We start from the raw sequence: 142,516 nt of genomic DNA on the forward strand, positions 1-142,516 counted from the left end.
AAAATGTTTTTAAAGCTAGGTCAGATTTTTAAAAATGTAATTAATTAATGGACACAGTGAGAACGTGGGTAAATGGTTGTGTCCACGAAATGATCAGCCATGATCTTATTGAATGGCAGAGCAGGCTCGAAGGGCAGGACGGCCTTCTACTGTTCCTAGTCCTTATGTTATACATCCCTCCCTCATTCGTGACTTGGAGGTGTTGGTGTTGGATTGGGATGGACAAAAGTAAAATTCACAGAACACCAGATTATTGGTCAACAGGATTATTTGGAAGCACTAGGTTTGCTGTTTCTTCATCAGGTGGTTTTGAGATGATGTCATTTTTAACTCTTGTAACTCATGAACAGCAACATGCCACGAAGCAATCCGCATGCTCCAGCCAACAATAGGCCCCGGGTGATTGATGTCAGCGGCGGACCAATGGAAAGGCAGTTACCGAGCTGGAGGACCGGGCGAGGCAGTTGGTCCTCCGACCAATCAGGGTGAATGAGGGGCGGGACTAGACTATTCCACGTGATCATCCTCACAGTCGTTTCAGAATGTGCGAAAGGAGAGCTGTTGGTGAGGATAGAAATAAACAGCAGGAAGCGGGAGGGAAATGGTGTTGGTATAGGTTTGAGAGGGTTTATAGACATCCGAAAATACAAATTTGAAACTTAGTCCCGTTTTTGCAGTAAACGGGAAAATGCCTCATCCAGCGATTGACTCGAGTAAGCACCACCATTTTATTGGGGGCAATGATTCACTGGACACGTGCAGCCGCCAGCTTTGTAGGGGGCAAAGTTCAGCGGGACGCATGTGCAGCCTTCTCTGGTAGAGAGACATGGGGCAGGATTTACACAGAGCATATTCACACACAGAGAAATGGATTTTTTTTTTCTCTGGATTTGTTTTGTCATTCATTTTAAATGATTTCGATGTGAAGAGAGGTGGTACAGATGGTAAGTTTGTAGGTGACACCAAAATTGGAGGTATTGTGGACAGTGATAAAGGTTGTCTCAGGGTACAATGGAATATTGATCAGATGGGACAATGTGCTGGGGAGTGGCAGATAGGGTTTAATTTAGATAAATGTGAGGTGCTGCACTTTAGAAAAGCAAATCAGAGCAGGACTCACACACTGAATTGTAAGATCTTGGAGAGTCTTGCTGAACAAAGAGACATTGGAATGCAGGTTCATAGTTCCTTGAAAGTAGAGTTGCAGGTCGATAGGACAGTGAAAAAGGCATTTCGTATGCTTCCCTTTATTGATCAGAGTTAAAAATCACACAACACCAGGTTTAATTGGAAGCACACTAGCTTTTGGAGCAACGCTCCTTTATTGGTCAGAGCATTGAGTAAAGGAGCTGGACAGGACATTGGTTAGGTCACTTTTGAAATATTATGTGCAGTTCTGGTCTCCCTCCTATCAGAAGGAGGTACTGAAACTTGAAAGGTTTGAGAATTGATTTTCAAGGATGTTGCCAGTGTTGGAGGATTTGAGTTGTAAAGAGAGGCATAATAGGCTGGGGTAATTTTCCCTGGAGTGTCATAGGCTGAGGTGTGATGTTATAGAGGCTTATAAAATCGTGAGGGACATGGATAGCGTAAATAGACAAGGGTTGGTGGAGCCCAGAACTAGAGGATATAGGTTTAGGGTGGGAGGTGGGGGGGGGGGGGGGGATTCAAAAGGAGCCTAAAGGGCAACTAAAATTGTAACATTTCAAAGGCATTTGAATAGGAAGGGTTCAGAGGGATGTTGGCCAAGTGCTGGCAAATGGGAATAGATTAGGTTAGAATATCTGGTTGGCATAGATGGGTTGGACCGAAGAGTCTGTTTCTGTGCTAGACATCTCTGACTGTGGGACCATAAAAGTGAACGTTGCTCTGATTCACCTCTGGGCTCCTTGATGTCCATTTGTTTGTTATCTAGCTTCCTCAGTTTCTCGTGTGTATTTTTGCTCGGTGTAGTATTTTACTATTACGATCACAGACCTCTTTGTAAATGAATTGCCCACTGCTGCCCGGCTCCTGACCATATGCCCCATTATCAGGTTATTTTTTCCACAATATCTTTGACAGTCAAGAGTTCTTTTTTCCAATAAGTGAGTGGATTTTTCTTCCATTTCTGACAGTCAAATTCTGCACCATTTTCATTCCCGATAAATCATATTGCAATCCCTGAAACATCATGTGTATTTCTCCTTCCACAGATACCAGTGATCAAGGCCAAAGCTCTGTTACCTGTTGAGAAGGTGATGTTTGACTTCCTTGTACTGCTGCAGTTGGTATGGTGAAGGTGCTCCCACAACGTGGTTGGGTAGGAGACATTACAGATTGCTGACTCAGAGATAGTGAAGAGTAGAAGATATCTGTACAAATCAACACATTTTTAATTTCACAATAAAATTTAGAACTTTTGACATAAGGCCACAGATGGAGAATATTACGTCCGGTGACCAAACCTTTGTGAAATAAGCAATTTTTCAGGAATGACTTAAAGGAAGAAAGCAGATCTTAGAGGGTGGGAATTCCAGACCGTGTTGCCTTGAAGTGAGTTTAATTGTCCATCACCATTCCTGACTAGGTGTGGCAGAACTGCAGAGCTCAGATCTGATCCATTGATTGTTGGATCACATAGTTCTATTTGGAGTTGCTTGCACTGTTTGGCATGCAGGTTGGGTAGCTTCACCAGGTTGGCACATTTTTAGGTATGCCTGGTATTGCTCCTGGCATGCCCTGGGGAACTCTCCATTGAAATCTATAGAAACAGTCACACAGCTGAACTCAAAAATAAACACATCATTGGGAGTCTAAACTAAAATGAGTTATTGAGATGTGAAAGGGTGTGTGGTGCAGGAAGATAGGAATGATTGCAGCCAGGAATTAAGTCAAGGGTGTGAAAGTAAATTGCTGTTGCTTATAAATGGGAGCCTTTTGATGGATCAGCAAGTTCTGGTACAAGTGAACACTTGGGCGGTAGAGCTTTCAATATTCTGGAGATTATAAGGAGGGGGATTGTGGGATGTTGGCCAGGAGTGGGTTTAGGTCATGAAATCTAGAGTTAACAAAATGAATGAGAGTTTCAGTAAATGAGTTGAGACTGTGGTGAGGTCAGTTGATATCACTGAAGTCGAAATAGTGGTCTTGGAGTGGGACTGGGCTGTCACCCTCACCTCACCTCTGGAATTTAGCTGTTTGTCAGTTTGTGAATCAAGTCTGTAACAAGCTCAGGAACTGAGTGGCCCTGGCAGAACCCAAACTGGGTGTCACAGAAGGTTATTGCTGAGCAGCTGCGTGACAGCACTGTTGATGACACCTTCTATCACTTCACTGCTGAGCGAGTGTCGACTGATGGAGGGGAATTGGCTGGGTTGGCTCTGTCCTTCGTTTTTGTGTTGGACATCCCTAGGAAATGTTCCACAATGTCAGTAGGTGCCAGTGCTGGAACAGTACTTGTCTTGGTGGGCAGCAATTTCTGGAACACAACCATCAGTATTGCCACAATGTTGGTAGGGCTGACAGCCTTTACACTACTTCTCCATTTCTTGATCTGATTTGAAATAAGTTTTCAACCAATTTGATTCACATCTATGATGTCAGGGACCAATGTAGAAGGCTCATCCACTTGGCATTGCTGGCTGAAGATTGCTGCAAATGCTGTTGCCTTGTCTGTTGCATGGATGTGTGAGACCCTCCATCAGTAAGGGTGGGGATATCTGTGATGCTTCCTGCAGTGAGTTTAATTGTCCATCACCATTCCTGACTAGGTGTGGCAGAACTGCAGAGCTCAGATCTGATCCATTGATTGTTGGATCACATAGTTCTATTTGGAGTTGCTTGCACTGTTTGGCATGCAGGTTGGGTAGCTTCACCAGGTTGGCACATTTTTAGGTATGCCTGGTATTGCTCCTGGCATGCCCTGGGGAACTCTCCATTGAACTCGGGTTGATTCCCCTGGCTTGATGTTAATGGTTGAGTGGGGGATATACCAGGCCATGAGATTTCAGATTGGGCTGGAGTACAGTTCTGCTACTGCTGTTGGCCCACAGTGAGGCAGAAGTTGCAGGGTCAAGAGGGCTGATTGTGTGGTTGTATTTTCCAGTGCATTGGTAGATGTAATGTGGTCCATCCAGTTTCATTTCTTTCTTGAGACTGTGCAGTGATTAATACAATGAGTGATTTGGTGGGCCACTGTCAGGAATGCAACTTTTAAAAGCAGGTTTTGTGATTTACACATGAAAGAAATGAAACTATCATGGTATTCAAACAGATGAAAGACTCAACAGACAATCAAGGTATTTTTCAATGGATAATTTCAGCTACATCACACTGTAAATTGTTGCTATAAATTCTGTACCTTAGAATTGTGCCCTCCACAATCACCTGATGAAGGAGCGGTGCTCCAAAAGCTAGTGTGCTTCCAAATAAACCTGGTGGACTATAACCTGGTGTTGTGTGATTCTTAACTTTAGAATATTACAGCACTACTAACAGGACTGCATGTAAACAGGCTCAGTCCAGTTAATCAATACATTCGGAAGGATTTCTTCCAAGTTTGATGACGCAATATTAGTCAAAACAGTCGACTTCAACCTGCAATGTTGCTCTTAACAAAAACCTCAGGCTGACACAAAGCTCTCCACCCCACTGCAATGTGGTAACTGGGCCTGGCCCGGGAATTGGAACTGGGACATTTGTAGACTGTGATCTCAAAGGAAGCGAGCAAACACAATTCCGACAGAGTAGTCCTCAAAGATGAGTAGCAAGTTTGAGACAAGGCAGGTGGTATGCCATCATGCACTTAGCTTAACTGCATTTCTTATTTACAGTAGTGTTTTGCAAAGTATAAAGAACTGTGTTTTTTATCATGGTTGGGGAGTTATATCCTCGTTGATCACAGTTGCTGCCTCTCGCTCCTCAAGTCAAATCATAGGATCTGTAACAAAACAATAAACTGCAGGTGCTGGAGATCGAAACCCCAGAAACAAAGTGCTGGAGAAACTCAGCAGTTCTGAGGGCATTGGTGAAGTGAAAAACATGTTACATTTCAAATTCATTGACTCTTCGTCTGAACGGACAAAAGGTCATGAGACTTGGAGCTTACAATATTTTATTCCCCTCAGAGATGCTGCTGGACCTGCGGTTCTCCGACGTTGTGCTTTTTATTTTGAACTTTATTTATAAAACAGATTGGAAAATACTAATCTGCAAAAGTGCATTGTAAACATGAGCATGGTGTCCACACTTGAGTTACAGAAGCACGCCTCAGTTTAAAAACAAGATTTAACTCAAAGTAACATTCCATCTCAAAATTAGCTGAGTTACACCAGGAATAAATCTCATCCACCAAATTTGGCACTTCAGCACAACATCGTGCAGTGTTGTACACAGCCACCTTTACCAAAGAATGATCACATGTCACAAAATTGAAGGCCAAGAGCATGTCTCTTTAAAGGAACTGAAGTCAAACTCTCAATTTTTTTGGAAGGATTTTTATTAAACCTGATTGAACATTTAAATCTCAGAGCATATTCTTTGCTTTTTTAAACAAAGTTTGTGGGAAAGTTCCCACATCTTGCTAAAGGTTCATTTCAGTCTGATACATAGGTCAAGCAAACATCACACTTTCCATTCACTTCTACAAATTGTTTGTAAAATCATGTCACGTTAAAGAACTGGACAGTAAATGCCACTGTATGCAACACGAGTGAAGCCTGTGACAGCAGATTTAGCTTTGGAGGGCAGTGTGTGTGCTTTCTAAATTCTTGGAGCACTTTGGGAGACTGCTCCCAGATGGTGATAGTGAGCATATCTGGAATGCACTGTTTACCTTTGGGAATCCTTGGGAGACAATCTGTGGTTTCAATAGTACTTGGCTTGCGTTGGTGTCCAGTAAGCAATTCATAAGTAACTTTATGTATTGTTGTTGACTACTTGAATGGTATTCAAATCTGCCAGGTTGCCTTCAATAGTGTGAATGCATTTATTGTAAATATTTGGAATATTCCAGAACTTCCCAGTGCTTGGCAAATTCAGGGGGGACAAAAAAATCACATTTGAGTAATTTGAAATTAAGAATCCAAGACGACGTAACCACTGAAGTATTCTATTCAATTAGTTAAATGGAGTGCTCACATTTAAAATACCCGTTATCCATAGGAATGGATGGACTGGCAGAATTGGGACCAAAATCCTAGCTGGGAAGTGTGAAATGTGCTTTGATAAAGTCACCTGCATTTACCAACAATAATTTGGCAAGCTCGGAAATTTAAAAAACAATATGAGTTTCATTGCTGCTCCAGTCGGGTCCCAAGCTCTGTGAAAAAAAATAACAACGGTCAGGTTTATTACATACACTCTGAAACACGTGTTCCTTCTACAGATCCTGCAAATTTCCCCAATGAGCAGAGTCCATCCAAATGAAGTTGCTAACTTTGGCCAACTAATTTCTTTCCTAGCCTCAAAAGCCTGAAGAGTGACTAGAAGCAATTACTCCACATATGTGGGAACATTACCGATGAGGATTTTTTCCTTCAGCATTGACTTCCATATATTCAGTGCCCAGAACAGATAAAAAGCTTGTTACCTTTTTTCGAGCAATGATTCAGTGGGAGTAAAACGCTAACCTTTTCTTGCTTAATAATCAAGCTGCCTAAATTTTAAAAATGAACACTTCTTAATAGATCACTAGATCCTAACAAAATATTTTGTGCGAAACAAATCACATGATACAGTTATTCAGATAACAAAACAAGTTTGTTCATTGAAGAACCCAGAGGAAAAGGTCATGAAATAATGTGAGTTTGATATACCTCAATCATCATTTCAAGTGCATTCTCTGCATAAATTCTCCTTTTCCTCCTCGAAGTATTCAACTTCTTGAATAATTGAGAGAATGAAGTCACAGTTGTACAACACAAAATCAGACCCTTCAGTCCAACTTGCCCATGCTGACCAGATATCCAAAATTAATCTAGTCCCATTTGCCAGCATTTGCTCCATATCCATCTTAAACACTTTCTACTGATTATCAGTTTATTTTACTTTATCAGCACTTGAAATACTGACATTTTTTCTCTCCCAACATTGGTGAAAGAAATCATTCACCCAAGTTAGTTTTGTAATCTTTCACAAAGAAACAACATATACCTGAGTGCAACACAAAATACTGCAGTTCCGCGATATCTGGAAACACTCTAAAGGTGAGGCACTGATACTGCACAAGTTTGTCAGCACGGTTTCAATTACTGACAATAATTTAGTAATGTCTTAGCCTTCACATAGTTAAGGTAAATGTGAGATATCTGAATTTCATGAATTGGTTCCTATTGCACTTTGATCAACAAAAATTATTCTTGGTTTAATCTACTCAAAGGAGAAAGTGACGACCAAAGAAGCTGGATATCAGAGTCGAAAAGTGTCATGCTGGAAAAGCACAGCAAGTCAGGCAGCATCCGAGAAGCAGGAGAGTTGATGTTTCGGGCATAAGCCCTTCATCAGGAATCACAGGCTTCAGAAAAATAACTGGCGTAGACTTATGCCAATACATATGTAGAAGGGTCAGAGCATGTTACTATCAGATTAGAGACTAATTTCAGATTTGGTACCATTCAGTGCAACATTTCAGTATGATATTTACATATGTACCGAAAAGAGAAGTTGTCTAAAACTACAAGCTCTAGAATGATTATAGGATTAAACCTGGAAATAAAGCTGGTGAACAAGAATGGCAAAGTGAGGTCCCATCAGTATCGCCTTGGGCAGTGTCAAGTAAGAATTTGAGAGCAGAGTTGCCACTTTGGTGTAATCTTCAGTCTGGGCAAATTGCAGCAAAAAGCTGTTCAATTTTATCTGCAAATTATTGAATGCAAAATCCTCCTTGCACAATAATGAGGCAGCATTTTGAGATGTCATTTTTAAAATATATTATTTTCAAAGTTACTCACAATTAAGAGTGATCACTTGGTGCTGTCTGCATAACACAGTATGAAAAGGAATTAACAAAAAAAAATTATAACCCAAATTCAGAGTCACAAATTCATTGATTATTACATGATCCAGCATTTATAAGTAATCGATTTTTAAAAATAAATACAGATACATTTACTAACTATATTGGAGTACAATCAAGTTTCTTACTGAATAGTGACAGGATTGGACAGAGTCTGCATGGATTTAAGAGAGGGGAATCATACTAAGCAAATCTACTGAAAGAACCTACAGAGTCGAATATTAAAGTAAGAAATTGCAGGACATTTAAAAAAGCTTATCATTAAACATGGTAGACTGGGTTTTGTGAAAGAGAAACTATATTTGACAAATTTGCAACAGTTCATTGAGGAGATAACAAGCAGGGCTGATAAAGGGCAATCCAATGATGTTCTGTGTTTGGATTTTAAAAATGCAAATGATAAGATGCTACATAAAAGTTAATTGCACAATTTAGGAGGTCATGGTATCGGGGTAATATATTAGCATAGATTGGTTAACCACACTGGCTGTTGCCGAGTCCTCACTTGCAGTGCTGTATACAATGATAGCTCCCATATTTAATAAAGGATAAACCAACATCGGAGACCATAAAAAAGAAACTTAGCTGCTTCGAGGACAAAAGGGTTGACGTGTAAAGAATAGATAAGCAGAGGTGATCTTATGGAAACAAGATTCTGAGGAGCTTGACAGGGTGGATGTTGACCACACCAGTGAAGTCTCAAACCAGGGGACATTACATAAGGGAACATTCATTTTAGAAAAAGTAAAGATTTTTTTCTCTGTGAATGGCTAGAATTTTCTCACCCAAACTTTTGTGAAAGTTAAATGTGGGAGGGCAATGGTTGGGTTACTCTTCGGAGTAACATGGTTGTTCTGGCTTGTTGGGCTGAAGGGCCTGTTTCTACATAGTAGGGAATCTGTGATTCTATCTCAAATTATTTTAAAAGAGGGCAGATCAATTTTTGAAATATTGAGCAGTTGAGGGCTATGCAGATCAAGCATAAAAGAGGTGTTGAGGTCTGGGTTGGCCTAGCCATGATCTTATGGAATGGGGGAACAAGCTGAAGGGAATGAATGCCCTACGCCTACTCCGATTCCTTGAGGCTCCATTTCATGTTTTTTTTTATTTCCAAAGAAGAGCGTGATACAATGTGCTAAAGATCTCAGATGTTCTAGTTCAGATGGCATTGATTCATCAATCACAGCTATACAGACATGAGTAGGAATGCAATTCCCTCCATGAATAAAGGAAATCTACTGCAGAGCTCACAATAAGGAAATTCTTATCTTCAGTAAACTCTCCCATCACATCGGTAAAAACAATAACTGCAGATGCTGGAAGACCACAGCAGTTCAGGCAGCATCCAAGTAGCTTCGAAATCGACGTTTCGGGCAAAAACCCTTCACCAGGAATGCTGCCTGAACTACTGTGCTCTTCCAGCACCACTAATCCAGAATCTCCCATCACATTACCCAATATATCAGCTAAAGCAGGACGCACTGCGCATGCTCTAGCTAACGAAACGACCCCGGGAGATTGATGTCAGCACCGGACCAATGAAAGGACGGTGGGCGGAGCTGGATGACCTGGCCGGAGGTTGGTCCTCCAACCAATCAAAGTGAATGAAGGGCGGAGCTAAACTAAACCATGTGATCACCCTCGCGCGCGGAGCGGAGTCGCTGTAATGAATGCTCGGGAAGTTATGGAGAGAAAGGATACGGTAAGGAAAGAAATAAACAGGGAAACGGAAGAAAAACTGTGTTGCTATGAGCGGAGAGGTTTTACAAACAAATTGTGCACGTCGGAAAACACAAATTTGAACGTCCCAGTCCCGTGTTTGCAGTAAATGGGGAATTGCCTTAGCGCGGCTGCGGGCCTGAGTGAGCGCCGCCATCTTTATTCGGGACAACGATTCACTGGACACGTGCACTGCCGCCATCTTTGTAGGGGGCAAGGTGCAGCCAGGCGCATGTGCAGCCTTTCTCTAGTATAGAGTCATTGGGATCATAGCAGCCAAGACTGCTCTGATTCACCTCTGGGCTCCCTCATAACCACTTTGTCAAGATCCAGCTCCCTCAGTCTCGAACCATGGGTGTAGTTTTGGTCTGTTTACTACTGTATTATTACTTTTATAGACCCTTTGCTAATGAGTTTTTCACTGCGGCCCAGCCCCTGACCATGTACTGCTCTATTATCAGATTACTTTTTTCTTGAATGTTTTTGATAGTCAAGAATTATTTTTTTCCAATAAGCAAGTGTATTTTCCTTCTATTTCTGACTATCAAATTCTGCACCATTTTCATTCCCTGTAATCCATTTTGCACTCCCTGAAACATCAACTGTGTTTCTCCTTCCAAAGCCCTGTTGTTTATGGAGAGGGTGATGTTTGACTTTCTTGTACAGCTGCAGTTTGTGTAGTGAAGGTGCTCCCACAATGTGGTTGGGTAAGTGGCATTATAGATTATTCATTCAGCAACAGTGATGATTTGAAGATAATGTCCAAATCAACAACAGTTTTTATTTTTATTATCATGCTTATAATTTCACAAAAATACTATTGAGAACTTTAGATATAAGGCCAGAGATGGAGATATTAGGTCAGGTGACCAAAAGCATTGCCAAAAAGCAGGTTTTGAGGGATGTCTTAAAGGTGGAAAGCAGACCTGTGAGGTTTTGGCTGCGAATTTCAGACCATGCTGCTCCAGCAACTGTAGAAACAGCCACACAGGTGAAGTAATGAATTAACAAATGGTTGGGAGTCTCGAAGAAAGTAGGTTATCGAGGTCTCAAAGTGTGTGTGGTGCAGGGAGCTAGGGATTATCACAGCCAGTAATTAAATCAAGTGTGAGAATTTTAAATTGAGGGATATTGGCCAGGTGCTGGCAGGTGACACTAAATTGGGTTGGGGTATCTGGTCGGCATGGACGGGTTGGACCGAAGGGTCTGTTTCCTTGCTGTACATCTCTATGGCTGTATGCTGTTGATTAAAATTAGGAGCCTTTTGATGAATCAACAAGCAGAGATTTAGACTTTCTTGCGATTACAGGGAGGTTCAATGTGTGAAGCTGGCCCTGAGTGTGTTTGGAAAATGAAGTCTGGAGATAACACAAGGTGGATGAAAGTATATGAGCTGAGACAAGGGTGGAATCAGCTAGAAATAGTGGTCTTGGAGTGGGACTGGGCTGTCTCACCTCACCTCACCTCTAGGGTTCAGCTTGTTGCCAGATTGTGAATCAGGGCAGTAACGCAATGTGGAGCTGAGTGGCCCTGGTGGTGCCTAAAATGAGTGTCACTCAGCTGGCTGTTGCTGAGCAGCTGCTGCTTGGTAGCCCTGTTGATGACATCTTCCATCACTTTACTGCTGATCGAGTGTGGAGACTGAAAGAGGGAAATTGGCTGGGTTGGATTGCCCTGTGTTTTGTGTTGAACATCCCTGGGCAATGTTCCACATTGTCGGTAGATACCAGTGCTGGAGCGGTACTTGGCTTGGTGGGTGGCAAGTTCTGGAGCACAAGCCATCAGTATTATTGCCAGAATATTTGCAGGGCCCGGAGCCTTTGCACGACTTAACCGTTTCTTGATGTTATTCAAACTGAATTGAACTGGCTTAAAACTCGCATCTGTGATGTTGGAAACCACTGGAGAAGGCTGAGATGGATCATCCCACTTTGCACTTCTGGCTGAAGATTGCTGCAAATGCTGTTCTCTTATCTGGTGCATGGATGTGTGAGGCCCCTCCATCAGTAAGGGTGGGGATATCTGTGATACTTCCTCCAGTGAGTTGTTTAATTGTCCATCACCGTTCACAACTGGGTGCGGCAGAACTGCAGAGCTCCGATCTGTTCCATTGGATGTAGGATCACTTAGCTCTGTTGCTTGCTGCTGATGCTGTTTGATATGCAGGTAGTACTGTTTGATAATTTCACCAGGTTGGCTCTTCAGTTTTAAGTCTGCCTGGTGCTGCTCATGGCATGCCCTCCTTTCCTGTCCATTGTGATGGGTGAGATCAGGATTTACAAACCCATGAGATTACGGATTGTGCTGGAGTACAGTTCTGCTGCTGTTGATGTCCCACAGTGCCTCAGAGATACCCAGTTTGAGATCCTACATCTTTTCAAAGTCTGTCCCAATTAGAACGGTGATAGTGTCACTCAACACAATGGAGGTTTTTCTCAACTTTAAGGCAAGTCTTGTGTCGCCAAAAGGAATGTGTGATGGTCGCTCTTACCGATACTGTCATGGCCAGATGTATCTGCAGCTAGTCAATTCATAACAATGAGATCAAGTATGTTTTACACACTTGTTGGTTCCCTCACCACCCGCTGCAGACTCAGTTGAGCAGCTATATCCTTTAGGACCTGGCCAGCTCAGTCAGTAATTCTGTTGCAGAGCTAGTCTCGATTGTGGACATTGAAATCCTGTACCTAGAGTACGTTTGACACCATTTTATTGCCTCAGTGCTTCCTCCAAATGTTGTTCAACATGAAGGAGAAGTGATTGATCAGCCAAGAGAGGGCGGGACGTGGTAATCAGCAGGAGCCATGAGACTTCCTGGTCTCCGGAGCCATTGCTGTGTACTCCCAGGGCAAATCCTCCCTGTCTGTACACCACTGTGCCACCACCTCTGCCTGGTCTGTCCTGCCGGTGGGACAGGACATATCCAGAGATTTCAGGAGAAAGTGAAGACTGGAGATCAGAGTCAAGAGTCTGGTGCTGGAAAAGCACAACAGGTCAGGGTGATGAAGGGCTTAGTCTCGAAACGTCGATTCTCCTGCTCCTCGGATGCTGACTGACTGTTGTGCTTTTCCAGCACCACACTCTCTATCTAGGGATGGTGATGGTGGTTTCTGGTCATTGTTTGTAAGGGATGATTCCGTGAGTATGACTATGTCAGGCTGTTCCTTGACTAGTCTGAGACAGTTCTCCACATTTTGGCACCAAAAACCATGTGTTAGTCTGGAGGATGTTGCACCATCGAGAGGGCTGATTCTGTGATTGTAATTTCTGGTGCCTTGTTAGTTGCCAACTGGTCCATCCAGTTTCATTCCGGTGTTGAGACTTTGCAGTGATTAATACAGTGAGTTGCTGGCTGGGCCGCTGTCGGGTTGGCAGGATTTTTTTTCGCCAATGACAATGGTTTCATGGAGATCAGGAGATTCCTAATACTTTTTTTTTTCTTGAATTCAGATTCCACCATCTGTCAAGATGGGATTCGAACCAGGACTTCAGACATTTGTTTTAATATTCTGGATAAAACCCTGGTTCTGTTTCTTTGTAAAACACTGTCCATCGTCCTGTCTCCTCCATCCTCCCCTCCAGCAACGAGTGAGGAGCACATGGAGTTTCTCTGTCACTAAGACTGAGATAGTCTGATCTGCTCCTTCTCTCCCTCCCACTAGCCCACTGAGCCAAACTGCCTCACGTGGTGTTCCTGGTTTTTGTCCTAAACCTACATCTTTCTCCAGTCTCTTGTCAAGCCTTATCAGAGCTCACCTTGACCCTTTACCCTAATCTCGCTAAACTCACTTTCCAACTCTCTTTCCTCCGCTGCCGCCTCATCACTCCCCTTCGCCAATTCATGGATATTGTTCCTTGTTCTGTCTGTTGGTCTTTTTTGGTTATGTCTTTCTCTCCCATTCTGTGAAAAACTAATATTTGACCTCACCGTTGTTTGAAAATCCTGCTCCATCTCCACTCTCCTTTTCCTTTCTGAATTCCTTGCATTTGGTGTCCCTCAACGATCTATCCTTGGTCTCTCCTGTATCTCACGTACATAGTGCCAGGAGGTGATATCATCCAAAACCACTGTGTTAGGTTTCACATGTACACTGACGATGCCCAGCTCTCCCTCCCCATTATCCCTCTCCATTACTCCACTGTTACTCAGTTATCAAACTGCTTATCACATTCCCACTACTCTATTAGCTGCAATTTCCTCCAATGAAACATTGTCACGTTTAAACCCATTGCCTTACCTTTACCTTTCTGCTGAGCCCCTCCCTCCCACTGGGAACTCTGAGGCAGAACGACACTCTTCACAATATTGCTGTTCTATCTGACCCCAAGGTGACCTTCTGATCAGACATCCACACAATCACAACACCGGGAACTCCAATCTCTTAAATGTTGCTCACCCCAACTCCATTGCTACTGAAACCCCTTACCCACGTCTGTGTCACCTTAAACTTGAATCCAAAACAGAACCCTTGATTCCGTGACTCAGAATCTGGTTTCAGACTCCCCTCTCAGTATTTACCCTCAGACACATCCTCTCTGTATTTATCCTGTCAAACCCCTTAAGAATCCCATCTGTCTCAATGAGATCACCTCTCTTTCTCCAAAATCCAGTGAGTAGAGTCCCAACCTTTTAACCCTTTCTTTAAAAGATCATCCCTCCAAACCAGGGATCATCTCATTGAATCTTCCCTGAAATGCCTCCAATAAAGTGACACATTTCCTTATCTAAAGGGACCAAAACTGCTTTCATTACTGTAGATATGGTGGTCTCACCAGCACTGCCACACGGTGCTCTCAGGTATATACTCCAAACTCTAATACTGAAAACTTTTGAAACAAAAAAATTCAATTCCCCTTCCTGATTCCCTCTTGTAACTGTGTGGTAGCTTTCTGTGTTTCCTGAGCAATTACCCCTGGTCCCTTTGTTGTGCAGCTTTCTACAGTTTCCACCATTTAAATAGTACTTTGTTCTTTTATTATCTCCTCCAAAATGAGCAACTTCCCATTTTCCCAAGTTACACCCCATCTGGCAACTTGTTGCCCCCTTCTCCTGTGCATCTCTCTCTTTTCATAATCCTCTTAGACCTTTACAGTTATGCCTTTTCTAGGAGATATCCCCCCTTCCCATTCTTCCAAACATTTATTGGGAGCACTGGGCAGTGGGAAGCAGGCAGAGTTGCTATCTTTTTAGGGATACGCTTTGGAGTGATTGGGAGGATCTTCCTACCCATTGGTCAGGATGGAGACAACTTGCCCATCGTTAGGCATTAGCCTTTCACACCCATGCCTTATTGATGAGGCAGAGCGGCAGCATGGAATGAAAGAAAAGAAAGTAATTCTTGTTCCCCATAACTCACTGACCCTTGGATCATTTTCTCCAATGTGTTCAGTCACATAAGATCTCAAGTTGGAATCTCCTAGAAACCCACAGATTTCCCTCTGAGTTGACTCCTGATGTCCTCAAAGGTAATATGTACAGTAATCCTGGGCCACGAGGAAGGGATGGTGTGAGTTTCTAACTTGAACTGATAGTGACAGATTTTATAAACTTGTATTACAGGTGGACGTTCAGATGGTGATCTCAGTAAATATTCTGCTAAACTCTGGTTGAATTACTCGGTATATCAGGATCTGGATATTCGCATTGTGTGTGTGAGTATTGTGTTCCAGACCAATCCCATTTGCTGCTTAAAAATTCTCCTTTGAATCATCGCCTTCTCTCAAAAGGTCTCCCCAAACCTTCAGTGTGTCATCTAATCCTTTTATGCTGACCTGAAGAGTGTAAGTTTTATTATTCGAATGTGTAATTTTTGTATAAGAATACCTCAGAGAGGAAGCAGAATATTCTTAAAGGGGAGAATAACCATTTTGAGGGGAGGCTGTTTTTATTGGTATCAATGACATAGGAATAGAAGAGTTCACATTATTGGATCATTGGAATCTCTTGTGGAGTAGAATTGACCTCCATCAGAAGGATGGATTGTACTGGCACTGGAAGGGAACAGTTGCTAGTGCTATTCAGGAGGCATTAAACCAGTGAAGGAATGTGGGTAAACACAGAGAGAGAGTGAGGGAAGTGCTAAGTCTGACGCTGGTACAGTTCAGACGTCAAACAGTCAAGGCAGACAAGGGCAAGGCACAGAATGAGCAGTTACACTGCATTTATTTCAATGCAGGAGGCCCGATAGGTCGGGCAGAGGAGCTCAGGGTATGGTTTTGAACATCGCACTGGGATATTATAGCAATTACAGAGGCATGACTTAATGATGGATAGGACCAGCAGCTTAATGTTCCAGTGTATAGATGCTATAGCAAAGATAGAAAGGGGGCAACAGAGCAGGGGGAGAGGTATTTTTGATTAGGGATAACATTACAGCTGGGCTTCAAGAGGGTATTCCTGGGAGTACATCCAGGCAGGTTATACAGGTGGAACTGAGAAATAAGAAAGGGATGATCTCCTTATTGGGATGGTACTATTGACCGCCCCCCACTTCCCCAATAGTCAGCAGGGAGTTGAGAAGCAAATTTACTAAGAGATCGCTTATCTGTAAGAATAGTATGGTTGTGTACAAGACTTGACCTTCTTTGTTATTCATTCACAGGATGAGGGTGTCACTGGCTGAGCCCAAAGGGCAGTAAAGAGTCCACTACATTGCTGTGGGTCTGGAGTCACATGTAGGCCAGACCAGGTAGGGATGGCAGATTCCTTCCCTGAAGGATATTAGCGAATCTGATGAGGTTTTTTTTTTCGCAATAATCAACAATTGATTCGTGGTCTTTAATAGATTCTTAATTCCAAATTTTTATTGAATTCTCATTCCGCTGTGTGCCGTGACGGGATCCAAACCCTGGGCCCCAGAACGTTATCTGGGTGTCTGGGTTATCCATCTAGTGATAATCTCACTAGGCCATTTGGCAGGGTGAGTGACTGAGGTATCCGTGGGGCAGCACATCAGCACCAAAGATCCCATGGTTTCTGCGGAAGATAGAAAGGGCTGGGGAGGGAGATATATCCCTGGTGGTGGGGTCTGACTGTAGGTAGCGGACATAGCAGAGGTTATTGGAGATTAGTGGGTGGCAGGTGAGGACCGGGGGATTATATTCTTATTGTGGTTGGAGGGGTGGGGGGGAAGGCGGAGGTACAGGAAGTGGAGGATATGCGTTGGAGTGCATTGTTGATCAAGTAAGAGGGAAATCCGGTCCTTGAAAGAGGAAACCTTTCTGGGATGTCCTGGAGTGGAATTGCTTCTCCTGGGAGCAGATATGGCAGAGGTGGAGGAATTGGGAGTACAGGATCACGTTTTTACAGGAATATCCTCGAGAGTAATCAGGAGAGCAAAAGGGGGACTTGAAATATCTCTAGGAAATAGTTTAACGAGAATCCAAAGAGATTCTACAAATACATTAAGGATAAAATAATAACCAGACAGAGAATAGGACCCCTTAAAGATCAACAAGGCCATCTATGGAACAACAGGAGGTGGGAGAAATACTATGCTATTCTATTCGAGAGAGTTTGGAGAAATAAATAGTGATAATTTGAAAAGTGTCTATATTACAGACGAGGAAGTACTGGATGTCTTAAACAGTAGCAAAATGGATAAATCCTTGGGACCTGATCAGGTTATCCCAGAAATTTGTGGAAAGCTAGGAAGGTGTTGGCAGTGCCCCTCCCTGAGGTATTTATATCATTGTTTTGACAGGTGAGGTGCTGGAAGATGGGTGCCATTATTTAAAAAAGGTGGTAAGGAAAGGCCAGGGAACAAGAGAACAGTCAACCTAACGTCAGTGGTAGGTAAGTTGTTGGAAGGGATTCTGAGGGACTGGATTTACATGTATTTGGAAAGACGAGGATTGATTAGGGCTAGTTAACATGGTTTTGTGTGTGGGAAATTCTCTCTCTCTAACTTGATTGAGTTTTTTTGAAGATGTGACAAAGATGATTGATGAAGGCAGACTGTGGGCGTTGTCTTTATGGACACTGAACGATGTTCCACAAAGCAGACTCGTTAGCAAGGTTAGATAACATGAAATGTTGGGAGAACTAGCCATTTGGATACAAAACTGGCTTGAAGGTAGGAGACAGAGGGTGGTGATGGAGGGTTCTTTGTGGACTGGAGGCCTGTGAGCAGCATTGTCCTGCAGGAATAGATATTGGGTCCTTAAATAAATGAGTTGGATGTGAATATATGAGATATGGTCAGTGGGTTTACAGAAGACACCAAAATTGGAGGTGTCGTGGACAATGAAGAAGGTTAGTTCAGAATACAACAGTATCTTGACCAGATGGGCCATTGGAGTGAGGAATGGCAGACTGGGCTCAATCTAGACAAATGTAAGCTGTTGGATTTTGGAAAGGCAAATCAGAGCAGGACTTGTACACTTAATGGTAAAGTCCTTGGGAATGTTGCTGAACATAGAGACCATGGAGTGCAGGTTCATTGTTCCTTGAAAGTAGAGTCGCAGGTAGGCAGACTAGTGAAGGTGGTGTTTGGTATGCTTATATTTATTGGTCAATGCATTGAGTACAGAAGCTGGGACATCAAATTGTGGCTGGACAGGACATTGATTAAGCCATTTCAGGAATTATGTTTTAAGTTCGAAATTCCCTGTTCTGGAAAGGATGTTGTGAATCTTGAAAGAGTTCAGACAAGATTTACAAAGACTTTGCTAGGGTTGGAGGATTTGGGCCACAGGGAGAGGGTGAATAGGCCAGGGTTAATTTCCCTGGAGAGTCAAAGACTGAGAGGTGACTTCATGGAGATTTATAAAGTCATGAAGGGCATGGATAAGGTGAACAGCCAGGATCTTTTCCCCCCCAGTTAGGTGGGTTCAAAACAAGATCACATGGGCTAAAGTTGAGAGGGCAAAGATTAAAAATGGATCTAAGGGGCAAAGTTTTCATGCTGGGTGTGGTGTATGTGTGGAATGAGCTGCCAGATAAAGTAGTGGAGGCTGATACAATTACAACATTTGAAAGGCATCCGATTGGGTACATGAATAGGAAGAATTCTAATGATACGGACCAATAGCTGGCAAATGGGGCTCCATTTGTTGAGGATTCCTAGTTGTCATGGATAAATTGGACCAAAAGTCTGTTTCTGTGCTGTACATCCCTAGGACACTAATAAATGAAAATAAGATATGTTCCTCTTTTGTGGAGAGCCAGTAGAAGCACAGATAATTGTCCTTGGAGCTGAGAAGGTTAAGCAGTGATTTTGACCAGGTGCAAATTTGTTTCTAGGATATCTAATCTGCAGAGAGAGGGGAATTGTTAACAATGTCACAATTTTAGTAACTGTTTTCAGGTAATTGGCAAATAATGTGAATATGTGAACATTTTTTTATTCAGTAAGTTCTGAGTATCTGGAACAGTCTGAATCGCAGCTGGAAACAGACTCAGCAGTTATTCATAAACAGATTTGCAGCATCTCCAGAGGGAGAGGGTACATCCCAAATGGACTGAATAGCCCCAGCCCCTGTGCTCTGTGATACTGCCCCATTGACTGTGAATGCTGAAGCTCATCCCAGGGCAGAGAGAGGGAGGATCCCACCACTCACCTCACAATGGGCCCCGATGATTGATGTCAGCACAGGCCAATAGGGGGCAGAGGGCAGTACTGGAGGACCAGGTTGTACCAGTTTGTCCTCTAACCAATCGGAGTGAATGAGGGCATCCTCAAGGCTGGAACTAAAGAAAGGCACATATCGCAGAGATCTGAGAAACTGGAGGACATGAGATAGGGAGCGTTCTGTGGCTGGTGAGGAATTATATAAATAAAGAAGAGTTGTGAGGCTGGATGAAGTGACAGTGATCGGGAGAGTTGAGGATGGAGGAATTTAGAGTTAGTGAGGATTAGAGTCCTAATGTTATACAGCAAGGAAACAGACCCTGTGGTCCAACCAGTCCATGCCGACCATAATTCCAAACTGACCTAATTGTACCTGCCTCTGCTTGGTCCACATCCATCCAAATATTTCCTATTTATGTACTTATCTGAAGGTCTTTTAAATATTGTAATTGTATTCACAGCTACCACTTCCTCTGGAAGTTCATTTCACACGTATAATTTTTTTTTTAAAACCCTAATGTCTTTTCTCAAATCTTTCTAATTTTTTCTCAAAATGAATGAACCCCAGTTTTGAATCCCCCTCGTTCCCCCCACCCCCACCCCCCACCCCCCACCCCCGGCTATTCACCTTATCTACACTTAATAAAGTCACCCCTCAACCTCGTGCACGCCAGTGAAAAAAATTCCCAGCCTATCCAGCCTCTCCTTAGAACACAATCCCTCCATTCATGGAAACATGCTGGTAAATCTCTTCTGAACCTGCTCCAATTTAATAACATCCTTCCTATAACAGCACAACCTGAAATGGACAGAGTATTCCAGAAGAGGCCTCCCCAACGCCCTGTACATCCTCAACATAACGTCCCAACTCCTGGACTCAAAGGTCTGAACAATGAAGGTAATTGTGCTAAGCTCCTCCTTAACCACCCTGTCCACATGGAACACACACTTCAAAGATGTGAAGCCCTCGGTCTCTTTGTTCCCATATCACTACTCAAGGCCCTACTTTTATTGAGTGTCAGTCCTGCCCTCGTTTGTTTTGTCAGGATGTTATATTTTGCATTTATTCCAATCCAAAAAATTTTTGAGTATAAAGGCAGTAGGAGTATAATTAAGAGGGAAATCAGGAGGCAAAAAAGGGGCGTGAGATAGCTTTGGCAAATAGGGTTAAGGATAATCCAAAGGGCTTTTGTAAATACATGAGGAACAAAAGGCTAACTAGGGAGAAAATAGAGACCCTCAAAGATCAGCAAGGCAGCCATTGTGTGGAGCTGCAGGCGATGGGCGAGATAGGAAACAAGTATTTTGCATTAGTGTTTACTGTGAAGAAGTACATGGGAGATATAGAATGTAGGGAAATAAATGGTGTCATCTTGAAAAATGTCCTTGTTACAGAGGAGGAGAAAGTGCTCAATGAGTGGCTAAGGAGCTGGTGCAGGGGAAAAGGATTCACGTTTTTTGGATCATTGTGATCTCCTCTGGAGTAGAGTTGACCTGCATAAGAAGGATGGATTGCAACTGAATTGGAAGATATCTAATACCTAGGCAGGGAGACTTGCTAGTGATACTCGGGAGACATTAAACCAGTGAGGGAGTGGGTGTAAACCCAAGAAGATAGTGAGGAAAGAGATATGTCTGAGGCTGGTACAGTTCAGAAATCAAATAGTCAAGGCAGGCAAGGGCAAGGCACAGAATGAAGTCGGACTGAGCAGTTGCACTGCATTTACTTCAATAGAAGAGGCCTGACAGGGAAGGCAGATGAGCTCAGGGTATGGTTTTGAACATGGCACTGGGATATTATAGCAATTACAGAGGCATCACTCAGGGATGATCACCTTATTGGGGTTTTCTGCATGGATTTCATCCTGGGGCTCTGGTTTCCTCCCACAGTCCAAAGATGTGCAGGTTGGGTGGATTGTCCAGGCTGAATTGCCCACAGTGTTCAGGGATGTACAGGTTGGCTGGCCCTGGGAAATGCAATGTTACAGGGGGAGGTTAGGAGGCTCTCCAGGTCAGTATCAATGTGATGGGCCGAATGACCTGCTTCCACACTGTTGGGAGTCTCTGATAATTCTACTAGTTTTAAAATAGTTACAGAAAATAATATACCAGATCTAAAAGTTAAGGTTCTGAATTGGACAAAGGCCAATTTTGATGGCCCAAGGCAAGAACTTTCATCTGGCCCATCAAGCCTGCTCTGCCATTCAATAAGATCAGGGCTGAGCTTTCCATGGCCTCAGCTCCACATTCCTGCTCTCTCACCATAACCCTTAATTCCTTTCCTGTTCACAAATCTACCTTTTGCCTTAAAGGTATTCAAGTTGATAACATCAACTGCTGCACTCGGCAGGGAATTCTACAGATTCACAACCCTTTAGCTGAAGAAGCTCCTCCTGGACTCAGTCCTAAATCTGCTCCCCCTTATTTTGAGGTAATGCTCTGTAGTTTGACCTGCCCTCAGTGGAAATAGCCTCCCTGCTTCTGTCTTATCTACTCCCTTCATAATTTTATTGTTTCCTATCCAACTTCCCATTCTTCTGAATTACAATGACTATAGAACCAATTTTTTCAATCTCTCCACATACGCAAACCCTCTCAACTCCCAACTCAAACTAGTGACCCTCCTCTGTACTCCTTCCAGTGCCAGTACATCCTTCCTGAAGTAAGGAGACCAAACCTGTACACAGTACTCCAGGTGTGGCCTCCCCAGCACCCTGTAAAGCTGCAGCATAACCATCCCTCTAGCAAGGAAGGACAATATTCCCTTCACTGCCTTAATTACCTGCTGCACCTGCAAACCAACTTCCTGTGAATCATGCACAAGGACACCCAGCTCCCTCTGCACAGCAGCATGGTGCACATTTTCACCATTTCATCATCCAGTTTGCTGTTAGTCCGACCAAAATAGATGACCTCACATTTCCCAACATTGAACTCCATCTGCCAGACCCTGATCCACTCACGTAACTGATCTGTATCCCTGTGCAGACTTAGTGGCCTCTGCACACATTGCTCTACCTCATCTTTGTATCAAATGTGAACTCTGACACTGTACACTTGGTCCTCAACTCCAAAACATTTGTGTAAATTGCAAACAGTTGTAGTGCCAACACTAATCCAAACACCCCTTTATCCCCATTCTTTATTTTTTGTTGGTTAACCAATCCTGTATCAATGATAATTACCCATAGTGCTATGCATCTTTACCTCATACAGCAGCCTTTTATGTGGCAACTTATCGAATGCCTTCTGGAAATCCAGGTACACCACATCCACCGAGTCCACCTTGTCCAACGCACTCGTCGTATCCTCAAATAATTCCAGTAAATGCGTTAAACTTGACCTGCCTTTCATAAATCCATGCTTTGTCTGCTCAGTGAGACCATTTCTACCCAGATATCTCACCACTACTTCCTTGAGAGGTTCAAGCATTTTCCCCACTACAGAAGTTAAGCTAACTGGTCCTTCTTGAAAAATAGTGGCACCACATTTGCAGCTTCCAGTCTGTTAATACCATCCCAGAATCCAACAAATTTTATTGAATTATCACGAGGTCTGTTTGTTATTTCCCTCCCCACCTCCCCACCATCTCTTTTAGTCCCTGGGATGCATTCCATCAGAGCCAGGAGACCCATCTACCTTTAGGCTGTTATCTTTCCCAACATTACCTCTTTACTGAGAATGATTGCTTCTGTATCCTCATCTGCCATTGCCTCCATAGGCCTGCGACAATGAGAGTATATGGACAGTATGTTCCTGTTAAGGGCAAGGCTGGGAGGTGTAAAGAATGCTGCCTGACGAAAGATATTGTGGGCCTGGTCAAGAAAATGAAGGAGGTATATGGCAGGTATAGAGAGCTGTGTTTGTGTGAATCCCATAGGAGTATAGGGACAGTAGGAGTATACCCGAGGTAAACCAGGAGGGCAAAAAGGGGACATGAGATTGCTTCAGGAAATAGGTTTAAGGAGAATCCAAAGTGATTGTACAAATACACTAAGGAGAAATGAGTAACCAGGCAGAGAATAGGTACCTGCAAAAATCATCAAGGCTGTCTGTGGAACCGCAGGAGGTGAGAGAGATTCTGTATGAGCGGAGAGGTTTTACAAACAAAATGTGCACGTCGGAAAACACAAATTTGAACGTCCCAGTCTTGTGTTTTCAGTAAACGGGGAATTGCCTCAGTGTGGCTGCAGGAATGGGTGCGCGCCGCCATCTTTATTCGGGGCAAGAATTCACTGGACACGTGTGGAGCCGCCAGGTTTGTAGGGGGCAAGGTGCAGCCAGGCGCATGTGCAGCCTTTCTCTAGTACAGAGTCATTGGACAGGATTTACACAGAGCACATTCAAACTCCGAGAAATGGATGTTTATTTCGGGATTTGTTTTATCATTTATTTAAATGATTTGGTATCGTAAATGAGTTTGCAGGTCATACAAAATTGGAGGTGTTGTGGATAATGAAGAAGGTGACCTCAGATTACAATGAGATATTGATCAGATGGGGTTTAATTTAGATAAATGTGAGGTGCTGCATTTTGGAAAAGCAAATCAGGGCAGAACTTGTACACTGAATGGCAAGTCTCTGGAGAGTCTTGCAGAACAAAGTGACCTTGGACTGCAGGTTCATAGTCCTTGCAAGTCAAGTTGCAGGCAGATAGGATGATGAAGAAGGTGTTCAGTATATTTTCCTTTATTGGTTCGAGCATTGAGTATAGGATGTGGGAGGTGATGTTGCTGTACAGGACATTCGTTAGGCCACTTTTAGCCTGCCTCCTATCAGAAGGGTGCTGTGAAACTTGAAAGGTTTCAAAAAAGACTTTCAAGGATGTTGTTAGGGTTGGAGGATTTGAGCTACAGGGTGAGGCATAAAAGGCTGGGGCTGTTTTGCCTGGAGTGCCATAGGCTGAGTGGTGATGTTATGGAGGTTTATACAATCATGAGGGGCATGGATAGGGTAGATGAACAAGGTGTTTTCCCTGGAGTAGTGGTGTCCAGAAGTAGAGGGCATTGCTTTCGGGTGAACGGATAAAATTTCAAAGGGGCCTAAAGGACAACTCTTTCAGGCAGTAGGTGGGATGAGCTGCCAGAGGAAGTGATGGAGGCTAGTACAATTAAAACATGTTAAAGGCATCTATATAGACACATGATATGATTAGGAATCATCTACGGGGATATGGGCCAAGTGCTGGCAAATGGGAATAGACTAGGTTTGGATCCCTGGTTGGCAAGGATGAGTTAGACTGAAGGGTCTGTGTCGGTGCTGTACATCTCTATGACTGTGGGATCATAACAGCTTATACTGTTCTGCTTCATCCCTGGGCTCCCTCATGACCACTGTCAATATCTAGCTTCCTCAGTCTCGAACAATGGGTGTATATTTGGTCTGTTTAGTATTTTACTATTACTTTTACAGACATTTTTGTAAGGTAATTTTTCACTGCCGCCAGCCCCTGACCATGTGCTGCTTATTAAATTTTTTCTGGAAAATCTTTGACCGTCAAGAATTTTTTTTCCCCAATAAGGAAGTGCATTTTCCTTCCATTTCTAACTATCAAATAATGCACCATTTTCATTCCCTGTAATCCATTTTGCACTCCCTGAAACATCAACTGTGTTTCTCCTTCCACAGAAACCAGTGATTAATGCCAAAGCCCTGTTGCCTGTGGAGAGGGTGATGTTTGACTTTCTTGTACAGCTGCAGTTTGTGTGGTGAAGGTGCTCCCACAATGTGGTTGGGTAAGAGACATTACAGAGTATTCATTCAGCAACAGTGATGATTTGAAGGTAATGTCCAAATCAAGAACAGTTTGTAGTTTTATTATTCTGCTTATAATTTCACAAAAATATTATTGGGAACTTCAGACATAAGGCCAGAGAAGAATGACCAAAACCATTGCCAAATAAGCAGGTTTTGAGAAATGTCTTAAAGGGGGAATGCAGACCTGTGAGGTTTTGGCTGCAAATTTCAGCCCTTGTTGCTTTGGCAACTGTAAAAGCAGTCTCATAGGTGAAGTAATGAATTAACAAGTCATTGGGAGTCTCAAACAGAATGGGTTGTCGAGGTCTGAAAGGGTGTGTGACGCAGTGAGCTAGGGATGATCACAACCAGGAATTAAATCAAGAGTGAGAATTTTAAATTGAGGGATGTGGGCCAGATGCTGGCAGGTGAGACTAGATTGGATATCTGGTCGGCATGGACGGGTTAGATTGAAGGGTCTTTTTCCATGCTGTACATCTCTGTGGCTCTGTTGTTGATTATGAATCGGGGCCTTTTGATGGATCAACAAGTTTTGGTAGAGGGAGTACTTGGGCAGCAGAGATTTAGTTTTTCTAGAGATTTAGTTTTTCTTGAGATTACAGGTTGAATGTGGGAAGCTGGCCAGGAGTGTGTTTGGATACTGAAGTCTGGAGATAACACAAGATGGATGAGAGTATATGAGCTGAGACAAGGGTGGAATCAGCTAGAATTAGTGGTCTTGGAGTGGGACTGGGCTGTCACACTCACCTCACCTCTGGGATTCAGCTGGTTGTCAGGTTGTGAATCAGGGCGGTAACACAATCGGGAGCTGAGTGGCCCTGGTGGTGCCTAAAATGAGTGTCACTCAGCTGGCTGTTGCTGAGCAGCTGCTGCTTGGTAGTCCTGTTGATGACATCTTCCATCACTTTACTGCTGGTCGAGTGTGGACTGATAGATGGAAATTGGCTGGGTTGGATTGCCCTGTTTTTTTGTGTTGAACATCCCTGGGCAATGTTTCACATTGTCGGTAGATGCCAGTGCTGGAGCGGTACGTGACTTGGTGGGTGGCAAGTTCTGGAGCACAAACCATCAGTATTATTGCCAGAATGTTGGCAGAGCCCATAGCCTTTGCACTACTTAACCATTTCTTGATGTTATTCAAACTGAATTGAACTGGCTTAAAACTCACATCTGTGATGTTAGAAACCACTGGAGAAGACTAAGATGGATCATCCCACTTTGCCCTTCTGGCTGAAGATTGCTGTAAATGCTGTTCTCTTATCTGGTGCATGGGTGTGTGAGGCCCCTCAATCAGTAAGGGTGGGGATATCTGTGATACTTCCTCCAGTGAGTTGTTTAATTGTCCATCACCGTTCACAACTGGGTGTGGCAGAACTGCAGAGCTCCGATCTGTTCCATTGGTTGTGGGATTGTTTAGCTCTGTTGCTTGCTGCTGATGCTGTTTGAAATGCAGATGGTCCTGTTTGGTAGCTTCACCAGGTTGGAACATCATTTTTAAGTCTGCCTGGTGCTGCTCATGGCATGCCCTCCTTTCCTGTCCATTGTGATGGGTGAGATCAGGATTTACAAACCCATGAGATTACAGATTGTGCTGGAGTACAGTCTGCTGCTGTTGATGTCCCACAGTGCCTCAGAGATACCCAGTTTGAGATCCTACATCTTTCAAAGTCTGTCCCAATTAGAACGGTGATAGTGTCACTCAACACAATGGAGGTTTTTCTCAACTTTAAGGCAAGTCTTGTGTCGCCAAAAGGAATGTGTGATGGTCGCTCTTACCGATACTGTCATGGCCAGATGTATCTGCAGCTAGTCAATTCATAACAATGAGATCAAGTATGTTTTACACACTTGTTGGTTCCCTCACCACCCGCTGCAGACTCAGTTGAGCAGCTATATCCTTTAGGACCTGGCCAGCTCCGTCAGTAATTCTGTTGCAGAGCTAGTCTCGATTGTGGACATTGAAATCCTGTGTCCAGAGTACATTTGACACCATTTTATTGCCTCAGTGCTTCCTCCAAATGTTGTTCAACATGAAGGAGAACTGATCCGTCAGCCAAGGGAGGACGGGACGTGGTAATCAGCAGGAGCCATGAGACCTACTGGTCTCCGGAGTCAATGCTGTGTACTCCCAGGGCAAATCCTCCCTGTCTGTACACCACTGTGCCACCACCTCTGCCTGGTCTGTCCTGCTGGTGGGGCAGGACATATCCAGAGATTTCAGGAGAAAGTGAAGACTGGAGATCAGAGTCAAGAGTCTGGTGCTGGAAAAGCACAGCAGGTCAGGCTGATGAAGGGCTTAGGCTCAAAACGTCGATTCTCCTTCTCCTCGGATGCTGCCTGACCTGTTGTGCTTTTCCATCACCACAATCTCAATATCTTGGGATGGTGATGGTGGTGTCTGGTCATTGTCTGTAAGGGTTGATTTCATGAGTATGACTCTGTCAGGCTGTTCCTTGATTGGTCTGTGAGACTGCTCGGCACATTTTGGCACCAAAATCCAGATGTTAGTGAGGAGGACATTGCACCATCGAGAGGGCTGATTCTGTGGTTGTAATTTCTGGTGCCTTCTTAAATGCCAAGTGGTCCATCCAGTTTCATTCCTGTGTTGAGACTTTGCAGTGATTAATACAGTGAGTAGCTGGCTGGGCCGCTGTCAGGTTGGCAGGATTTTTTTCGCCATTGACAATGGTTTCATGGAGATCAGGAGATTCCTAATTCCAGTTATTTTTTCTTGAATTCCGATTCCACCATCTGCCAAGATGGGATTCGAACCAGGACTTCAGTCATTTGTTGTAATATTTTGGAAAAAGTTAAATACATTATGTTTGTTCACTCACTTTAAATATCACTTACCCAGGTTTTGTTTCTTTGTGAAACACTGTTCATCGTCCTGTCTCCTCCATCCTCCCCTTCAACAACAAGAGTTTGGAGCACATGGAGTTTCTCTGTCACTAAGACTGAGATAATATGATCTGTAGCTTCACTCCCTCCCACTCGCCCGCCGAGCCAAACTGCCTCACGTGGTGTTCCCGGTTTTGTCCTAAACTTACATCTTCCTCCAGTCTCTTGTCAAGCCTTATCAGAGCTCATCTTGACCCTTTCCCCTAATCTCACTAAACTACAGACTTTCCAACTCTCTTTCCTCCTCCTCCTCATCAGTCCCCCTCACCGATTCACAGACATTGTTCCTTGTTCTGTCTTTTCTGCTTATGTCCTTCTCTCTCAAAATCCTGCTCCATCTCCACTCTCCCTTTCCTTTCTGAATTCCTTGCATTTGGTGTCCTTGGTCCCTTCTGTATCTCACGTACATACTGCCAGGAGGTGACATTGTACAAAAGCACATGTACACTGACGATGCCCAGCTCTCCCTCCCCATCATCCCTCTCCATTACTCCACTGTTACTCAGTTATCAAACTGCTTACCACATTCCCACTACTCGATCAGGTGCCGTTTCCTCCAATGAAGCATTGTAGTGGGTAAACTCATTGCCTCACAAATTCCTTTCCCTAACTGCCGAGCCTCTCCCTCTCACTGGGAACTATGCAGCAGAACTACACTCTTCACAGTATTGCAGTTATATCTGATGCGAAGCTGACCTTCTGATCAGACATCTACACAATCCCAAACACCAAGAATTCCAATCTCTTAAACTTTGCTTATCTCCTCCTCACCCCAGCTCCATTGCTACTGAAACCCCTTACCCGTGTCTGTGTTGCCTTAAATGTGACGAATCCGAAACAGAACCCTTGATTCTGTGACTGATTCAGAATCTGGTTTCAAACTCCCTCCTCAGTAATTACCTTCAGACACATCAGTATTTATTCTGTCAAACCCCTTAAGAATCTGGTGGTGCGGTCTGATTGTAGATGATGGAAATGACAGAGGATGATGTGTTGTATCTGGGTGGAAGGTAAGGACTTAGGGGTGTGTTCTATCCTTGTTGAAGTTGGAGGTGTGGGTTTCAAAGGCAGAGGTGTGGGAAGTGGAGGAGATATAGTGGATTGTATTGACCACATGGGAGGGGAAATTGCAGTCCTTGAAATATGGTGCCATTTGGTATGTTCTGGCTTCACTGGAACACTGCAGTAAGCATGAGACAGAGATGTTGGCCAGGGAACAGGCTCGTGTGTTAAAGTGGCAGGCAGCTGGAAGCTCGGTGTCTGTTTTTGCAGCAGAATGTAGATCATCAGTCGCCATTTCTGCCACCTCCACTGAGATGCTGCCAGACACAGGTTCCTGTCCCCTCCATTAACAGCTATGCACCCTCCCAGCCAGATGGTAATCCACTCCTTTGTCTTTCCAAATGTTCTGGTCTCTCTTTGGTTCTGTCCCTGCCTATTATTTACTCTTTAACCCCTATCTCCTGCAGTACAAAGATCTGCAGATTAGTTGAATTGGCCAAGCTAAATTTCCCATAATGCTCAGGGATGTATAGGTTAGGTGCATTAGTCAGGAGAAATATACAGTAATAGGGTAGGGGAATGGGTCTGTTGGGATACCCTTCGGAGGGATGCTGTGGACCTTTTGGGCTGAATGGCCTGTTTCCACACTGTCAGGATTCTAATTTTCCCAGCTCCCATCGGATCTGAGGAAGGGCCACTGGACAGATTTTTGTTCCCAGATGCTGCCAGACCTGCTGAGCTTTCCCAGCACCATCTGCTTGTTGTTCCTGATTGACACCATCCATACACCTTCTGGGTTTGATTCAGACAGGGGGAGGATCCCACCACTGACCTCACAATGGGGTCCAGCTGATTGGTGGAAGCTTCGGACCAATAGGAAAAGGTGGTGGGACTAGTGGACCAAGTGGAACCAGCTGGTCATCCAAACAATGGGAGTGAATGAGGGGCGTGGCCAGTGGGATGACGCGTCACCAGTAACTCAGCCAATGCAGTGCCACGTGAGTTGGCCGTTGGTGAATGTGGGAGACGCAAACAGGGAAGGGGAGAGTGGCTTCAGAGACAGGGAGATAATGAGTCACTTTAGACTGGGAAGTTTTAATTACACTCTGTGCGGGTCGTTAGTCTGAATTAGAAACTCTTAATCCCGCATTTGCAGCAGATGGGAAGATGGCTGCGGACATCAGGCATTGACAGTTCCTGGGATATGGCTGCCATCTTTATTGGGAGCAAGGTACAGTGAGGCACATGTGCATGTCCCCTTCCTAGGATTGTGGGGGGAGAAGGTTTGAAAAGAGGCATTTACACATCAAGCACATACCAAGAGAAAAGTATGTCTTTGTATTCTTCCTGCACTGACTGTGAGTTTTGTTTTGTGAATTCATTTCATAGGATATTAAATCAGAATAATTGAGGCTGGGATCTCAAAAGCAAGTTTTTACAGTCAATGGAGTCATCAGGATCTGAATATCATTGGCATTTAACTGTGGAAGGAGAAAGGTTTGTCTGATCTGTTTGTGGGAAGATATCTCCAATATTTTTGTTAAGCAGAAAGATGTACAAATTCGTGGTTGGATCACCCTTTGGGTATGTGCTGCCTTCTGGGCCCTGCAGCAGAGGAAGGAGATATTGGCCTGAGAGGGAGCACAGATTCATCCAGATTACACCTCGTCTCTTTGTAAGAACTCTCAGATTTAGACCCAATCACCCACTTCATGATGTTAACCTGTAAACTTTTTTATTTTCAATTACTTGCAAACTTCCCATTAAAAGTCCTTTTGGACTCAAATTCCAGTACCTTTCATTTGGAATGTTCCAGCTTCTGACAACTGTCTGTTCATTCCGAAACTGCTGAGGTCCATGTTGACTCTGGGGTTACAAAGGGCTGAATTGAAAGATGAGGTGCTGTCCCTGAGCTCCCATTGAGATACATTGGAACAGTACAGGAGACTGAGGGCAGTGTAGGTGTGAGCAGACAATGAAAATGACAGGGCTGCACTGTGAGGGCTGCTTGGCTCAATGAGAGTGTTCTGGAGTTGGGTGTAAACAGAGTGAGGTGAGACAGGGAGACGGTGAAGCTGAAACTCAGTTTTGGTTCAGGCCTTTCAGAAACGCACATGATCCCAATGGGAACAGTCAGTTTTTATGTGGTACCTGCGGAGTATTTCTTAACAGTTTTTAAAGTATAACATAACAGGTTAAGTAAAGATTGGTGCTTGTGATTTTAATAGAACTGTTTGTGTGAAGGAAGGTTGCTAGTTCATTTAAATTCTCTTAATGGGAGTAACTAAATGAATAAAGAGAGATATTGAGATAGGAGCCCTCAGACCCGTGGTGTGCTACTCTTGCAGAATGTGGGAAATAAGGGAAGCTTCCAGTATCCCTGACGGCTATGTATGCAGGAAGTGGACCCACCTGCAGCTACTGGGAAACTGTTTTTCAGACCTGGAGCTGTGAGTGGAGCATCTGCAATACTGAGAATGTTATGGACAGCACGTTTAGTGAGTTAGTCACACTGCAGGTGAGGGTTACACAGGCACAAAGGGAATGGGTGACCATCAGATCAAGAAAATAGACAGGAAGGGAGTGCAGGAATCCCCAGTGGTTATCCCCTTCTCAAACAGGTCCAGATATACCACTTGGGATTCTGTTGGGAGGTTACGGGTGGGGTAGCCTCTCGGGAAATCAGCAACAGTCAGGTTCATGACACACCACAGAAAGGTCTGCTGTACAGAGCGGGAGGAAAGAGAGTGGCAGGGCTAAAGTGACAGGGGATTCAATAGTCGGTACACAGACAGGCACTTCTATGGCCACAGACATGAATCCAGGATGGTATGTTACCTCCCTGGTGCCAGGATCCGCAATAGCTTGGATAGGCTATCGGACATTGTGGAGCTGGTGGGTAAACAGCCCATGGTGGTGGAATCTTCTCACTATGAAGACCATGGATCATTTACATACTCCACTGCTTCCCACTCCTATCTGCTTCGAAAAGAGAGAATCACAGAGAAACACGGAATAAAATGGGGTCAGAGTCTCTGGTATAAAACTGTTTAACACAGTGCCCCCATCTTATCCATATTGGTCATCAAGCACACATACCCGGTGTGATCATCTAATACCTTTTTGATATTAGAATAGATGATACATGATTAGTTAATGTTTTGATGAGGAAAATGAGCAGAGAGGTTTAGTAGTAATTTCTGAAGCTCAGGGTGCATGAATCTGAATTAAAAATGGGCTATCCTCAAGGCTGGAATTAGAGAAAAGCACTTAGCACAGAGATTTGTGGGGCTCGAGGAGATTACAAATACAAGGAGGATTGTGAGAATGGATGATGTTACAGAGACAGATGTTTTGTGATACCAGAGATAGTGAGGGTTCTGAGGCTGGAGAGGAATTACAGAGATAAGGAAGAGTTGTGAAGCTGATGAAGTGACAGTGATAGAGAGTTGTGAGCATGGAGCAATTTACAGAGACACCGAGAGTTAGAGTCTTAAAGTTATTCAGCATGGAAACAGACCCTGTGGTCTAACCAATCCATGTCGACTATAATTCCAAGCGAAACTGACTGCACCTGCCTCCAAATATTTCCTATTGATGAACTTTAGCCGATGTCTTTTAAAGATTGTAATTGTATTCACAGCTCCCATTTCCCCATGCAGTTCATTCCACAAATGTAAAAATATCCTCATATCTGATAGGATATCTATAAAATATCGATAAAACATCCTAAAATCTATTTAAAACCTTTCTCATCTCTCTCTTCAAAATGTGTGCACCCGAGTCTTCAATCCCCCTGCGACCCCCCGGGCATTCATCTTATCTACACTCTCCGTGATTTTATAAACCTCTAATACGTTCACCCCTCAACCTCCTATACTCCAGTGACAGAAATCTCAGCCTATCCAGCCACTCCTTCAACACCACCCCTCCATTCATGGCAACATCCTGGGAAATATCTTCTGAACCTTCTCTAATAACATCCTTCCTATAACGGGGAACCAGAACTAGATGCAGTATTGCAGAAAAGGCCTCATCAGCATCCTGTACAGCCTCAACATTACGTCCCAACTCCTCTACCTAAAGGTCTGAGCAATGAAGGTAGGTGTGCTAAACACCTTCTGAACCACCCTCTCTACATATGACACAAGACCTGAACCCCTCGGTCTGTTTGTTCTATGTCACGACTCAAGGCCTTACTTTTAATTAGTGAAATTAATTAATGAGGCTAAAGGGGATGTCTGTTTTATCAAAATGTAATAGCTTACATTTATTCAAATTAAACTCCGTCTGCCCCTCTTCAGCCCATTCACCCAATTGATCAAGATCCCTTTGTAATCATAAATAACCTTTGTTACTGTCCACTTTAACAGTTTTGATGTCACCCACAAACAAACCATACTTTGTATATTCTTACCCAAAACATCTACACGCATGGCAAGCAAAAATGGACCCAGCACCGATTCCTGTAGAACACTACTGGTCACGGGCCTCCAGTCTGAAAAGCAACCCTCCACTACTACACTCTGTTTCCTACCGTTAAGCTCGTTTTGTATCCAATTGGCAAGCTCTTCCTGAATCCCATGTGATCAAACTTTACAAATTAGTCTCCCATGCAGAACCTTGTGAAAGGCTTTACTAAAGTCCAAATAAACAATGTCTAACGCTCTGCCCTCGTCGATCTTCTTGGTTACTACCTTAAAAAGCTCAATCAAGTCTGTGAGACACCCTCTTGTGTAACCATGTTGACTGTGCCTGATCATTCCTTAACTCTCCAAATACATGTAAACCCTATCCTTCTGAATGACCCACAGGTCACCCACCACTGAAGTCAGACTCCGAGGTCTACAGTTCCTAGGCTTCTCCTTCTATCCCTTCACAAACAAAGGTACAACATTAGCCACTCTCCAGTCATCAGGTAGCTCACCCGTAGTTATCGATTATCCAAATATTTCTCCATGGTGCCCACAATTTCCTCCCACCCAAACTGTTCCCATCCGATCACTTCAGTCACTTGCCCTGTCTGATCAGCCAAGAAAAGCTCAGGTGTTGCTTGCTTTCTGATAGGAACATTTACAAATTGATAAAGAACATTTTCTTGGACTCGTTTAACAAATTCTTTCCCAACCAAACCACTCACACTATGGTAGTCCCAGTCAATGTTTGCAAAATTAAATCATCTACTATTACCACCTTATTATTCTGACTTTATATCTGAGATCCCTCTGTATGTTCCTTTAGTTCACTCTGATTATTGCGGCGTCTATAGTGCCATCCGACCAAGGTGATCATTTTTTAAATTTTGAAAACACAATTTTATTTTTAAAAAGCTCTCCTCCGCGATTTGAAAATACATCTCTTTTTGTTTATTCACTCAGTTGATGTGGGTGTTTACCCTGAGGGCAGTTGAGAGTTAACTCCATTGCTGTGGGTCTGGAGTCACTTGTCGGCCAGACCAGGTGAGGATGACAGTTTCTTTCCCAAAAGGACATTAATGAACCAGATGGGGGTTTTCTAACAATCGACAATAGTTTCATGGTCATCATTCGCCTTTTCATTCGCGATTGTATTGAATTCCGATGCCACCATCAGCCATGTTGGGATTCTAACCCTAATCCTCGGAACATTACATATATTACTCGTCTATCAAGAATACCATCTGGCCATTACCTCCCTTTTTAGCAGAGTTTTTTTAAAAATGTTCCCTCATTCTACATATACAATTTGTGATAAAATACTCAAATGTCCATGTGTCGGCCTCTCCAAAAGTTCACTCAACAGAAATCTGTTTGGGGGGAAAATACTTCACTCTTTTTTTTGGGTTTTTTTATTTTTCATTTTTGAGGTAAAAGAAACAAAAATGAATCCAAATAAAAATCTTACATCACGGACATGTAATTTCTGAAGCTGGAGGGGGATTACAGAGACGCTGAGGGTGGTGAGGCTGGAGAGGGATTACAGAGACGCTGAGGGTGGTGAGGCTGGAGGGGGATTACAGAGACCGGGAGGGCAGTGAGGCTGGAGGGGGATTACAGAGACAGGGAGGGTGGTGAGGCTGGAGGGGGATTACAGAGACAGGGAGGGTGGTGAGGCTGGAGGGGGATTACAGAGACAGGGAGGGTGGTGAGGCTGGAGGGGGATTACCGAGACAGGGAGGGCGGTGAGGCTGGAGGGGGATTACCGAGACAGGGAGGGCAGTGAGGCTGGAGGGGGATTACAGAGACAGGGAGGGTGGTGAGGCTGGAGGGGGATTACAGAGACAGGGAGGGTGGTGAGGCTGGAGGGGGATTACCGAGACAGGGAGGGTGGTGAGGCTGGAGGGGGATTACCGAGACAGGGAGGGTGGTGAGGCTGGAGGGGGATTACCGAGACAGGGAGGGTTGTGGGGCTAGAGGGTGATTGTTGTCCAAACATCACTGTGGTGTACATGGACTGCAGTATTTCAGGAAGACAGTCTACCACCACTTTCTCCAACACAAAGGTGGCCAATCAATACTGGTCTGGGCAGCAAAGTCAACCTCCAGTGAATAAAACCAAGCAGTGCCCTCTCTGAGCTGACTGGCTGTGAAGTTATAAACATCTCTGGAAATGGAGTGGACAGAGAAGAGAAACAGTGACATTTCACAGCTGCCCTCCGAGAGTCCTCACCCTTGGAAGTACTCAGAGCCGGGGATCAGCTCAGTGGGTTTCAGTCTCTTCAAACATCAATCTTAGTCTGTTCTATTTTATTAAATCTACAATAGTGAGTAAGGTGAGGGTTTCTTTTTAATGTCTTACAGTCTCTTGATTAAATGTTTAAAATATAAAACATAAGCATTGTTATTCTCGGGCAGTATTTTTCCAGCAGTAAGACTGTGCCTTTTTCTTGGTCTGTAGATTCTTAAGGCGGAGAGATGGCCTGTTGTAGAGTGGCGTGCTGTTCATGTCGGATGTTGGAGATTAGGGAGAGTCTCCATGATCCTGTGATTATGTCTGCAGGAAGTGTGATTGTAAATCCTATTGGATCGCATGTATTGGTGGAAGAGTGATTAAAGGCAGTGAGGAATTGACAGGAGCCTGGGGGTGTGATTAAGGGGCAGTCTCAGGATTGCAGGATACTGCAGATACAGTCAGGTAGATGGGTTGCCTCCAGGAAAGGTAGGAGGGGGTAGGCAGGTAGTACAGCAGTCTTCTATGGCTATCCCCCCTCTCAGACAAGTATACTGTTTTGGAAAATGTAGTTGGTAATAGACTTTCAGGGGAATGTAACACTGACAGTCAAGTTACTGTGACTGAGACTGGCTCGACTGTAATGTGAGATATATCCAGTTCCACGTGATCAATGGTGATAGGGGACTCTCTAGTCAGGGGCACAGTCTGCTGTTTCTGCAGCTGACAGTGAGACATCAGAATGGGGTGGTGCCTGGGTCAAGGATGACTCCGAGATGGTTCAGAATCTTCTCAAAGGGGAGGATAACCAGTGGGAAGACATTGTACATTGGTACCAGTGGCATAGGAAGGGGAAAGCATGGGGTCCTGACGAGCAGGGAGATTTGCTAGTGCCACTCGGCATGCATTAAACCAGTGAGGGAGTCGGGGTAATCCTAAAGAGATAGTGAGAAAAGAGGTGAGTCTGAGACTGGTACTGTTCACCAGTCAGACTGTCAAGGCAGGCAAGAGCAAGTCACAGAATGAGGTGGGACGGACCAGTTACACTGCATTTATTTCAGTGCAAGAGACCTGACAGGTCAGGCAGGTGGGCTCAGGGTATGGTTTTGAACAACATGGCACTGGAATATTACAGCAATTACAGAGGCAATACTCAGAGATGGATAGGACTAACAGCTTAATTTTCCAGGGTATAGATGCTATAGCAAGGTTAGAAGGGGGCAACCGAGCAGGGGTAGTGGCATCTTTGTTTAGGGATAATGTTACGGCTGGGCTTCCGGAGGATATTCCTTGGAGTACATCCAGGCAGTTGTTTGGGTGGTACTGAGAAATAAGAAAGGGATGATCATCTTATTGGGATTGTATTATAGACCCTCTCCCAATAGTCAGCAGGGAATTGAGACAAAATTTTACCGAGAGATCTCAGTTATCTGTAAGAATAATGTAGTTGCAATGATAATGGGTTTTAACTTTACCAACATGGCCTCGGAGTGCTGTAGTGTTAAGGGCTTGGATGGAAAGGTATTTGTTCAGTGTGTACGAGAACATTTCAGATTCAGCTTGTAGGATGTACCTACTAGAGAAGGAACAAAACCTGACCTGTTTTCTTCTTTCATTCACAGGATTCACAGGCTGTCACTGGCTCGGCCAGCATTTATTGCTGCGTTTACCCAGAGGGCAGTTAAGAGACAACCACATTGCTGTAGATCTGGAGTCCCATGCAGACCAGACCAAGTAAGGATGGCATTTTCCTTCCCTAAACGTCATGAGTGAACCAGATGAGTTTTCCAACAATTGACAATGGATTCCTTGTTGTCACTAAATTATTTTTTCCAGATATTTATTGAATTCACGTTCCACCATCTGCCGTGATGGGATTCAAACCCAGATCGTTATCTGGGTCTCTGGATTAACTGTCTAAGGATAATTTCACTCCGTCATCAGGACATGAGGCAGGGTGAGTGACTGAGGTATCAGTGGGGCATCACATCAGCACCAAAGATCCCACAGTATTGTGGCTCAGTGGTGAGCTCTGCTGCCTCAGCACCAGGGACCTGGGTTTGATTCCAGCCTCAGGTGACTGCCTGTGTTCAAGTTCGCACATTCTCCCCAGTATCTGTGAGGGTTTCCTTTGGATGTTCCAGTTTGCTCCCACAGTCCAAAGATGTGTAGGTTAGTTGGATGAACCATGTTAAATTTCCTATAGTATCCAGATGCAGTAGATGAAGTATTGGGATGTGCAGGCAAATCTCTGCCTGATGTGAAAAGATCCTTTTGTGGTCTTGGACAGAGGTCAGAGGGAGGTGTGGCTGTACTTTTTACATCTCCCACGGCGGCAAGGGGAGGGTCAAGGGTGTGGAGCGTGGGTTGGTGGGAGGGTGTGGACCAAACAAGGGAGGCGCAGCGGGAATGGTCTCTGCGGAACACAGATAGGGGTGGAGAGGGAAATATGTGTCTGGTGGTGGGGTCTGGCTTTAGGTAGCAGAAATAACAGAGGTTAATGGGCTGTTTCTGGAGATTAGTGGGGTGGAAGGTGAAGACCGCAGGATTATATTCTTTATTGTGGCTGGAGGGGTGGGGTAAAGGCGGAGGTGAGGGAAGTGGAGGGTATGTGTTGGAGGGCATTGTTGATCAAGTCAGAGGAAAATTATGGTCCTTGAAGTAGGCCTTTCTGGGATGTCCTGGAGTAGGATCCAAAGAGATTAAACAAATATATCACAGACAAAAGATTAACTGGACCAGAGAATAGGACCCCTTAAAGGTCAACAAGGCTGTCTATGGAACCACAGGGGGTGCGAAAGATATGCAAATATTTCACGTCATTTTTACTGGAGAAGTATATGGAAGCTCGAGAGTTTGGAGAAATAAACAGTGATAAATTGAAAAGTGTCCATGTTACAGAGGAGGTGGGACTGGATGTCTTAAATCGCATCAAGGTGGATAAAGCCCTGGAACCTGATCAGGTGTATCCTGGAACTTTCTGGAAATCTAGGGAAGTGATTGTTGGGCCTCTCCTGAGGTATTTGTATCATTGATAGCGACAGGTGAGGTGCCATTATTTTTAAAAGGTGGTAAGGAGAGGCCATGGAACAAGAGAATAGTGAGTCTGAAGTCAGTGGCAGGCAAGTTGTTGGAAGGGATTCTGAGAGACAGGATATCCATCTATTTGGAAAGGTAAGGAATGATCAGGGAGAGTCAATGTGGCTTTGTACGTGCACAATTGTGTCTCACTAACTTGAGTGAGTGTTTTGAAGTGACAAAGAAAATTGATTAAGCCAGGCGGTGAACATTGTTTATATGGACATTCAACAAGGTTCCACAAAGCAGACTGGTTAGCAGGGTTAGATGACATGGAATGCAGGGAGAGCAAGCCATTACAAAACTGCCTTGAAGGTAGGAGACAGAGGATGATGATGGAGGGTTGCTTTGCGGACTGGAGGCCTGTGAGCAGCAATGTGCTGCAAGGATGGATATTGGGCCCTTAAATAAATGACTTGGATGTGAATATATGAGTTATGGTCAGTAGGTTTACAGAAGACACCAAAATTGGAGTTTTAGAATGAAGAAGGTTAGTTCAGAATACAACAGGATCTTGATCAGATGAGCCATTGGAGCAAGGAATGGCAGACGGAGTTCAATTTAGATAAATGCGAGCTGTTGTATTTTGGAAAGGCAAATCAGGGCAGGACTTATACACTTAATGGTAAAGTCCTGGGGAACATTGCTGAACAAAGGGACCTTGGAGTGCAGGTTCTTAGTTCCTTGAAAGTAGAGTCACAGGTAGGCAGGGTAGTGAATGCAGCATTTGGTACGCTCCCCGTTATTGGTCAATGCACTGAATGCAGCTGTTGTGATGTCATATTGTGGGTGGACAGGGCACTGATTACAGCTCTTCTGGAATTCTGTTTATAGTTCCAATCTCCCTGTTCTCGGAATAACTTTGAGAAACTTGAAAGGGTTCAGAAAATATTTGCAAGGATTTTGCCAGGGTTGGATGGTTTGAGCTATTGGGAAAGGCTCAATAGGCTGGGACTATTTTCCCTGGAGAGTTGGAGGCTGAGAGGTGATCTCATAAAATCATGAAGGGCATGGATAAAGTGAGCAGTCAGGGACTTTTTCCCAAGTTCGGTGGGTCCAGAACTAGAGGGTACAGGCATAAGGTGAGAGGGAAAAGATTGAAAAGGGATCTAAGGGGCATCTTGTTCATGTTGAGGGCATTGCATTTATGGAATGAATTGCCAGAGAAGGGGTGGAGGCTAGTACAATTGCAGCATTTAAAAGGCATTTGATTGGGTACATGAAGAGAAATGGTTTTAGAGGGATAAGGGTGAACCGCTGGCAAATGGGATTCCATTAATGCTCTCCGTTATTGGTCAATGCATTGAATACAGAAGCTGGACAGGACGTTGATTAAGCCACTTCTGGAATTCTGTTTTCAGTTTGAATTACTCTGTTCTGGGAAGGATGTTGTGAAACTTGTTTGGACAAGATTTACAAAAACGTTGCCAGGATTGGAGGATTTGGGCTACAGGGAGAGGCTGAATAGGCTGTGGCTATTTTCTCTGGAGAGTAAAAGACTGAGAGGCGACTTCATGGAGATTTATAAAATCACAAGGGGCGTGGGTAAGGTGAGCAGCGGGGGTCCTATTTCCTCAGGTTAGGTGGGTCCAAAACTAGAGCACCTGGGTTTAAGTTGAGAGGGGAAACATTTAATAGGGATCTAAATGGCAACGTTTTCAAGCTGAGTGTGGTGTGTGTATGGGAGGGGCTACCAGATGAAGTAGTGGAGGCTGAAAAATCACAACATCTAAAAGGCTTCCAATTGGGTACATGAATAGGAAGGGTTTTGATGGATGCAGGCCAATAGCTGGTAAATGGGAATCCATTAGATTAGGATTCCTTGTTGGCACGGACGAATTGGACCGAAGGTCTGTTTCTTTGATATTAATAAAAAAAGATGCATTCCTCTATTTTGTGGAGAGCTCGCTGAAGCACAGATAATTATCCTTGGAGCTGAGAAGGTGAATCAGTGATTTCGATCTGGTGCAGATTTGGTTCCAAGGTCTTGAATTTGCAGAGAGAGAGAGGAATTGTTAACACTGTCACAATTTTTAGTAACTACTTTCAAGTAATTGGCAAATAATATAAAGTGAAAATGTGAAATCAGTAAGTTCTGAGCATCTGGAACAATCTGAATGACACAGATTCAGCAGGTGTTCTGAAACAGACTTAGAGTTTTACTTTTTCAGGAAAGATTTGGGGGGCTATGGGCACATGGGAGGGAACTTGGGACAGACTTGCAGCATCTCCAGAGGGAGTGAGTACAGCCCCAATGGGCTGAATAGTCCCCAGGCCCTGTGCTCTGTGATACTGTCCCATTCACTGTGAATGATGAAGCTCATCACAGGGCAGAGAGAGGGATTAGCCCTCCACTCTCATCACAATGGGGTCCGGCTGATTGATGGCAGCTCCAGACCAATGGGAGGAGAGGCTGTGTGGTCCTGCAGCCAATGCAATTGAATGAGGGGTGTGGCCAGCAAGACAACACCTGTCGATGAGCTGTGCAGGTGCAGTGTCACTGTTTGGGGTTGGGAGAGACAGCAGAGACTGGGACAGAGGCTGTTGGACCTGAATTACAAACTCCCGTTAAATTAGAACCAAAAGAACTGTGGAAGATGTAAATCAGAAACATCAACCAGGAGGTTCTGGAAAAGTTCAGCAGGTCTGGCAGCATCTGTGAAGAGAAATCCGAGTTAAAGTTTCAGACTCAGTGTCCCTTCCTCAGGACAGATGTTCCTGAGAAAAAAAGTCAGTTTATGTGCAGAAGTTAGTGTGGGGGGAGAATAAAAGGAGTAAAGGATAGGTGGGGATAGAGTGAGAAGAACGGTTGGATAAAGGAGGGGATAAAGATCTGGCTGGAGGAGGGTCATTAGGTGTTAGTGGCTAACCATAGGTAGTGTGTAATGGCAGGCTGTGAGAACGAGGCCTGGTGTGTGGGGTAGGGGGGCTACGACATGAGGTTGTTAACTTATGGTTAGCCACTAACTGTCTCCATTGTAAGCTGTTGCCCACCTTTTACAAGATGATTAGGGGTTTAGATAGGGTTGACCATGAGAACCTTTTTCCACGTATGGAGTCAGCTATTATGAGGGGGCATAGCTTTAAATTAAAGGGTGGTAGGTATAAGACAGATGTTAGGGGTAGATTCTTTACTCAGCGAGTCGTGAGTTCATGGAATGCCCTGCCAGTAGCAGTGGTGGACTCTCCCTCTTTATGGGCATTTAAACGAGCATTGGATAGGCATATGGAGGATAGTGGGCTAGTGTAGGTTAGGTGGGCTTGGATTGGCACAACATCAAGGGCCAAAGGGCCTGTACTGTGCTGTATTTTTCTATGTTCTGTATCACTCCACAATTGGAGCTGCCGAGGACACAACCCTTTGGAATATCCTCCCTTACTCCCTCTGTCCGCCTTAAAGATGTACCTAAAAATCGTTCTCTTTAATCAACGTTTCCATCATTCGTGAAGCATTTTAGGAGATTTGTCAATGTGAAAGGCTCCATACAATGCAGGTAGTTGTTGTTATTGTCTGATATCAGGAGAAACAGATATGAGCCCTCTCTCTCTCTCTCTTTTCCCTGATGAACAACAGCAAAAGCAGGAAGCACTGAGCATGCTCCAGCCCACAATGGGCCTCGGATTATTGATGTCAGCGCAGGACCATTAAGAGTTGGGGAACGGGGCTAGAGGTGCTAGTTGGTCCTTCAACCAATCGGAGTGAATGAGGGGCAGGGCAATACTCAAACATGTCATAAACTTCATTGGCAGCACAGTTTTGTTGTGGCCAAGGCATTGGAAATGTGTGAAGGTGAAGGGCAGGGGAAAGGAAAGACATATTGACCAGGAAGAGAAGGAAATTTTCATGGTATGGGATGAGAGGTTTTACAGAACTTAGTGCGCGTTGTAAAACACAAATTTAAAAATCCCAAATTCTGCACCGTTTTCCCTCCCTATAATCCATTTTGCTCTCCCTGAAATATCAACTGTGTGTTTCTCCCTTCACAGATACCAGTGATCAGTGCCAAAGCCCCACTGCCTGTGGAGAAGGTGATGTTTGACTTCCTTGTACAGCTGCAGTTCGTGTGGTGAAGGTGCTCCCACAATGTGTTTGGGTAAGAGCTGTTATAGATTATTCACTCAGTAACATTGAAGAGTTGACAATATATGTGCAAATCAACAGCAGTTTTTTTTTATCATGTTCTTAATTCCACAGAAATACTATTGAGAACTTCTGACATAAGGCCATAGATGGGGATATTAGGTCAGGTGATCAAAAGAATTGCCAAATAAGCAGGTTTTCAGGAATACCTTAAAGGAGGAAAGCAGGTCTGAGGGGGTTCAGGTGGGAATTCCAGACCGCGTTGCCTTGGCAACAGTAGAAACAGCCAGACCAGTGAAGCAATGAATAAACTCATCGTTGGGAGTCTGAAAGAAAATGAGTTGTCGGGGTCTCGCAGGTTGTGTGGTGCAGGGAGACAGGGATGTTCACAGCCAGGAATTATATCAAGGGTGAGAATTTTAAATTGTTGCTTGTTAATAGGAGCCTTTTGATGAATCAACAAGTTTTGGTACAAGTGAGCACTCGGGCAGGAGGGTTTTAGATACTCTTGAGATTACATGTAAGTTGAATGTGGGAGGCTGGCCAGGAGTGTGTTTGGATAATGAAGTCTGGAGATAACACAGGGATGGACGAGTATTTCAGTAAATGAGCTGAGACTAGGGTGGAGTTGGGTGATGTCACTGATGTAGGAATAGTGCTTTTGGAGTTGGGCTGCTCCTCCTCCTCATCACTCCCCCTCCCCAATTCACAGATATTGTTCCTTGTTCGACCTGTCTGTCTTTGCTGGTTATGTCCTTCTCTCCCATTCTGCTACAAACTAATATTTAACCCAACCGTCGTTGCAAAAACCTACTCCATCCTGACTCTCCCTTTCCTTTCTGAATTCCTTGTATTTGGTGTCCCTTAAGGATCTCTCCTTGGTCCCTCCTGTTTCTCACCTACATACTGCCAGGAGGTGACATTGTCCAAAAGCACCGTGTTCGGTTTCACATGTACACTGTCAATGCCCAGCTCCCCCTCCCCATCATCCCTCTCCATTACTCAGTTATCAAACTGCTCATCACACTCCCACCAAGCGATTGGCTGCAATTTCCTGCAACGGAACGTTGCAATGGTTAAACCCATTGCCCTCAGTTGCTATTACAAATTACTTTCCCTTACTGCTGAGCCCCTCCCTCTCCCTGGGAACTGTCTGAGGCAGAACCACACTCTTCACAATATTGCTCTCATATCTGACCCCAAGGTGACCTTCTGATCAGACATCTACACAATCCCAAACACCAGGAATTCCAATCTCTTAAATGTTGCTTGTCTCCACCTCACCCCAGCTCCATTGCTACTGAAACCCCTGACCCGTGTCGGTGTTGCCTTAAACTTGACGAATCAAAAACAGAACCCGTGATTCCGCGACTATCCCAGAATCTGGTTCCAGACTCCCTCATGATGGGAAACATCCTCTCCGTATTTACCCTGTCAAACTCTTTAAGAATCCTACATGTTACAATGAGATCCCCTCTCATTCTTCCCAAATCCAATGAGTACAGTCCCAACTTCTTCAGCCTTTTCTTAAAAGATAATCCCTGTAAACCAGGGATCATCCCAGTCACTGTTCTGTGAAATGCCTCTGATGGAATGATGTATTTCCTTAAATAAAGGGACCAAAACTTCTGTCATTACTCCAGATGTGGTCTGACTCGCACTTTATAAAGTTCCTCTCGGGTATATACTCCAAACAACTCCCCGTAAACTTGCACAGATGTTGTTGGAAATGCTCAGTCGGTCATGCAGCATCTGTGAAGAAAAATCAGTTAAAGTTTCGGGTCTGGTCACCCTTCCTCAGATACGTTAACTCTAATTTCTTTTCACAGATGCTGCTAGACCTGCTGAGCTTTACCAGAAACTTCTGATTCTCTTCCTGGTTTACAGCATCTTCAGTTGGTTCGGTTTTCATATCCTTTAACCTTCCCATCTCTCTTCTAGAATTTGTCATTTCCTCCTTGGAAAAAAGATTCACATTTGTTTGGACTCCCCTACCCTGAGGAAAAAAAGAAACCATGACTAGTCACCCTATCATTGCTCCTCATAATTTTATAAAGTTCAATAAAGCCACCTAAAGTGTCCAGTGCTGCAGGGAAATAGCCTCAGCCTATTCAGCCTCTCCCTATGGTTCAAATGTTCCAATACTGGAAACACCCTAGTAAAACTTTTCTGAACTCTTGCAAGTTTTCCAACATCTTTCGTGTAGCAGGGAGACTGGAATTGAAAGCAGGCTGGGGTTTCCAAAAGTGGCCGAGCCAATAAACCGTACAACCGAACCATGATCTCCCAACTCCTATCCTCAATGCACTGCCCAATAACAGCTAGCATACCGCACACCACCTTCACCGACCTGTCTCCCTTCAACCACACTTTCAATGACCTATCAACCCACACTGCACAGTCTGTTTGTCTGTCAACACTTCCCAGGAACTTGTCATTAAGAGGTTAAGTCCTATTCTGGTAACATCTTTCTGAAATCAGGGAGACCAGAATTGAATACAGTATTCTAAAATTGACCTCACCAATGCCCTGCTCAGCCACAACGTGCCCTCCTAATCCCTATACTCAGTGACAGAATCCCTACAGTGTGGAAGCAGGCCTTTCGGCCCATGAGACCATACCAACCATCGGAACAGCATTCCACCCTAACTCTGTAACCTACCATTACCCAAAGCTCATCCAGCTAACCTGCATGTCTTTGGATTTGTGGGAGGAAATTAAGAGCACCCAGAGGAAGCCCACGCAGACAGACAGGGAGAATGTGCAAGCACCACACAGACAGTGGAATCGAATCGAATCAGCGCATTGCATTCAATGTTAGTGTCCCAAATGCCACGTTCAGCACCTGATCTCCGTGAAACTCTACTTTCCAAGAACTATGCAGTTGTTCTGAGCCCTTCAGAGGGGATAAAGGTGAGGAGGAGAAAACAGGAACAGGATGGAGTTGTAGATCTATAAAATAGCTCTCCATCTTCCCACTCTGTTTCCCCGTCTCCCCCCACACTGTCTGCTCCCCCCACTCTGTCTGTCCCTCCTTCCCCCCCCCCCCCCATCAGCCTGTTCCCCTCCTCCTCCCCCCCTGTCATCTGTTCCCCCATTCACCCCCCCTGTCTCTTCCCCCCTTTGTTGGTTGCCTCCCCTACCCACCAGGTCTGTTCCCCCTTTCTGTCAGTCACACCCCCCACGTTCCCCTCCTCTCTAATCCCACTTTCTGTCCCCACCCATCTCTGTGCCACCCCTCTCTGTCCCCCACTCTCTTTCCCCACCCATTTCTGTCCCACCCACCTCGATCCACCCACGCCCTGTCTGCCTACCCTCCCTCCCAGTCCCCTAGTTCTGTACTCCCCCACTGCAGGGCAAATATCTTGTCTATTTACCGTATCGATGCCCAACCTGAATTTAAAAATCTGTTTCAGGTCACCATTCAGCCTCTGACGCTCCAGGGAAAACAGCCTATCCAACCCTGGCAACATGCTATAATTCTTTTTGATCTCTTTAAAGTTTAAGAACATCCATCTGATAGGAAGGAGAACAGAATTCTATGGAATATAGATTCGGCAACTTTTGCAATGTCCTGTACAGCCGCACTAAGACCTCCCAACCCCTATACTCAATGCTCTGACCAATAAAGACAAGCAGACCAACTGCTGCCTTCACTATCCTATCTACTTGCTACTCTACTGTCAAGGAAATATGAACCTGCACTCCAAGGATTCTTTGTTTAGCAGCACTCCCCAGGAACTTACTATTAACTGTATAAGTCCTGCTCAAGTTTGCTTTTCCAAAATGCACCAGCTCGCATTTTTCTAAACTGAACTCCTCAGCTCATTCACCCATCTGATCCAGATCCTTTTGTACTCTGAGGTAATCTTTTTCACTGTCTACTCCACCTCAAATTTTGGTGTCATCTGCTAACTTACTTACAAATACCTCTTCTGTTCACATCCAAATCATGGATATAAATGACGAAAAGTAGTGGATCCAGCACCGATCCTTGTGAGACTCCACTGGTCACAGGCCTCCAGTCTGAAAAGCACCCTCTGCCTTCTACCTTCGGGCCAGTTCTGTACTCCATGCGATCTAACCTTGCTGACCAGTCTCCCATGAGGAACCTTGTCAAACATGTTACTGAAGTCCATGTAGATCATGTCCATGCTCTGACCTCAGCAATCCTCTTTGTTACTTCTTCAAAAAAACTGAGTCAAATTCATGAGATATGATTTCCCATGCACAAAGCTGTTATTAGTATCCAGGATTTAACTCTGTACATTGGGGTCTGCGTTGTCCAGTTATAGGTGTTAATATTCTGGATGAAGTTCAAGTATACCAGCATTTTGTCAGTGAGTCTGTATTGAGTCTTGTTCATGTCACCAACAAAGGGGAGTTCCTTTTGAAAGGCAGTCCCTATACCCTTGCCCACCAGGAAATAGTGTAAGTGAGCCTGATCCTCCTAGTCCAGAGGTAATGACAGAGTTGAGAAACAGCATCTTTGAAGAGGCTGATTAGTAAACCTGCCCAAGCCACCAGGCCATACTGTCTCCCAGCTGTCCCTGCCTGAGTCTCCAAACAGAACCTTCCTGTAGTTTCTCTCCCATTGCTCAGTTTGTCCAGGATCCCCTCCTGCTGCTGCACTGTTCCTGTCTCTCACTGACCTGTTAATCCCCCAGTGTCCTCCACATTCATCTGTCGTTTACAATCCCGTTGTCCCAGTCCTCCCGCCCCGCCTCCTCCACTCTATAGAGACGGCTCAGTGGTTAGCACTGCTGCCTCACAGCACCAGGTACCCGGGTTCGATTTCGGCCACGGGCGACTGTGTGGAGTTTGTGCATTCTCCCCGTGTCTGAGGGGGTTTCCTCCGGGTGCTCCGGTTTCCTCCCACAATCCAAAGATGTGCAGGGCAGGTGAATTGGCCATGCTAAATTGCCCATAGTATTAGTTACATTAGTTAGGGGGAATGGGTCTGGGTAAGTTACTGTTTGGAGGGTCAGTATGGACTTGTTTGGCCAAAGGGCCTGTTTCCATACTGTAGGGATTCTGATATATTGGGCAGCAGCTGCTGTCAATCACCCAGACTCCTGTATGATCGGGAGCTCGTGCTGCAGGAGGGGAGACCAGTGCATGGGTGCAGTGCTGGCTAATTGTGGGAGTATGTGCAGTATAGGTCAGTGCCTGGGAAGGAGGCTGTGGGTGTGAGGGATTAATCTGTCATTAGCAGCTTCATCCCTCTGGGAGCAGGACCCAGAGGAATGGCCCTTCTCTTGCTACCCTGACATGTGATCAGACTATCGGTGGTGCAGTGTTTTTCAGAAAGTTATCAGAACTCTTTTGTGAAGATTCACGGTTGTTATGGAAAGGGACAAGGATGGGCCTGCAATTAGAATTCTAATTTGGCTCATTTTAGTCAGATGGGTCTTGGCCAGAGTGTGCAGGAAGCAGTGTATGCAGGATGGTTCTCATCAGGAGCTAGGAAACTGAATTCGAAGAGAGAGTGTGAGAGAACTGGGTGTGGAGGAAAGGAGTGGGGGGATTGGTTTGGATTTCAGTTCACAGAAGAGAAATTGTGAGACTGAGGTTTAAAGCTTTGGGGGAACAAGGAAACTACAGTTTAATACTACAATTGTCTTATGAATTTCCATCCTGTGTTAACAGTGGTAACTTGTGTGCTCTGTTGTATGGTACTGAAAGGGTGGAGTTGCGGATGAGAAATTCAAATTGAACTTCATGTTCCGATCTGATCGTTACTTGATCCGTGCCGATCTGAATATCATTGGCCTTTTCATGTGGAAGGAAAGGTGTGTATTCTGTCCGTGGGCGAATATTTCAAATCTCAATGTGACTGCAAAAGTCCTGAGACCATAAGACATAGGAGTGGAAGTAAGGCCATTCGGCCCATCGAGTCCACTCCGCCATTCAATCATGGCTGCTGGGCACTTCAACTCCACTTACCCGCATTCTCCCCGTAGCCCTTAATTCCCCGAGACAACAAGAATCTATCAATCTCTGCCTTGAAGACATTTAGCGTCCCGGCCTCCACTGCACTCTGCGGCAATGAATTCCACAGGCCCACCACTATCTGGCTGAAGAAATGTCTCCGCATTTCTGTTCTGAAATGACCCCCTCTAATTCTAAGGCTGTGTCCACGGATCCTAGTCTCCTCACCTAACGGAAACAATTTCCTAGCATCCACCCTTTCCAAGCCATGTATTATCTTGTACGTCTCTATTAAGTCTCCCATTAATCTTCTAAACTCCAATGAATACAATCCCAAGATCCTCTGCCGTTCCTCATATGTTAGACCTACCATTCCAGGGATCATCCGTGTGAATCTCCGCTGGACACGTTCCAGTGCCAGTATGTCCTTCCTGAGGTGTGGGGACCAAACCTGAACACAGTACTCCAAATGGGGCCTAACCAGAGCTTTATAAAGTCTCAGTAGCACAATGGTGTTTTTATATTCTAACCCTCTTGAGATAAGTGACAACATCGCATTCGCTTTCTTAATCACAGACTCAACCTGCATGTTGACCTTTAGAGAATCCTCGACTAGCACTCCCAGATCCCTTTGTACTTTGGCTTTACGAATTCTCTCACCGTTTAGAAAGTAGTCTGTGCTTTTATTCTTTTTGCCAAAGTGCAAGACCTCGCATTTGTTCACATTGAATTCCATCAGCCATTTCCTGGACCATTCTCCCAAACTGTCTAGATCCTTCTGCAGCCTCCCCACTTCCTCAGTACTACCTGCCTGTCCACCTAACTTCGTATCATCGGCAAACTTCGCTAGAATGCCTCCGGTTCCCTCATCCAAATCATTAATGTATAATGCGAACAGCTGTGGCCCCAGCACCGAACCCTGTGGGACACCGCTCGTCACCGGCTGCCATTCTGAAAAAGAACCTTTTATCCCAACTCTCTGCCTTCTGTCAGACAGCCAATCCTCAATCCATCCCAGTAGCTCACCTCGAACACCATGCCCCCTCACCTTGCTCAGCAGCCTCCCGTGTGGCACCTTATCAAAGGCCATTTGGAAGTCCAGATAGACCACATCCACTGGGTTTCCCTGGCCTAACCTGCTTGTCACCTCTTCAAAGAATACCATCAGGTTTGTCAGGCATGACCTCCCCTTAGTAAATCCATGTTGACTTGTTCTAATCAGACTCTGCTCTTCTAAGAATTTAGAAACCTCAACCTTAATGATGGATTCTAGAATTTTACCAACAACCGAGGTTAGGCTAATTGGCCTATAATTTTCCATCTTTTGTCTTGATCCTTTCTTGAACAATGGGGTTACAACCGCCATCTTCCAATCATCCGGGACTTTCCCTGACTCTTGAAAGATCTCAACCAATGCCTCCGCTATTTCCTCAGCCACCTCTCTCAGAACTCGAGGATGTATCCCTTCGGGGCCAGGAGATTTATCAATTTTAAGACTTTTTAGCTTTTCTAGCACTATCTCTTTTGTAATGACAACCATACTCAACTCAGCCTCCTGACTCCCTTTAATTGTTGGGATACTACTCCTGTCTTCCACTGTGAAAACTGACGCAAAGTACTTGTTAAGTTCTCCTGCTGTTTCCTTATCTCCCATCACTAGGCTTCCAGCATCAGTTTGAAGTGGCCCAATGTCTACTTTTGTCTGTCGTTTGTTTCTTATGTATTGAAAGAAACTTTTACTGTCGTTTCTAATATTACTGGCTAGCCTACCTTCATAATTGATCCTCTCCTTTCTTATTACTCTCTTTGTTATCCTCTGTTTGTTCTTGTAGCCTTCCCAATCGTCCGATTTCCCACTGCTCTTGGCCACTTTATAGGATCTCTCTTTTTCTTTAATACATTTCCTGACTTCCTTTGTCAGCCATGGCTGTCTAATCCCTCCCTGGATAATCTTTCTTTTCTTGGGGATGAACCTCTGTACAGTGTCCTTAATTATACCCACAAACTCCTGCCATTTTTGCTCTACTGTCTTCCCCGCAAGCCTCTGCTTCCAGTCTATTTTTGTCAGTTCCTCTTTCATGCCCTCATAATTACCTTTATTTAACTGTAACACCATTACATCCGATTTTGCCTTCTCTTTCAAACTCCAGACTGAACTCTACCATATTATGATCGCTGCTTCATCAGGGTTCCCTTACTTTAAGATCTTTTATAAAGTCTGGTTCATTGCAAAGCACTAGGTCCAGAATAGCCTGCTCCCTTGTGGGCTCCATGACAAGCTGTTCCAAAAAGCCATCCTGTAAGCATTCCATGAATTCCCTTTCTTTGGATCCACCGGCAACATTATTTACCCAGTCCACCTGCATATTGAAGTCTCCCATGATGACCGTGACCTTGCCTTTCTGACATGCCTTCTCTATTTCCCGGTACATGTTGCGTGCCTGCTCCTGACCACTGTGAGGAGGTCTGTACACAACTCCAATTATGGTTTTTTTGCCTTTGTGGTTCCTCAATTCCACCCACACAGACTCCACATCATCTGACGATATGTCATTCAGTATCATACATTTAATATTGTTCTTCACTAACAAGGCAACGCCACCCCCTCTGCCGACCTCCCTGTCTTTTCGATAAGTTGAAAATCCTTGGAGGTTTAACTGCCAGTCCCGACCCCCGTGTAACCAAGTCTCTGTGATGCCTACCAAATCATAATCATTCACTATTATCTGTGCCATTAGTTCATTTGCTTTGTTATGAATGCTACACGCATTCAGGTAAAGCACCTTAATGCTAACTTTCTTATCATAAGAGATATTGGAAGTCATATGATGTCCTAAGTTATCCTTGCTTTTTTCTGCATTCCAAGTCTGCCTCAATTTTAAATCCGCCTGGGGACATGCTATCCTGCTGCTTGTCTTTCCATTTAACGCCATACTCCCTGTTGCTTTCACTTTCCCTTCTCTCTCTCCCCCCCCCCCCCCCCCCCCAACTCAGAAGTTTAAAGTCCTACTGACCACCCTATTTATCCTCTTCGCTAGAACATTGGTACCTGATCGGTTCAGGTGGAGACCGTCCCAACAGTACAGATCCCCCCCCCGTTCCAAAACTGATGCCAATGCCCCATGAAGTCGAATCCCTCTTTCCCACACCAATCCCTTAGCCACGTGTTTACTTGCCTAATTTTCTTGCCCCTATGCCAATTGGCACGTGGCTCGGGCAGTAATCCGGATGATTGTGACCCTTGAGGACCTGTGCTTCAATTTCCTGCCTAGTGCCTCGTAATCCCCAAATAGGTACTCCACCCTAGTCTTGCCTATGTTGTTAGTCCCAACGTGGACCACAACAACTGGATCCTCCCCCTACCGCTCCAATATCCTTTCAAGCCGGTCGGAGATGTCCCGCACCCTGGCACCGGGCAGGCAACACCATGCGAGACTCCCGATCCAGCTTGCAAAGGATACTATCTGCCCCCCGAATTATAGAATCCCCTATAACCACTACTTGTCTATTAACTCCCCCCTCTTGAATGGCCTTCTGCACCATGGTGCCTTGATCAGTTGGTTCATCCTGTCCAGAGCCCTTTTCCTCATCCGAACAGGGAGCAAGAATCTCGTACCTGTTGGACAGTGTCAAGGGCTGAGGCTCCTGAACTCAGGTTCCCCCTACCTGCCTCACTTACAGTCACACTCTGATGAGCCTGATCATGAGCTGAATGTGAATTACTTAATCTCCCAGGTGTGACTGCCTCCTGAAACAAAGTGTCCAGGTAACTCTTCCCCCTCCCAGATGTGCCGCAGTGTTTGAAGCTCAGATTCCAGATCATCAACTCTGATCCGGAGTTCTTCCAGCAACCAACACTTGCTGCAGATGTGGTCACTGCCATTCACAATGGGATCAGCCAGCTCCCATATCATACAGCAACAGCACATCACCTGCCCAGCCATCTCTGCTTAATTAATTAATTACTTAGTTACTTTATACAAGTAACATAAATGGGAGTCTTTTGATTGATCGGCAAGTTCTGGTACAAGTGAGCACTTCGGCAGTAGAGTTTTCAATATTCTTGAGATTATCGGGAAGGTGAATGTGGGATGCTGGTTTAGACAATGAAATCTAGAGTTAACAAAAGGAATGAATGAGAGTTTCAGCAAATGAGCTGAGACTGTGGTGAGGTCAGGTGATATCACTGAAGTCGAAATAGTGGTCTTGGAGGGGGTTTGGCCTGTCATCCTCACCTCATTTAGCTGTTTGTCAGTTTGTGAATCAAGTCTGTTACAAGCTCAGGAACTGAGTGGCCCTGGCAGAACCCAAACTGGGCATCGCTGAGCAGGTTATTGCTGAGCAAGTGCTTGACAGCACTGTTGATGACACCTTCCACCACTTCACTGCTGAGTGAGTGTGGACTGATGGAGGACAATTGGCTGAATTGGATCTGCCCTGTGTATTTGTGTTGGAACATCCCTGAGCAATGTTCCACAAAGTCAGTAGGTGCCAGTGCTGGAACAGTACTTGCCTTGGTGGGCAGCAGGTTCTGGAGCACAGCCAACAGTATAATTGCCAGAATATTGGCAGGGCCCATACCTTTACACTGCTTATCCATTTCTTGATCTGATTTGAAATGAGTTTTCAACCAAGTCGATTGATATCTGTGATGTGAGGGACCAATGGAGAAGGCTCATCCACTTGGCACTACTGGCTGAAAATCACTGCTAATGCTGTCCTCTTATCTGTTGCATGAATGTGTGAGACCCCTCCATCGGTAAGGGTGGGGATATCTGTGATGCTTCCTCCAGTAAGTTGTTTAATTGTCCATCACTATTCTTGACTAGGTGTGGCAGAACTGCAGAACTCACATCTAATCTATTGGCTATGGGATCACTTAGTTCTATTTAGTGTTGCTTGTGCTGTTTGGCATGCAGGTTTGGTAGCTGCACCAGGTTGGCCCCTCATTTTTAGGTATGCCTTGTACTGTTCCTGACATGCCCTCCTGCATTCACCATTGAACCAGGGTTGATTCCCCTGGCTTGATGTTAATGGTTGAGTGGGGGATATCAGGCCATGAGATTTCAGATTGGGCTGGAGTACAGTTCTGCTGCTGTTGTTGGCCCACAGTGAGACAGAGGTTGCAGGTTCAAGAGGGCTGATTGTGTTGTTGTATTTTCCAGTGCATTGGTAGATGTAATGTGGTCCATCCAGTTTCATTCCTTTGTTGAGACTGTGCAGTGATTCATACAATGAGTGACTTGATGGGCCACTGTCGGGTTTCTTTCCCTCAAGGACATTGTCAATGGCAGAAAAACATCCCCAATGGTTCCATGGCAAACAGTAGATTCTTCATTCCAGTTATTTTTTTCTTGACTTCAGAGCCACCCTCTACCGATTTGGGATTCAAACCTGAACTTCAGTTGTATATTTTAATATTCTTGATAAATGATAAATACGACAGGTTTGTTCACTTATTTTTAGAATCACTATCACAGGTTTTGTTTATTTTTTTGGAGATAAAAACACTGTCCATTATCCTGTCTCCTCCATCCTCCCTTCCAACAACAAGAGTGAGGAGCACATGGAGTTTCTCTGTCCATAACATTGAGACAATCCGATCAGTTGCCTCTGCTTCTTCCCTCCCTCTCCATGAGCCCACCGAGCCACACTGCCTCACAAGAGTGCTCCTCATTTTAGTCCTAAACTTGCATTTCCTCGAGTCTCTTGTCAAGCCTTATTAAAGGTCATCTTGACCATTTACTCTAGTGTAGCTAAATCATGGACATTCCAAATCTCTGTCTCATTCTCCTGCTTGTCACCGCTCTTCCCCCCTCCCCCCACCATTGCCAATTCACAGATATTGTTCCATGATCTGTCTGTCTGTCTTTTCTGGTTATGTCCTTCTCTCCCATTCTGCTAAAACCTAACATTTGACCTCACAATCATTGGAAAATCCTGCTCCGTCTCCACTCTCCCTTTCCTTTCTGAATTCCTTGTATTTGGTGTACCTCCAGGATCTATCCTTGGTCCGTCCTGTTTCTCACCTACATACTGCCAGGAGGTGACATCGCCCAGAAGCACAGTGTTAGGTTTCACATGTACACTGACAATGTCCAGCTCTCCCTCCCCATCATCCCTCTCCATTACTCCACTATTACTCAGTTATCAAACTGCTTACCACGCTTCGATTAGCTGCAATTCACTCCAATGAAACACTGCAATTGTTAAACCCATTGCCTTCAGTTGCTATTCCAAATTAATTTCCCTTACTGCTGTGTCCCTCCCTCTCACTGGGAAGTGTCTGAGGCAGAGCTACAGGAATAAAAGAATGACTAGGGAAGGAATAGGTCCAATCAAGGATAGTAATGGGAAGTTGCGTGTGGAGGCTGAAGAGATTGGGGAGGCGCTGAATGAATACTTTTCGTCAGTATTCACTCAGGAACAGGACATTGTTGTCGATATGAATACTGAGGCACGAATAAGTAGAATGGATGGCTTTGAGATATGTAGAGAAGAGGTGTTGGAAATTCTGGCAAGGGTGAAAATAGATAAGTCCCCTGGGCCTGATTGCATTTATCCTAGGATTCTCTGGGAAGCAAGGGAGGAGATTGCAGAGCCATTGGCCTTGATTTTTGTGTCCTCTTTGTCTACAGGAGTAGTGCCAGAGGACTGGAGGCTAGCAAACGTGGTTCCCTTGTTCAAGAAGGGGAGTAGGGATAATCCTAGTAACTATAGGCCAGTGAGTCTCACTTCTGTTGTGGGCAAAGTCTTAGAGAGAATTATAAGGGATAGGATTTATGCACATCTGGATAAGAATGATGTGATCAAGGATAGTCAGCATGGTTTTGTGAAGGGCAGGTCGTGCCTCACAAACCTTATTGAATTCTTTGAGAAGGTGACGAAGGAGGTAGATGAGGGGAAAGCGGTAGATGTAGTATATATGGATTTTAGTAAGGCGTTTGATAAGGTCCCCCATGGTAGGCTACTGCAGAAAATACAGAGATATGGCATTGAGGGTGAGTTGGAGGTTTGGATTAGGAATTGGCTCTCTGGAAGAAGACAGAGGGTAGTAGTTGATGGCAAAGATTCATCTTGGAGTGCCGTCACTAGTGGTGTTCCGCAAGGATCTGTTTTGGGACCATTGCTGTTTGTCATTTTTATAAATGACCTGGAGGAAGGGTTAGAAGGTTGGGTGAGCAAGTTTGCGGATGATACGAAAGTCGGAGGAGTTGTAGACAGTGAGGAAGGATATGGCAGGTTACAGCGGGATATAGAGAAGCTGCAGAGCTGGGCAGAAAGGTGGCAAATGGAGTTCAATGTAGCTAAGTGTGAAGTGATTCACTTTGGTAAGAGTAATAAAAAGATGGATTACTGGGCTAATGGTAGACTACTTGGTAGTGTGGAAGAGCAGAGGGATCTTGGTGTCCATGTACACAGATCTCTGAAAGTTGCCACCCAGGTAAATAGTGCAGTGAAGAAGGCATATGGCGTACTGGCTTTTATTGGTAGAGGAATTGAGTTCCGGAGTCCTGAGGTCATGCTGCAGTTGTATAAGACTCTGGTGCGGCCGCTTCTGGAATATTGTGTGCAGTTTTGGTCGCCATACTATAGGAAGGATGTGGAGGCACTGGAACGGGTGCAGAGGAAGTTTACCAGGATGTTGCCTGGTATGGTAGGAAGATCCTATGAGGAAAGGCTGAGGCACTTGGGGTTGTTTTCATTGGAGAAAAGAAGGTTTAGGGGTGATTTGATAGAGGTGTACAAGATGATTAGGGGGTTAGATAGGGTTGACAGTGAGAACCTTTTTCCACGTATGGAGTCAGCTATTACAAGGGGGCATAGCTTTAAATTAAGGGGGGGTAGATATAGGACTGATGTTAGGGGTAGGTTCTTCACTCAGCGAGTCGTAAGATCATGGAATGCCCTGCCAGTAGCAGTAGTGGACTCTCCCTCTTTATGGGTATTTAAGCGGGCATTGGATAGGTATATGGAGGATAGTGGGTTAGTGTAGGTTAGGTGGGCTTTGATCGGCGCAACATCGAGGGCCGAAGGGCCTGTACTGCGCTGTATTGTTCTATGTTCTATGTTCTATTATTCACAATATTACTCTCATATCTGACCCCAAGGTGACCTCCTGATCAGACATCTACACAATCACAAACACCACGAATTCCAATCTCTAAAATGTTGCTTGTCTCCTTCTCACCCCAGCTCCATTGCTACTGAAACCCTAACCTGTGTTGGTGTTGCCTTTAACTTGAGAAATCTGAAACAGAACCCTTGATTCCGCGACTGACCCAGAATCTGGTTCAAGACTCACCCGTAATGGGACACATCCTCTCCATATTTACCCTGTCAAATCTTGACAGAATCCTGTATGTTTCAAAGAGATCACCTCTCATTCTTCCAAAGTCCAGTGAGTAGATTCCCAATTTATTCAGCCTTTGCTTACAGGATAATCCTTTCAAAACAGGGATCATCCCAAAGGATCTTCTCTGAAATGCCTCCAATAAACTGCTCTATTTCATGAACTAAAGTGACCAAATCTGTTCACGTTACTCCAGATGTGGTCTCACTTGCCATTTGTTTAGTTGCCCTAAGGTATATATGACAAACTCTTATATTGCAAACTCTTTGAAATAAGGGACAGCATTCCATTCCCCTTCCTGATTCCATGTTGTAACTGTGTGCTCGCTTTCTGTGTTTCCTGCTCATTTTCCCCCAGTCCCTTTGTGGTGCAGCTTTCTACAGTTTATCCCAAGTTATACTCTATTTGCCAACTTGTTGCCCAGGTTTCCTGTGAATATCTCTCTGTTAACTGTTTATAATCCTTTTGGAACTTTCCTGTTATGCCTTTTCTAGGAGATTTCCCCCCTAATTATTCTAAACATGTCCTGTGAGCACTGGGCAGTGGGAAGCATGCTCAGTTGCTATCTTTCAGGGATACTCTGTTTCATGACTGGGAGGAGCTTGCTGCCCATTGGTCAGAATGGAGACATCTTCCCCATTGAGCTGCATGAGCCTTTCACACCCCATGTCTTATTGTGGAGGCACAGCGGCAGAACGGAAGGAAAGAAAAGGAAGCAAATCCTGCTCTCCATATCTCACTGAATTTTGGAACATTCTGTCCCATGTTCAGTCACATGAAGTCCCAAGGTGGAAACTCATAGAAACCCACATAGATTTGCCCTTGAAGTGCCTGCTAACCTCCACCAGGGGTAATGTGTACAGTCATCCTAGGCCGGGAGGAAGGGATTGTATGAGTTTCAAACTTGAACTGACAGTGACGGATTTTATAAACTTGTATTACAGGCAGATATTCAGATGGTAATCTCAGTCATTGTAACGCCAAACTCTGACAGAATTACTCCATTCATCAGGACCTGGATATTCATATTGTGTGAGTATTGTGTTCCAGATCAATACCATTTGCTGAATAAAAGTTCTCCTTTGAATCAAACCATCCTCTCAATAGTTCTTCCCAAATCTTCAGCATGTGTCCTGTAACCCTTGTATAATGAGCTGATGGGTGTAAGGTTTATTATTATAACGTATAACTTTTGTAAACCGCTTTGTTACAGCTCCCCAAGTTTCCTTTGGTACAAGGAGAACAATCTCAGTTCTTTCCAAACCGCTGATTCCCAATGTCTGTTTGCTCCCTATAAGATACACATCAGGGTTGTGTTGGAACATCCTCCACTTGCCTGCATCAGTGCACCCCCCCCCCCCAACAATATTAAAGAAAGTGAACATCCTCCAGGGTAATGTACTGTACCCGAATGGTTTCCCATCCACCGCCTTCAGCATTCCCTCTCCCGACCCTCGAGGTACAGTGGCATCACTGTGTAAAAGATCAAGTCAGCATTGTCCTACCCGACCATAGGACTGCTCTCTCATTATAGAGAGATATCTGGTAGTGGTTAACCTGAGTATTACCACAGCGCAGGCAAGGGGAGAGGTTGAAAAGGAGAGTCCATTAATTGTGGATGGTTATTCTTGATGTGTATTAGCAACACACATGTCACGTGAACAATTAATGTTAAAAAAAGCCCCACAAATTCTGCAACTAACATCCCCCATTCCTTGAACCATCCTGGTAAATCTGCTGTGCCCCGTCTCAGGGACCCTGCCATCCTTCTTAATGTGTGGGCGATCTGTGGTTCGCACAGACCCAGCTGCTCTGAACCCTGTGGGTGATAGCATAGAGCAACAGATGCACTAAACCTTACTGTATGGAAGAGAGTGAGAGACAGAAATCCCGAAGGCATTTAAAATCTATTTAGGATCACACTTGCAAGGCCAAGGCTGACAGGTCTATGGGCTCAGTGCTGGAAAATGGGATTAAAATAGTTAGCTGGGAGATTTCTTTACAGCATAAACCCAATGGACCACAAAACCGTTTTCCGTCATGTAGACCACAGACGCGTAATATAGGAATATGACAAGCCACAATAGAAACCAGGTCAGAGAAGGTGATATTAGAATAGGTGGTACATGATTGATTAATGTTTTTTTTGGAGGAAAATGTGACAGAGGTTACATTGGAGGATGTTGCAGAGATTGAGATGTTTTTGATGCAGAGATAGTGATAGTTCTGAGGCTAGAGAGGAATTATAGAGATAACGATGAGTTGTTCCCTTTCCCAACACGACCTCTTTACTGATGATGATTGTTTCTCTGTCCTCATCTGCCATTGCCTCCATAGGCCTGCGACAATGAGAGTACACAGACAGTATGTTCCTGTTAAGGCCAAGGCTGGGAGGGGTCGAGAATGCTGCATGACCTGAGAAATTGAGGCTCTGGTCAAGAAAATGAAGGGAGAATATGACAGGTACAGAACCTGGGTTTGAGTGAGTCCCTAGGGGACTATAACGGCAGTAGGAGTATACTCGCGGGAAACCAGGAGGCAGAAAGGGGGACATGAGAATAGCTTTGGGAAATAGGTTTAAGGAGAATCCAAAGAGATTCTACAAATACACTAAAGACAAAAGAATAACTAGGCAGAGAATAGCGACCCTCAAAGATCAACAAGACTGTCTATGGAACAGCAGGAGGTGGGAGAGATTCTGTAAGTATTTCATGTCAGTTTTTACTGAAAGGGGATATGGAAGTTAGAGAAGTTGGAGAAATAAATAATGATAACTTGGCAAGTGTACATATTACAGAGGAGGAGGTACTGGATGTCTTAAAACGCATAAAGGTGGATAAATCCCTGGAATCTGATCAGGTGTATCCCAGAACTTTGTGGGTAATTAGGGAAGCTTTTGCTGGGCCTCTCGCTGCGATATTTGTGTCATCGATCGCTCAGGTGAGGTGCTGGAGGATTGGTGCCATTATTTGAGAAAGGTGGTCAGGAAAAGCCAGGGAACTATAAACAGGTGAGCCTGAAGTCAGTGGCAGAGAAGTTGTTGGAAGGGATTCTCCGGGACAGGATTTACAAGTCATTGGAAAAGCAAGAAATGATTCGGGAGAGTCAGCATGGCTTTGTGCATTGAAATCAGTAACTTGGACTTGAGAAAGACACAAAGTTTCACATAACACACTGGTTAGCAGGTTCAATACCATAGAATTCTGGTGGAACTCGCTGTTTGGATACGGAATTGGCTGGAAGGTCAAATAGTCATAGATGGACAGCACAGAAACAGAGACCCATCGGTCCAACCAGGACATGCTGATCAGATATCCCAATGCAATCTAGTCCCACCTGTCAGCACCCGGCCCATATCCTTCCTATTCATATACACATGAAGATGCCTTTTAAATGTTGCAATCATAATGGCCTCCACCACTTCCTCTGGCAGCTCATTCCATACACGTACCCCCTCTGTATGAAAATGTTGCTTCTCAAGTCTCTTTAAAGTCTTTCCCCTCATACCATAAACCTATGCCCTCTTGTGCTGGGATCCCCCACGCCAGGGAAAAGACTTTCTATTTATCCTATCCATGCACCTCAGGTTTTTATATACATAGATAAGATCACCTCTCAGCCTCCGGCGCTGCAGGGAAAACAGCCCCAATCTATTCAACCCCCAGCCTAGCTCAAATCCTCCAACCCTGGCAACGTTCTTGTAAATCTTTTCTGAACCCTTTCAGGTTTCACAACATCCTTCCAATAGGAGGGAGACCAGATTTGTATGCAACGTTCCAAAAGTGGCCTAACCAATGTCCTGTACAGCAGCAACATGATCTCATAACTCCTGTACTCAATACTTTGTCTGATAAAGGCAAGCATACCAGATGCCACGTTCACTATCCTATCTATCTGCACTACAAGGTCTCTTTGTTCAGTTACACTCCTTAGGACCTTACCATTAAGTGTGTAAGTACTGCTAAGATTTGCTTTCCCAAAATACCACTCCTCAGCCCATTCACCCATCTGATCAAGATCCCATTGTACTCTGAGGTAATCTTTTTCACTGTCCACTACACCTCCAGTTTTGGTGTCATCTCACTAACTATACCTCCTATGTTCACATCTAAGTCACTGATATAAATGACGAAAGGTAGTGGATCCAGCAGTGATCCTTGTAACACTCCACTAGTCACAGGCCTCCAGTCTGAAAAGCAACCCTCCATCACCACCCTCTGTCTTCTGCCTTTGAGCCAGTTCTGTATCCAAATGGTTGGATCTCCCTGTATGCCATAAGCTCTAACCTTGCTGAGCAGTCAGTGTCATAGTGCAGGATGCTTTTTGTACTGGAAGCCTGTGATGAGCAATATGCTGTCAGATTGGGTGCTGGGTCCACTGCTTTTGGCCATTTATATAAATGATTTCTATGTGAATATAGGAGCTATGGTTAGTAGGTTTACAATAGACACCAACATTGGAGGTGCAATGGACAGCAAAGTTACCCGAGCGTACAATGAGACTCCAATCAAATGGGCTGAGGAGTGGCAGATGCAGTTTAATTTAGATAAATGTGAGGTTCTGCATTTTGGAAAAGCAAATCAGGGCAGGACTTCTACACTTAATGGGAAGGTCCTGGGGAGTATTGCTGAACAAAGAGATCTTGGAGTGCAGGTTCATAATTCCTTGAAAGTGGAATCATAGATAGGCAGGGTAGTGAAGAAAGTGTTTGGTGTACTTGCCTTTATTGGTCTGTGCATTGAGTACAGGAGTTGTGACATCATTTTGCGGCTGTACAGGACACTCATTCAGCCACTTCTGGAATTCTGCTTTCAGTCCTGGTCTCCCCGCTATTGGAATGATATTGTGAAACTTGAAAAGATTCAGAAAAGCTGCAAAGATGTTGCCAGGTTTGAGGGATTGAGCTATAGGGAGAGGCTGAATAGACTGAGGCTGTTTTCACTGGAGAATCGGATGCTGAGAGGTGACCATAGAGGTTGATAAAATCGTGAGGGGCATGGAGAGGGTAAACAGCCAGGGTCTTATTCCTGTTTAGGTGAGTCCAAAACTAGAAAGCACAGGCGTGAGGGAAAAGATAAAAAAGGGATATTAGGGGCAAAGTTTGAAGCTGAACGTGGCACGTGTATGGAATGAGCTGCCAGAGAAAGTGTGGAGGCTGGTACAGTTACAACATTTAAAATGCATCTCATTGGATATGTGATTGGGAAAGGTTTCGAAGGCTATGGGCCAAGGGCTGGCATATGGGACGAGATTAATTTAGGATATCTGGTCGGCATGGACAAGTTGAACTGAAGGGTGTGTTTCTGTGCTGTAACATCTCTATGACACTAATAAATTAAAATTAAGATAGGTTTCTCTTTTATGGAGAGTTAGCAGAAGGCCAGACAATTCTCCTTGGAGCTGAGAAGGTTAAGCAGTGATTTCGACCAGGAGTTGATTTGTTTCCAGGGTATTTCATTTACAGAGAGACAGAGTGAGAAATTTTTCACGTCACAATTTTTAGTAACTATTTTCAGGTAACTGGCAAATAATGCCGAGGAAAAATGTGAAGATTATTTTACTCACTAAGTTCTGAGCATCTGGAACAGTTTAAAAGACAGCTGGATGCAGACACGGTAGTTATTGTCAAAACAAATTTGAAATTTAACTTTTTTAAGGAAGGATTTTGAGAGGTATGTCCAAATGGGAGGTGAGTTGGGACTGACTGGCACCATCTCCAGAGGGAGAGAGTACAGCCCCAATGGGCTGAATAGCCCCCAGCCCCTATGTTCTGTGATACTGACCCATTCACTGTGAATTATGAAGCTCATCACAGGGCAGAGCCGTAGAGATGTACAGCATGAAAATAAACCCTTTGGTTAAACTGGTCCATGCTGACCAGATATCCCAACCTAATCTAGTCCCATTTGCCAACACTTGGCACATATCACTCTACACCCTTCCTATTCATATACCCATCCAGATGCCAAATGGTTTAATTGTACCAACATCCTCCACTTCCTGACAGAAGATTCCATACACGCACCAACCTCAGTGAGGAAAGAAAATTGCCCCTCAGATCCATTTTAAATTCTTCCCCTCTCATCTTAAACCTATGCCTTCTCATTCTGGACTCCCCGACCCCAGGGAAATGACCTTGTCTATTTATCCTACCCAGGCCCCTCATGGTTTTATAAACCTCTATGAGGTCACCCCTCAGCCTCTGATGCACCTGGGAGGATCCCACCACTCAGGTCACAATGGGGCTTGGCTGATTGACACAGCTTCAAACCAATAGGAGAGTTGGCATGATCCTCCAGCCAATGGGAGTGAATGAGGGGTGGGTCCAGCAGGCCAACACATGACCATCAGCTTTGCAGGCGCAGTGTCACTGTGAGGGGGGACTGAATGTGAAGGAGTGGGAGAGACAGCAGATACTGGGAGAGAGATGGAGTTAGTGTGGACTGGGAAGGTTGATAAACACTGTTTCAGTCTGCTGGACCTGAATTATATACTCCGGGTAAATTAGAATCAAAAGAACTTCGGATGCTGTAAATCACACAACAACCAGAAGGTGCTGGAAAAGCTCAGCAGATCTGGCAGCATCTGTGAAAAGAAATCAGTTCACATTTTCGATCCAGTGACACTTCCTCAGGAACTGATGTTACTGAGAAAAAAAGTCTGTTTTTATGCAGAAGGTTGGGGTTAAGGAGTAAATGATAGGTGGGGATAGAGTCCAAAGAGAGAGATAGGAGCAGTTGGACAAAGGAGTGAATAACGATCTGATGGGGGGAGAGTGAATAGCTGTTTATGGGGACTGTTAGTGGCTAACCATAGGTAGTGTGTAATGGCGGGCTACGTAATAACAAGGCCTGGTATGTGGGGTAGGGGGGCAAAGACACTAGGACATGGGAGAGTTCAGGACCTAAAATTATTGAATTTGATGTTGAAGCCAGAGGGTTGCAGGGTCCCCAAGTGGAAGATGAGGTGTCGTTCTTCCAGCTTGTGTTAAAGTGTGCTGCTGGAAAAGCACAGCAGGTCAGGCAGCATCCAAGGAGCAGGAGAATTGACGTATTGGGAATGTCAGCACTTCATCAGAAATGTGGGTGGTGGAATACGGCTGAGAGATAAATAGGGAGGGGTGTTTGGGGTTGGGGGGAAGCGAGCTCGGAGGCAATAGGTGGTTGTAGATGGAGGGTAGTGGTGAGAGGGTGGAATAAATAATTGGGAAGGAAGATGGGCAGGTAGGACTGTTCAAGAGGCCAGTGCCGAGTTGGAGGGTTTAATCTGAGATAAGTTGCGGAGTGGGAGATGAGGAAACCTTGATGCCATGTGTTTGAAAGTTCCCAAAGTGGAAGATGAGGTGTTCTTCCTCCAGGTGTCGGGTGGCTCGGATTTGGGGATGGAGGACTTGCATGTCCTTGTCAGCGTGGTGGCGGATGGGGTGGGGGGGGTTGGCGAAATGGTCGATCACAGGGCGGTGGGGTTGGTTGGTGCATGTGTCCCAGAAATGTTCCCTGAAATATTCCACAATTTGGCATCCTGAGAGTAAGGGACACAATAGGTGAGGTGTTTGGGTGGGCAGGGAAATCTCTGCTGGATGTGGGAGGATCCAGTGGTGCCTTGGATGGAGTTAAAGGGAAGGTGTGGGCACAGGTTTTCCACCTCTTGCAGTGGCAAGCGAAGGTGCTTGGAGTGGAGGGTGGGTTGGTGGGGACCGTGGATCTAACGTGGAAGTCACAGAAGGTATGGTCTCTGTGGAATGCTGAAAGGGGTGGGGAGGGGAAATATATCTCAGGGGGTTGGATCTGATGGTGGAAATAGCAGAGGATGATGCATTGTATCTGGGTGGAAGGTGAGGATGGTGGGATTCCATCTTTGTTGCATTTGGAGGGGTGGGGTTCAAAGGCAGTGGTGTGGGAAGTGGAGGCGATACACTGGAGGGCATTGTTAACCACATGTGAGGGGAGATTGCAGTCCTTGAAATAGGAAGCCATTTGGTATGTTCTGAAGTGTTCTTCCAGTTTGCATCAAGCTTCACTGGAACACTGCAGTAAGCATGAGACAGAGATGTTGGACAGGGAACAGTCTTGTGTGTTAATGAGCAGGCAACTGGAAGCTCAGGGTCTTTTTTGCAGGCACAATGTAGATCATCAGCCACCATTTCCACCACCGCCACTGAGATGCGAGAAGGTTCCTATCTCCTCCATTAACAGCTGTCCACCTTCCCACTCCTTTATCTTTCCAAATGTTCCTGTCTCTCTTTGGGCTCTGTCCCCACCTATTATTTACTCTTTAACCCCTATCTCCTGTAGTCCAAAGATCTGTAGGTTCGGTGAATTGGCCCAGCTAAGGTTCCCGTAGGGTTCAGGGATGTGCATTAGTTCGGGGGAAATGGAGAGTAATAGAATAGGAGAATGGGTCTGGGTGGGATAAACTTCGGAGGGTGCGTGTGGAATTGTTGGGTCAAAGGGCCTGTTTCCTGAAGGGATTCTAATTTTCCCAGCTGTCATCGGTTCTGAGGAAGGGTCACTGGACCCATGATGACCCATGGTGTGTGTAGGAGGCGGAAAGGGGAAAGGGGAGAGTGGCAGCAGAAACCAGATGAAATTTATCATTGTAGACTGGGAGGGTTTATTTACACTCTGCAAGTCGTTAGTCTGAATTAGAAACTCTTGGTCCCACGTTTGCAGCAAAGGGGAAGATGGCTTGGGCCTCAGGTAGTGAGAGGTCCTGGGTTATAGCCGCCATCGTTATTTGGGGCAAGGTACAGCAAGGAACATGCACGTGTCCTCTTCCTGGGTGGGGGCGGGGCGATTTGAAGAGGAGCATTTACACATCAAACACATACCGAGAGAAGTGTTTGTCTTCACTATTCATCTTGCACTGACTGTGAGCTTTGTTTTGTGAATTCATTTTATATTAATTGAGAATAATTGAGACTGGGATCTCAAAAAAACAAGGTTCTACAGTCAGCGGAGTCCTCAGGATCTGAATATCATTGGCATTTAACTGTGGAATGAGAAAGGTTTGTCTGTTCTGTCTGTGGGAAAATATCTTCAATATTTTTGTCAAGCCAAAAGCAGAAAGATGTTCAAGTCCATGGTTGGATCACCCTTGGGGTATGTGTTCAATTCTTGGCCCCCTAGCTGTGGAAGGAGGTATTGGCGTGAGAGAGAGAGCACAGATTTAACCAAATTCCACCTCGCCTTTTTGCAGGAACTGTCAGATTTAGTCTCAATCATCCACTTTATAATGTTAATCTGTAAACACCCTACTTCCAATTCTCTGCAAATTTCTCGTGGAATCAAATTCCAGCACCATTTCAGGTGGAACGTTCCAGATTCTGACAACTGTCTGTTCATTCAGAAACTGCTAAAGTCCATTTTGACTCTGGGGTTACAAAGGGATGAATTGAAAGATGCAATGCTGGTCTGAGCTCCCATTGAGATGCATTAGAACAGTACAGGAGGCTGAGGGAAGTGTAGGTGTGAGCAGATAATGAAAATGACAGGGCTGCACTGTGAGGGCTGCTTGGCTCAATGAGAGTGTTTTGGAGTTGGGTGTAAATAGTGAGGTGAGACAGGGAGAAGGTGAAGCTGAAACTCAGTTTTAATTCAGGCCTTTCAGAAATTCAGTCCCAATGGGAACAGCCAATTTGTCAGTGATACCTGTGGAGTATTTAAGTTTTTAAAGTATGACATATCAGCTTAAGTAAAGATTTTTTTTGTTATTATAATGGACATGTTTGAAGTGAAGGAAGGTTACTCACTCATTTAAATTCTCTTAATGGGAGTAACTAGATGAATGTAGAGAGACGTTGTGACAGGAGCCCTCAGACCCGTGGTGTGTTCCTCTTGCACAATGTGGGAAATAAGGGCAGCTTCCAGTGTCCCTGACGGCTATTTGTGCAGGAAGGGTTCCCATCTGCAGCTACTGGGAAACTGCCTTTCAGAGCTGGAGCTGAGAGTGGACTCACTGTGGAGCATCTGCAATACTGAGAATGTTATGGACAGCACGTTTAGTGAGTTAGTCACACTGCAGGTGAGGGTTACACAGGCAGAAAGGGAATGGGTGAACATCAGATCAAGTAAAAGGCTCAGGAAGTGAGTACAGGAGTCCCCCGTTATTATCCCCTCCTCATACAGATACTGTATACCGCTTGGGATTCTGTAAGGGCGGGAATGGGTGGGGTGGCTTCCCGGGAAATCAGCATCAGCCAGGTTCATGACACCACAGAGAGCTCTGCTGATCAGAACAAGAGGAATGAGAGTGGCAGGGCTATAGTGACAGGGGATTCAATAATCAGGGGTACAGCCAGGCACTTCTGTGCCCACAGACAAGAATCCAGGATGGGATGTAATCTCCCTGGTGCCAAGATCCATGATATCATGGAGTGGCTGCAGGACATTCTGGAGCTGGAGGGTAAACAGTCTATGGTGGTGCAACACACAGATACCAAGGACATTGCTAAACAGAGGGCTGAGGGCCTGAAAGATGGACATAGGGAGAGCAGAGATACATTAAAATGTAGCTCCTGAAATGTAATAATGTCAGACTTACTCCCAGTGCCATGTGCTAATGAGAGCAGGAATGAGAAGGTAGATCATCTGGATGTGTGACTGGGGAAATGGTGTACCGCAGAAGGGTTATGATTCTTCAGGCACTGGGACTGTTTCTGGGTGGGACCTGTACCAGCCTGACCGGTTACCCCTGGGCAGAGCTGAGACAAATCTGGTAGGGGATTTTGCCAGTTCGATTGGTGAGTTTGTAACTAGTCTGGCAGGGAGATGGGAACGAAAGTGTAGGCTTATGGGTCAGATTCAGGACAGGGAATGGGAGGTAGAATATTAGTGATGTAGTTAGCGGCTCAGAAAGCCAAAGGAAAGGAGGATTAAACGAAGATTGAGTCCCTCTTCATCCATCAGTCCTGACATCCCAGGAAGGTGAGTCAACAAAATCTGGAGCTGTTTACATGTCTATGACTCTGTGCTTCAGCAAAATGGGGGAAATCTGCAATAAAAACAAAAAGTGCTGGAGATCCTCAGCAAATCTGTCAGCATCTGAAATGGTGACAGATGCAGGAAACATTGCAGCCTTGAAGAAGTGTTTAGATGATCACACCAAGCAGGACAATATCGATTACACGCTGAGTGCCAGAACGTGGGACTAGCATGAATACGATGGGGCTGGAAAGTTGACGTTTCAGTCAGGGCTATTTATCAAGACTGACAAAGGGTCCCGACCCAAAACATCAACCTTCCTGCTCCTCTGATGTTGCCTGACCTGCACCTCCCCAGGTCCATATTGTACAGACTCTGACTTCCAGCATCTGCAGTCCTTAACTATCTTCACATCCCAGGACTCATCTGGTTATCCTCCTTTACACTCTCTCAATAAGCAGGAGAGCCTTCCTTGGAAAAGGGGAACAAAGGTGTATACAGTACTCCAGGTGTGGTCTCACCAAGGCCCTTCCAGAAAGGGATCCCTGTCCCCATCTTCTCCATAATGGTCATCAAGCGCACGTGCCTGGTGTGATCATCTAAACACTTCTTCAAGGCTGCAATGTTTCCTGCATCTGTCACAATTTCAGATGCTGCCAGACCTGCTGAGGATCTCCAGCACTTTCTGTTTTCTCTGTTATAGAGTATTGAAAGGGGGGATCTGCAGTTGAGAAATTCAAATTGAACTTCATGTTACTGGATCCATGCCGATCTGAATATCATTGACCTTTTCATCTGGATGGAAAGGTGGTGTATTCTGTCCGTGGGTGAATATTTCAAATGTCTGAGTGACTGGAAAAAGTACTGAGACAGCGAAGTCCATGTAAGTGTGGGGACTATGGAGAGAGATTTCATTGGTTTTTGAAAGTCTAAACAATCATGGCACATTTCCCTGGAACAGGTAAGCCACAGATTGGTTTTGTATGAGGACAATTAGCCATGAAACCAGAAAGACAAAAGGATTCCTGCATCATGGAAAAAGCTATGAAAATGGGATTGTTGTAATGGAGTGAATTATCGATCATTGATTGTAATCCATTGGCGTTGTCACATCGGTTCCAGCGCCGTGGGGAAACACGGGAAATGTGATGAGTGCAGTGTAGGTTTCAGTTATTCAACTGGAAAGGTGAAGAAGAAATTTACAAGGATGATGCCAGGTCTCAGGGGTCTGATTAAAAGGGAGAGGTTGGACAAGTGAGGACATTTTTATTTAGCAGAGGAAACTGCGGGGGAATATTTTATAGAAGTGTATAAGACCATGAGAGGCATGGGTAAGGTGAATGCACTCGGTCTTTTTCACAGGGACTCAAGGATTGGAGGGCATCAGGTTAAAGGTAGAGGAGAAAGAATACAAGAGAACCTGAGGGGCAACTGTTCTACACAAAGGTGGTATGTATATGGAATGAGCTGCCAGTGGAAGTGGTTGAGGTGGGTATATTAACAACATGTAAAAGACATTTGGACAAATACATGGATAGGAAAGTTTCAGAAGCAGATGGGCCAAGTGCAGGGAAATGGGGTTAGTGTGGATGGACAATCTGATTGGCATGGGCCAGTTTGGGCCAAAGGGCCTGTCTCTGCTGCAGGACGTTATAACTCTAAGTGCATTTGCTAATTTTCCCCCTAACTCTGTTGGTATCCTGGGATGTATTCCATCAGGGCAATGAGACTTGTTTATCTTTATCTCCATTAGCTTGCCCAGCTCTCACTCTTTCGTGATAATGGTTGTTTCTTGGTCTTCACATTCCTCAGTCTCCTTATCAATTACTGGCATGCTCTTCGTGTTCTCCACTGTGAAGACTGACTGCTGTGTGCTCATATTCCTGAACCCTGCTGGCTAGGAATAACTAGGCACAGAAATCTGAGAGGTCTTCTTTGAGTCTTTTATTGATGAAACATGGCAGGTACATGGATAGTGTACATGCAAAATGCCTTCAGGCAGCATCAGGTAACTCCCCGCCTGTCCGATGTACAGCTCCCCTTCTTATACCTTTTGTGGTTTGTGACTTTGAATACAGACTGTCTCTCAATATTATCTCCATGGCAACGGCAGTTCAAAAGTCTAATTCAGTTCAGGACTCTGTGGTTAAACCACACACCCCTCCCCCACGCCCCCGTGGCTCCCTCAAGTACCTGACAGGCGCTTCAGTTTCCGTGGGGCTGTCTATCAGGATTCTGATGTGGAGGAGCCGGGGTTGGGGTGGGGTGGACAAAGTTAAAAACCACACATCACCAGGTTATAGTCCAACAGGATTATTTGGAAGTACAAGCTTTTGGGGTGTGCTGTGATTTTTAACTTGATCAGGATTATCTCTATGGTAACAGTTACGTGCTTCAACAATTACAGAGGCCATATGTTCCCCACACAATAGGTTTCCCTCTAGCAGGGTAAACTGCTATTCTGTCCCTGGGGATAGCTACTCATCACTTTTTATCCCCAATTCCATCACACTTTTTCTGTTGAGCTTGGAAGTTTTTCCAATCTCCGAATTTATCCTTGGTCTTTGCCAATTTGTATGCCTTCGACTTCAATTTCATAGACTCCCTTATTTCCTTCGACATGGCAGATTACTCCTTTTCCTGGTCCTTCCTTTTCACTGATATATATTTTTGCGGAGAAATTTGAAAAATTACTTTGATATTCCTCCACTGTCTGAGAACTGTCCCACAGTAAAGTCTTTGCTTCCAGTCTGCATTAGCCAACTCCTGCCTCATCCTATTGTAGTCTCCTTTGTTTAAGCACAGGATCTTGGGATTAGATTTAATCTTCCGCTTTCCATCTGTGTTCTAAATTCAACCAGATTAATGACAAGTCTTTATCAGATTACGAGGGGAGGTGATGTTTCCTGGGTGTTTTGGTTTCATTGTCAGTGACCTTGGCTTTGTAAAAAAAGTCCAGGATAGATATTCACAACAGAGTATTCTGGACGGTGTGAATGTACTACACAGTCTAAAACCATAAATCACTGTCTCCCCTCAGTTTAAAATTGCAAAACCATTATCTCCTACACACTTCCTCACTACCTAAGTTTGGAACGCTAATCCACCTGACTATCCTGCTGTTTCTGAAAATCTCCTTTGGTGAAGGTGGTGAGTTTTGGATTCATCTTTCTGGTTATTACCGTATGAAGATAAGCCCTGGGCACAGGAGAGGCAATGCAGCCCTTCGAACCAGCTCCACCATTTAATTCGGTGATGATTGAGCTCACATCGGTCTCAGCTGGATTTTCCCGCCTGCTCTCTCTCACACTTCAACCCATTGCAAATTAAAAATCTGTATCTCTTCATTAAATTGGCTCACGTCTTGGCATCCACCGCATTTTGAATAGGGAATTCCACAGATTCACAACACATTGAGATAGGTACATTCTTCTTCATGAGAATAGAATAGAATCCCTATAGTGCAGAAACAGGGTATTCATCCATCGAGTCCACACCAACCCTATGATGAGCATCCCATTCAGACCCACTCATTCCCTGTAACCCTGCATCTCCTGTGGCTAATTGCCTAACCAGCACATGCATGGACCCTATGAGCAATTTGGCCTGACCAATCCACCTAACCTGCACATCTTTGGACTGTGGAAGGAAACTGGAGCATCGAACAAAACCATGCAGACATGGGGAGAATGTGTATACTCCACACAGTTGCCTCACGCTGGATTCAAACCCGGGTCCCTAACGCTGTGAGGCAGCAGTGCTAGTCACTGAGCCACCTCTGCTTAAAATCTGCTGCCCATTATTAACCTCCCCACCCCACAATTGGCTGAATGTATATTCCTTACGTCAGAAGTCCGGGTGTCTAAGCAGATGTCTCAGTAAATCCCAGTGACAGCCCACATGTCCTGTGTGTCTGAATGGATATCCTACACGCAACACCCTCCAGCCCACACTTTCTTTCACTTTCCAGAGACAGGTCTCTAGAGGCTTCATGGGGACTACAACTCCCACAGTCCCTGAGGCAGGGACCACATGTGTGTGGGGAAATATATGTATATTCTGTATATGTACAGAATGTGGGTGGGTTTTGGAGCATGTTCTTTGGGTTAACTAGTGGAAAGCATTTCACACTGTGATTGGCTGGAGAAGGGATGCATCTGCCGATGGTATTGATCAGTTGGGGGGGGGGGGGGGGTGCAAAGTGTCACTACACCCAGATGGGACCAAGTTCCATTCGCAACTTGTCATAACACTGGGAATTGACCAATGGGAAACAAAGAAGAATCTGACCCATTCTCCCAGTCTGAAGGTTCCTCTTCTGTCCAGGATCTGCCACCTCCCTTTCTGTTTTATTTTGTTTCATTCTGCTGTTGTATTATTGACTTGCAGCAACTGAAGGGAAAGGAAGTGAACCCAGAAAGGGTGCAGAGTCTAACTAGGGACGGGAAGTGGTGCCGTGGATCTGTTTATCAGTTACTCCATGAGAATGTAGAGGGTGTACATTAGGGGGTAGCAGAGTCAGAATGGTGGGAGAGAGTAAGTGGGCTGGAGGGTTACAGCTTTGGGGGAAGAAAGGGGAAATAGATATTCCACAGAAACTAGAATTGTCTGTTCTGAATTTCTAATCTGTACATATTCCTTTATTCAGGGTGCTAGATAGTGAAGATTTGCAGACTGAAATCTCAAAATCATGTGCAGATTGTGATAAAGTTAACCAGCATTTGAAGAACCAAAGATGGAGAATCACTCGGCCAAAATCCTGCAACACTCTCTCCCAGCATTGTCGGTCTATCTGCGCCAAATGGACTGTGAATGGTTCAAGACAGCAGAGGTTCCCATCTTCTGAAGGGTAACTAGAGATGGGGAATACAGGCTGACTGAGCCAGTGATGCCCATATCCTGGAAATGGGTTCTATCTCTCATTGCTGAAACCCAGTTGATGTTACTGCAGGATGATGAGGGATGCTGAGTGCATCCTCCAGGAAGAGCACCATCATATTACCCCTGCCTACACCCACACAGCAACGTCACTGGAACAAAAGGCAGTGAAGCCAAAGGAGGACTTAGATACAGTTCTTCAAGGTAAAGTCATGAAAAGGGATTGGAACGCAGCAGGAACAGGAGACTGAGCAGGATGGTCAGCTGTTTCCCATTGAATGGTGGAGCAGGATTGAAAGGCTGAATGGTCTCCTCCTGCTGCTATCTCCCAGGTATGTATATAGCCATGGAGCCCGGGTAGGAAGAAGGGGGCAGGAATTCTCCAGGAGATTGCACTTCCACAACAGATTTCAGTGAGGGATGGTTTGATGGATTTTATTTAACATTTATCTTTAACACAAGGTTTGTAAATTTTGGTTTTAAAACGTTGTAAGAGCTTTTTGCACCGCAAGCAAAATTAAAGAAAATAAATTGAACTGTTTGAATATAACAGTTTTAAAGCTTTCAACCTCCTGTAAAACAAAATCCTGTCTATTCCCAGACGCCATCACTTTCCAGCTCCTCAAACTCCATTACGCGCCAAGCAAACCATTACAAGTGACAGAGTGAGAAGGGACTAAATCAAAGTAGAGTTGTGGGGAGGGGGCAGGGGTGGAGATAAAGTACTGTATCCCCTGCGGTGCCCACCTCTATCTAAAGGCATTGAGGGCATTGATCCACACCACATGCTCCTTCTCCAAGGACACCCTGCTGTGTAGCCTTTATCCTCAATCATAGAATAAAATCCCTACAGTGTGGAAGGAGAGCATTGGCCCATCAGACCCCAGCGACCATCAAAAGAACATCACGTCCAGAGCACACTCTCACTGTAACCCTGCATTTCCTATGGCTGATCCACCTCGTCTGCACAATCCTGGATCCTGTGAACAATTTAGCACAACTGATCCACCTAACCTGCACATCTTTGGACTGTGGGAGGAAGCCAGAGCACCTGGAGAGAATGTGGGAACTTCACACAAGCCGTTGGACAAGGCTGGACTCCAACCTTGTGCCTGGTGCTGTGAAGCAGCCGTGCTACAATCACAATTTAAATCAAAACAGATGATCCCTGCTCATTGTCACTTTGCTGTTTGTGGAGACTTACTGCCCAGAGAGACATCCTGAGGTTCAGAAAGTGGCAATGTAAGTTCAGTCACCTCCAGCCCAGTTAATGTGATTAACAACAACACCATCAATCCTCCAGCAGTGTCATCATGTACAAGGTCCACTCCTGACTCTGATGGACAGTAACATCAGAATCAGAATCCTGCAGTCCACACGGATCAGGGGGTTGACCACTTCCCTGTGAGCACTCACTGGGCTCTCAATCGTGTTGAAGACGCCGCAAATCCCTTGTCACACAGAGGGGTGAACAGCTCCTACCCAGCGTGAACCCGCTGGAGTCTCGGGGGCAGGATGAATCACTGAGTCTGTATCCCCTGGGATCCACAATCCCCGTTTATTTCCTTCTTCCACTTTCATTCGGGCTATTGAACTCTCGGTTTCAATCCTTTCTCCTGTCATGCTCTTCAACATGTCCGTGTGGGTGGACGCGAGACAGCTGGGATTTAATGAAGGGAAGTGGGGATGAGGCGGAAACACGAGGAGAGGTGACAGCAAAGACAGTTCTCATTGTAACGGCAGAGTTTCTCCGTGACACAGTGAGTGGTGAGGCACCTGAGATTGTGGGGGGAGGCAGATTCAATCAGGGATTTGGTAAGATACTCAGACAATGACCTGTCCATCTGATTGTTAACTCAGATAGATAGATAGAAAGATGCACATTTAGATAGCACCTTTGATGATCTAGTGCAATGAAGCATGCTTCCAACCCAATGACTTCAACCACAAATCTCTGAAAACACAAACACAAAGCTTTCTACTTGTACCAGGCTGTCTCTGAGCCTCCTCTTTTCTTGAGAAAAGCGTTTTGAGCTGTTCAGCCTTTCCTGGTGATTATAACCGCTATGTTCCTTTAGGATTTGTGACTGAACCTTTACTTTCCTGTTCCTTGTGAGTGATGAAAGGAGCAGAAACAGCTCCTGACCTGTGACGGGTTTCGGTTGGAGTATTTATATTTACAAATCCATTCCCACCCTCACATACAGTGTGAAATTGATGTAAAACTGAAGGGAAAGAGTGAGTGAGCACCCACAGAATCATATGTGTGAGTTGAATGAACCTGGCATGAGGAAAATGGGACAACACTCGCAACTAGTTAGAATCACAGAATCTAGTGGGTGCAGAAAGAGTCTATTCTGCCCATCGTGTCTGCAATGACCTGCTCACCCACCCTACCCCCATATCCCCACATTAACCATGGCTAGCCCAACCCACCTAAATTGCACACTGCGACCATGTTAGCATAGCCAATCCAGTAACGTTACACATCTGTGGGAGGGTCACAAATGACTCTGACACAAATGCTCTGCTTTTCAAAATAAAATCAGGGGGAAACTGCAACCGGAAAGATTTCTGATTTATCTCAGGAGGAAGAGAATTCAAAACTCGTGCCATTGACCCAGGGGGCGCAGTGATAGTTACAGAGGTCTAGGAACCATCAGAGATGTAACAGGTTGTGAGCAAGGTGGGGGTGAGACAAGGACATCAAGACACTCTGTCACACCGCCGAAGGCAGGAGAGATTAAACAGCAGAAATGGTCGACCCCCCCCCCCAAGGTCATGGGGGATAGAATTAGGGCTGGGAAAGAAACAAGGAAACAAGGTGTGCAGCTGTCAAAGAAATATGTTAAAAACAGATTATAAAAGCATAGAGGGCAGAGTACAGTCTGAAATTGTTGCTCTCAATGGTGAGTACAAAAAGCTGTAAAGCCTGGGGTGTTTACAGCCAACACATACTCAGGATTGGCCAAATGGGCTCAAACTGTGCTGTACCTTTCTGATAATTTCTTTTTCTGACATTTGTCGTTAAAGTCTGATGACGCTCGTAACTTTTCAAATTGGACTGGAGTTTAATATTCTGGAGACGTGTCAAATAAATCACATTGATCACATTCTGCAGATCTCAGTCCATTACCCTGCATGTTCCAGCATTTCAGTTACATCCATGTCCTGCCGGTGGGACAGGACATACAAGGATGGTGACGATGGTGTCTAAGTCATTGTAAGCTATGATTCTGTGCATATGATTGTGTCAGCTTGTTGCTTGACTAGTCTGCGTTCCAGTTCACCCAATAAGATGTTAGCAGAGTGAGACACTACAGTTGGAACTCCTCTTCTCACCAGTTCCTTTCTTTTCTCCTTTTAAAAAAATCCTTTCTCTCTTACTCTCCACTTTGCAGACTCTGACACAAGTGTCAACATTGACTCATGACATTTTTTTTTAAAAGGACATGTCTCTACAAGAAAACCAATGGAGGAAAATATATTATTCTTGCATCAACTGCATTTTTAAACAAAAACAATCCTGTTCAATAAACACTTTTTTTTTCCCTTCAATTCTATCAAGCGAGCTATTTGATCCCTCAGTTTACCGATCTTAATAAATATCCAATCAATTTCAGAGCAACATGCTTACAAAGTATTGAACCAATGTATCTGTTTAGGTTTTAGCATTAGTTATTAAGTCATTGCCATTACAATAATTGCATAATAATTGGTCTGGGTAATAAGTATACTGAGGTTCACAATTTAATTTATTGACTGTTTGAAAAATGGTACAGTATATCATTTTTTCAGGATTCTAACAGTAATTATTAAAGAATTTGCATGACAATAATTATTATATGGTTTAGTTTATCTTGCTAACAACTACAGTGAAGTTTATATTTGAATTTAATCCAATCTTCCCTCATACCTATAAAGTAATATAAAAATCCATTTTATTTCCAATCAACACACCTACTAAAGAATCCATTATTTCTGATGCAACATGCACTGTTAAAAATATGACTTTTGCTCATTTGAATGATCTGTGTAATCCCAGCCTTATAAATTTAGAAAAACCTAATTACTTTTCCCTGCAACAATTCTTGTTTATTTTTGCATATAGCACAGTCAAATAGCAAGATGAAATTTATCATTATTCTTAAGTATGCTAATACAATTTTGACAATCTATATGTTGCTAATATATAAATGTTCATTTCCGTCCATAGAATATCGAACAGTACAGCACAGTACAGGTCCTTTGGCCACGATGTTGTTCCGACCTTTTATCCTCCTCTAAGATCAAACTAACCAACATGCCCTTCATTTACTATCATTCATGTGCCTATCCAAGAATTGCTTAGATGTCCCTGATGGATCTGAATCTACTACCACCACTGGCAGTGCATTCCACGCACCCACCACTATCTATAAAGAAAACATCTCTGACATCTCCCCACAACTTCCCCCATTCACCTTAAAATTATGCATTTTGTGGGGAAACGTCTTTCATTATCCATTCCATCTATGCCTCTCATCATCTTACTCAAAGCTATCAAGTAAACTCTCATCCTCTTTCACTGCAATGATCAAAGCCCCAGCTCCCTCAACCTTTCTTCATAAGACATGCCTTCCAGTCCAGGCAACATCTTGATAAATCTCATCTACACCTTCTCTAAAGCATCCGCATCCAAAGTGTAATGAGTTGATCAGAACCGACCACTATATTCCAAGAGTAGTCTCACCAGGGATCCATAGAGCTGCAGCATAACCTCGTCACTCTTAAACTCAATCTCCCTGCTAATGAAAACCAACACACCATGCACCGTTTTAATAACCCTATCATCTTGGATGTCAGGTATGAGGGATCTATGGACGTGGACCCCACAATCCCACTGTTCCTCCACATTGCCAAGAATCCTGCATTTAATCTGAAAATATGCATTCAAATTTGAAATTCAAAAATGAATAACTTCACTTTTTCCCCGGTTGAACTCCATCTGCCACTTCTCAGCCCAGCTCTGCATACTGTCAATGTCCTCTAGCAACCTACCAATGCCCTCCACACGACCCACAACTCCACCAACCCTCATGTCATTGGCAAACCTCCTAGCTCACCCTTCCACTTCATCATCCAAGTCATTTGTAAAAATCACAAAGAGCAGAGATCCCAGAAATAATCCCTTCAGAACACCATTGGTCACCGTGCTCCAAGCTGAAAACTATCGATGTAATCTCACCCTGTCTTCTATGGGCCAGCAAATTTATTATCTAACCCGGCAGGTTTCCCTGTATCCCATGCCTCATTACTTTCTAAATGAGCCGACCATGGGGAACCTTATCAAACACCTTGCTAAAATCCATATACACCACATCCACTACTCTGTCCTCACCAATGTGCTTGTCACATCCTCATATATTTCAATGAGGCTTGTGAGGCATAACCTGCCGCTCACAAAGCCATGCTGACCATCTCTAATCAATCAATGCTTTTTCAAATAATCATGAATCCTATCTCTAAGAATCCTCTCCAATAATTTGCCCACAATTGATGTAAGACTGACTCATCGATGATTCCCAGGATTATCTCAATTGCCTTTCTTGAATAAGGGAATAACGTTTGCCACCCTCCAATCATCTGGTCTGACTCCGGTGGACAGTGAGGATGCAAAGATCATTGCCAAAGTACAGTAATCTCTTGCCTCCCTTCCCATAACAACCTAAGTTATATCCTTTCTGGACCAGGGGACTGATCTATCCCCATGACTTTTCAATATTTTCAGCACATTCTCAGACTTAACATCGACCTGTTCGACCATATCAGCCTGTTTCACGCTGTCCTCACAAAGAACAACGTCCCACTCACTCGTAAATACTGAAGCAAAGTACTCATTAAGGACCTCCCCTACCCTCTCAGACTCCTGGCACAAGCTTGCTTCACTATAAGGGATATAAATGTGGAATTACGCCTCAGTACTGAATTAATGTAAAGATATTGCAGTGTAATCACTCGATTACTTTGAATATTGAACTGTATTTTAACTGAGAAAACACAGTTGAATTGATTTGATTATATTTCACATCATGCTAATGTTTATTGTATTTCAAACCACAATAAGAGTTTCATTTTTACATATATAAAACTTAAAATTCATCGCACGTTTATATACAGAAAATAGAATTACCATCTGCTTGTTCCTTCCTTTTTCAATGACTGTTCATTTTGAATTTGTGGAAGTTGTACGTTGTTGAATGGAAGGGAAATTGTCTTCAACTGAATATTCACATTGAATGATGCATTTTTAAATCAAAGTACAATGATCACGCAGTTTTGTCAATTTGTCTTTCAAAGAATTGTCATGAGATTCCTGTTTATTTAAGAGTATCATTCATTTATTCTATTGTTATTGTAAAATATTGTTCAATTTCCAGTCCATTACACACAGAAACTACCTAATTAATTCCCATTCAAATTACAACAATAAACGGCTGATTAGTTTTCATTTGAGAAACCACATGAAACACAATATTGCAGTCCTGCCGTCCTGAGTGGGAACATTATGAAAGGAGCCTGTGGAGCTGTGGCAGTGTCTCTATTACTAGACCCGAGGGAAGGTTTCAAATCACACCTTCAACAGAAATATAGCAAGAGCTATCTGAATGTTGATTAGAGAGTACCTAAGCACAGACTGAATTGCTATTCAATATAACATTAGATCTGCTTTTATCTATTATATCAATCATCACAAAATCTGATACTTATCAGATTACCAGGTTACCAAGAAATATGTGTTGGAAAATTCGCTTCAGCCACTTTGCTTTTACAAAAGACTTTCATCTGTCCCTGTTTTCTCTAACTGAAAGAAATATGAAGAGGATTTTCACTTTTACGAAAAAAGATGACATGTTTCCCATATAAATTAATGCTTCTTCGACTAAGGCCTTTTCAGATTATGTAAGGTTTCATAATAACACTTTACTTTCGGATAGTGGGGATACCTGTATCTAATTCTGTCGCTTATAAGTTCCTGGAGAATATTTGAAAATGTTGCAGAATTCAAGATTACGATGTCTAAGTAATTAGATTGATCTTTTTTTTGTTGCAAAGGGGCAAGTCCAAACAATTGAAACACATTAAACATTATTCTCTCATGCTATAAATTTGAAATAAAGTTGATACCTTCTTCAGTAAACTAACAAACTCTACCATCTATTACTTGTCAGTCAGCTGATTGCTTACTTTGTAACTAAATGTTGTTGATTCATCTAAATATTACTCTGTCCTTTGATCAAAGTGAATTTGTAATTGTTGTTCAGTTTATGAATTGTCAGATACTTGTTTTTATTTTTCCATTCACCTGTTCATTTTGACCATAAGATTGAAATGCTTTGAAAATATTGGAGTTCGTTCATTTAAAAATAAGGTTTGCACATCTCTCACATATCTCATTTCTTGTATTATGATTCAAGAATGTTTTTTGGTGGAATTCAAGTAAATTCCAAACATTTGTTCACTTCAAATAAGGTCTTTAACACCCAGTTATCAATCTGATGTTAATGTTTCAGCTGGTTACATTGACATTGATTAGGTACTCATTCAGAGAGATCAACTGACAATTATAAACTATTTGCAGGATTATTGAATTGAAAGAAAGATTCAGACGTGCAAACATTTTTTGGAAGGAATTGCTTTTTCATTCAAATGTGTAGGCTTTTCAAGAATTCTATATCGCCTTTCACTGGTTTTCTTGTCGAGAAATCAAATTTATAATTCATGTGAATTCTAATGTGTTCGTATTTTGAAATTTGCATCAGATTTAAGAAGAAAAAGAGGAAGAATTAACATGGAATCTTCAGTGAATAGAAAGCACCGTAAATTAAATTGATCGAGGCAACTTTTAATATTATCTCTGAACATTCAGTCAAATATTTCTAATGTCAAAAGAGAGTGGTGCTGGAAAAGCACAGCAGGTCAGGCAGCATTCGAGGAGAAGCAGAATCGACGTTTTGGGCATGAGCCCTTCATCAGGAATCTTTTCTGATGATGGCCTAATGCCCGACAGGTTGATACACCTGCTCTTTGGATGTGCCTGCCCTTTTCCAATGCTACAGCTTTCCTCACTTTCTCCAAATATGTTTAATGAACACGAACTGAATATGTTCGCATCAGCAGTTGAACAAGACCAAATTAACACATTTCTTTGCAATATCTATAGTGAAAACCTGTTTGAGAACATGCAACAAATCAGATCAAACAACATCTCTTGCCATTAGAACCCTTGGCCATCCATAATAAAGTATAACCATGCTTTGAACAACCAGTATGGTGTATAACTACTGAACTGAAATATCAGAGGGACAACGATTGCATTTATTGGAGGGAATGATAACCAGATCCTTTATGTGATAATGGTGATTGATCTCAGAAACAATAAAATTTTACTGTGATTATTCCACTGAACAGTAATTAGATGGTCATGAAGATATTTGTGTGGCTTAATGTGCAGGGTTTTGTGTGAACATTGATTTCAGTGACATTTAAATATTTTACAAGATTGACAATTAACAGTTAAAGATAAGTTTTAAATGCAACATTTAAAAAAAATGTCAGTTTTGTTTAGCAAAACACAATTCTAAGTTTATGGAATCCCTACTGTATGGAAACAGGCCATTTGGCCCAACAAGTCTACACTGACGTTCCAAAGAATAGTCCACTCAGCACCATTCTGCTCTCAGATTACTGGACATTTATCACTGACTAATGTACCTAACCTATACATCCCTGAACAGAACGTGCAGCTTAGCATGGCCAATTTACCTAACCTGCATATCTTTGGATTGTGGGAGAAAACCAGAACATGCAAACTCCGCGCAAACATGTGGCCGAGGATGGAATCAAACCCAAGTGCATAACACTGTAAGACACGAGTGCTAACCACTGATCCTCTGTTCTCAATGCCCAGCCCCCATGCAAGAAATGAGATAAGTGAGAGACGTGCAAAGTCAAATTTCAAATGAACACTCTCTGATGTTGCCAAAGCATATCAATCTTACATTCAATACGAATAGGTGAATTGAAAACGAAAAATAGAAATCCCTGGCAAATCATGAATGAACAATAATTAGAAAATTAATATGATCAAAGGGCACAACAATATTCGGATGAATTGCATTGTTTAATTACAAAATTGGGAAAGGGCTAACTTGGGAAGTGAAATTTGTTTTCTTCACTGATGAAGAAATTGACTTGCTTTTCATCTTTGTAACACTGCAGAATTGCAATTTATGTGCCTGAAATGTTTGAATTAAGCTCTTCCCAATAAAAAAAATCAGTAAAATCACATTGACTTCTTCATCTTTAAGACTGCAACAACATCAAATACTTTCCAGGAATTTAGAACCAGCAGAATTAGTTAATTTGGTTGCTTGGGAACTCGAAGAGAATAAACAGCAGATTCTGTGAATTAGTCATTCAATGTGATTATTCAGCTGAAGACAACATCCCTTCTTTGCAAAAATGCTCAACTTCGAAAAATTCAAAATGCATTCTCATTGTTTAATGAAACAATACAGAAATGTTAATTCTTTTTCATTTGACTTAACAAAACGCAGGAATTTTACATGATTTTGTGTCATGAAAAATACTTAAATCTTATGATGATTAGAAATACAGTAAATGTTCGCATCAAAGTGAAATATATTTAAATGAATTCAATTATGTTTCTGCCGGTAAAATAAGAATTAATATTAACAATGATTGAGAGATTGCACACTATATTAGTTATTCGTGTAAAGAGCCGTAATTCCATGTTCACAGCACGTACTGGATTGAATAATTATTAGGTATGAGCAACAACTGAATTATAAAATTCGATCAATGAATTTAGAAATAATGAGAAATCTCGTTTTGCTATTTGACTGAGGAATATGTGCAAACAAACAGGAATTATTGCAATGAAAAGTAATTGCAGGTCTGTGAATTTAAATTCTGTGATTACAGAGATCATTCAAATAAGCAAACATCAGACATTCACAATTAATGTTGGATGGGAAGTCCTTGGATCCATTGTGGGAAACTTGACCTGAAAATAAAGTTTCATATTGCAGTGTTGGTACTCAGAAACAATTGGTTAAATTAAAATGTGAATCTCACTTTACTTGTTCAAAAGACTTTCTTAAATAATTGCACAATTATTATCATGACAATGACTTGATAATGTTGCTATACGAGCAATTAAAATGATTCAATATTTCAAAATATTTGCTGTTATGTTGATTGGATATTTATTAAAATTGGTAAATTGTGGAATAAAATATAGTAACTAGCTTTGTGAATTGAAGAAAAAATGAGCCATTCAGTGATTATAGAAATTTTTTTTCTTTCTTTACTAAAAAATGAAGGTAACACAAGAAATATGAATTTCTATCAAATGGTTTCATCATAGAGACATGTTATTTTAATTGAGATGATTAATATTATGGTCAGAGTTCAGACATTTGTGTCAGAATTTGGAAGAAAGTTAATCGATAATGAAAGTGAGCATGAAAGTGAACAAATGATACAGTCAGTGACATTTGGTACATAAAAGAATTATAATAATTGTTCATTATTGTACAGTGATGTTGGAATAGAAAAGACAAAAAGAATTAACATGTTCAAAACAGTTATTTTCTTACAATTAAATGAAACCAATAATCATTTTGCAAAGCACATGATTTGGAAAAAAAAAACAGTCATTTACTGTGTTATATAAACTGAAAACTACTTCCATTTTGCAAAAATGGAGACTTTCCCAAATTCAAAACTTAGGTTTGCTGAATTATACAACAAAAACGGTTGTAATTTGAAATATCTCTTGCACACAAATTTAAAATAAGCCATCTTAAAGATTTTTAGAATCACAAAACGTTTGTTGTTTGCATGATTGTATTACAGTCAATATCGTGATAAATTGGAAGCATTGTTTTAAGCAACATAAATCATCTTTAACTACTGAACTGAAATAGAAGATAACAGTTGCACTTGTTGCATAGAATAGTAAACAAATGCTTACTGTTGTCATTGGTTTCAGGAGCAATAAGGTACTTACTCAGGTTAATCTACTGAACAATAATCAGATGGTGATGAAAGTCTTTGTGTTGTTTTATGGGTATTGTTTAGTATGAACATTTGTTCGATAAAATTGAGATATTTACATGAATTAGGAACAGAGTGATAATTGGGTGCGAATGATCTGATTTAAAATCAGACAGTTTTTGATATTTACGAGGATTGCTGAACGAAACGTTCTTAAACCATCATGCAATCAATGGGATAAGTGACAGATATGCAAATTTAACTTTCAAATGAACACACCCTGATATTTTCACACCATTTCAATGTCACATTCAGTATAAATAGATGACTGGAAAGCTAAAAACAAATCTCACACAATTCATAAACTGACCAAAAATTGATAAATAATAGCAAGTGACATTTGTTTATTTTACTGAGAAGTAATTGATCTTTTCTCATATTTATAGCAGTGGAGCATAAAATTCTGTGTTGTTTTAACTAAGATCTACAGAACAAGAGAAAGTTAATGATTATCATGACTGCATATTTCAGCTTTATGACTGCAACATTCTCAAATATTTTCTCAGGAATCTTGATTGAGTGGAATTAGATACATTTTGCTGTGAGTGACTAGAAGAAAGTATATAGCAGATACTGTGATTATTGAAATGGACGATGATACCTCCAAATAATCTACTGATATTGTGATTGGATATACAGTAAGTGTCAGAATCAAAGTAAATTATAATCAAATCAATTCAAAAATGTTTCCAAGTTTAAAATAAATACAACATTCACAATGATTGAGAGATTGTACACTGTAATGTCCTTGCAGTATTTATTGTACAGAAGCATAATTCCACATTTTTAGCCCTTACTAGATTGCACAATTATTAGATATAAGATATATTAGCAACAAATGGATTTTAAAAATATATATTCGTGAATTTGAGAATAATGAGATATCTCATCGTGATATTAGACTGAGTAATATGTAGAAATGAAGAGTAATATCGCAGGGAAAAGTAATTGGAGTTCTCTGAATTTCAAAGGCTGAGATAATTGTTATATTTCACCTGAGCAAAAATCAGACATTTACAAAGAATTTTGCAAGGGATATTATTGATCGTTTGGTATGTGCATGGGCCTGAACAAATAGGTATTAACATAGTAGCATTGACAATAAGAAAGAATGAATGACATTTTCAAAAAAACACTGCATTTTTACCAAGTCTATGTTAAATTGCTGTGCAATTATTGTAATTGATAATTGCTCTTAGAATCCTGACAGATAAATTGACTTAATATTTTGAAAACACTTTGCTCTGAAGTTGATTGGATATTCATTAAGATTAAGGAACTGAAAATTAAAGCATAAAACTTAGCTGGATGGTGTGAAAAAATCATTCAGCAGCAATTGAAAAAAATGATTTTGTTTAAAAATGCAGGCAATGCAAGATTTATATGGTTCCAATAGTTTTATTGAAGAGTCATGTCAATTTTGTTGGTGTAATTTTTACCACAATAAATGTTCTGATATTTATTTCAGAATTAGGAGGAAAAGAATTAGGCCATGAAAGTGACTATTATTGTGAACAAAACACAGGGGTCACTGACATTTGATACAGAAAGGAATTCTCATAATTGTGTGATTATTGTTCACTGACATCTAATATGGGAGGAAAAGGAGAATTGTCAACATTTCCAAGCAATTTTTTTCTTATTATGAAATGAAAATAAAAATAATTTTGTAGGGCAATTTGTTTGAAAAAAGGAAACAGTCATTTCATATGAAATTTGAGCTGAAGACTCGTTCACGTTTCCCCCCATTGGAGTCTTCACAATAATTTAAAGCTTAGTGTTGGTTGAACAAAAGAACAAACGGATATAATTGAAATGTTTTGTTGTACACCAAAAAATAGTAAATGTAAAGCAATTTTATCATGAAAATTATATCGCTCTGAATGTAATCATTTCAAACACAATAAATGTATGTGTTGAATTGAAATGTCATCATAGCTGTAGAATTGTTTTCACTGGCAGGGAATGAGGACTCAGGAGGCAATCTGAGCTCAGCCATGTGGAAGATGTTTACTCATGCAGCAACCAGTTAATGAAGGGATCATCCCCGGAAGCCCATCTCGGAAGGGAGATCCATAACACACTGTAACATGCACAGTAAAAAGCAGCATTTTTATGGACTTTCTGCATCACAATGGCCACATGCAATGTGGTTACAGCCCTTCCCTCCTCATCCAGCCACCCAATTGAAACACATAATCGCAGATGGGCATTCTAATGGACATCCCCAGATTCCTATTGGGATCTTTCCATGTATCTTATTGACTTAGATTCCAAAGCTATTCCTGAACTCCCTCGGGCCTCTCAGGATACCTTATCAGCTGGGACATTTTGAGTTCTGCTATTCATTATATTTTATTTTATCAAAACCAATTACTCCTCATATTGTTCACTGTCTTAGTTATATATGTACAAAGAAATCGAAAAGACAGTTAATTTTAGCCTACTTGCTATAATATTAGCAATATGACTTGTGTTATAAAGTTCGTTATATTGTGTAAAATTATACAGCTACTCGTTCTTTCAGGACTTTATAATTAATGAGCAGTCAACATCATACCGTGAAGTTAATTCCTAAAACTAGCTAACTTCAAATCTCGTTCTAAATGCTTTTCTATAATGTTTTTAGTCGGCATTGGTTACATATATCAAACTTACATTGCAAATTTCCCCTATTATACTCAAGAATCTGTAATTAGAACCTATGTTTAATATTCTGAGTAACTGTAAAATAATAACTATTTCTGACAAATGAACTTTTCTGTTGTCATGATAGCTGCTTAGTGAGTTAACTGTGCTGCACCCTACAGCTGCTGTTTAGTCATTTACTGGGACAATTATCCTTTCATTTATGAAGATCAGGATTGGTCATTTGTCTGTATGTCGGCATGCTCTTATCAAGAAATGTCAGGAATGCTGTCGTCCTGGCGTTGGAGTAGGTCCATTGGTAGTGTGCTTTCTTTTAATTTAAGGCTGGAACAGAATGTTAATCTAGTTTATCACCCCCTGACACCTTGTGTTTTAGTTCTAAGGTAGGCTGCCTGTTTTTGATTGTCAGGCATTTTGTACGAGCCAATTTGGACCATTCTATTCCAGGTGGGGCAGGCCATGCCCAGAACAGTAAATCAACTAAGATTCAAGTATTGAAATAAAAATCACCATTCGCTACCATTGGTTTCTGTACAATGCAATACGTTTACGTTACTGAGCCTTATTTTCACACTTAAAGCTAGATATACTGGATTTGATCAATTCTTAAATATTAGATATAAGTAACAATTAATCTTAAAAACATTTCATAGCAACACTTAAAAATGGTTAGAAATCTCATATAGCTGCCCTTCATGTGTAAAAATGAGCAGCATTTATTGGATGTAAAATAATCAGACGTCTCTTAATATGTAAGGCCGAATATTAATCCAATGATTTCTGTGAACATTCAAATGAGAAGGGAACAGATATTATCTGTGAGTGTTGGATAAGGAATCATTAATTAGTTTGTGTTTGTGTTATCCTGGAATAAGAGAACTATTATTATTCTTTTAATATTGACACTAAGAAATAATGGATAAAATTAACATGTGAATTTGACGAAGTTTGTTACAAAACCTAAACTGAATTACTATGTGATTTTTGGAATGGCAATGAATTGATAATTAATTTTAGAACTTTGGCAAAGTAAATGATTCAATATTTCCAAATGGATTTGCTCTGATGTTGACTAGATATTTCTTCATTCTGGCATGATGACATGGAAAGACATTAGACATTCAGTGAACGTTGATCAGAAATGGTTTGTCATTCACAATTCTCAGATCTTCAAGATTTCTATCCTTGGTTTCTCTACTTTTCTTCTGGAGAAATATAATATATAATAAGAACAAATTCTGCATTGTATTTAATTCATGCAATTTTTCATATCATCAATATTTAGACATTTGAGTCAGAATTATAATGAAAATAAGTCAATAAGGAAGATTTATTTTCACAGAAACATACAGTCAACAGCATTTATCAACGTATTTGTTTCAATATTGTCTCTGAATAAACAGTTAAATACGTTTAATGGGGATCTGTTGACAATGTAATCAACCACAATATCATTTTTATCATAATTTTTGGATTGGAAATCTATCAGAAAAAAAATCCTATATTCAGGACTTGCTTCATCTCGATACATGTTGCACGTAGTATCCTCAGGCATAAGTAATAAGGTGTTATCAATAATCTGGGAAAGACGTAGTGTGTAAATTATAATAAGGTGTCTCTTACATATGTTTGGATCTGGTGAGACTGTGATGTTTGCTATGATTATTCATCCTGAGAACAATAAGGTACGTACAAAGTGTTTTTCACCGAACAGTAATTAGGTGGTCTTGAAGACCATTACAAGTACTTTGATTTCAATAATGTTGAGCTGATTTCCATGATCTGGGAAATGTTTCACAACATTTACCAAAATTCTGGATTCTAAGCATTCAATGGGTTTCGTGCAAACACCCTTCACTTGTCGTCATTCTCAAGTGAGGTGTCTGATGCTCAGGCACTGGCTGGAAGTCAAGGTGCCAGGAAGTCTGCTTCAACCTCTCCAAAACACAGCTCTTGGGCTGGTTGTAACAGCATCTCCCGAACCTTTGTGAGCTCTTTGACCGGGCTTTCCACTGTTTTCTGGAGCTGGTTACTTTGTCTACTGTTTCCTTTACTTTGACCTTTTTTTTTAGCTCTGCTTTTCCCAGCTGTAGGAATATTTAGAATGTTCAATTATGGGCCACTGGTCACTTGACCTTAGCGGACAGATAAAATATGGTTCACTTACTGTTGTAATAACGAATTGAGAATGAATCTTTGCATTTTAATAAATAAAATGTTTCAATTTTATCAGTGGTTTACAATGACATTGATTAGATAGTCATTAAGAGAGATCAACTGACAATTATAAGCTATTTGCAGGATTATTGAATTGAAAAAGGATACAGACGTACAGAGATTTTTTTGGAAGGCATTGCTTTTTCATTCTAATATCTTTGTTGTTCAAGAGGTCTATGTAGCTGTTCATTGGTTCTCTTGTCCAGATGCTAGTTTATAATTCATATTGCTTTTATTGTGCCCGGAGTTTTGAGATTTGTATCAGATTAAGAAGAAAACGAGGAGCTATTAAAATGAGAACTTGAGTGAATAGAAAGCACAGTAAATTTAAATTGCAGAGGAAACAGAGAGTATTTGTTTCAAATAAGCAAATATTTTTTATGTCGAAAGTGTGGTGGTGGAAAAGCACAGCAGACCAGGCAGCATCCATGGAGCCGGAGATTCCCGATGAAGGCTTATTCCTGAAATATGGTTCCTCCTGCTCCTCAGATGCTGCCTGACATTCTGTGCTATTCCGGCACCACATTCTTGACTCTGATCTCCAGCATCTACTTTCCTCACTTTCTCCAAATATTTGTAATGGACATGAACTGAAAATGATCGCCTCGGCAGTTGAACAAAACCAAATTTACACTTTTTTGTGCAATATTTGGACTGAAAATTGTTTGTGATCATGCAACACATTAGGACATATGAACACCTCTTCTGTTAGAATCCTTTGCCATTTATAATAAAGAATAACCACTGCTTTGAACAACCAGTATCGTGTGTAATTACTGAACTGAAATACCAGAGGACAACTTCTGCATTTATTGGAGGGAATGATAACCAGATCCTTACTGTGGCAGTGGAGATTGATCTCAGGAACAATCAGATAGTTATTCTCATTATTCCACTGAACAGTAATTAGATGGTCATGAAGACCTTTGTGTGGCCTCATGTTTAGTGTTTTGTGTGAGCAATGATTTAAAAAAACATTGAGATATTTTACAAGATTTAGGAACACTGATAATCAAGTGTTCAAGGTATTAACTAAAGTCAACTTTAAAAAAGTTAGAATTGCTTAGAGAAACACAATTAAACTATTGTAGAATCCCTGTTAGCACAGTGTGGTAACAGGTCATTTCGTTGAAAAAAATGACCCTCCAAAGAGTAACCCAGCCAAACACTTTCCCAACCATATTCCTCTACATTTACTGCTGACTAACATGCACATCCCTGAACACAATGTGCAATTTAACATGGCCAGCTCACCTAACCTGCACATATTTGGATTGTTGCAGGAAACCACAGCAAAGTCACATAGACTTGGAGAGAATGGATAAAGTACACAAAGACAGTCACCGAGGATGGGATCAAACCGAGATCCCTGGCACTGTGAGGCAGCAGTGTATATGCAAAGACAAATTTCAAATAAACACCCTCCGCTATTGTCAAAGCATGTAAAATTTACATTCAATACGAATAGATGAATGGAAAACAAAAAAACTCCAACAATTCATGAATGAAAAATAATTAGATATTTAATTTGATCAAAGGTCATTCCAATATTTAGATGAATTGCAATTTTTAATAACAAATGTAGGTAATTAGCTGACTAATGAATAATTGGAAGTGGCATATGTTTACTTTACAGACGAAGAAAGTGACTTGGTTTCCCCCCTTGTAACACAGCAGAATAACAATGTGAATGTCCGAAATGTTTGAATCAAGCTCTTTCGAACAAAATACTGATCACTTATGATCACTTAGCTTTTCACTTTTAAGACCGCAACATTCTCAAATATTTTTTCAGGAATTTAGAACCAGCAGAACTATTTAATTTCTTTTCTTGGGAACCCGAAGAAGAGAATAAACAGCACATACTGTGAAAAAGTCATTCAATGCGAACATTCAACTGAAGACAATATTCCTTCTTTCAAAATATGTTCAACTTCCAAAAATTCAAAATTTATTGTCATTGTTGAATGAAACAATAAAGAGATGCTGATGCTTTTTCATTGGATTTTGTTGCATGAAAAATGCTTAAGTCTTAAGTGTTAGCATTGAAGTGAAATATATTTACATTAATACAACTATGTTTCAACAGGTAAAATAAAAATTAGTTGTTACAATGAATGAGTTATTGTACACTGCAATACATATGAAGAATTAACATGATTCAATATTTCAAAAGCACATTGCTGTGATGTCGATTGTATATTTACTAAGATCAGTAAACTAAGGAATAAAACATAGTAGCTAGCTTTACGTATTAAAGAAAAAATGAGACATTCAGTGATTATTGAACAAAATTCTTTTCTGAACTCCAAAATATATGCAATATACAAATTGTGAATTTCTTTCCACTGGATTCCTTGTAGAGATGGTACGTTGATTAATATTATAATCAAAGTGTCAGAATTAGGAAGAGAATTAATAGATCATGAAAATGAGCATGAAACTAAACAAACAATGAAGTCACTGCTGGGTGGTATATAAAGCGATTGTAATAATTGTGTCATTATTGTACAATGATGAATAATGTTGGAATTGAAACAACAAAAAAAATCAACACTTCTTTTCTTACAATGCAATGAAAGCAATAATCATTTTTTGGCATGCATGTTTGGAAAAAGCAGTCTTTTAATATGACATACAGTGAAGACTAACCTTTTTGCAAAATTGTAAGAAGTTCATAAATTCAAAATGTAGCGTTTGTTGAATTTGCAACAAAAATGGTTATAATTTGAATTGTCTCTTGCACACACACAACAGAAGAGGAGCTTAAAGATTGTTAGAATAGTTAAAAAAATGTTTCCAGTGTTCTTGTATTACAGTCAATATCCATGATAAATTAGAATAATTGTTTTAAACAACATAAATCGTCGTTAACAACTGAACTGAAATATAAGATATCAAATGCACTTACTGCATGGACGAGTAAACAAATGCTTACTGTTGTCATTAGTCTCAGGAACAATAAGATACTCAGGTTATTCCACTGAACAGTAATCAGCTGATGATGAATATCTTTGTGTCGCTTTATGTGCACTGTTTTGTGTGAACATTGACTTCAAGAAAATTGAGATATTTACATGAATTAGGAATAGATTGGTAATTGGGTGTTAAGGATCTTATTTAAGATTAGACTTTTTAAATAGTTGATAGAATTGCTGAGCAAAACACACTTCAGACATCATGCAATAAATGAGATAAGTGATTGTGAGAAACGAATTTCAGTCACTTCAATAACTTCAGTCCGGAACAAGACCTGAATCAGTAGTATCGTTTATTACGCTGTTGCACGAGGGGTGTGGTGTCCACTGTCCACAAGGCACACGCACACACTGAATTTAACGAGTACACAATATTTATGTAATTCGTTTCTCTTCCCTCCTCCTATTGCTCCTCCCCTGTTTACAACTATTTCTAATCTAAACTGGCTGTTTATCTCTGAATTCATCCAGCCTGGTCCCTGACAAAATGTTTATCTCTGGCCTCACAAGGCCGTTTGACCACCTCCCTCTGTGGTCTTATTGTTATTTATCCTTCTTCACTGCCATCTATTTCCATGCTAACCAAAGCATAATTTCTTTTTATTCTTTATTTACACCGAGCCTTATGACCTTTTGATGGTGTTATTTTGTTCCTGCTGAAGCGGGAAACAGATGCTTGTAACTGTTTGTACAGGCATATCTAGCTTAACCTACACCCCTCCCCTCACAGCACCTTAACTATTTGTCTATAACATCTCCTATTATGTGCAGACACATTTCAATCTTGTATGCACATTTTAGCTAATACAAAAGCAATAATATATTTCCTTCACATAGTTTTCATTCTTGTTAACTCAGCTCTTGGCTGAAACAATTATACACTGGTGCGAGTTCATTTACCTTGAATACACAATTATGATTGCAGAAGTAACACTGCTTTACATATATCCCACAGTGATAAATATGCAAAGTCAAATTTCAAATGAATGCACTTGGATATTTTCACAGCAGTTCAATCTCACATTCAATATAAATAGGTGAGTGGAAAATGAAAAACAAATTTCACACAATTCATAAACATCAATAATTAAAAATTGATAAATAAAAAGAATTGGCATTTGTTTATTTGACTGAACAAGAAATGTATTTTTTCTCCTCATTTTTATAGCACTGGAGCATCAAGTTCTATGTACTGTTTGAACTCAGCTCTTCAGAACAAAAGAAAATAAATTAATATCATTACTTTGTATATTTCATCTGTATGACTGCAACATTCTCAAATATTTTCCAACGAATATTGATTGAGTGGAATTAGATACATTCTGTTATTAGTGACCTGAAGAAAATTAATAGCAAATATTGGAATGAACAACAGATGGAAGCATATCTAGTATTAAATTGAAAGGCAATTCATTTGATTCTTAGATATTTTCTAACCAACATTCAGAGCTGCTCTGGCACAACTCTGTGCAAGGTGGGAATTGAAACTGTACCTCCTGGTCTGGTAACAGAGACACTATCAGAGCTGCACAACATTCCTTCATAATGTTCCCAACTAGGCTGGGCAGGTCTATAATAACATGCTCACTGTGGTTACTCAAGTGAAAAATAATCAGATGTTTATTGTGATAATTGGATTGTAATTAAATGGATGGATCCTGTGTGTAATGTACTTAAAATTAAATAGTAATTTACAATAATGATGGGAGTTAACAGATGTCTTAATTAAATATGATTTTTATGATAATTTGTGGAATAACAACTTGACAGATGTGTGATTACTGTAAATTGATAAATAAAAATGAATACAATCATTCTACATGTTCATAATAGTTTCTCATTTTATAAAATGCAACATAAATTTTGTTTGTTCTACACGTAAATTGGAACAAAATGATGACTTGGTCAGTCAATGTTACTATTCAGCTGAAGACAACTTTCATTGATTCTGAAAATGTCTGGTTTCTAAGAAGTCACCATTTCCCATGAGTGTTTAATGAAACAAGAAAGATGTCAATCCTTTTTTTGTGTACTTCAAAAAAATTCATCGGAATTTAAATAATTTTGCACAAGAAAAATATTCAACTATTATTGTGATTAGAAGCACAATAAATGTTAACATTGAAGTGAATTAAAACCAAATCATTTCAGGAGTGTTTCCAAGTTTAAAATGAAAAGCAATATTCACAATGATTGAAAGATTCTACATTGCTAAGTTCTTGCAGTAGTTATTACATGGAACCATAATTCCACACTTACATCCTTTGCCAAATTGAACAATTATTTGATATGAGCAACAAATTGATTTTAAAACTACTATTAATGAATTTAAGAATAATGATTTATCTCATCTTACTATTCCACTGAGTAATGTGCAGAAATGAAGAGAAATATTGCAGTGTAAAGTAACTGGTGTTCTCTGAATATCAATGACTGTGATGACTGTGATCTTTCAAATGAGCAAAAGTCAGATATTTACAAAGGATGTCGCAAGGGTAGTTATTGGTCTTTTCTGGGTGTATTGGCCCGACCAAACAGGTTTTTATATTGTAGCATTCACAATAAGAAATATAGAAAATATTAATAACACATTAACTTAGACTTCGTAACAAGCACAAAGTGCTGTGTAATTATTGTAATTGTTCATTGTTTCTAGAATATTGATAGATAAATTAACTTAATATTTTGAAAGCACTTTGCTCTGACATCGATTGCGTCATAATTAAGATTGATAAACAGAAAATTAATATATAAAAAGTCGTTTTAATAATTCTAAAAAATACTCAGCAACAATTGACACCGTTCAACATTGGGTTTTTTTGTTGAGTCGTGTTTATTTTTTAAATTTTTATCGTGATAAATGTTTAGACATCTATGTCAGAATAAGGAAGAAAATAATTAGACCAGGAAAGTGAGTACTATTGTGAACAAAAGGTCAAATAAATGACATTTGGTACAGAAAATTATTTTGCACAAAATGACTGATAATTATGTGATTATTGTTCATTGACAACTCATGCTGAAAGTAAAAGAAGCAGATTTTAACATTTCCAAAGCAGGTTTTTTTTTCTTATAATGAAATTAAAATACAAATCATTTTGTATTGATTTGAAAAAGTGTCATTTAATATGATATTTGAGATGAAGAATCGTTCTTTTTCCCCCAGTGTAGTCTTTTCAATAATTTAAAATTTAGTGTTATTTGAGCTAAAGAACAGATGGGTGTACCTACATTGTTTTCTTGCGTACAAAAGAAGTAAAGTCAACAACATTTTTAAGTTTCGTAGAGTTAATGAGCAAAATGCATTGAAGCTGTCATGCATGAAGTGAGATAAGTGAGAGAGAGAGACAAATTAAATGTTCAAATGAACACGTCGATATTTTGAAAGCATATCAATCTTATGAATTATGTATTGGTGGATGGAAAATAAAAACAAATTCCTGACAATTCAAGAATGAATAGTAATAAGAAATTTAATTTGTTCAAAGCACATAACAATATTTGGATGAATTGCAATATTTAGTTACAATTGTAGGTGATCAACTGACCAATGAATAATATGAAGTTGCATTTGGTTATTTTGCTGAAGAGGAATTTTGACTGTTTAGTTTTTCATCTTTATAATACTGGAGGAAAAGGATTTATGTGCTTGAAATGTCTGAACTAGGTTCTTTCAAACAGAGAAAAAAAATCAATGAGTATCATTTCTTAGACTCTTCCAACTTTAAGATTGCAACATTCTCAATTACTTTTTCAAGGAATGTTGAACTAGCAGATATGATCCGTTTTATTAGTGACCTGAAGAAAATAAGTAGTAGATATGGTGATGATTGAAATGCACAGCAGATTGAAGTATATTTCATGTTGTTTTGAAAAGCAGTTCAATCTATGCCAGGTATTTTGTCATGAATATTTTGAGCTGCTCTGACACATCTCTGCTGAAGGTGGGAATTGAAATTATTCCTCCTGATCTTGTCGTAGAGACACTGTCAGAGCTCCACACGGACCCTTCATAATGTCCCCACCCCAGAAGGGTAGGACCATAGTCACATGCTAACTGTGGCAACACAAATGAAAATGAATCAGATGCTTATTGTAATAATTTGTATGGGAATTAATTACATATTTTCTGTGTGTAATGAACTGACAAAATGAATTAGTAATTTACAGTAAAGTTGTAACAAAGCAATAATGACTTTAATTAAATATGAATCTCATGATAATCCATGATAGGAAAAAAAGCCTAATCATTTGATCATTGTACACTGATGAACAAAAATCAATAAAATAGTTCCATATGTTCAAAGCAAGTTTTCACAGAATAAAAAGAAAATTAAAATGCTTTTGCAACATAAATGAATAGGAAAATAAATGAATTAGTCAAACAATATGACTATTCATCTGAAGACATCTTCCCTTCTTACCCAAAATGTTCAAATTCCCAAAGTTCAAAATGTACTGTGACTATTTCATGTAACAATAGAGATGTTAGTTCCTTTTGTTGTACTTCAAAACGTCACAAGAATTTTAAATGATTTTGTTCCATGAAAAATTATTAACTTTATAGTGTTTATAAATACAGTAAATGTTAGCATGTAAGCGAAACATAATTAAATCAATTCAACTTTTGCTAGGGTTAAAATAAAAAATGATATTTACAACACACACAGCAAATCTTTACAATATTTCATGCATGAGCCATAATTCCACAGATATACCCTGAACTATATTGAACAATGATTAGATAATAGCAGCAATTGGATTGTCCAAATTCTATCAGTTAATTTAAGAATACGGAGAAATCTTAGTTGATTATTTCACTGAACAATTTGGAGAAATGCCCAGGAATTATTCAAATGAAAAGTAATTACAGTTCTCTGAACGCTTCAGGCTGAGATTAGCGTGATCATTCAAATGAGCAATCATCAAATATTTACAATGAGGCATTGAATGGGAAGTCATTGGTTCCATTATGGGATCGTTCAGCTGAACAGTAAATTGATTTTTATATTGTAGGGTTCGTACTCAGAAACAATTGATGCAATTAAAATGCGATTCTCACTATATTTGTTAGAAAGATTAACTCCAATAATTGTGCAATTATTGTAATGGCAGTGACTGGAAAAATAACATTATAATCTGAAAAAATAAATTGATTTAATATTCTAAAAGCACTTTGCTGTGATGATTATTGGATATTCATTAAGGTCGATAAACTGAGGAATACAATATAATGGCTAGCTTTATGGATTCACAAAAATGAGCCAGTTATTATTCAGCAGAATTGTTTTCGGGTCAAACATGCAGAATTACAAGAATGACATGTTACCATCCATTGGTTTGCTTCTTGAGACGTACTTTTAATTTATATACTTTTGATCATGACCAATGTTTCGACATTCCTGTCAGAAGTAGGAAGTTAATAAGTAGATAGTGAAAGTGCGTATGACAGTGAACGTAAGATACAGGGAACTTCCATAATTTTGTGATGATTGTACATTATAAATAACTTTGGAGTAAAAAAAAGTAAATCAACATGTTCAAAGCAGTTTTTTTGCTCATAACAAATTGAAAATTAAAAAAATCCTTCTGCAGTGCACATGATTTGAAAACGCATCAGTCACCAGTCACAAAAAAACATCAGCGCGAGACAATAAGACCCTTATGAAGGGGATTCGACTCAACAGGAATTCGAGGACCTTGAACATCTTCATGTCGTTCTTGCAAAGATTTTTAAGGTGCAAGCTCAAAGTGTTTTCACCTACTGGTTGTACTAAACCAAAATACATCATTTTATTTTGCGATACTTCAACTGGATTGGAAATCTGCTATGTATGGTGACGTTAGCATCCTCGCTCATTTGTAATAAAGCATTGTTATTGGTTTTAGCGAAATATTTCGTGTGCAATTACTGAAGTGAAATGTAAGAAATCAAGTGCATTTATTGGATGGAACAGCTCACCAAATGTTTATTGTGGTTCTTGTTCTCAGAAACAATAAGATACTTACTCAGGTTTTTCTCTGAGCAGTAATTAGATGACCAGGAAGATAATTGTGTGGTTGTGTGTGCCGTGTTCAGTGAGCATTTTTTTTCAATTACAACTATATTTTAAGAATATAGGAAGGGATTAATAATCGTGTGTTAAAGATCTTAATTAAAGTCATATTTTCTTTTAAAAATTACGAGAATTCCTTTGTGCAACAATAATTTGGAGATCTCGGTATTGGACTAGGGTGGACAAAGTTAAAAATCACATGACACCAGGTTATAGTCCAACAGGTTTATTTATAAGCACGAGCTTTCAAGGCTATGGCTCTGTATCAGGTGATCTGGTCTCTTAGGAGAGACACTACTAGAGATACACAAGTGCCTTTCATTATCGTCCCAACAAGGAAGGTTGGGATTACTCAAATGAAAACTAACCAGTGTTCATTCCAATAATTGGGCTGAGAATTAATTAGACTGTTTCTGTGTAATGGACTGAGAATGAAATAGTATTTCACTATAATAATGGTACTAAGCACATATGCTCTTACTTACAAATTAACATCAGATTAATTGGAAGAAAGATAAATCGACATATCATGAGCTTATTGTAAATTCATAAAAAATACAACTGCTGAATACGTTTAAAGCAGTTTTTCTTATAAAGAAAAAGATAATGAGAATGTTTAGCAGTCGGACGGAATCAGCAGAAAAGGTCATTCACTGTGACTATTCAGCTGCAGACATCTTCTCTTCCTTCCACAAATGTATAACTTGCAACAATTCCAAATGTATTCTAATTGATAAAGGAAAGAGCAAACACCTGTAAATTCTATTTTTTTGGTTACGAAAAAGTCACAAATTTAAATAATCTTACTGTGATCAGAATTACAATAAATCTTTGTGTTGAAGAAAAATATAATCAAATCAAATCAAAATATACATCGATATTCACAATAATTGGCAGAGTGAACACTGCAATATCTTTCCATTAGTTGATGTACTGAGCCATATTTCCACTTTTCTATCCCTGACTGGATTGGTCAATGGTTAGATATTAGCAATAACTAAATTATTAATATGCTGTCAGTGAACTGAATATTAATGAGAAACTTCACATTGCTGTTTGAACGAGCAATGTGTCAAAATAAACAGCAATTATTGGTGAAATATCATTAGATATCTCTTAATCGATGAGGCTGTGATTACTTTGATTGATGAAATGAGTAGTATTCCAATATTTCCAATGAGCATTGGATGGAAAATTGATACTTTTTGGTGTAGAGCTGAATTTTTTTTATTGTAGTATTGGCAGTAATAATCAATGGATTAAAGTATGATGTGCATCACACCTTACTGAATATTTTCAAGTTTTCTAACAGGTTTCTAGTCCAATCTTCAATTTAAAAAGGGTAATTTTGGCTCAGCACATCAGTAACTGCAAACATTTTCAACACATCTCCAAAGTTATTAATATTATAATTTTTAAAAAATCAAAAAATTACCTCTGTAAATGTCATTGACTCTATCTTTAGATTATAGTCAAGTTTGTTCTCTACTTATTTTCTTCCTATTTCTGACACCAGTGGCTAAATATTGATTAGATTAAATGTCATATGAGTGAGGTATTAGTTTTCTCTGAAAGATGTGTGCAGCACAGGAATGGGTCGTTTGGCCCGTAACGTTGTGCTGAATATAATCCAAAAGAAACTCATCCCTTCTGCCTATCCTTGGTCCATATCCATCCAAATTATCTAAATGAACATTAAATAGCCTTAATGTATCTGCCTCCACCACAAACCCTTGAAGTTCATTCCAGAGACCTACCACTTCCTGTGTAAAAAGTAAATGCCCCTCACATGCCCCTTGAACTTCCCCTCCCTACCCCCCCAACCTTAAATGCGTGCCTCATAGTTTTGACGTTTCAACTCTGGGAAGAAACGTCCTGACTGCCAACCCTACCTATGTATCTCATGATTGTATAGACTTCAATCAATTCTTCCCCTCAGCCACCGCCACTCCACAAAAAAGCAGCCTCTCCAAATCCAGGCAACATCCTGGTAAACGCCCTCTGTGCCATCTCCAAAGCCTCCATACCCTTCCTGAAATGTGGCGAACAGAAGTGAATACAATACTTTAAGTATGCCTTAACCAAAGTCTTACAAAGTTGCAAAATGATATCCTGACTCTTGTAACCAGTTCCCTGACGAATAAAGGCAAGCATGCTATTTGCCTTCCTTACCACCCTATCTACTTGCATGGACACTTTCAGGGAGCCATGGTCTTGAACGCCAACATCCCTTTGAACAACAAAGCTGTTCAGGGTCCTGCCATTAACTATCTACTTTCCCTTAACATTTGAGCTTCCAAAGTGTGACACCTCATACTTGTATGGATTAAGCTTTACCTTTATTTCTCTGGCCATAGCTGCAGTTTATCTTTTTCCTGCTGCATTCTTTGACAACCTTCTACATTATTCACAACTGCACTGAACTTTGTATCATCTGCAAGCTTATTAACTCACCCAATTAGGTTTTAATTCATGTCACTTCTATATATTTGTATCGTAACCAGAAGGGTTCCAGTACAGATCCCTGTGGAAAAAAGACAGAAAATGAGGGAAATTTCTTGAATAAATGTGTTTTTTTCAATGACAAAACAATTCTGATGAATAATCTCTGAAGTTGTGATTTTTGTTTTAAATTAACCCAATATTTTAATTCTCAGTTTACTGATCTTAATGAATATCCAGTACAAACTGCTTTTAATATATTGAATCATTTGAAGTGTTGAGTTCTAACATTAATTATTATTTGATTGTCATTTCAATTCTCACACCATCATGAGATTCACATTTTAGTTGAATCCATTATTTCAGTATCACAATGAAATGTTAACATTCTTTTCAGGTCAACACACCTGCAATCAACCAGAGTTTTCTCACCCAACACTCATAGTAACTATCTCATTCTCTTACATTTGAATTCTCATATTAATGGAAGGATTATTAATCAGCCTTATCAATTAAGAGATGGCTAATTATTTTTCACTTCAATATTTCATTTTTTTTCAGATATACTGCACAATTACATTGCAATAAGGATTTTCTTATCAACCTTAAATTTGGTTTCAGCCACTTTAAAACTAATTATTGCTAATGTCTAACTGGTAATCATTGTTTAAATGCAATATATCCAGCTGTCGATGTGGAACAATGGCTCAATACATCAACTGACAAACAATATTGCACTCTACAATCTCTTAATCTTTGCAAAATAATTTTCAGTATGGAAGCTTAGTTGGATTGAATTGGCTGTGAGCAAAAATACATTCTGAAGAAAGGTCACTGGACCCAAAGTATAAACACTGAATGCTTCCCACAGATGCTGCCAGACCTGTTGTGTTGTTTTCCAGCAATTACTGATTTTGTTTCTGAGTTCCAGCATCCACAGTTTTTTGCGTTCTTGTACTGATTGTATTTCACTTCAATGCTAACATTTCTATATTTCTGATTAATACAAAAGAGCTAACTATTTTTCACATTAAACATTATTTAAATTTCATGTTTCTTGTGTACACAAACCTGATTAACAAATGTTTGATCTATTCTTTTACAATAAATCTTGAATTCTTAGAAATCACAATTTTGTGAAACTGAGGAAAGTTGTCTTTCGCTGAGTAGTCACGTTGAATGGCGAATGCTTTATTTCCAATTCATGTGCGTTACAAAGCAGGTCAATGTTAATTTATGTATATGAATAACTGCTTCAAACACATTGAATTATTTGATTATCATGAGAATTATATTTATTTAAGATCATTGCCGCTTCGTTCCATCATTATTAGAAATTAGGAATTCTTTTTATCCATTACACACTGGAGCTGTCTAATACAATCCTAGTCCAATTATCACGATAAATATCTGAGCAGTTTTCCCTGTGAGTGACCACAGTAAGTATATGATTATAGTCCTGCCCTTTCTGCATGGGAACATTATGGAGGGTTCTGGTAAAGTCTGTACTAATAGACCATGAGGTAGGCATTCAATTCCTACCTTAAACAGAGATGTGTCAAAGCACCTCAGAGTTGATTAGAAAATATCTAAGTGTCAATTGAATTACTTTTCAATCCAACATTTTCTCAACTTGTATCTGTTGTTGATTATAATGGTCACAATATATTGAATTTATTTGCTTCAGGTCACTGATTAAAGTATGAATGTTATTAAGGTAAGGGGGAAAGTTTTAAAAGGCATCTGAGGGGCAACTCTTTTCACAATGCGTGTTTGGCATACTGAGATGAGATGTGACAGGAAAGGCAGCGGCTGGTACGATTACAACATCTAAAAGACTTTTGGACAGTTACATGGATAGAAAACATCCAGAGGGATATGGGACAAACACAGGAAAATGAGACTAGTTTAGTTTCAGAAACCTGGCCGGAATGCCAAGTTGGGCTGAATGGCCTGTTTCTGTGCTGTATCAGTCTAACTTTCTACAATTCAAACTTGACTGTGATAGGTAAAGGAAAGCAAAAACGGGTATTAATTCTGTTTTGTCTCCATAAAAAAGTGACATGAATTTTAAATAATTGTGTCACATGAAATAGTTCACTCTTATTGTGATTAGAAATACAATGAATGCGAGCATTAAAGTGAAATAGAATTGAATTAATTCAACTGTGTTTCCATGGTTAAAATAAAAATTGATTTTCACAATGATTGTGAGTTTGTACACTGCAATATATTCACATCAGTTCATGTACTGAGCTATTATTACACATTTATACCCCTTACTGAACTGAACAATAGTTACACATTAGCAACACATAGATTTTTGAAAATATATCAGTGCACTTCAAAGAAGGAGATATTTAATGTTGCTATGTGACTGTGCAATGTGTAGACATGAACAGCAATCATTGCAGTGAAAAGTAATTACAGTTCTCTGAATTTATAAGGCTGAGATTACTGTGATTATTCAAACGAGCAAAAGTCAGTTTTCAAAGCATGTTGGGTGCAAAATCATTGGTTCCATTGTGGGATACTTGACCTGAAAACAACAGTATTGTTACAATGCATTAAATTAAAATATGGATCTGACTATACATGTTAGAAAGACAAACAAATTATTCTGTAATTATTATAAAGATAATGAATTCATAATAAATGTTGTAATCAGAACAAATAAGTTGACTCAACATTTTAAAAGCACTTTGCTCTGATGTTGATTAGACATCAGTAAGCTCGGTAAATTAAAGACTAATATCTAACAGCTGGATTGATGGATTGAGGACAATAAATGAGTCATTCGGTAATTATTGAAAAGAAATGACTTTTGCTCAAAATGCAGACAATACAGAAGGAATGTATTTCATTCAATTAGTTTACATGTAGAAACGTATGTTTTTAAATTATTTAATTTTATCCTGATCGATGTTCAAATGTTTGTGTCTGAATTAGGAAGAAAATAAGGAGATAACGAAATTTAATATCAGAGTGGCCACAAGATACAGTCCATGACATTTGATAGAAAAAGGAATTTGCATAATTTTGTAATTATTGAACATTGATAACCAATTAACTCCTCAGGTACTGAAGCAGTCCAACCCCAAGAACAAGATCTGGACAATCTCCAGGTTTGGGCTGACAAGGGGCAAGTAACATACATCCCACACAAATGCAGGCTGCGACCATCACGTATAAGAAATGACCTAACCACCATCACTTGACATTCAATGCTGTTACCATCACTGAACACCCACTATCAACATTATCCTGGGAATAAGCATTGATCAGAAACTGAATTGGTCTCACCACATAAACACAGTGGCTACAAGAGTAATTCAACTCCTGGCTCCTGAAAGCCTGCCCAATAGCTACCAGGCACAAGTCAGGAGTGTGATGGAATACTCCCCACTTGCCTGGATTAGTGCCGCCCTAACAACACTCAAGGAACCCATGGCCACTTCCATCTCGAAGGACAAAGGCAGCAACTAGATGGAAATACAACTACCTTCAAGTTCCCCTCCAAGGTACTAACCCACCCTGACTTTGGAATATATTGCCATTCCTTCACTGTCGGTGGGTGAATGTCCTGGAAATCCCCACGCCCATGGTATTGTGGGGCAACCCACAGCAGGTAGACTGCAGTGGTTCAAGAAGACAGCTCAGCACCAATTTCTCAAGGGTAACTAGGGAGGGCAATAAATGCTGGGCCCAGCCAGTGACACCCACATCACATCAAATAAACATTAAAATAATGTCTGCAAGATCAAAACAGCTCCAACGCTGTCCTAGCTGCAATCTCTGCCTCTTCTTATTGACAATGATAAAAGGTTACCTTGCTCCACTTTCTCCTCAGTACAGTATTCCCCCCAGCCCTCTCTTATACCAACCAGCAGCATTTCCATCACCAGCAGCAACTCCGCTTCAAATATTTTGTCAGTAACTTTTCATTAACTGGTTACTTCAATTACAATGCAATCTCTACAAACAGACCAAGTACCTTTTAGGCGACAACAAATTTTCGAACAACTTTTCTTGATCTCTCTCTGCCATTCTTTTTGGTTATATGGAGGTAGGGAGGGATTGGATCACCACAGTGATGTAAGATATATGTAACACAGTGAGACAGGAAAGCTAGTATGGCTCACGTTGACTCTTAGACCCCACACAGTGGAACAACACATTCACTGCATAATAAACACAACACAACATTTCAACCCGGTGTGACAGTAATAAAATGTGGATCGGTTGGACAGGCTGGATTTGTTACAGCCAGAGTTTGGGAGAGTGAGGGGTGACATGACTGAAGTGTCTAAGATCCTGAATGGTTTATTAAGGAGGATGTGGAAAGGATGTTTCCTCTTGTGGATCATACGTAAACTCGAGAGAACTGCTTTAAAATTAGATTCACCCTTTCAGGACAGAGATGAGGAGATTTATTTCCTCTCAGAGGGCTGTGCAACTTTGGACCTCTCTGCCCCAGAAGGTGGGCTCACTGAGTATTTTAAGATACAGGTTGATAGGTTCTTGTTAAGGGACGTTGGGGGAAGATGGAACACAAATCACTAACAGATCAGGCCTGGCCTTATTGAATGATGGAGTGGACTTGAGGGGCTGAAACTTCACCTTCTGCTTCTTTCTCACATGACAAAGGACTAAGAGCTTTGTGGAAAATTCATTCACTGGATGTAGGTGCCACTGGCTATGGGCAGCATTTCTTACCCAGAGGGCAGGTAAGAGTCAACCACATTGCTGTGGGTCAGGGGTCACATGCAGACTAGATCAGGTAAGGATGGCAGCTTCATACCCTAAAGGACATCAGTGACCGAGTTGGATGTTTCCTGACAATCGAGAATAATTTCATCAATAGACTCATAATTCTAGATGATTATTGAATTCAAACTGCTGAAACTGACTGACCATGTGGCTGGCAGTGAATCCAACACAAGTGAATGGAAACATTGCTCAGAGTCTGGTTCTGGAACATTCAATACAACCAGGAAATGGAAAGTGAATAATTAGCTGAAAACAAGGCCACTGCTCTGTTAGAGACAAAACCATTCAATGTTCAGTTACTGACCATCATTGACTCACAGAATATTCTAACCTGCAGAATCACAGTAAAAGGGAAAAGTAAACAACATTCTTGGCAAAGACAGAATGAACCAACTGCTTGTATAAAAACAGCTCAGAACAAAGGGGCTGAATCCTCCACAAACTGATAAATCAGATTTGTAGATAGAGATTGGAAATCTTTAGAAAAAAATCCTTCCCTGCTGATGGTGTGTGCTAGAAACAATTCTCAGGGTGAACTGCCACTTATTTCTCCTCACAAAAGGAGGTGTGTTGCTCACTTACAGACTGACTTACAGACAAAGGAAACCTGATCAGGAACTCGCAGGTTAATTAAGCGATTAGTGACAGTCCGTTGCACACAACAAGAGCTTAGACCACAACAGATTCTAGTGAAACCAACAGTGCAATGAAAATGGTGAATTAGTCTTTATAATCATGCAGCCTCTCTCAATTAAAATAATCCCAGTCAACTTCTCAACATTTTAAAACTATTAATATCAATGAATATATATTTATTTCCATTCCTAATTTCCTCCAAAAAATGTATCTGATTATTCTCTTCAAAATATATTTAAATGGTGTATTCCAAATCACAATTCATTTCCAATTATTCTTAGAGCAAAACAACTTGCAAACTAAATTAGTTTTCATGTCAATAATGACACTGGAAACTTTGTTATGTAGTTCAACCATATTTCCAAATATTGTTTTGGTTCATTATTGCAGTGAAGCTAAAATTAAAGTCTATTTATTTTCTCTGATATCCTTCCATTACTTTATTCCCTAATAAGAATGCCCATGGTGTAATGGGTGACAAACATTAAATAAAATTGAATTTTCATTGCAAGAACTTGTAGAAAATATCACATATTATTCAGTTCATTCATTGTCGTTGATTATCTGTTATTTTCATTGTATGATCACGTTAAATTCACTTAAATAATCAAACTGGAATTTTCACCTCTATAGATATGTAAAGTGAATGTCAAATTATTCTTATTTTAATTAAAACCAAATTTACATTTTGCTCTGTTTTATTCCAGGAATGACAGGATGTGTTGAATTATTATGGGAAACAGGAACAAGTGAAGGTGGTGGCTCTCTGACGTGAGGCCTTAAAGCCAAAGGGCCAGGTGGTAGTTACAGTGGGGGAGGTACCTAGTGCCCCGCTCTCCTCAGAAGGCAGTGAAGATGGTGACACTGACTGGAACGGGTTAGATGACAAAGCACCCACGTATGGACAGAGGGACGGCAATGGGTGGGATGACCCACCGCCCTATAAGGTCCAGAAGGCCGTGTCTATGGCACCACTGGGCATCAAAGCTCGTCTTAGACAATAGGGAGCAACAAAGGGAACTGACAAAACCAAACTTGAACCGTTCACCCGCTGAATGACAGATGTTGGTGAATGAACACCAGCCTGATAGAGAAATGGCAATAATGGGCCTTATTGGGACAATATGGATGAATTAGTAGAGGTACACAGTCTCACCGAAGATGATGTACGGACCCTCCCTCGGCCCAAGATGCCCTGAAGTGTACAGCAGAAACTGTCCCTGCAATGAGAGGATGGGGTGCGAGCCGGATCCCCCCCAGAGTACAGCTGATCTATGGCGCCAGGCATTTACAGATATTGCAGGGACACACTGGGGACGGGACAGGCTGAATAGGCTAAAATAACCTTGGTGTCTCAGGGACAAAAGGGTAATATCGGGGATCATACAGAGAGGAAGCCTGAGGTGTGTAAGGGCCACGGGGGTTTACCAAACCCCAACCTGTGATGATGAAATCGGTTTGATGTATTTAAAAGATGACATGGGACCCTATTTAACTGTAATTATAAACATGGGACTCTCAGTGGGAGATAATTCTAACCACACTCTGAATTGGGCCATGAGAGCTGAGGCAAACACAGAAACACAGGGGAATAGCTGCAGTACAGGGAGGGTATTCAGACCCACAATGTTACAAGGGAAGCAGGAAAGGGCACATAGACAAGGAACATAGGCAAAGAGTGGGAGATTGGTGTTCATATTGTGAGTGGCCTCTGTTCATGTAGGTATATGCATAGCCCATGAATATTCATGACGTGCTGTTAAGGGGCCAACACTTGCATGATTCTAACACCGGAGCATCTTTGTCAGTTACCGATAAGGATTTACCCCTCACCCCCTCAATTACTAAAATGAGAGCAGTCGGAGAGGGAACCTAGGAAGCTGGATGAAGCAAACCTGCCCGGATGTAGACCGGGAGTATGACAAAACGTATTCAGATATGGAGGTGTGACACTCAAGAAGGGACCATTCTGGGAGTTGCTCCTATTTATTCTAAAATGGCAACTATTGACATCAACACCCGAATTTAAACATGGGGATGCTCCGGCCAGGACTGGGACAGAAAGAAAAGGAGAGGCAACCTCTCCAGAGTAGCTATATTGTAGGGAGAATGGGACAGTCAGAGAATCTGGTGGGTTATAGCTCGGACCCACTTAGCGGTGTGCGTAACTCAAACAGGAAAGTGGGTTGTTATCTATCGACTCTGTAGAGATCGAGGGCCCTCTCACTCCCCACACAAACGGGATCTCATCAAAGCTGGGGCTGAAGAGGCAGTAATTGTGACAGTGATAGATTGACAGAAGCTGGAAATAGTCTGGGTCAATACCTGTGGACATTGAATTGCAGAAGAGAGTGGTGTTTACTGACCGAGGAGAACAGTCCACCAGGATACTATTACCTCAGGGATCCCACAATATTCCAGTATTACACACCGATGTGTGTTTGATGGATTTCGTCACACTGATCGAACCACAACACCTCATCACCTGAAGTGGTGAGAAAGAACATATCCAGATATTAGACAGAGTATTGGATCAGGTTAGCCAGGCCAGGCTGAAAATTAATGCACAGAGAGTGCAACTGGGAAGGTAGGGAGAGACGGAACTGGGACATCATATTGGGGAGATCAAATCAGGAAGGGAGAGGGAACAGACCCAGCGGGAACAAAAACTATGATTATAAAACTATCTACCCACACACCGTAAAGGGATCAGGCAAACTTTAGGATTGTTTAATTATTGTGGGAATTTTGTGAGGAATTATCCAGAATTAGAGAACCATCAGGAGCCCTGGCAGAAACGCGGACATTAACCAGGGGTGAGGGAGGCAAAATGCACACAGTCAGCATGCCTTTGGTATAGTTCATGACTGGGCTTGGTGAAGGTATATCACCCTGTCTGTGGGCCACATTGAGCATGAAGAACAGGTCAGAGAGTTAGTGGAAGCAGCTAACTTTCCCAGTGAAGCAGCAATAATGAAGATTAGAGCTCACAGGAAAGTAGAAACCCCACACCAATGGGGTAATTGGTGAGCATGGGTGAGCATACTTACTGAAACAGTGCAGACATTTGAGGAGGATGCAGTGGCAGTAGCTACAGAAGTGAGAAAGGAAAGTTTAAAGACATTTCCAGAAACAGTCCCATAGCAGGAGAAACAGGAATGGGAAAAGGGTGGGGCAGTAATAGGACATAGGATGATCCAGCAGTGCCACTGTATAAGACAAACATTATTAAAAACATATCATGGGCTGGCCCATATTGAGCAGGATAAAATGCAATATCGGATGATCAACTACAGGGGTGTTCTGGAACAAGAAGGTTTTGTCGAAGGGGTGTAGTCTGTACACAGTGTGAGCCAGGGAAAACAATCAGGATAAAATGGAGGCAGTAGCAGGGACCCAGGGGCCCACGGGAACAATTACAGATGGATTTTACATACACCCCCATCCCAATCCCAGGGAAGGAAATCCTGCTGGGTCTTAATAAACAGGTTTACTCAGTGGGTGGAAACATTCCCCTGCAGATTCTGACCAAGGGACACATGTTCCAGGAAATGAAGTTAAGCAGCTCTGTGGCCTGTTTGGTACTGAGCAGAAATCCCATCTTACATACCACCCCCAGAGCTCAGGGACAGTAGAAGGAATGAAGCAGACACTGAAAGCTAGTCTGACTAAGGCCCTGACAGAGACAGGCCGGGATGGGTTAGTGTACTCCCCACAATCCTAATGAAACTGACATCAACCCCAGCAAAGGGAACTGAGCAATCCCCCTTTGAATTTGGACTATGCAGCTGCCAGAGGGTATGGTAGTGGGAGGGCAGGAGATGTACAATGGCAAGGATAGGGGGAAACAATTTGTGAAAGAACTGACAAAGCAACTGCATGAGCTGAGAGGGGAAGTTGCAGATGGACAGAGAATCAGAGACTGGGAAAGGGAGCTCATAAACATCCGAGCTGACATCCCGAACCCAGGAGATCGGGTCAGGGGGGAGATATTAGTGGAACATATGAAAGAAACACATCCAAATGATGGACATGGCTGGGGGAGCCACAGAATTCCAGAGAGGGAACTCTTCCATCCTGCATTAGTAAGGAGCTCTGAATAAACGTTGGTCCTGCTGCTCAGCACAGAACTCAAGGCTCCTCTTTGATATTTCTCCCAGTAACAGTTGTGCAGGGGGATGTTGCTGGCTGGAGGTCTGTGACCAGTGCCTCTGTTCCACAAGGGTCAGAGCTGGGACATCTGTCCTTTGTAATACATATAAATGATTAGCCTGAAAATGTAAACGATTTAATTAGCAAGTTTGTAGATGGCACAAAGTGAAGAAGTTGTGAATCGTGAAGAATGTTGTCAAAGGAAACATCAAGGACAAGATCAGTTGGAAGGTTATGCGGAGAAATTGCAGATAGATTTTAACTCAGACAAGTGTGATGTGATGCGTTTTGGGCGGCTCATTGTAAGAGAAATGTATACACTAAAAGGAAGTGCCCTGAGCAGCATTGATATACAGAGGGAGCTTCAGGTGCAAGTTCACAGCTCCCTGAATGTGGTGAAGGAGGTGGATGGCAGGCTTGCCTTCTTCTGTCAGGGGAGTGAATATAAAACTGTCATTAGGCCACCTTTGGTGTTTTGTGGGCTGTGTTGAGCACCGCATTATAAGGAGGATGTGGAGGCTTTGGAGAGGGTGGAAATGGGTTTACCAGGATGTTGCCTGGATTGGGAGAGGTTGGAAAATCTCGGATTGTTGTCTTTGGAAAGTCAGTGGCTGTGGAGTGATCCGAGAGGCACAGACAGAGTGAATAATCTGAATCTTTTTCCAAGTGGAAATTACCAATTCCACAGGCCATAGATTTAAGGGGAGAGGGGGCAAGTTTAAAGGAAATGAAAACCGAAAGAACAGCAGATGTTGTAAACCAGAAAGAAAAACAGAAGTTTCTGAAAAAGCTCAGCAGTTCTCGCAGTATCTGTGAAGAGAAATTAGTTAACATTTCTGAGGAAGGGGGACCGGACCCGAAACATTAACTGATTTTTCTTCACAGATGCTGCATGACCTGCTGAGCATTTCCAACAACATCTGTGTAAGTTTAAAGGGAGTTGTGTCAGACAAGTTTCTTATGCAGGAGGTGGTCAGTGACTAGAATGTACTTGCCCGAGAGATGGTAAAAGCAGAAACAATCACAATGTTTAAGAGGCATTTGGACAGACAGATAAGCAGGTATGGGTTGGCAGGGATATGGATCATATACAGGCAGATGGAATCAGTTTGGAATTGCATCATGATCCACACAGAAATGGTGGGCCGATTATTCCAGTGGTAAAAACAATGACTGCAGATGGTGGAAACCAGATTCTGAATTAGTGGTGCTGGAAGAGCACAGCAGTTCAGGCAGCATCCAAGGAGCTTCGAAATCGACATTTCGGGCAAAAGCCCTTCATCAGGAATAAAAGAAGGGCTTTTGCCCGAAACGTCAATTTCGAAGCTCCTTGGCTGCTGTCTGAACTGCTGTGCTCTTCCATCACCACTAATCCAGAATCTGGTCTCCAGCATCTACAGTCATTGTTTTAACCTCGTTGATTTTAACCCTACTGCGAATCCTCTTGCAAGGATGCCTGCCTTGAAGAAGTTTTCTTCCTCTCTCTACAAGAACCTCAGGGAGTCCCTCTCCCACTGCAACTCCCAAGTCATTTACTCTGCCCTACAAGCTTTTATTCCTGATGAAGGGCTTTTGCCCGAAACATCGATTATTCCAGTGCTGTACTGTTCTGTTTTCCAGGGGGGAGAATGTGTGGTGCGAGAGATAACATTTTGAGTATAATATGTCTCTTCTTTAGAACACACTGTAAGTTGATGCATTTTGAGAGAAGCAGTGTAGAAAGGGAATATATATTTGAATGGCACAGACATAGAGAGCAGGACATCAGGAATGCGGGACAATGTGTACAAATCCTTAAAGGAGAGAGAACATAAAGTGTTTTGAGTAAACGTATGGGATGCTGGGCTTCATTAATAGAGGGAATGATAACATACTCATGGAAAAGATGCTGACCATTGACAAAGTTCTAGTTAGGTCACAGTCAATCATTGCATCCAATTGTGGTCAACAGATTCCTGGTTCAGGATGAGGAAGTTAAAATAGCACAGAGGGCCCTGTTCCATACTTTGCTTCTCTTTCAGGATGCATTGGCGACTCAAGGGTTAAACATTCTCCTGCCAAAGGTCTTCCTGCCGTATTGTAAGAGTACAAGGCCTGTACTCTTCCAATACAGACTGAACACCTCAGTAGGGGTGAGGCAGACTGTATCTTCGAAACAGAACCTCTTGGAGCCACACATGTGATTCCACCATAACCCCAGATAGAGCAATTTGCCCTTTCCAGACAAGACTGAGAGCCCTGGGCACAACCCTGTTAAACTGCCTCCTGCTCCCATTGTCTTACCTCCCCTCCATATGAGCATAGGTAAGTGAATCCCCCATTTACTGAAGGAAGAACCCTTCTGCCTTAATCTCTTCCCATCAACACACAATCATGGACAATACGATAATCAGTTTCTGTCATCCATCACACATTATCACAGGACATTGGCATTCATCAAGCTTTTTAAATTCATAATTACCATCTTTAAACTGGGTAATGGCAATCGCCCATGTGACTGATATGCTTTTGTCTAATTCTTATTAAATATACTGTCTCTGTGGGTAAGGTAGAGATTCATGAAGAAGAGTCTGTACAAATAGACACTCGGCTACTTTAGAGATGCTTTGAAATTCTTGCCAGCTGTCCGATAATAAAGCTACTGCTGTTGTACAGAAAACTTGTGTCATCTGGATTTGTGGAACAAAACAGACATTAACAAGGAATGATATGAGTGATCTTCAGGGTGTGGAGTACAGACTTACTGGAGTGGTTCACTGATGAAGAAAATGCAGTCACTGGATTGATTTGAAGAGATTGCTATTTTCTTTGAAATAAACAAGGTCAATATATTTTTGATAAAGCTGTATAAGATTATAACAGACCTAGATATAGCAGACAAAAATATCTGTATTCGATAGGTGATAGCACAAGAATTAAGATCAGATATGAGATTTTGAGACAGTGGGAGATGAGTAAGTGTTTCTGCTGACTGTATTGGCTGGAAATATGCAGAATATGCTGCCTATTACAGTGGTGCAAGCAAAGAAGATGAATGATTGATAAAAACAATTATATCAGATCTGAGGGAAATAAAATCGCAGAGTTTGGGGGACAGATGGGGAATGAGAATGTTGGATTCTGCTACAGAGAGCCAGTTTGGATTTGATGGGCTTCTTTCTGTGCTATAATGCATTTTAGTTGGACTTGCTTAACTTGCTCTGATCACCGATTAAATTGTCATTGAGGTAAATCAGATCAATACAGGCTATCCCTCCACAGCAAGAGATAATGTTTACTGCGTTATACTGGATTCTGGGGGTGGTGGGGGATAGGGGTGGGGGAGGTGTAATGGTGTGTGTAACAGTCTGCCAGCATTTATCTGAAATGGCAAAACACCAGTGCAGCCAGACTAGGGATCGACTCTGGAAATGTGGGGAATGCCAGAAGGGAATTCTTTACCTATCCCATCTGGAAACTGGCCAAACCAGTCAGACTGGGGAGAAGCTGTTCACATACTGTGTGTGTGTGTGTGGTGGGGGGGTGGGGGGTGGGGGGGAGGGATTCACTCAGGCATCCATTCTGCTGAGACACCAGTGAATTTACTCATAACCACAAGTTGAAGGATTTGTTTTCTCTTGTTCACACCAAGTCACCAAGTAATGAACAATGGCTTTGGCAGCTCATAACGTTTTGCACATAGAGAACTTACTTTTGGAAATGTTCACAACATCGTTGAACATGTACAGATTCACACTGGGTAGAGACTTTTATTTTCCTTTATTCATTCACAGGATGAGGGTGTCGCTGGCCCGGCAGCATTTACTGCCCATCCCTAATTGCCCAGAGGGCAGGTAAGAGTCCACCACATTGCTGTGGGTCTGAAGTCACAATGTTGGCCAGACCAGGGAAGGATGGCAGCTTCCTTCCTGAAAGGGCATTACTGAACCAGATGGGTTTTTCTGACAATCGATTAATGGCCATCATTAGATTCTTAAATTCCAATTTTTTTTTTACTTTAAATCCCCCCCATCTGCTGCAGCAGACTTTGAACCCAGGTCTCCAGAACACTATCTGGGGTTTTAGATAAACTATCCTCACGACAATACAACTCGGCCAATACTTCCCCACATCGCTGTCCATCTGCACAGAGTGAACAGTGATTTTCTGGTTCATCAGAACAGGGTAATCACACATACGTTTGCTGAATAATTGCAGGAGTTGGATGTTGCTGGGCTATTGACATCCATCTCTGAACCATGTATTCTGGGGTTTGTTTCTATTGTCTTGTTATCTTTTGGGGATAAAAACAGTTTCAATGAGCTTTCTGTTAAATGCATGGCAATCAAGTCAATCCCATAACTCTCAGGCAGATTAGTTTCTTTTGAAGGGCTCTCCATCTCCCAAACCTCCTCCATCCACACTCCAACAATAATCTCACAGAGTCTCTTTGTGACTATGAATGAGACAATCTGATCAGCTGCTTCTTTCCCTACTCCTATGTCATGTTGGCTCTTAGTCTCCCCTTGCTGCAGTTGTGATCCTGCATCGTTGTATAGTGATGCTCCTTCATTTCATTTCTTGGCCGATCAGTGTTCATGATACGGCATGTAGCTTCTTGTATATACGGCTTACAGTGCAAGAGTTTAGCTCTTTCCTTCCACCAACAGCAGTAGAAATGTACTCCAACAAAACTTACAGAATCACGGCCAAGCATTTTCCCCAACTTACCTCTTACCATCAAACCAGAGTATCAATCCTCGTTCAAATGAGAGAGTTCAGGACGGCATGCCAGTAACAGCAGCATGAATACCAAAAAATGAGGTGTTAACCTGATGAAGTTCCCAAAGAGGATTACTTGTGTTCCAAACAGCATAAGCAGCAATTGATAGACAGAGTGAAGCAATCTGGGAAACAACAGAACAGATCTAAGATCTGCAGTCCAGCCACATCCAGTTGTGAATGAAGTCAGAGCACAGCTGGAGTTCTGAGGACAGTTCTCTTCAAGATATTAACCAACAAGAATGTCAGACTGGATTAATTATCATAAAACTCAAGTCCGTTTGTCATTCATATATTTACAATCAGTGTTCAATTCACCAAATGTAGCCGAAGGTAAAGATAATCTTCAAGTGATTGTAACAGTGGAGACATCTGAATACTTGATCAGCAAATTAAAGCCTGTTGTGTTTAGATAGTAATAATTTTAAAGAGATTTTAAAAAGTAAGGTGACTTGAATATAATGGAAGAAGTTGATTGGTGGGTAGCTGATAATCTTGTTTTAAACTGAAGTTAATTTAGGATTAGTTAACAAATAAACACATGGTAGGGAATCCCAGCCCCATGGAGTGCACATCCAGTTCCATGTGGGAAAACCAGGACACTTCTTGTGTGAGTGACAACCACAAGAACACGGAGATGACAAAGGAAATGTCAGGAACACTCGTTTGACTGCGGTTAAAGTACTGCACACAGTTCTGATCCCCTTATTCCAGGATTGATGTGATCACACCAGAGAAGGTACAGAGGAGATTGATCAGAATGTTTCTACAATTGGAAAATTTCTGCTCTGAGGAAAGGTTGGATAGATTGGGAATGATTTCCGAGGAGGATGTGCTGAGATTTAATTGAAGTGATAAAATGCTGAGGAATCCAGATCGAGTGGATAGGAAGGAGCTATTCATTAACTGAGAGGTCAGAAACTGGAGGATTTAGATTGAAACTAATTCCTAGAAAGAAGGGGAGGAGAGAATTCATTTCACTCAGAGATGGTGGGGAGCAGGAACTCATTGATGGGGTGACAGAGGCAGTAACCAGCATCACATTAGAATAAAAGGATGTAACTGAGATGCTGGAACATGCAGGGCTGTGGACTAAAGTCTGCAGAATGGGATCATTGTGATTTATTTAACATTTCTCCAGAATATTAAACTCAAGTCCAATTTGAGAAGTTATGAACATCATCCGACCTGAATTCCAAATGTCAGAATAAATTTATCAGAAAATTACAGCACAGATCGAGGCCACTTGGCCTATCCTGTATGTGTTGGCTGTAATAGAATGACCCAGGCTTTACAGCGTTCTGTACTCACCAATGAGAGCAACAATTTCAGACTGTGTACTCTGCCCTCTATGTTGTTATAATCTGTTTTTTCAATGTATTTCTTTGACAGCTGCTCACCTTGTTTCCTGGTTTCTTTCCCAGCCCTAACTCCATTCCCCATGGCCTTGACGGACTACCATTTCTGCAATTTAATCTCTCCTGCCTTCCCCCGTGTGACAGATTGTCTTTTTGTCCTTGTCTCACTCCCACCTTGCTCACAACTTGTTACATTTCTGATGGTTCCCAGACCTCTGTGACTTCACTGCGCACCCTGGGTCAGTGGCACGAGTTTTGAATTCTCTTCCTCATGAGCTAATTCGAAATCTTTCTGGCTGAAATTTCCCCCAGATTTTATTTTGAAAAAAAAAAGAGAATTTGTGTCAGTCAAGTATTTGTAACACGAGCCTTCATCTACAATCCTGAGCACTTAGACATAATATGTGACCCTCCCACAGATGTGCAGGTTTGATGGATTGGCCGTGCTAACATGGCCTGTAGTGTGTAGGTAAGGTGGGTTGGGTTAGCCATGCTAAATGTGGGGTTATGGAGGTAGGGTGGGACAGCAAGTCATTGCAGACTCGATGGACTGAATAGTCTCTTTGTGCGCCTAAGGGATTCTGTAATTCTAACTAGTCGTGATTGTTGTCATATTTTCCTAAGTCCAGGTTCATTCAACTCAGGTACACATGCTGCCTTTTGTGTTTCTGTGGGTGCTGACTCAATCCTTTCCTTCTGCTTTACATCAATTTCACACTGTATGTGAGGCAGGGAATGAATGTGTAAATATAAATACTCCAACCAAAACCCGCACAGTTCTGGAACTGTTTCTGCTACTAGCATCACTCACAACAGGAAAATAAAGGTTCAGTCACAAATCTGACAGAAACACAGTGGTTATAATCACCAGGAAAAGCTTAATAGCTAAAAACTCTTTTCTTAAGAGGAGGCTGAGAGACAACCTGGTACAAGGAGGAAGATTTGTGTCTGTGTTTTCAGAGATTTGAGGTTGAAATCATTGGGTTGGAAGCATGTTTCATTGCCCCAGGTCATTAAGGTACTATCTAAATGTGCATCTTTCTTTCTGCCTATCTGTCTGAGTCAACAATCAGATGGATATGTCATTGTCTGAGTGTTTTCCCAAATCCCTGATTGAATCTGCCTCCCCCCACAATCTCAGGTGCCAGCTGCCTCCAGCCCACCCACATGGGCATGTTGAAGAGCATGACAGGAGAATGGATTGAAACCGAGAGTTCAATGCCAGAATGAAATAGGAAGAAGGAAATAAACAGGATTTTTGGATCCCAGGGGATACAGACTCCAGGATTAGTCCTTCTGGGCATTCCTGCAGTAATACGAGACAGCATTCCATGATGAGAGTTAAATCCGGGTGGCAGTAGAGGGAGCCACTGAACATGAGCAGGTTTAGTTCAAACACAGGAGGTTTGTTCAGTCAGTAACAGTGTGTTAGACATGAAGGTGAAGGGAGCATTGAGGGGAAATGTTACCACAAGCTGCAGATGGATCACTTTCATTGGAACAGGAGGAAGCCATTCAGCCCTTCAACCCTGCTCTGCCATTCAATAGATCATGGCTGATTTGTGGCCTAAGTTGCAATGTTCAAAACTCTCTGTACTCATCAATAAACTCCTCTGTAACAGACAAGATCAATATTCAAAAACGAAACATCTGCAAATGCTGGGAAATCAGGAACAAAAGCAGAAATTTCTGGAAAAAAATCAGCAGATCTGGCAGCATCTATGGAGAGTGAACCGTTCGTGTCCAGTGACCGGTCAGGTGAGCACCTGCAGCTGACCATTCTGCCTTTTCTGTAACACTCTCTGGAACAGGTTCTGGTGCGAGGGGAATGAGACTGTCAATAACAACTAAGAAAACAGGAGGACGTGCTCAATCAGAATAAAACACATTTTGGTCTTTCACTTTTAATTCAACTGCAAAAATTATTCATTATCATTTCAGAAATAAGATAATAGGCCAGAAGTCAACTCTTCATGTCATTGGGTCTGAGAAACTGTTAATTCTGACCTGGTCCAGCCTACATGTGAATCTAGACACTGAATAACGTGGTTGACTCTGAACCATCTCTTGGGCCGTTAGAATGGATGACAAATGCTGCCCCAGCAAGTGATGCCATGATCCCATGAACAAACAAAACAAATCCAATCGCTGTGGTTACTTGTGAACTCGCCGGTGTTATTGGAAGAGGATGAATGGGAAGGTTTATGGGGTAAAGGGAGAAGAATAGCATTCAGTGAGGTGATCCTTTGGAGAGCTGATGAGCCAATCAGCCCCCTATTGTGCAGTAACAATTCTGTGAATATTTCATTCTGAGCCCTCTAAGGAAATATCAGGGAAGGGTTTATAAAGAGGTCAGATTGAATGAGGGTCTCGGTGAACACAAGTGAGACACAGGTACAGAGAGGTTTTGGGATGGAATAAATTATATTTTATACATTTGCATAGTCATCAACATTACAGCAGTTAAAACTGGGAGTGTAATTAGAGCAGCAAATAAATCCTAAACATTTATCCAGCTAAAGGGGCTGCTGGGTAAAGATACCGTAGTTAGTGTTTATTTTATTCCAGGCCCACCAGCCTAGGAGCACATCCTTCCTGTATCTATCCTCTCGAGCTCTTGAAGATTTTTGTTCATTTGAAGTGTTTCATGTTTAGATACTCCAGAGAAGACAGCTTCAAGCTCCTCAATCTCTCCTGCCAGGACAATGCTGCTGTTAGAATTCAATTCACTGGTGAATGTTACTGGCTGCTTCATGGACTGGAACTGGCAATTGAGACTGAAAGGTTACGGTATAAAATATCTTCAATGGTATTACCAGACGTGAGTGGTTTTAGGAAAATGACCTTGGCTTACAGGCATTGAGTGTCAGAGCACTTCCTGTTGTGGGGCATCCTGTTTAGATTCAATCTATTGATAACTATTAGAACTGACTTGCACTGGCTCTGTCAAAGTGGTCAGAGCATTATGGCTGTCATCGAAGCTGGTAACAAACTTCCCATGGGTTAAAAATCGTAAATGATAGAGTAGGTACGAGGTCGGATGGCACTGTTGGAGTATTGATGTTATTGTTAATCACATTAACTCGGCTGGAGTTGACTAAATTTATATTGTCTCTTTCTGCATCTCAGGATGTCTCTCTGGGCAATAAGTCTCCACAAACAGCAACGTGACAATGAGCAGGGATCATCTGTTTTGATTTAAAATGTGATTATAGCACTGCTGCTTCACAGCACCAGGTACAAGATTGGAGTCCAGCCTTGGTCAACAGTCTGTTTGGAGTTTGCACATTCCCCTATGATTGTGTGGGCCCCCTCCAGGTGCTCTGGTTTCCTCGCACAGTTCAAATATTTGTGGGTTAGGTGGAGCAGTTGTGCGAAATTGTCCAGAGTGTCCAGGATTGTGCAGACTCAGTGGATCAGCCATGGGAAATGCAGTGTTACAGGGATGGAGTGCTCCATGTGGGATGCTCTTTGGATGGTTGGTGGGGTTTGATGGGCCAATTCTCTCATGCCACAATGTCGGGATTCTATTCTAGGATTGAGGATAAAGCAGGGTGTCCTTGGAGAAGGAGCATGTGGTATGTATCAATGCTCTCGATGCCTTTAGATAGAGGTGGGCATCGCAGGGGATACAGTGCTTTATCTCCATTGCTGCCCCCTCACCCCTAACTCTACTTTGATTTGGTCCCTTCCCAATCTGTCATTTGTAATAGTTTGCTTTGCCTGTCATGGACTTTGTTTGTAAATATTCAATTGTTTACACGGGTGGTTTACTGCTGGTGATTATGTATTAACAAAACCCAAAATGGTGTAATGATGAACGTGGGAAGGTTGCTCAGCTGTGTGAGATAACATGTCTGGGTAGGAGAAATGGGGGGAAAAAGAACACTTCACAGCTCATAGAAGGAGAACTGAAAAGCAGTTAAATCAAACCAAAGGTTTCAGAGGGAGGGAATATTTCCCTGGAATTTGAGTAACTGGAAAGTGATGGTGTCTGGGAATAGACAGGATTTTGTTTTACAAGGTGTTTCATATTTTTAAAAACTGTTATATTCAGATAGCTTCATTTCTTTTAGTTTTATTTATTGTGGAATAAATAGCTACAATATTTTAAAACCAAATTCATAAACCTTGTGTTAAAGACAAATGTTAAATAAAATCCATCAAACCATCTCTAACTGAAAACTGTTGTGGAAATGCAATCTCCTGGAGAATCCCTGCCCACTTCTTCCTACCCGGTAGATAGCAGCAGGAGGCCATTCAGCCTTTCAATCCTGCTCCACCATTCAATGGGAAACAGCTGACCATCCAGCTCAGTCTCCTGTTCCTGCTGTGTTCCAATCCACTTTCATGACTTTACCTCGAAGAACTATATCTAAGTCCTCCTTTGGCTTCACTGCCTTTTGTTCCAGTGACGTCGCGGTGTTACTGTGTGGGTGTAGGCAGGGGTAATGTGATGGTGCTGCCTCCTGGAGGATGCACTCAGCATCCCTCATCATCCTGCAGTAACATCAACCGGGTTTCAGCAACGAGAGTTAGAAACCATTTCCAGGATATGGGCATCACGGTCTCAGCCAGCATTTATTCCCCATCTCTCGTTACCCTTGAGAAGATGGTCGTGAGCTGCTGTCTTGAACCATTCACAGTCCATTTGGCACAGATAGACCGACAATGATGGGAGGGAGAGTGTTGCAGGATTTTGGCCGAATGATTCTCCATCTTTGGTTCTTCAAATTCTGGTTAACTTTATCATGATTGGCAAATGATGTTGAGATTTCAGTCTGCAAATCTTCATCTAGCACCCTGTATAAAGGAATATGTACAGATTAGAAATTCAGAGCAGACAATTCTAGTTTCTCTGGAATATCGTTTACCCCTTTCTTCCCCCTAAGCTGTAACCCTCCAGCCCACTTACTCTCTCCCACCAATCTGACTCTCCTACCCCCTAATGTACACCCTCCCCATTCTCATGGAGTTGTTGATAAACAGGTCTATGCCACCACTTCCCATCCTTGGTTAGAGTCTGCACCCTTTCTGGGTTCACTTCCTTTCCCTTCAGTTGCTGCAAGTCAATAATACAACAGCAGAATGAAACAAAATAAAACAGAAAGGGAGGTGGCAGATCCTGGACAGAAGAGGAACCTTCAGTGTGGGAGAATGGGTCAGATCCTTCTTTGTTTCTCATTGGGAGATTCCAGTGTTATGACAAGTTGGGAATGTAACTTGGTCCCATGTGGGTGTGGTGACACTTTGACCCTCCAACAGATCAATACAACAAGCAAATACGTTCCTCCTCCAGACAATCAGAGTGTGAAATACTTTCCACTTTACCCCAAAGCTCACCCACATTCTGTACTTGTGCAGTGCCAGGCTTACCCACAGACGTGGGGGCCCTGCCTCGGAATTTGGGAGTTGCAGTCCCCATGCAATCACTGGAGCCCTGTCTCTGGAACGTGAATGAAAAGTGTGAACGGAGGATGTTCTCTATAGGATCCCCATTCAGACACAGGACATGTGGGCTGTCACTGGGATTTACTAAGACATCCGCTTAGACAACCTGATTTCTGACGTAAGGAACATAGATTCAGCCAACTGGGGGATAGGGAGGTTAATAAGGCACAGTAGGTTTTAAGCAGAGGTGGCTCAGTGGTTAGCGCTTCTGCCTCACAGCGTCAGGGACCTTAGGCGACTGTGTGGAGTTTACACATTCTCCCCATGTTTGCATGGTTTCGTGCAGTTCTCCAGTTTCCTCTCACAGTCCAAAGATGTGCAGGTTAGATGGATTGCCCATGTTAAATTGCTGACAGTGTCCATGCACGTGCCGGTGAGACAATTAGCCATGGGAAATGCAATGTTACAGGGAACGAGTGGGTCTGAATGGAATGTTCATCGTAAGGTTGGTGTGGACTCGATGGATGAATATCCTGTTTCTGCACTTTCGGGACTCTATTCTATTCTCATGTGGAAGAATGTACTTGTCTCAATGTGTTGTGAATCTGTGAAATTCACTGTTCAAAATGCAGTGGATGCCAGGACAATGAGCCAATTTAATGAAGAGATACAGATGTTGAATTTGCACTGAGATGAAGGGTGAGAGAGAGCAGGAGGGAAAATTTAGCTGAGACCGAGGTGAGCTCAAGCATCACCGTATTAAATGGTGGAGCTGGTTCGAAGGGCTGAATTGCCTCTCCTGTGCCCAGGGCTTATCTTCTTACGGTAATAACTGGAAAGCTGAATCCAAAACTCACCACTTTCACCAAAGGAGATATTCGGAAAATGACAGATAGTCAGGTGGATTAGCATTCCAAGCTTAGATAATGAGGAAGTGTGTAGGAGATCATAACTTAGCAATTTTAAACTAAGGGGAGTCAGTGATTTATGGTTTTAGACTGTGTAGTACACTCACACCATCCAGAATACTCTGTTGTGAATATCTATCCTGTACTTTATTACAAAGCCAAGGTCTCTGACAATGAAAACCAAAACTCCCAGGAAACATCGCCTCACCTCATAATCTGATAAACAGACTTGTGATAAGTCTGGTTGAACTTAGAACACAGATGGAAAGCTGGAAGATTAGATCCACTCCCAAGATCCAGTGCTTAAACAAAAGGAGACTACAATAGGATGAGGCAGGAGTTGGCTAATGTAGACTGGAAGCAAAGAGTTTAGGGTGGGACAGTTGACAGACAGTGCGGGAATATCAAAGCAATTTTTCGAAGTGCTCAGCAAAATTATCTATCAGGGAAAAGGAAGGACTGTAGGAAAAGGAATAATCTGCCGTGGGTGGCTCAGGAAATAAGGGAGTCTATCAAACTGAAATAGAATGCATACAGATTGGCAAAGACCAAGGAGAAACTTGGAGATTAGAAAAACATTAAAGATCAACAGAAAGCGAGATGGGATTGGGGGAGAAAAGTGATGAGTAGCTATCCCCAGGGACAGAATAGCAGTTTACACTGCTATTGTGTGGGGAACATATGGCCTCTGTAATTGTTGAAGCATTTAACAGTTACCAGAGAGATAATCCTGATCAAGTTCAAAATCACAGCACACTCCAAAAGCTTGTACTTCCAAATAAACCTGTTGGACTATAACCTGGTGATGTGTGGATTTTAACTTTGTCCACCCCACCCCAACCCCGGCTCCTCCACATCAGAATCAGTGAAACTGAAGCACCTGTCAGGTACTTGAGGGAGCCAGGGGGGTGTGGGGGAGGGGTGTGTGGTTTAACCACAGAGTCCTGAACTGAACTAGACTTTCTAACTGCCGTTGCCATGGAGATAATACTGAGAGACAGTTTCTATTCAAAGTCCCAAACCACAAAGGTTTAAGAATGGGAGCTGCACATCGGACAGGCGGGGAGTTACCTGATGCTGCCTGGAGGTGTTTTGTCTGTACACTCTCCATGTAACTGCCGTGTTTCATCAATAAAGACTCAAAGAAGACCTCTCAGAGTTCTGTGCCTGGTTATTCCTATCCAGCAGGGTTCAGGAATATGAGGACACAGCAGTCAGTCTTCACAGTGGAGGATACGAAGAACATGCCAGTAATTGATAAGGAGACTAAAGGAGGGTGAGGACCTCGATAATAACCATTATCACGAAAGAGTTAGAGCTGGACAAGCTAATGGAGCTAAAGGTAGACAAGTCTCATTGCCCCGATGGAATACATCCCAGGATACCAACAGAGTTAATGGGAGAAATAGCAAATGCACTTAGAGTCATAGAATCCTACAGCAGAGACAGGCCCTTTGGCCCAAACTGGCCCATGCCGACCAGAATGTCCATCCACGCTAACCCCATTTCCCTGCACTTGGCCCATCTGCTTCTGACCCTTTCCTATCCATGTATTTGTCCAAATGTCTTTTACCTGTTGAGTGTTCCTGCCTGAACCACTTCCACTGGCAGTTCATTCCATATACATACCACCCTCTGGGTAAAACAGTTGCCCCTCAGCTTCCCTTTTATTCTTTCTCCTCTAACCTTAAACTGATCCAATCAAGCCGTCCAATCCTTGAGTTCCTGGGAAAAAGACTGAGTGCATTCACCTTATCCATGCCTCTCATGGTCTTATACACTTCTAGAAAAGAACCCCCTCAGTTTCCTCTGCTCTAAACATAAAATCTTCACTTGTCCAATCTCTCCCTATAACTCAGACCCCTGAACCCTGGCAACATACTTGTAAATTGTTCTGCACTTCTTACAGTTTAATAACTGAAACGTACATTACATTCATCATATTTCCAGTATTTCCCAACGGCGCTGGAACCGACGGGACAATGCCAAAGGATTACAATCCATGATCGAGAATGAACTCCTTTACAACAATCCTATTTCCATAGTGTTTCCCATGATGCAGGTATCCTTGTGTCTTTCTGGTTGTATGGTTAATTAAAGACTTGTCCTTCTACAAAGCAAAGTTGTGTCTTAATTGTTCCTGGGAAATGTGCCATGATTGTTCACAATTTCAAAAACAAATGAACTCTCTCTCCACACTCACCATGCTGACATGGACTTGGCTGTGTCTCAGTACTTTTCCAGTCACACAGATTTGAAATATTCGCCCACGGACAGAATGCACACCTTTCCTTCCAGATGAAAAGGCCAATGATATTCAGATCGGCACGGATCAAGTAACGATCAGATCGGAACATGAAGTTCAATTTGAATTTCTCATCCGCAAAACCACCCTTTCAGTACCACACAACAGAGCACACAAGTTACCACAGTTAATACAGGATGGAAATTCAGAAGACAATATTAGTAAACTGTAGTTTCCTTGTTCCCCCAAAGCTTGAAACCTCAGTCTCACAGTTTCTCTCTTCTGTGAACTGAAATCCAAACCAATCCCCCCACTCCTTTCCTCCACACCCAGTTCTCTCACACTCTCTCTTCGAATTCAGTTTCCTAGCTCCTTATGAGAACCATCCTGCATACACTGCTTCCTGCACACTCTGGCCAAGACCCATCTTACTAAAATGAGCCAAATTAGAATTCTAATTGCAGACCCATCCTTGTCCCTTTCCTTAACAACCCTGAATCTTCACAGAAGACTTCTGCTAACTTTCTGCAAAACGCTGCCCCACTGATAGTCTGATCACATGTCAGGGTAGCAAGAGAGGGGCCATTCCCCTGGGTCCGGCTCCCAGAGGGATGAAGCTGCTAATGATAGATTAATCCCTCACACCCACAGCCTCCTTCCCAGGCACTGACCTATACTCCACATACTCCCACAGTTGCAATCCCTGCACCCGTGCACTGGTCTCCCCTCCTACAGCTCCTGCTCACGATCATACAGGAGTTCGGGTGATGGACAGCAGCTGCTGCCTCATATATCAGAATCCCTATAGTTTGGAAACAGGCCCTTCGGCCAAACAAGTCCATACCGACCCTGCAAACAGTAACTTACACAGACCCATTCCCCCTAACTAATGTAAGTAATACTATGGGCAATTTAGAATGGCCAATTCACCTGCCCTGCACATCTTTGGATTTTGGGAGGAAACCCGCTCAGACACTGGGAGAATGAGCAAACTCCACACAGACAGTCGTCCGTGGCCGGAATCGAACCCGGGTACCTGGTGCTGTGATTCAGCAGCAGTGCTTACCACTGAGCTGTCTCTATAGAGTGGACGGGGCGCGGCTGGACGACTGAGACAATGGGATTGTAAACAATGAATGAATGTGGAGGGCATTGGGGGATGGACAGGTCAGTGAGGGACAGGATCAGTGCAGCAGCAGGAGGAGATCCTGGACAAACTGAGCAATGGGAGAGTCTGACAGGAGAGAAACGACAGCAAGGTTCTGTTTGGAGGCTCAGCCAGGGACAGCTGGGAAACAGCATGGCCTGGTGGCTTTGGCAGGTTTACTAATCAGCCTCTTCAAAGATGCTGTTACTCAACTCTGAGCCTGATCCTCCTACTCCAGAGGTAAGGACACTTACACTATTTCCTAGTGGGCAAGGGATACAGGGACTGCCTTTCAAAAGGAACTCACCTGTGTTGGTGACATTAACAAGAGTCAATACAGACTCATTGACAAAATGCTGGCGTACTTGAACTTCATCCAGAATATTAACACCTATAACTGGGCAACGCAGACCCCAATGTACAGAGTTAAATCCTGGATACTAACAACAGCTTTGTGAATGGGAAATCATATCTCATGAACTTGACTCAGTTTTTTTGAAGAAGTAACAAAGAGGATTGCTGAGGTCAGAGGATGGACATGATCTAATTGGACTTCAGTAACGTGTTTGACAAGGTTCCTCATGGGATAGTGGTCAGCAAGGTTAGATCGCATGGAGTACAAAAGTGGTCCGAAGGTAGAAGGCACAGGATGCTTTTCAGGCTGGAGGCCTGTGACCAGTGGTGTGTCACAAGGATCGGTGCTGGATCCACTACTTTTCGCCATTTATATCCAGGATTTGGATGTGAACATAAGAGGTATTGTAAGTAAGTTTGCAGATGACACCAAAATGGGAGGTGTAGTAGACAGTGAAAAAGATTGCCTCAGAGTACAAGATGATCTGGATCAGATGGGTGAATGGGCTGAGGAGTTCACTTTAGAAAAATGCGAGCTGCTGCATTTTGGAAAAGCAAACTTTGGCAGTAAGTTCCTGGGGAGTGCTGCTAAACAAAGAGTCCTTGGAGTGCAGGTTCATAGTTCCTTGACAGGAGAGTAGCAAGTAGATAGAATAGTGAAGGCGGCAATTGGTCTGCTTGTCTTTATTGGTCAGAGCATTGAGTATAGGGGTTGGGAGGTCATATTGTGACTGTACAGGATATTGCAAAAGTTGCTGAATCAATATTCCATAGAATTCTGTTCTCCTTCCTATCAGATTGACGCTCTTAAACTTTTAAGAGATCAGAAAAGATATATAGAATGTTGCCAGGGTTGGATAGGCTGTTTTCCCTGGAGCGTCAGAGGCTGAGTGGTGACCTGAAACAGATTTTTAAAATCAGGCTGGGCATGGATAGGGTAAATAGACAAGATATTTGCCCTGCAGTGGGGGAGTACAGAACTAGGGGAATGGGAGGGAGTGTAGGCAGACAGGGGGTTGGTGGATCGAGAGGGGTGGGACTGAAATGGGTGGGGAAAGAGAGTGGGGGACAGAGAGGGGTGGCACAGAGACGGGTGGGGACAGAAAGTGGGATTAGAGAGGAGGGGAACAGACGGGGGGCGGCTGACAGAAAGGGGGAACAGACCGGGGAGTTGGGGGAGGTGACCGACAAAGGGGGGGAGGGGGAACAGGCCGACAGAGGGGTGGGGGGTGGGCACAGGCCGACTGGGGTACGGGGGGAACAGAGTCGGGGGGAACGGGGGGAACAGAGGGGGAAGATAGAGAGTTATTTTATAGATCTAAAACTCAACCCTGTTCCTGTTTCTCCTCCTCACCTTAATTCCCTCTGAAGGGCTCAGAACAACTGTATCGTTCTTGTAGAGTTTCAGGGAGATCAGGTGCTGAACGTGGCATTTGGGACACCAACATTGAATGGAATGTGCTGTTTCGATTCGATTCCACTGTCTGTGTGGTGTTTACACATTCTCCATGTGTATCTGCATGGGCTTCCTCTGGGTGCTCTTAATTTCCTCCCACAAATCCAAAGACATGCAGGTTAGCTGGATGAGCTTTGGGTAATGGTAGGTTACAGAGTTAGGGTGGAATGCTGTTCCGATAGTTGGTATGGTCCCATGGGATTCTGTAGGGATTCCACTGTAGGGATTCTGTCACTGAATTTAGGGATTAGGAGGTCACGTTGTGGCTGAGTAGGGCATTGGTGAGACCAGTTTTAGAATACTGCATTCAATTGTGGTCTCCCTAATTTCAGAAAGATATTACCAGACCAGGAGTCAACCTCTTAATGACAAGTTCCTGGGAAGTGTTGAAAGACAAACAGACCGTGCAGTGTTGGTTGATAGTTCCTTGAAAGTGTGGTTAAAGGTAGACAGGTCGGTGAAGGTGGTGTTTGGTATGCTAGCTGTTATCGGGCAGTGCATTGAGTATAGGAGTTGGGAGATCATGTTTCGGTTGTACAGTTTATTGGCTCGGCCACTTTTGGAATCCCCATACTGCTATCAATTCCAGTCTCCCTCCTATAGGAAAGATGTTGGGAAACTTGCAAGAGTTCCGAAAAGTTTTTCCAGGGTGTTGCTAGTATTGGATCATTTGAACCATAGGGAAAGGCTGCATAGGCTGAGGCCATTTCCCTGCAGCACTGGACACTTCAGGTGGCTTTATTGAACTTTATAAAATTATGAGGAGCAATGATAGGGTGACTCGTCATGGTTTCTATTTTTCCCAGGGTAAGGGAGACCAAACAAATGTGAATCTTTTTTCCAAGGTGGAAATGACAAATTCTAGAGGAGAGATGGCAGCAGCTGTGAAAAGAAATTAGAGTTAACGTATCTGAGGAAGGGTGACCAGACCCGAAACTTTAACTGATTTTTCTTCACAGATGTTGCATGACCTGCTGAGCATTTCCAACAACATCTGTGCAAGTTTAAAGGGAATTGTTTGAAGTATATACCTGAGAGTAACTTTATAAAGTGCGAGTCAGAACACATCTGGAGTAATGACAGAAGTTTTGGTCCCTTTATTTACGGAAATACATCATTCCATCAAAGGCATTTGACAGAAGATTGACTGGGATGAACCCTGGTTTGCAGGGATTATCATTTAAGAAGAGGCTGAAGAAGTTGGGATTCTACTCACTAGATTTAGGAAGAATGAGAGGTGATCTCATTGTAACATGTAGGATTCTTAAGGAGTTTGACAGTGTAAATACTGAGAGGATGTTTCCCATCATGAGGGAGTCTGTAACCAGATTCTAGGTCAGTCACGGAATCACGGTTTCTGCTTTGGATTCGTCAAGTTTAAGGCAACACCGACATGGGTCAAGGGTTTCAGTAGCAATGGAGCTGGGGTGAGGTGGAGACAAGCAACATTTTAAGAGATTGGAATTCCTGGTGTTTGTGATTGTGTAGATGTCTGATCAGAAGGTCACCTTGGGGTCAGATATGAGATCAATATTGTGAAGAGTGTGGTTCTGCCTCAGACACTTCCCAGTGAGAGGGAGGGGCTCAGCAGTAAGGGAAAGTAATTTGTAATAACAACTGAGGGCAATGGGTTTAACCATTACAATGTTCCATTGCAGGAAATTGCAGCCAATCGCTTGGTGGGAGTGTGATGAGCAGTTTGATAACTGAGTAATGGAGAGGGATGATGGGGAGGGAGAGCTGGGCATCGTCAGTGTACATGTGAAACCTAACACGGTGCTTTTGGACAATGTCACCTCCTGGCAGTGTGTAGGTGAGAAACAGGAGGGACCAAGGAGAGATCCTTAAGGGACACCAAATACAGGGAATTCAGAAAGGAAAGGGAGAGTCGGGATGGAGTAGGTTTTTGCAACAACGGTGGGGTCAAATAATAGTTTGTAGCAGAATGGGAGAGAAGGATATAACCAGCAAAGACAGACAGGTAGAACAAGGAACAATATCTGTGAATTGGGGAGAGGGAGTGATGAGGAGGAGGAGCAGCCTAACTCCAAAAGCACTATTCCTACATCAGTGACATCACCCAACTCCACCCTAGTCTCAGCTCATTTACTGAAACACTCGTCCATCCCTGTGTTATCTCCAGACTTCATTATCCAAACACACTCCTGGCCAGCCTCCCACATTCAACTTACATGTAATCTCAAGAGTATCTAAAACCCTACTGCCCAAGTGCTCACTTGGACCAAAACTTGTTGATCGATCAAAAGGCTCCTATTAACAAGCAACAATTTAAAATTCTCTCCCTTGATGTAATTCCTGGCTGTGAACATCCCTGTCTCCCTGCACCACACAACCTATGAGACCCTAACAACTCATTTTTTTTTCAGACTTCCAACGATGTGTTTATTCAGTGCTTTACCGGTCTGGCTGTTTCTACTGTTGCCAAGGCGACACGGTCTGGAATTCCCACCCTAACCCCCTCAGACCTGCTTTCCTCCTTTAAGGTATTCCTGAAAAACTGCTTATTTGGCAATTCTTTTGATCACCTGACCTCATACCCCCATTTGTTGCCTTATGTCAGAATTTCTCAATAGTATTTCTGTGGAATTATACACATGATTAAAAAAAAACAAACTGTTGTTGATTTGCACACACATTGTCATCTCTTCACTGTCGCTGAGTGAATAATCTATAACAGCTCTTACCCAACCACATTGTGGGAGCACCTTCACCACACGAACTACAGCTGTACAGGGAAGTCAAACATCACCTCCTCCACAGGCAATGGGGCTTTGGCACTGATCAATGGAATCTGTGGATGGAGAAACACACAGTTGATATTTCAGGGAATGCAAAATGCATTATAGGGAAGGAAAATGGTGCAGAATTTGGGATATTCAAATTTATGTGTTACAATGTGCACTATGTTCTGTAAAACCTCTCATCCCATACCATGAAAATTTCCTCCACTTCCTGGTCAAAATGTCTTTACTTTCCACTGCCCTTCACCTTCACACATTTCCAATGCCTTGGTCACAACAACACTGTCCATGAAGTTTATCACGTGGTTGAGTAATGCCCCGCCCCTCATTCACTCCGATTGGTTGAAGGACCAACTAGCACCTCTAGCCCCCGTTCCCCCACTCTTATTGGTCCTGCGCTGATATCAATAATCCGAAGCCCACTGTGGGTTGGAGCATGCTCAGTGCTTCCTGCTTTTACTGCTGTTCATCAGGTATGAGAGAGAGAGGGCTCAACCCTGTTTTTCCTGATGTCAGACAATAACAACAACAACTACCTGCATTGTATGGAGCCTTTCACATTGACAAATCTCCTAAAATGCTTCACGAATGATGGAAACGTTGATTAAAGTGAACGATTTTTAGATACATCTTTAAGGCGGAGAGAGGGAGTTAGGGAGGATATTCCAAAGGTTTGTGTCCTCGGCAGCTCCAATCGTGGAGTGATATAGATGGGCAACAGCTTACCATAGGTTAACAACCTCATGTCATAGCCCCCTACCCCACACACCAGTCCTTGTTCTCACAGCCTGCCATTACACACTACCTATGGTTAGCCACTAAAGTCTCCATTAACAGCTAGTCACCCTCCCCCAGCCAGATCGTTATCCTTTACCCAACTGTTCTTCTCACTCTATCCCCACCTATCCTTTACTCCTTTCATCTCCCCCCCCCCCCCCCACACTACCTTCTGCACATAAACTGACTTTTTTTCTCAGGAACATCTGTCCTGAGGAAGGGACACTGGGTCTGAAACTTTAACTCTGATTTTTCATCACAGATGCTGCCAGACCTGCTGAGCTTTTCCAGAACCTCCTGGTTGTTGTTTCTGATTTACATCTTCCACAGTTCTTTTGGTTTCAATTTACTGGGAGTTTGTAATTCAGGTCCAACAGCCTCAGTCCCAGTCTCTGCTGTCTCTCCCACCCCCACCCAGTGACACGGCACCTGCACAGCTCATGGACAGGTGTTGTCTTGCTGGCCACACCCCTCATTCACTCCCATTGCCTGCAGGACCACACAGCCTCTCCTCCTATTGGTCTGGAGTTGCCGTTAATTAAGCCGGCGCTGATTGAGAAGCGAGTGGTTGGCTCCTCCCTCTCTCTGCCCTGAGATGAGCTTCATCATTCACAGTGAATGGGGCAGTATCACAGAGCACAGGGGCTGGGGGCTATTCATACCATTGGGGCTGTACTCTGTCCCTCTGGAGATGCTGCAAGTCTGTCCCAAGTCCCAACCCATGTGCCCACAGCCCCCCAAATCTTTCATTAAAAAGTAAAATTCCCAGTCTGTTTCAGAATACTTGCTGAATCTGTGGCATTCAGACTGTTCCAGATGCTCAGAATTTACTAAGTAAAATACTGTTCATAGTTTCACCTTGTATTATTTGCCAATTACTTTAAAGTAGTTTCTAAAAATCGTGACAGTGTTAACAATTCCTCTCTCTCTGCAAATTCAAGACCTTGGAACCAAATCTGCACCAGGTCGAAATCACTGCTACCTTCTCAGCTCCAAGGATATTTATCTGTGCTTCAGCTAGCTCTCCACAAAAGAGAGGAATGCATCTTAATTTAGTAAGATCACAGAAACAGACCTTCGGTCCAACTCGTCCGTGCCAATGAGGAATCCTAAACTAATGGATTCCCATTTACCAGCTATTGGCCTGTATCCATCAAAACCCTTCCTACTCATGTACCCAATTGGAAGCCTTTTAGATGTTGTGATTTTATCAGCCTCCACTACTTCATCTGGTAACCCCTCCCATACACACACCACACTCAGCTTGAAAACGTTGCCACTTAGATCCCTTTTAAATGTTTGCCCTCTCAACTTAAACCCAGGTGCTCTAGTTTTGGACCCACCTAACCTGAGGAAATAGGACCCCGGCTGCTCACCTTATTCACACCCCTCGTGATTTTATAAATCTCCATGAAGTCACCTCCCAGTCTTTGACTTACCAGAGAAAATAGCCCCAGCTTATTCAGCCTCTCCTGTAGCCCAAATTCTCCAATCCTGGCAACGTTTTTGTAAATCTTGTCCAAACTTTTTCAACTTTCACAACATCCTTCCCAGAACAGGGAAATTCAAACTGAAAACAGAATTCCAGAAGTGGCGTAATCAATGTCCTGCCCAGCCACAATATGGCGCCCCAGCTTCTGTATTCAATGCATTGACCAATAACGGAGAGCGTTAATGGAGTCCCATTTGCCAGCGGTTCACCCTTAACCCTCTAAAACCTTCCTTTTCATGTACCCAATTAAATGCCTTTTAAATGCTGCAATTGTACTATCCTCCACCCCTTCCGCTGGCAGTTCATTCCATACTTGCAATGCCCTCAACATGAACAAGATGCCCCTTAGATCCCTTTTAAATCTTTTCCCTCTCACCTTAAGACTGTACCCGCTAGTTCTGGACACACTGAACTTGGGAAAAAGTCACTTACTGCTCACCTTATCCATGCACTTCATGATTTTATAAGGTCACCTCTCAGTCTCCAGCCCTCCAGGGAAAATAGTCCCAGCCGATTCAGCCTTTCCCAATAGCTCAAACCATCCAATCCTGGCAAACTCCTTGCAAACGTTTTCTGAACCCTTTCAAGTTTCTCAACATTATTCCAAGAACAGAGATATTGGAACTGAAAACAGAATTCCAGAAGAGCTGTCATCAGCGCCCTGTACAGCCTCAATATGACGTTACAACAGCTGCATTCAATGCATTGACCAATATCGGGGTGCGTAGCAAATGCTGCATTTACTACCCCGCCTACCTGTGACTCTACTTTCAAGGTACTATGAACCTGCATTCCAAGTTCCCTTTGTTCAGCAACGTTCCCCAGGACTTTACCATTAAGTATAAAAGTCCTGCGCTGATTTGCCTTTCCAAAATACAACAGCTCACATTTATCTAAATTGAACTCCGTCTGCCATTCCTTGCTCCAATGGCCCATCTGATCAAGATCCTGTTGTATTCTGAACTAACCTTCTTCACTGTCCACTACACCTCCAATTTTGGTGTCTTCTGTAAACGTACTGACCATATCTTATATATTCACATCCAAGTCATTATTTAAGGGCCCAATATCCATTCTTGCAGCACAGTGCTGCTCACAGGCCTCCAGTCCGCAAAGCAACCCTCCATCATCATCCTCTGTCTCCTACCTTCAAGGTAGTTTTGTAATGGCTTGCTCTCCCTGCATTCCATGTTATATAACCCTGCTAACCAGTCCACTTTGAGGAACCTTGTTGAATGTCCATATATACAACGTTCACCGCCTGGCGTAATCAATTTTCTTTGTCACTTCAAAACACTCACTCAAGTTAGTGAAACACAATTGTGCATGTACAAAGCCACATTGACTCTCCCTGATCATTCCTTACCTTTCCAAATAGATGGATATCCTGTCCCTCAGAATCCCTTCCAACAACTTGCCTGCCACTGACTTCAGGCTCACTGTTCTCTTGTTCCATGACCTCTCCTTACCACTTTTTAAAAATAATTGCACCTCACCTGTCGTTATCAACGATACAAATACCTCATGAGAGGCCCAACAATCAGTTCCCTAGATTTCCAGGAAGTTCCAGGATACACCTGATCATTTTCCAGGCCTTTATCCACCTTGATGCGATTTAAGACATCCAGTCCCACCTCCTCTGTAACATGGACACTTTTCAAGATATCACTGTTTATTTCTCAAAACTCTCGAGCTTCCATATACTTCTCCAGTAAAAATGACGTGAAATATTTACATATCTTTCACACCCCCTGTGGTTCCATAGACAGTCTTGTTGACCTTTAAGGGGTCCTATTCACTGGTCCAGTTAATCTTTTGTCTGTGATATATTTGTTTAATCTATTTGGATTCTATTCCAGGACATCCCAGAAAGGACTACTTCAAGAACCGTAATTTTCCTCTGACTTGATCAACAATGTCCTCCAACACATACCCTCCACTTCCCGCACCTCCGCCTTTACCCCACCCCTCCAGCCACAATAAAGAATATAACCCTGCGCTCTTCACCTTCCACCCCATTAATCTCCAGATACAGCCCATTAACCTCTGTTATTTCTGCTTGCTAAAGTCAGACCCCACCACTAGAGACATATTTCCCACCCCACCTCTATCTGTGTTCCGCAGAGACCATTCCTGCTGCGCCTTCCTTGTTCGGTCCACACCCTCCCACCAACCCACGGTCCACACCCTTGACCCTCCCTTGCCGCCATGGGAGATGTAAAACATGCGGCAACACCTCCCTCTGACCTCTGTCCAAGACCCCGAAAAGGATCTTTTCACATCAGGCAGAGATTTGCCTGCACATCCCAAAACCTCATATACTGCATCTAGACAGTATGGAAAATTTAACATGTTTCATCCAACGAACCTACACATCTTTGGACTGTGGGAGCAAACTGGAACACCCGAAGGAAACCCTCACAGACACTGGGGAGAATGTGCCAACTCCAACACAGACAGTCGCTCGAGGCTGGAATCAAGCCCAGGTCCAATAGGATTTGCAATCACACTTCCTGCAGACAATCATCAGGATCATTGAAACTCTCCCACATCGACAGGAACAGCACGCCACTCTACAACAGGCCATCTCTCCGCCTTAACAATCTACAGACCAAGACAAAGGCACAGTCTTACGGCTCGAAAAAAAAACTGCCCGAGAATAACTTAATGCTTATGTTTTATATCTTAAACATTTAATCAAGAGACCGTAAGACATTAAAAAGTAATCCTCACCTTACTCACTATTATGGGTTTAATAAAATAAAACCGACTAAGATTGATATTTGAATAGACTGAACCTCACTGAGCTGATCCCCGGCTCTGAGTACTTCCAAGGGTGAGGTCTCTCTGAGGCCAGCTGTGAAATGTCTCTGTTGCTCTTCTCTGCCCACTCCATTTCCAGAGAGGTTTTTAACTTCACAGCAAGTCAGCTCAGAGAGGTTACTGCTTGGTTTTATTCACTGGGGGTTGCCTTTGCTGCCCAGACCAGTATTTATTGGCCACCTTTACTTGTCTTGGAGAAAGTGGTGGTTAACCGCCTCCCTGAAATGCTGCAGTCCATGTACACCACAGTGATGTTTGGACAACAATCCCCCTCTGGCCCCACAACCCTCCCTGTCTCTGTAATCCCCCTCCGGCTTCAGAAATTACATGTCCGTGGCATAAGACTTTTATTTAGATTCATTTTGGTTTAATAAACTGGCCCAAAAAAGTGAAATATTTCACCCCCAAACAAATTTCTGTTGATTGACCTTTTGGAGAGGCTGACACATGAACGTTGCAGTATTTTATCTCAAATTGTACACGTAGAATGATGGAACTTTCTTTTAAACATTGCTAAAAAGGGTTGCAACGGCTTAATGGTATTCCTGCCAGATGAGTGACATGTACAGTGTTCCGAGGATTAGGGTTAGAATCCCAACATGGCTGATGAAAAGGCGAATGATGACCATGAAACTATTGTTGATTGTTAGAAAACCCATCTGGTTCACTAATGTCCTGTAGGGAAGGAAACTGTCATCCTCACCTGGTCTGGCCTACATGTGGCTCCAGACCCACGGAAATGTGTTTAACTCTCAACTGCCCTCAGGAAAAATACTTTAAAAACTCTTAACAAATACTCCGCAGGTATCACTTAAATACTGACTGTTTCCATTGGGACTGTGAATTTCTGAACAGCCTGAACTAAAACGGAGTTTCAGCTTCAACTTCTCCCTGTCTCACCTCACTCTGTTTACAACAAACTCCAGAACACTCTCATTGAGCCAAGCAGCCCTCACAGTGCAGCCCTGTCATTTTCATTGTCTGCTCACACCTACACTGCCCTCAGCCTCCTGTACTGTTCCAATGTATCTCAATGGGAGCTCAGGGACAGCACCTCATCTTTCAACTCAGCCCTTTGTAACCCCAGAGTCAACATGGACTTCACCAGTTTCTGAATGAACAGACAGTTGTCAGAAGCTGGAACATTCCACCTGAAAAGGTACTGGAATTTGAGTCCAAAAGGACTTTTAATGGTAAGTTTGCAGGTAATGAAAATATGAAGTTTACAGGTTAACATCATGAAGTGGGTGATTGGGTCTAAATCTGAGAGTTCTTACATAAAGACGAGGTGTAATCTCGATAAATCTGTGCTCCTTCTCAGGCCAATATCTCCTTCCTGTACTGCAGGGCCCAGAACAGAGCACATACCCAAAGGTTGATCCAACCATGAATTTGTACATCTTACTGCTTGACAAAAATATTGGAGTTATTTTCCCACAAACAGAACAGACAAACCTTTCTCCTTCCACAGTTAAATGCCAATGATATTCAGATCCTGATGACTCCATTAACTGTAAAAACTTGCTTTTGAGATGCCAGCCTCAATTATTCTGATTTAATTTCCTATGAAATTAATTCACAAAACAAAACTCAGACAGTGCAAGAAGGATATAAAGACATTCTTTTCTCTTGGTATGTGCTTGATGTGTAAATGCCTCTCTTCAAATCGCACCCCCATCCTAGGAAGGGGACATGCACATGTGCCTCACTGTACCTTACCCCCAATAAAGATGGCGGCCATATCCCAGGGCCTATCACAGCCTAAGGGCCGCAGCCATTTTCCCACCTGCTGCAAACGCGGGATTAAGAGTTTCTAATTCAGATTTACGAATCGCACAGAGTGTAATTAAAACTTCCCAGTCTAAAGTGACTCATTATCTCCCTGTCTCTGAGGCCACTCTCCCCTTCCCTGTTTGCGTCTCCCACATTCACCAACTGCCGTGTCACGTGGCGCTGCACAGGCAGAGTTACTGGTGACGTGTCATCCCACTGGCCACGCCCCTTAGTAACTCACATCGTTTGGATGACCAACTGGTTCCACTTCGTCCACCAGACCCACCGTTTTTTCTTATTGGTCCAAAGCTGCCATCAATCAGCTGGACCCCATTGTGAGGTCAGTGGTGGGATCCTCCCCCTGTCTGAATCAAACCCAGAAGGTGCATGGATGGTGTCAATCAGGAACAACAAGCAGAAGGTGCTGGGAAAGCTCAGCAGGTCTGGCAGCATCTGGGAACAGAAATCTGTCCAGTGGCCCTTCCTCAGATCCGATGGGAGCTGGGAAAATTAGAATCCTGACAGTGTGGAAACAGGCTATTCAGCCCAAAACGTCCACTGCGTCCCTCCGAAGGGTATCCCACCCAGACCCATTCCCCTACCCTACTACTGTATATTTCTCCTGACTAATGCAACTAACTTACACATCCCTAAATATTATGGGAAATTGAGCTTGGCCAATTCAACTAACCTGCAGATCTTTGTACTGCAGGAGACAGTGGTTAAAGTGTAAATAACAGGGAGGGACAGAACCCAAAGAGAAACTGGAACATTTGGAAAGAAAAAGGAGTGGTTACGATCTGGCTGGGAGGGTGCATAGCTGTTAATGGAGGGGACAGGAACCTGTGTCTGGCAGCATCTCAGTGGAGGTGGTGGAAATGGCGACTGATGATCTACGTTCTGCTGCAAAAACAGACCCCGAGCTTCCAGCTGCCTGTCCAGGGAACACGAGCCTGTTCCCTGGACAACATCTCTATCTCATGCTTACTGCTGTGTTCCAGTGAAGCCAGAACATACCAAATAGCCCCGTATTTCAAAGACTGCAATTTCCCCTCCCACGTGGTCAATAACATCCAATGTATCTCCTCCACTTCCTGCACCTCTGCCTTTGAAACCCACACCTCCAACTGCAACAAGGATAGAACCCTCCCCAAGTCCTTACCTTCCACCCAGATACAACACATCATCCTCTGCCATTTCCACCAGCTACAATCAGAACGCACCAGCAGATTCTTAAGGGGTTTGACAGAATAAATACTGATGTGTCTGGGGGTAAATACTGAGAGGGGAGCCTGAAACCAGATTCTGAGTCAGTCACAGAATCAAGGGTTCTGCTTTGGATTCGACAAGTTTAAGGTAACACAGACATGGGTAAGTGGTTTCAGTAGTAACAGAGCTGGGGTGAAGAGGAGATAAGCAATGGTTTAAAGATTGGAATTCCTGGTGTTTGGGATTGTGTAGATGTCTAATCAGAAGGTCAGCTTTGCGTCAGATATAACAGCAGTATTGTGAAGAGCCTAGCTCTGCTGCATAGTTCCCAGTGAGAGGGAGAGGCTCAGCAGTTAGGGAAAGGAACTTGTCAGGCAATGGGTTTAACCATTACAATGTTTCATTGGAGGAAACTGCACCTAATCGAGTAGTGGGAATGTGTTAAGCAGTTTGATAACTGAGTATCAGTGGAGTAATGGAGAGGGATGATGGGGAGGGAGAGCTGGGCATCGTCAGTGTACATGTGAAACCCAACATGTTACTTTTGCACAATGTCACCTCCCGGCAGTATGTAGGTGAGATACAGGAGGGGCCAAGGATAGATCCATGAGGGACATCAAATGCATGGAATTCAGAAAGGAAAGGGAGAGTGGAGATGGAGCAGGATTTTCCAAAAACCGTGAGGTCAAATGTCAGTTTTTCACAGAATGGGAGAGAAGGACATAACCAGAAAAGACAGAACAAGGAACAATGTCTGTGAATCGGTGAGGGGGACTGATGAGGAGGAAGAGAAAAGAGAGTTGGAAAGTCTATGGTTTAGTGAGATTAGGGTAAAGGGTCAAGATGAGCTCTGATAAGGCTGGACATGAGATGAGATTGGAGAAAGATGTAGGTTTGGACAAAAACCGGGAACACCACGTGAGGCAGTTTGACTCAGTGGGCTAGTGGGAGGGAGGGAAGCAGCAGATCGGATTATCTCAGTCTTAGTGACAGAGAAACTCCATGCGCTCCAAACTCTTGTTGTTGGAGAGAAGGATGGAGGAGACAGGATGATGGACAGTGTTTCACAAAGAAACAAAACCTGGGTAAGTGATATTTAAAGTGAGTGAACAAACCTAATGTATTTAAATTTTAACCAAAATATTAAAACAAACGACTGAAGTCCTGGTTCGAATCTCATCTTGGCAGATGCTGGAATCTGAATTCAAGAAAAAAATAATTGGAATTAGGAATCTCTTGATCTCCATGGAACCATTGTCAATGGCATAAAAAAACCCTGCCAACCTGGCAGTGACCCAGCAAGCTACTCATTGTATTAATAACTGCAAAGTCTCAACACAGGAATGAAACTGGATGGACCACTCGCCATCTAAGAAGGCACCATTTAATACAACCACAGAATCAGCCCTCTCGATGGTGCAAAGTCCTCCAGACTAACATCTGGATTTTGGTGCCAAAATGTGCAGAGCTGTCTCACAGACCAATCAAGGAACAGCCTGACATACTCATACTCATGAAATCAACCCTTACAGACAATGACCAGACACCACCATCACCATCCCAAGATATTGAAATTGTGGTGATGGAAAAGCACAACAGGTCAGGCAGCATCCGAGGAGAAGGAGAATCGATGTTTCGAGCCTAAGCCCTTCATCACCCTGACCTGCTGTGCTTTTCCAGCACCAGTCTCGACTCTGATCTCCAGCATCTGCAACGTTCCCTTTCTCCTGAAATCTCTGGATATGTCCTGTCCCACCAGCAGGACATACCAGGCAGATGTGGTGGCACAGACAGAGAGGATTTGCCCTGGGAGTACTCAGCATTGACTCCGGAGACCAGGATGTCTCACGGCCCCTGCTGATTACCACGTCCCGTCCTCCCTTGGCTGATGAATCACTTCTCCTTCAAGTGGAACAACATTTGGAGGAAGCACTGAGGCAATAAAATGGTGTCAAACATACTCTGGGTACAGGATTTCAATGTCCACAATCGAGACTAGCTCTGTAACAGAATTACTGACTGAGCTGGCCAGGTCCTAAAGGATATAGCTGCTCAACTGAGTCTGCAGCAGGTGGTGAGGGAACCAACAAGAGGAAAAAACATACTTGATCTCATTGTTATGAATTGACCAGCTGCAGATACATCTGTCCATGACAGTATCGGTAAGACCAACCATCACACATTCCTTTTGGAGACACAAGTCTTGGCTTAAAGTTCAGAAAAACCTCCATTGTGTTGAGTGACACTATCACCGTTCTAATTGGGACAGACTTTGAAGAGATGTCGGATCTCAAACTGGGTATCTCTGTGGCACTGTGGGACATCAACAGTAGCAGAACTGTACTTCAGCACAATCTGTAATCTCATGGGTTTGTAAATCCTGCTCTCACCCATCACAATGGACAGTAAAGGAGGGCATGCCATGAGCAGCACCAGGCATACCTAAAAATGAAGTGCAAACCTGATGAAACTATCAAGCAGAACTACCTGCATATCAAACAGCATCAGCAGCAAGCAACAGAACTCAGTGATCCTACATTCAATGGAACAGATCGGAGCTCTGCAGTTCTGCCACACCCAGTTGTGAACGGTGATGGGCAATTAAACAACTCACTGGAGGAAGCATCACAGATATCCCCACCCTTTCTGATGGAGGGGCCTTACACACCCATGCACCAGATAGGACAACAGCGTTGAAGGAATCTTCAGCCAGAAGTGCAAAGTGGGATGATCCATCTTCGCCTTCTCCAGTGGTTTCTAACATCTCAGATGTGAGTTTTAAGTCAGTTCAGTTGAGATTGAATAACATCAAGAAATGGTTAAGTAGTGCAAAGGCTATGGGCTCTGCCAATATTCCGGCAATAATACTGATGGTTTGTGCTCCAGAACTTGCCACCCACCAAGCCAAGTACCGCTCCAGCACTGGCATCTACCGACAATGTGGAACATTGCCCAGGGATGTTCAACACAAAAACACAGGGCAATCCAACCCAGGCAATTTCCATCTATCAGTCCACACTCGATCAGCAGTAAAGTGATGGAAGTAGTCATCAATAGGGCTATCAAGCAGCAGCTGCTCAGCAACAGCCAGCTGAGCGACACTCATTTAGGCTCCACCAGGGCCACTCAGCTCCCGATTGTGTTACCGCCCTGATTCACAACCTGACAACCAGCTGAATCCTAGAGGAGGATGAGGGTGACAGCCCAGTCCCACTACAATACCACTAATTCTAGCTGATTCCACCCTTGTCTCAGCTCATATACTCTCATCCACCTTGTGTTATCTCCAGACTTCAGTATCCAAACATACTCCTGGCCAGCTTCCCACATTCAACCTCCCTGTAATCTCAAGAAAAACTAAATCTCTGCTCTCCAAGTGCTCCCTCGTACCAAAACTTGCTGATCCATCAAAAGGCTCCTATTCATAATCAACAACATAGAGCTACAGTGATGTACAGCATGGAAACAGATCCTTCAATCCAACCCATCCATGGTGATAGTTAGAAATGGAAGGAAAATGCACTTGCTTATTGGAAAAAAGAATTCTTGACTGTCAAAGATTTTCCAGAAAAAAATTAATAAGCGGAACATGGTCAGCGGCTGGGCAGCAGTGAAAAATTAACTTACAAAAATGTCTGTAAAAGTAATAGTAAAATACTAAACAGACCAAAAATTCACCCATTGTTCGAGACTGAGGAAGCTAGATATTGACAAAGTGGTCAAAGGGAGCCCAGAGATGAAGCAGAGCTGTATAAGCTATTATGATCCCACAGTCATAGAGATGTATAGCACCGACATAGACCCTTCGGTCTAACTCATCCATGCCAACCAGGTATCCAAACCTAATCTATTCCCATTTGCCAGCACTTGGCCCATATCCCTGTAAACGCTTCCTAATCATATCATGTGTCTATTTAGATGCCTTCAACATATGTTAACTGCACTAGCCTCCACCACTTCCTCTGGCAGCACATTCCACCCACTGCATGAAAGAGTTGTCCTTTAGGCCCCTTTGAAATTTTATCCGTTCACCCTAAAGCAATGCCCTCTGCATCTGGACACCACCATTCCAGGGAAAACACTTTGTTCATTTACTCTATTCATGCCCCTCATGATTGTATAAACCTCCATAACATCACCACTCAGCCGATGGCACTCCAGGGAAAACAGCCCCAGCCTTTTATGCCTCATCCTGTAGC

The 142,516-nt window shown here is 42.5% G+C and overlaps 1 long non-coding RNA gene across 13 annotated transcripts; it reads left to right on the top strand.

Moving 5' to 3' along the window:
• Positions 1 to 9,562: 9,562 nt before the first annotated feature.
• Positions 9,563 to 93,552, top strand: LOC140469993 (uncharacterized). Of its 13 annotated transcripts, none has more exons than XR_011956287.1 (14): positions 9,563 to 9,698; positions 15,276 to 15,367; positions 16,318 to 16,404; positions 24,915 to 25,021; positions 30,336 to 30,443; positions 34,325 to 34,405; positions 37,217 to 37,328; positions 37,431 to 37,551; positions 42,660 to 42,766; positions 57,982 to 58,069; positions 59,375 to 59,500; positions 69,322 to 69,408; positions 72,608 to 73,169; positions 90,111 to 93,552. It is a non-coding gene; the product is annotated as an uncharacterized lncRNA (long non-coding RNA). The 13 variants fall into 13 exon arrangements; XR_011956285.1 differs by lacking the exon at positions 90,111 to 93,552 and adding an exon at positions 84,468 to 85,893; XR_011956286.1 differs by lacking the exon at positions 90,111 to 93,552 and adding an exon at positions 80,640 to 84,450.
• Positions 93,553 to 142,516: the final 48,964 nt, after the last annotated feature.

This window comes from Chiloscyllium punctatum, chromosome 50 (assembly GCF_047496795.1).
Source record: "Chiloscyllium punctatum isolate Juve2018m chromosome 50, sChiPun1.3, whole genome shotgun sequence".
Lineage (NCBI taxonomy): Eukaryota > Metazoa > Chordata > Chondrichthyes > Orectolobiformes > Hemiscylliidae > Chiloscyllium > Chiloscyllium punctatum.